General features: G+C 34.5%; 2 protein-coding genes and 1 pseudogene across 8 annotated transcripts; 2 read left to right on the top strand and 1 right to left on the bottom strand.

Moving 5' to 3' along the window:
• Positions 1-45,816: 45,816 nt before the first annotated feature.
• On the top strand, positions 45,817-90,038 carry LOC100818895 (kinesin-like protein KIN-14B). Of its 3 annotated transcripts, none has more exons than XR_003265379.2 (24): positions 45,817-46,318; positions 47,491-47,614; positions 68,782-68,868; positions 69,062-69,232; positions 69,337-69,443; positions 69,681-69,812; positions 69,936-70,114; positions 70,868-71,029; positions 71,729-71,820; positions 76,148-76,299; positions 76,499-76,672; positions 77,259-77,405; positions 78,255-78,443; positions 81,185-81,256; positions 81,755-81,810; positions 81,900-82,125; positions 83,617-83,808; positions 83,954-84,145; positions 84,572-84,922; positions 85,968-86,066; positions 88,484-88,624; positions 88,710-88,868; positions 89,082-89,622; positions 89,760-90,038. XR_003265379.2 is itself a non-coding variant. In XM_006602389.4 (23 exons), exons 1-23 carry the CDS (start codon positions 46,103-46,105, stop codon positions 89,535-89,537), a joined length of 3,876 nt encoding a protein of 1,291 aa, XP_006602452.1. In that variant the 5' UTR covers positions 45,817-46,102; the 3' UTR covers positions 89,538-89,885. The 3 variants fall into 3 exon arrangements, 1 of the variants encoding a protein (XP_006602452.1); XR_419533.4 differs by having other exon boundaries at positions 89,082-89,677; XM_006602389.4 differs by having other exon boundaries at positions 89,082-89,885.
• Positions 90,039-99,852: 9,814 nt separating this feature from the next.
• LOC100803776 (pyrophosphate-energized vacuolar membrane proton pump) lies at positions 99,853-104,535 on the bottom strand. Of its 5 annotated transcripts, none has more exons than XR_005889654.1 (3): positions 103,863-104,535; positions 102,704-103,294; positions 99,853-100,314 (listed from the first exon to the last, which is right to left on the bottom strand). XR_005889654.1 is itself a non-coding variant. In XM_003551270.5 (3 exons), coding segments are annotated over exons 1-3 (393 nt in total). In that variant the 5' UTR covers positions 104,219-104,534; the 3' UTR covers positions 99,853-100,313. The 5 variants fall into 5 exon arrangements, 3 of the variants coding, with proteins under 3 accessions (XP_003551318.3, XP_014625779.1, XP_040867851.1); XM_003551270.5 differs by having other exon boundaries at positions 102,704-102,739; positions 103,863-104,534; XM_014770293.3 differs by lacking the exon at positions 103,863-104,535 and having other exon boundaries at positions 102,704-102,739; positions 103,106-103,781.
• Positions 104,536-113,685: 9,150 nt separating this feature from the next.
• On the top strand, positions 113,686-123,944 carry LOC121173937 (NAD(P)H-quinone oxidoreductase subunit 1, chloroplastic-like; annotated as a pseudogene).
• Positions 123,945-137,606: the final 13,662 nt, after the last annotated feature.

Genomic DNA, 137,606 nt, shown 5'->3' with positions numbered 1-137,606 from the left:
GTCTCCATATTTCATCAATTGAGCAATTTCATCTAATTTAAGAGCTTGAAACTCATCATGACATTTACTAGAGGAACACACAATATTCACAATGAAAATCAAGTTTGAAAAAAATTGATGAATTGGAATAACTTCTCTTGAAGCAGGAACCAAAGCAAGTTGTAGTCTATGAGCACAACAATGCACACAATAAGCATAAGGATTGTCATTGAGCAATAAGGCTTGTAATCCATTCTATTCCCCTCTCATTACAAACACCATCATACCCTTGACCATGAATATTGGAAACACCAAGACCATGCTTAGAAAGAAAAACACATAATTTTACAGTCGCAAAATAATAGCTATTTGCTCTCTCTTTGATTTATCAACAATGATGCAAAATTTAGAATTTCCAATTTCTTCATGAATATAACTTCTAACTTTGGTAGAAACAAATATGCAAGATTTCTTTTTGAATTTGATGAGAAGTATATTTTCAATTATATGGAGCATTTTCTAAAACAACTTGAGCCTTTTTGTCATTGTATGATGCTAAAAGTTTAATCATCTCAAGAAAGTTACCTCTATTTTTTGACTCGGGTCCTTCATCATGGACTCTAAAAAACACAAGCTTGAAATGTTAACCAACGAATTGTATCAATAGAAGTGTTGAGACATAAATGATTCTTGCTAATTTGCTTTGAACTTTGCACATTAATAATGTTCTTGATGTGCTAAGATTGATTCAAAAAAACTTGACAATATTTCATTGCATTATTATGTGGCGAGCAAGGGTTGTCTCCAATGTGGTTGAGAAAAGCACAATTCTTTCTGGAATTAACCTTTTTCCATGCTCTAAATCCTTCTCTAGTAAATACATTTGACCTAAGACGACCACTTGGCTTTTTACAAAAGACATAACATGGCAAACAATAAGTTGTGTCAGTAGGAGAATACTCTAGCCAAGAAGGAAACATTTTAAACCAAGTAGATTGGAATCTTCTAGGATGCTTCTCTCCAAAAAGAGGATAATTTTCATATTGCATTTGCTATGAACCCCATTTTAGATAAGCTCTTTGAATTTTATCTCTTTGATTTAATGGGTATTCCCATATTTGAAGGCATTTTCCCATATAATGTTCCAAAGAATTAACATCAAACCATTAGGTACAACCCTTTGAACCTTAGAAGGGAGCTCCTCCACTTGAATATTTGAATCATCAAAATTATGTCTTTGAGAAGGTGAAGTTGTTGAAGTTATACTATCTCCATTGTAATCAAGTGTTTTCCTTGTCAAAATTGTATCTATTCTTTTTTGCTGGACCATTATACCTGTTAAAAATAAAACAATTAATGTCACTCTTTGAGTTGAATGAATATTGTATTGTATTAATTGTGGCTTCAAGTAACATAGCATCTCTATTTTTAGAGGGAACAACGCACTCAAAATTCAATATTATTGTTCCTACACTTAACTCAATTTGTAATATTCACCAAAGAAGTGTACTCGCTGAACTATTGGAATTTGCAAAGTTAATAATATAGGATGAAGCTCCAATGATGTATAAATTATGTTTTGAAGATTTGGATAAAATTTTAAGAGACATTATGAGAGTTGACAATAGTAGTTCTTCAATCTTTGAAGGAAAATTCATTATTTTAGTGGAGACTTCAGACAAAATTTATTTATTGTTCTTAGAGGAAATGTTCTAACATTGTCCATGCTTAACTTGAAAAAAAAATGTTTGGAATGCAATTTGGACTATATAAGTGCAACAAAACTCAGTTAATTCTCACAATGAATATTGGGTATTGGAGATGGGAAATCATCTTAACCAAATGATGGTTATGCTTCAATTGATAATCTAGATGAGTTTTTTATTTGAGATTTTGTTGATTCCATAAATGTCATCAAAGCACATATCCTACTCTAATTGAGCATTACAATAACGAGGAACTTTTGCAATCTAGAACTATTTTGGCATCAACAATTGAAACTACTGATCAAATCAATAAATATGTTCTTTCATTAGTTCTAAGTACACTAGTGCAAAAAATACAATTTAGAATTTTTACAGAAGTTATACAAAATCCATTTGAGGAAAACATGGTAACAATTTTGTAATTAAAAGATGAATTTTTAGAACGGCTGTAAGAAAACTGATTTAAAAAATTATTTTTAGATCGGTTAAAAGTTAAATTGATCTACAAGATTATCTTTCTAGATCAATTCAATTTTCAATTGATTTAATTTTTATTATGAAATCACTTTAAATTAAAACTGTTCTAGAAAGTCATCCCCCCAAAACAAAATGCACTCCTAGTTTCTTTAGTTTCAGCTTAGAGTTTTGATTTCCTAAACCAAAACCGTTGCTTTCCTTGGACCAGTCTTCCTTATCGCACCTTGTAACACCCTAAAATTTTATTACAATTAATGTTATTAGCTTTAGTATCAAAATTATTAGTATAAGAGTTTATTTGAATTAAAATGAATATGATAATATATATATATATATATATATATATATATATATATATATATATATATATATATGGAATTCATGTATCATGATATATTAAATTTAATTGAAATAATTTAATTACAAAAATATTTTATGAGTAAAAAGATTAGGTGGTGAATATAAGCTCACAGACCTTTGACAAATATAAGATCCACACTGATTTTGGGAACCAAAAAGTCAAGCCAAGTTATTCTTGGAATCACTAAGTGGTGTATGTGAAATTGATTCTATGAAGAATCAAATGTGTGATTGGTGTGTTTGAGAGTTTTTGAGTTGTTGATATTTATTTGTTGAAATATTTATTTTATTGTGTGTCATGTGAATAATTTGTGTTTGTCCTAATTTTACCTTTAAAAGTATATATTATTATTATTATTATTATTATTATTATTAATATTATTATTAAATTCTTGTGAATACCATGGTAGATGTTTTTTAGATTACCTAGCTGGTTGAGAACAACATAGTTTGCGAACTCCTTTTAAAACTTGTTTTATTCGCTAGGATTATCATCTCATTAAAAGTATTGTTTTCAGAGCATAAGGAAGAAGATGTTGAGGATACTTGAAGACTTAGCTTTCTTTAGTTACATTTACTTTATTTGGTTAATACTTCAGAATAAGATGTTGGATGTGGTTACTTTCTTTACATTTTTAGCATTTGTTTAGTTTAGATACCCAAATTTGAGGATATTGTTTTATTTATATAAGAACTCATTTATTTGACTTTATTTATTATATCTAAGGTATTTTTAGACTATTATGAAGTATGAAATTTTATATTTTTTGTATATTTTTCATGGGGTGTTATTGTAATGAAGGGCGTTACACACCTCGAGTTAGCTTTTGCCTACATCGTCGTTACCAAAATCATCGTCGTTACTGTCATTCAAAAGCTTGTATTGTCGAACGCCTCACCTTCATTGTAATTGTCACCTTCGTTGTGAGAAGCTACCAACTACCATTGACTTTCTTCATTGCTTGCAATGCCACCTTAAAATGGAATAGTACTGCCATCAGTAGTCAAACTCCATTTGTTTCCATTAGTCGTGAGTTGTTGTTGTCGTAGTTTGCTGAGGTAAGAAAATTTGAATCCTTATTTAAAATTTGAACTATAATATGAGGTACGTGTTCTCATCCTTGTGCTCAACGTGAACGCGAATCTGAGGCTCCTTGCCATAATAACTGTCGCTATATTTTTCTTTTGTGATAGATGAGACTTTTGCGGAAGTATCTGTTTCCACTAGTTGAGTTGGTATTTTCACTATTTTGGTTCTTTATTGCTTAATTTTTATTTTGAACTGTGGTGTTTTTGTTTGGGATTTCAATGATAGTTAATTACTTTATGTATAATATTTTAGTTGAAAAACTATTTATTGTGGGAAATGAGCTACTAGTGTGGCATATACAACTATATATAGGTTCTAGAATGTTATCTTAGTTGGCATTTTGGTTAAAATTTGTTATAATGGTTACAATAAAGCGATTTTGCTAGTTCCTGCTCTTGGTGCTAAAAGTTTTGTTAGAATTGACCGATCCATTCATTTCCTTTGGTTTTGATGAATACAAATAATATAAATTTATGATTACTAATTGTTTACATGTAAGAGTATAGGACACATCATATGTAAGCTTTATGGTAATAACTTTCTATACTTCAAGCTTCGTTTATGATTGTCGTTCACTCTATAATTAAGTACTAATGTTTTATCCAACGTCCAATGCGTTGTTAATGGAACAAACATTGAAAACTAGTGAATCACCCGCTATGAATATATGATTTTATCACGTGTCCAAAAAAACTCTTAAACACTTGCATAAATATTTCTATCCTTTATAAGCGTAGTTGAATAACGAATGGATTTGTTCATACTATAATTTGTCTACTTTAGATTATTCTTTATTACTTGATTTAAACTAACATTTTGAATCTAGCATGATTAAGACAAATTTAGAAAGGATTTATTCAAGATTAATCCACTACTTGAATCGTGAAGAGCTTACCTTATATAAAAAGATTTGCACCTTTTGTTGTCAAAATGCCATAAAGACTGACAACGATCAATCATTAAATGCGTTAATTCCAGAGAAGATCTGCTCCTCCAACAACTATAAAAGGTAACTCTTTTCAACATTCAAAGATGATGAAAAACAAGTGAAAAGTGATGAAGTCAAGAACATAGAGATAAAAGGATATCAATTCAAAAGAAACACTGAGCTTGGACAGTTTCCTTTTTTTCCTAGCAAAGTTCAACTCTAAGATTACAATTTTCATTGTAAACACACTCCGGGAGTGTTGGAATCTTTGATTCTATTTCAAAGAATTGTTTGAGAAAGCCAAGAGTGGCTTAATATAAAATAATTCTTGGGTGTCTTAGATTCAGGGGGAGTCTAAGGGTTGCATCAATAATGGCCTAGAGAATACTTGTAAGCTAGGAGTGGTAGGATAAAATACTTGTTGTAATCATTTTGATTATTGAACGCTTTATTGGTTAGTAAAGAAGAACTAGACATAGCTCAAGTTGAGTAAACCGGTATAAAATTGAGTAATTCTTCTAATTTCTTTTAACTTGTCATAGTATTTTTAAGGCATATTATTGACACATCTTTGCACACAAGTTTTTCATTAAAATTGTTGTATATAAATCACTGGACAATAGTCCTTTTTTATATGCGAAACATTTACCTGTCAATGGATGATAGTCCTTGTGGACTAGTTTGTTTATAAATCACTTCCATTGCAAAAGATTACTAAGTTTATCCATAACACTATTCAAGCCCCCCTTTTCTAGTGTTAATTATTGTATTTCATTTCGTATTAGAGCTCGACCTCTCAAGTTGGGTATATTAACAAATATAGGGGAAGATCTTAATAAACAAAAGAAATGGAAGAAGGATACTCCCCCAATAAGCCTTTGTTATTCAAAGGTGCTAAGTATGACTACTAGAAGGAATATATGATAGCTCACTTTGAGTCTAATAATATTGACCTCAGGGATGTTGTAGAGAACAACAACTATATTCCACTAGACAAACAACTAAATGAAGTTCCTAGAACCTCATGGTAGACGCTCAAAAACAAAGGTTCTTGTTGAACTCCAAAGCTCGAAATGCTCTGCTAATTGTTCTCTCAGAGTATGAATATACAAAATCCACAACTACCAAAGTGTAAAGTAGATGTGGGACACGCTTGCCTTGAATATGAAGGATCATCACAGGTAAAACCTAGCAAGCTCAGCTTGTTAACACATAAGTATGAACTCTTCACCATGAAAGAAGGGAAAGATATACAAACAATGTTTGGACGCTTACAAACTATATTAAATGAATTACATTGTCTCAATAAAACTTTTGATAATAATGACAATATTGAAAAAATATTGAAAAGTGTATCCAAAAAGAGGAGACCACAGATGACTGCTTTACGAACGGTCTAGACTCTATGCCCATTGAAGAACTAATTAGGACTTTAAAAGTTCATGAACAAGAACTTCAACAAGACAAATGAATCAAAAAAGGGAAGTCTTTGGCTCTAACAACACAAAAGAACAAAACATCCTTAGTATCCAAAGAACCCACCTCCAGACCTACATCTAAGAACTCATCCAAAGCCATCAGTACAAATTTGTCGTCCAATGATGAAGGATCAAATGAGGATGATCAGTTGCCTTTCATATTAAGAAAGATAAGAAATATGTGGAAGAAGAAAAATGGATCAAACTTGAGAGGCTCAACTAAAAAGTGATACAGAGAATGGAAGGACAAGGAAAAGATTTTCAACGTATGTTGTGAGTGCAAGAAGCCAAGGTGCTTCAAGTTAGAATATCCAGACCTACACAGGTTCAACGACAAGCAAAAACACGTCAGGCCATAGGGCAAGAAAGTATTAAGAAGTACATGGGAAGATCTGGATGAATTATTGTCTGATGAGGAAATAGAAGAAGAAGCCAACCTCTGTCTGATGGCAGACACAACATCATCAAAATCAAAATAAGATGAAGAGATAAATCTAAATGACCTTGAAACTTTTCAATTAGCATATCATGAACCGCTGTCAAATTCATTCATGTTGTCCAAAGCTTATCAAAGTTTAAGAAAATATTTCAAAATCCTCTCAAAAGATCATAAACAACTTCAAAGGAAAAATAGTTTTTTAGAATTTTTCACTTATGAGCATGTTGTCTTTGAAGATCCTAAACTAAAGACTACAAAGCTCCATCTTGAAAATAAGAAAATTTGTAAAGAAAAGTCTGACTTTTTGGAAGATCTTCAGAAGTCGGAAAACCAACTAGAAGACTTACAAGTTGAGTTGAAACAACTCAAAGAACTTCATGATCACCTACATGAAGAAAGATATGATCTATGGAGAGAGTGTTCACAAACTCATCATGATTATGAAAACATGGATGCAAGTAAACATGATCTATGGATTGAATGGGAGAATTACAAGAAAACTATGAAATTCTTGAATGATAAGCTTGAACAGAATGAGGCTCTCAAAGGGCATCCTCAAGATGTTGTTAAACTTCATTAAGAGATTAACTTTAAGAGACACTCTATCCAAATTTGTCGGAGGCATTGAAAAACTAGACAAGTTGTTAAGATTTAACAAATGCCCATCTAGTAGATCTAGACATGGATATGAAGGAGAAATTTATAATCATAATGATAAAACTGTTGTTAGCTATTTTTATGGAAAGACTGGACACATGGCATCCAAATGTAGACATATGCCAAAAATTAGGTCATCCAAAGTTTTCAAAACTAACAAGAAAGGACCCAAAGAGGTTTGGGTTTCTAAAAAGAAAATAATTCTTGTTGCATATATCTTTAACCAAAAGAAAGATACATCATTCATGGTATTTGGACAACGAATGCTCATGACACAAGATAGGAGAAAGGTGTATCTTCCAATGCCTAACCCCTATGCATGGTGGAATAGTCTTTTTTGACAAGAATCATAAAGTGAAGATAACAGGAGTACATAAGATAAGTATTCATCCCCATCCTCTTATAGATTTTTTTTTTTTTGTTGAAGGGCTCAAACATAATTTGCTTAGCATAAGCCAATTATGTGGCAATGGAAATGATGTTTCCTTTAACAAAGAAGGGTGTATTGTCCAAAATAAAAATGGGACTAAGCTCTTTTCTACTAAGAGGAAAGGCAATCTCTATAAGATCAATCTTAGTGAGCTATCAAATCAAATTGTAATTTGCCTACTATCTATCAAAGAAAATCATTGGATAAGACACAACAAGCTTGGACATGCTACCTTGAGACTAATCTCAAAGCTACAGAAGCATGACCTCATAAAAGGATTACCAAGGCTATCATACAAAGATGATTTATTTTTTGAAGTATGTCAGAAAGGGAAACAAGTTAGTAACTATTTTTCTAGCAAGAACATTGTCTCCACCTCAAGACCTCTTAAACTATTACATCTTGATTTGTTTGACCCAACCAGAACAACCTCTGCTAGTGGAAAAAGGTATGGTCTAATAGTAGTGGACGATTACTCAAGATGGACATAGGTAATGTTGTTCCCTTACTCAATATGAACATGATTATTAAGTAGCACAAGTGAAATAAGCTAGCAAGCAAGACAAATATCAAGGAAGGTTCATCAAGTCAATTCCTCACAGTCACTGTTTCTCTCATAAGCACAAGTGTTTAAGGCAATTCTTCAATTTAACAACCAACACAAGTCTCAGCTTTTGCATTTCATCTCTTTCCATACAATCACAAACACACAAATTGAATCTGAAGGACTTTCTTGGCTTGTAATGAGGCTGGGGTGCAAACAATTCATGGTTTTTCTAGGATGCAAAAACTTAGGTTCTAGGAGAGCATTCATCCTTAGATCATCTCTTTTCCTTTCATTCCCGACTTCTATTGAAATGACACATACATTTAAGGCACTTAGCTTATGTAACAACACACACATACTTTTATTCTTGAAATTTCTCTTCTTTTTTTTAACAGTTTTTACTTACTGCTTCTTGACACAATTTTTGTGTGGCTATCATTTGTCTTACCACAATTATCATCACCCAACACCTTCCCCCAAATTTGGGACAAATTTGATTTGAACCATGATGCTCTCCTACAACCTAAGGAAAGGTAGATGGAGATTATAATTCAATAGGCTCAAGGTTCAATTCAATCAATCATAAATAAACTCAACATGGGTGCAAGGGATTCATCATTCATGAACAAGGTAAGCTATTTGGCTAAGTGGCTAATTCAATCAATCACGACCTTCATCATTTCCAAAATCATGCATTCATTCAGTATTCAGAGATTCATGCAAAAATCGGTACTCAATGCTAGTCGCTCTCTCACAATTAAGGTTCACACACTCACTGGGTTATGGCTAATGGTTACCTTCACAATTTACCTCTCAAACAAACTAACAATTTCACTAATGCTCCTAATTCATGTTCTTTCTCTTCTAATTACCGCATATTTATTCAAAGCACGTGATCTAACATCGCAATTCACTTAAATCATGCAATCGATCAATTTCAAAATCAATCACAAACACCAGAAATTTAAAACCAAACCAACCCATTGCATATATAAATGTAAATTGTTCAAAGAGCTGTAAAATTTTCTAAAGTTGTAAATAATCTATGACTAAAACTGAAAATTAAAAAAAATGTATCTAAAAAAACTTAAATATAAATAGAGTCCTGTCATCAATCCTGTGTTGGTGTAGGCTCATCATGAGGTGTGGAAGGAGCATCCTGGGCTGGCTGAGATGTCTCTGGTGTTGGAGTGGCTTGGGATCCCATGTGCTCTGCGTCGCTGCCATGCCAACTGCATAATCTGCGTTTGCAGCGCTGTCCTCATCCTCTGTAACCTCCACAAGTGGTGTGGCAGCAGGGGTAGTCTCTGGAGTGGCCACGGGCATCACCTCCGGCTCAGGCTGCGGCTCCTGGGCTGTAGGAGCCTCATGATGTAAGCTTCATTGGAGCTTGTAGGCCTAGGATCTTCTTCATCAATGGAATCCTTTGCTTCTTGGAAGATGAATGGCAGCGGAATGGAGAAGGAAGAGAGAGAGGAGATGCCACTTCAAGGAGAAGATGAGTCTAGAAGAAGCTCACCACCATAGGAGGCCATGGATAAGAGCTTGGAGGAAGAAGGAGATGAATGAAGGGAGAGGAAGAGAAGAGCACGAAATTTTATGCTCTAAAAGAGCTCTGAAATCTGAAGTTTAATTTTCAAATGATCAAAGTTGGAAAAATGCACACACATAGCCTCTATTTATAGCCTAAGTGTCACACAAAATTGGAGGGAAATTTGAATTTCTATTCAAATTTCCCTTGAATTTGAAATTGAATTTGTGGAGCCAAATTTTGGAGCCAAAATTTCACTAATTATGATTAGTGAATTTCAGATATGGTTCAGCCCACTAATCCAAGATCAAGTCCAAGATTCTCCACTAAGTGTGCTTAGGTGTCATGAGGCATAAAGGACATCCACAAAGTGTGACTATATGATGTGGCAATAAGGTGTAGCAAGCAAATGCTCACTTCCCCCTCTAAAATTTAATTGGATTTGGCTTCTCCCAATTCAATTAAATTTATTTCTCAACACACACATCAAATATTCACTTAATGCATGTGAAATTACAAAACTACCCTTAATACAAAAACTAGTTTAGGTGCCCTAAAATACAAGGGCTGGAAAATCCTACATTTCTAGGATACCCTACCTACATTATGGAGCCCTAAATACAAGGCCCAAAATTAATGAAACCTTAATCTAATATGTACAAAGATAAGTGGGCTCATACTTAGCCCATGGGTCCGAAATCTACCCTAAGGCTCGTGAGAACCCTAGGGCCTTCTCTTGCATCTTTGGCCCAATCTTCTTGAAGTCTTCTATCCAATGCCCTTGGGGGGTAGGATTGCATCACCTCACCTCCCCCCAAAGGAGAAGGCTGGACTCCTAGCCAAGCCACCTGGGCCATACATGCCTCCATGCTCATAATGGGCCGATGTTGAGCCAGATCATGGATACTGTGCATCACCAAGCATAAGCCATGGTGGAGGCTCTACAGCATTGACACTAAAATCTATGGGCTTTGAGCAAAGGTGCCGGAGGGTACTGGAGTGGCAGGAGTGGGAGCTGGTGGTGTTGGAGGAGCGGAAGAAGAGGGAGCTGAAGTGGAAGCATTTGATGGTCACCGAGCCCTAGCTTTGTGGGTCCCCAGAAAGGTGATCGTGGGATCATCTGGGTTCCAGCAGTTCTTCCTGATGTATGTTAATTTAATGGCAGGGCTCAGGGACTCGAAGGTAAGGGAGTCGGATACTACTTCTCTGGGCCATCTGTGATATCAGGCCTGAAATGAGCGAGCCCAAGTCCATATCCATCTTCATGACCAGCCCGTAGACAAACCTCGCCCTGTCCATATTAAGATCAGACGTGTGAGAGGTGGGGGCGAGGTTGGAGTATGATAACACACTCCAGGTCTGGGCTAGGGTGGTCATGTCCTTCCTAAGAAGCTTCCAAGGCGTGCCCTTGGCGTTAAGCACAAATCCTCGCCCTGGAATGCAAAGTCTGGAAGACAGCTCCTAGGGATCTGGATGTGAATGACAAAATCTGGAGTGAGTGGTGTAGTGCTCCCCAAGCTCCAAGACCATCGGGGTCTCTAAAAATGACTTTAGCATCTCAACATCAAATTTCATCAGCTTGCCTTGCACTCTGACCTGTCTCGGGGACTTATCTTCTGGATCATATAAATTTGCATAGAATTCCTTCACCAGGGCCACATCAATGTGACCATCAGGCTGCCTGGTCAAGGCCTTATGCTAGTTCCTCAGCTCGAGCTCCTTGCGGAACTCATCATACTCAGAAATGTATAAGATGACGCTCTTCTCCGAAAGAATGTTCCGGGAGTGAACATTCTATGCATATCTCTCCCAGGCGCCCTCAGATATGAATCTAGTGGTATCATAGGGCTCCCGGGGTCTGGAGGCATTAGCTTCCCTCTTCCTAGAGGCCATCTGCATCAAAAGAATCACAAGAATTGAAATTAGACAGGTGTTATTCAAAACTAAAAGCAGAAAAATAAAATAGAAAAATAGACTGGGCGCTTAGCGAGGCAGACTCGCTTAGCGCGCCTTCAGAAAATAACAGGATACGCTTAGCGCACAGGGCGCGCTTAGCGCGACAACATAAAAATAAGGACTCTGGCTAAGCGAGACACACTCGCTTAGCTTACACAGCATAATGGCTAAGCGAGCATGGCTCGCTAAGCCTTATTCTCTAATAGAGAGCTAATTGCGTTTAGCGAGACAAACTCGCTTAGTGCGACACGCTACATAGGCTTATTGCCAGCAGGCGCTTAGCCCAACTTGACTCCTGGAACATAATTGGCTTAGCGAGCAAGCTTTCTAAGCCTAATTCAAAAACAGAGAAGGAATTGCGCTTAGTGAGTGAGACTCGCTTAGCGCATGAACAGAATTTCAGAAAACAAAATTTCCTTGGGCTTAGCGAGACTGACTCGCTTAGCCCAGGCTTATTCAAGCTAAAGAGGCATGGTGGCTTAGCGAGACTGGCTTGCTTAGCCGCCAACAGAATAACACAAGACTCAAACACTCTGACCTAACTAAACTAACTCGCTTAGAGCGACATGCCGGCTTAGCGAGTTCATATAAACTCAGAAATTAAAATTGGAAATTTAAACATTCACTAAGCCCAAGTGCAGTGGCTTAGCGAGTTCATACAAAAAAGCATAAATTCAACAGAAATGATGAACACGCTTAGTGGGACAGGGCCGGCTTAGCGAGTTCATCAGAAAACCTAGAAATTCATCCGAAATTGATGAACTCGTTTAGCGAGTACATTGAAATTTCCAGATAATAATGGGGCTTCGAAGCCCCTAACTACAGGCCACTATTAGGCCTCAGAAACCTAAGTAAAACGCATCAAATCAACCTACATTATATGTGGAATAAAAGCCCTAATATCATACATTCAAACAACTAACCAAACAACTGCAAAATCAACAAAAAATCAACACTTTCAACGAACATAACATGGCTTCTATCCTAGGGTTCAAAACTAGAAATTAAAAGGTAAAATCAGAAGTACTTACTTGGATTGCAAAGGTTGGTGAGTACAAATGGAAGCACAAGAAGCAGAGAGTTCAAGATGAATGTAGTGCATATGGTGAGTACGAAATGCCAATGATGGAAAAGAAGAGTAATGAGTTTTGCACAAAAAGTAACTGTCTAAGGCAGTAATGCTTATTTTTGGTAGTTTCAACTGTCTCGCTTAGCGCGAGTGACTCGCTAAGCGAGCACTCAGTGACGTTTGAATTTTTAGATTTTAAATTCACGCACTTAGTGAGTTTGAATTTTTAGATTCTAAGCCTAGCCCAATTCGAAAATTAGAAAACCCGAGAAGGATTTGTGCTTAGCGCGAAGAAACACGCTTAGCGAGGTCATTCTTGTAGGCATAATCTCCAGCTCTCCAATTCTTCTGCACAAGGAGAACGACATCAAATTAATGCTAGCTCCCAAATCAATAAGAGCTTTTCCAACTGACACTGCACCAATAGAGCAAGGGATTGTGACACTCCCTGGATCCTTGTATTTAGGTGGAAGGATTCTTTGGATAACGGCACTACAATTTCCCTCCACCATAATATTATCACTGTGGATATATTTTCCCTTCTTGGTCAACAAATCTTTCAGAAACTTAGAGTAAAGTGGCATTTGTTGCTAGGCTTCTCCAAAAGGGATAGTTATCTCTAATTTCTTAAAGATATCAAGGAAACGAGCAAAGTGTCATTCCTTGTCTTTCTTAGACGACACCAAAGGATATGGTGTTTCCTTCCCTGAGCATAAGATAACCTCTTTCTTCTTCTCTCTGGCCAACTCACTCTTTGTCTTCTTTTCCTCCTCTTTTTCTTTCTTTTCTTCATTTTTTTCTTCTTTTTCTTCTTCATTTATTTTCTTCTCTCTCAATTGATCTTCTTTTTTTTCTTTTTCTTCTTCAGCTCCTAACTCTTGCACATCACCATTCCTTCTTTCATCTTTCACTATGATCGCCTTCTTGCCTCGGGTCATGACAAATTTACATTCTTCCTTGGGATTTTTCTTGGTATTAGCTCCAAAATTTCCAAAAGAATTCTCATCTATTTGTTTGGCTAGCTGTCCCACTTGAATCTCCAGGTTCTTTATGGCAGACTCTGTGCTCTTGTGATTAGACATAGTAACCTGCATGAACTGGGCCAAAGTCTTCTCCAGTTTGGTTGTTCTCTCATAAAGGCTAGGCCCTTGATTTTGAGGCCTATTGGATGATCCTCCTAGGTCTTTATTGAACTGGCTTCCAGGATGAGACCTTCACTGCCCTTGATTCTGATTAAAATTGGAACCTTGCTGAAAACCTGCAAATCCACCTACATTAAATCCTGGTCTGTGCTGATTCCCCATATAATTCACTTCTTGTGCAGCTTCATCAAGAGGTATACAGCAACCAGGTTCATGAGCTCCTCCACATATGCTACAACCTCCAACCTGCAAAACTGTTGAATGTGAAGGTTGAGTCACTTGTAATCGAGTTGGCAACTTACTAAGTGTTTATGTCAATGTCTCAAGCTGCTCAGCTAGAAGCTTATTCTGTGCCAATAGTGCATCTTGTGAGGAAAGCTCTAATAGGCTTCTCTTTGTAGGAATATGAGTCTGATCATGTAAAATAGCATGATCACTAGCAGCCATATTCTCAATAAGCTCCATAGCTTCTTCAGGGGTCTTCAATTTAATCTTCCCTCCAGCAGAAGCATCCAATTACTACTTGGATTGTGGTCTCAAACCATCTATAAAAATATTTAGCTGAATTGGCTCAGAGAATCCATGAGTTGGTGTTTGTCATAGCAAGCTACGGAATCTTTCAAGTGCTTCACTCAAAGATTCATCTAGAAATTGATGGAATGAGGAGATAGCTGCCTTGCCTTCAGCTGTCTTAAACTCTGGAAAATATTTCTTCAAAAATTTCTCAACAACCTTATCCCAAGTCTTCAAGCTATTTCCCTTAAACGAATGCAGCCACCTATTGGCTTCTCCAGCCAAGGAAAATGAAAACAAGCTAAGTGTTACTGCATCCTCCAACACATCTGCAATTTTCACAGTGTTGCAAATCTCAATATAGGTGGCCAAGTGTGCATAAGGGTCTTCATTTGGCAAACCATGAAACAAATTTCCTTGAATCAGCTGAATCAAGGAATGAGGATATGTGATGTTGTGCGCTTGTACTACCGGCCGCGCAATGCTTGTGAAGAATTGCGGCATGGTTGAGCTAGAATAATCTTCAAGAGTAACCCTCCATGGTTGATCTTCAGCCATAATTGGAACTTCAGATACACCTACTTCAGATTCTCTTAACTCTGGAAAGACTGAAGATAATTCAGATGATTGAGCTTCCTCCAAACTTGGTTATGCTGTCCTTTCCTACAAAATTTTTCTCCTTCTCTCTGCGTTGTTTCTCCTGCAAGTAGCTTCTATCTCCAAATTTGATGGAGCTAAATCACCAGCAGAAGAGTTACCTCGCATACAAGAAACACTAAACGAGTGGCAACTAACCAAATCAAGAGAAAATAAATTATATCTAATTATTCACAAAATCAATCAAAGAATAAAGAATAAATGTCTACAAATTGAATTCTACTTTCTAAATGGAAAGAAGTTCCCCGGCAATGGCGCCAAAAACTTGTTCGCAGCAAAACTTGTTTGATAATATTCTGCGATGCTAATCAACAAGTGTATTGAGTTGCACAAGTAATATAAAACAGTAAGAACCGAGTATCGAATCACAGGGAACTTGTTTCATTCAAAAAATATATGCTCAATGAGAAAACATTTGTATAAAGAAAGTAAATGTTGAATATGGTTTTTGTCTAAAAGTCTAATTAACTATAGATTAAAATATCTAAAAATTGAGAAGTAAAACAATCAAGTAACAAGCATTGGGTCATTCTACTGAACTTACTTTGATGTTTCTAAATGTTTTTCTCTATTTAATGTTGTTTTAGTGTTCTTATGCTGAAAAACTACCCAAACCAAGATCCCTCGAGTGAATGGGCCTAACTCTATTTAAACCTGGTCCTTGATCTCTCAACAAACTTAGTCTAAAAGAGTTGCATTACGATTACAGCATAACAAGGACTAGATTGCTACACTCCGTCCCCTGACATACAGTTTTCTAGCTTGCTCTATCAAGTTCTAAGGTTTTAAAGCACTTCCCAGTACTAAAAATCCTAACTATGCATACAAATGGGTGATCAAGCCACAAACATATAGAAATAAGCATAGATAAAAGCAATGAACTCATAAAAAAAACAACTTTAAATAGATAGTAAGAGAATTTTACATCAAAGGTTCAACATAACTCCCCAACATAACTCGCTAAGCACCAGTTAGTGAATTTTGGCATAGTGAGTTGGGTGCACTAAGCGCGAGAAGGGACAAACGACTCACTGGGCGAGCTGGCAGCGCGCTGGGCACGGACATCTATGACAGATCCTCTTCTAGGGTTTCCCAACACGCTAAGCGAGCTGTGTGCCTCGCTTAGCGGATGTCACTCACTAAGTGCACATGTCTCGCTTAGCGAGACACCAGCTGCTAGACCTTCTCTTCTTTTGGTTTGAAATTGAAGTGATATCAACATTAATTCACAAAATGGGAGTATCTACTGAATAAAATCAAACTAAACATAAAAATATGTACAACTCCTACAAAAAGAACCATAAATTGGAGGAAAAATGCTAATTTCATGAAACTATTCAATACCAAAGTTAGTCGTAAATGACGACTAACAGTAGAGCAACCTCCTAGGTTTGAGAATGATATTTTTCCCAAATATGTTTTCAAACTAAATAAATCCTTCTATGGATTGAAACAAGCTCCTCGAGCTTGGTATGAAAGACTCAGTTCATTCTTTTAGAAAATGATTTTGAAAGAGGAAAAGTGGACATATCTCTCTTCTGCAAAAACTATAAATCTCAATTTATATTAGTTTAAGTTTATGTGCATGATATTATCGTTGGTGCTACTAATGAACCTCTATGTGAGGATTTCTCTAAGTTACTGCAAACTGAGTTCAAAATAAGTATGATGGGTGAACTAAAGTTTTTCCTAGGTTACAAATCAAACAAACAAACCTTGGAGTCTATATTCAACAAACCAAGTCTGTGAAGGAGCTCCTGAAGAAGTTCAACATGCATGATGCTAAGGAGATGAAAACACTTATGCATCCAACCATATGGCTTGGACTAGATAAGGAATCCAACAATGTGGACAACCATAAGTACAGAATAATGTTTGGATCATTATTGTACCTTACAACATCTAGACCTTGTTGGACAAGTGGCCTCAATAACTTAAGGGGGAGGGTGAATTAAGTCTTACAAAATTTCCCACTAACAAACTTTTAACCTTCTTTTAAATTATAGGCTCACAATGCAGAAGAAGAAGCAACAATCAATTTAATAATGTTCTTTAAAAGTGCAAGACAAAATTGATTGCAATAAAATAAATAAGATAAGGGAAGAGAGAATTGCAAACTCGATTTTTACTGGTTCGGCCACTTCCCATGCCTATGTCCAGTCCTCAAGCAACCCACTTGAGTATTTCCACTATCTCTGTAAATTCTTTACAGACTTTGAACACATCTTGGGATCCCTCACCCTTGTGTTCAAGATTCTCCAAGAGACAACTAGTCTCTTGATTACAATTCTCACAATCCAAGAGACAACCAGTCTCTTGATTACAACTGAGTTTCTGAGATGAACAGAAAGATTTCTCTCTTTTAGAGTAGATGATACAAATTGAAGATCCTAGAGGAATTTCTCTCTTTTAGAGATGATAATACAAATTGAAATTCCTAGATGAATTCTCAATAGATTTGCAAGTGTTTGCCCAATAGTTGTTGAGAGAGCATTTGACAATTAAGTTCTCTTAGAACATCTCTCTCTTGCTTTTTAAAGTCAGACACACATATATATAGGCCCATTGTGCCTTTTCAAAATGGTTTGAAGATATGTGTCTTTTCAAAAAACTTTTCTGAAATTTTCTCACTAGTAATTGATTACATGTTTTTGGTAATCAATTACACAGTTATATTTTGAAGGGTCATGACTTTTCAATTTGAATTTCAGGATTTCCGTTACTGATAATCGATTACAAACATTTGATAATCGATTACAAGATTCAAAATTCAAAATTCAAATTTCAAAACCCTTTTGAAAAGCTAATTTGCAAACTTGTCTTCTGGTAATCGATTACACTGTCTGGTAAACAATTACCAGAGCCTTTGATCTCTTGGAAACAATTTGTTTTAAGGAAAAAACCAATCAACCAGTGAGATTATTTGAGGCCTTATCTTTTTCTTGATATTGTTTCCTTGACCTTGAATTAATCTTGAAGCAATGCTTAACCTTTTAATGTTTGTTGAAGTAACCATTAAGCAACCTTGTTTGATTTTACTTTGGCATCATCAAAACCCTGTATTCATACAGACATTATGTTCAGTATCTGTATATGCACAATATTCCCATTAGACCCAAGGGAAGTCCATTTAACATCTACTAAAATAATATTTAGATATTTAAGTGGAACTGCTAATCTTGGTCTTTGTTTTAAGCAATGGAAAGAACTAAGATTAATAAGATATTGTAATGTTAACTATGTTGGTGATAAACTTGAAAGAAAAAGCATCTATGGTAGCTACCACTTCGTTGGTGAAAATGTTGTCACTTGGATTTGCATAAAGAAAATATCAATATAATTGTCCACTGTAGAAGTTGCATACATGTCAGATGATGCAATCCTCCCAAGGAGGGGACCCATCACTGTGGAAGCAATGCCTTCCAAGGTTATTTTGATGATGCCAAAGAATCCAGAGTTAAGCAAATTCCAACGATTCAAGAATCAAGTTTCAAGAATCAAGATTCGAGATTCAAGAATTAAGTTTCAAGAATCAAGATCAAGATTCAAGAATCAAGAGAAGACTTAATCAAGATAAGTACTAAAAAAGTTTTTCAAAACATTGAGTAGCACAAGAAGTTTTCAAAAAATCATTACCAAAGAGTTTTACTCTCTGGTAATCGATTACCAAAAGGTAGTAATCGATTACCAGTAGCCAGCATTGTTGTCAAAACTGATTTACAAAGTTGTAATCGATTACCATGATCATGTAATCGATTACCAGTGTTTTAAAATGTTAGATTTCAAATTTCAAGAGTCACAACTTGTGTTTAAACATTTTCAAATCATTTTAAACTTGTGTAATCAATTACACAATACTTGTAATCGATTACCAGTGTTTCTAAACGTTTTAATTTTCAAATTTAAACATGAAGAGTCACATCTGTTGATGTGTAATTGATTACACCTTGATGGTAATCGATTACCAATGACTGATTTCGAAAAATAAATTTCACAAAGTCACAAATCTTCAAGTGACTTGTTTCTGAATATTTTTTCAAAAGTCACAACTTTTTAAGTGACTAGTTTTCAAAAGAGTCACAATTTTTAAAAGGTGACTAGTTTTAAAGAAATTTCCAAGAGTCACAAACTTTAACTTGAGTCATCAAGAGATTATAAATATGTGACCATGGCATGAATTTCATAACATCCTTAACAATCTCTTTTCAACAAGTTTCATAACAAGTTCTTTACATATCTTTCTGATTCATTTCTCTTCATCTTTCTAAAAATTGTGTTCAATCCTTTCTCTTTCAAGAAAAGTTCTTTGATCAAAAACTTGTGCTATTCTTTTTCATTCTCTTCTCCCTTTGCCAAAAGAATAGAAGGACTAACCACTTGAATTCTTTTGTGTCTCCCTTCTCTCTTCCAAGAGAATTCAAAGGACTAACCGCCTGAGAATTCTTTTGATTCTTCCCTTCCCCTTAAATAAAAGATTTCAAAGGACTAATCGCCTGAGATATCTTTTGTTTCACCTAACAAAGATTCAAAGGACTAACCGCCTGAGAATTCTTTGTCCCAACACATTGGAAGGTACATCCTTTGTGGTACAAGTAAAGGGTACATCTACTTGGGGATTGTTATACTGAGAACAAGGGAGGGTACATCTCTTGTGGATCAGTTCAAGTGGAGGGTACATCCACTTGGTTTTCAAAGAGAACAAGGGAGGGTACATCCCTTGTGGATCTTTGGCTTGTAAAGGATTTTACAAGGTTGAATGAAATCTCAAGAACCGGTTGGTTGCTTGGGGACTGGATGTAGGAACAGGTTGTGGCCGAACCAATATAAATCTTGTGTTTGTCTTCTTCTTCCCTACACTCTTTAATTTCCGTTGTGTACTTTTAATTGTCGCTTTTACTTTTGGTTAAGTTTCTATTTTTGTTTTTTACTTTCTTAACTTAGTAGTAAAAGCCTAATTGAATCTAGTAACATTAAGAAGGATAGTTTTCTAATTAGTCAAGACACGTTCATAATTAATTCAACCCCCCTTTCTTAATTATTCCCAAGGCCACTTGATCCAACAATCACCAGATCCATGACTAGGAGACTGTAGGAAGATTGGGTCAGGGATGCAAGAGAAAGCCCTAGGGTTCTCATGAGCCTTAGGATAGATTTTGGGCCCATGGGCTAAGTATGAGCCCACTTATCTTTATACATATTAGATTAGGATTTCATTATTTTTTGGACCTTGTATTTAGGGCTCCATAGTGTAGGGAGGGTACCCCATAAGTTTAGGGTACCCTAGTAATGAAGGATTTTTCAGCCCTTGTATTTTAGGGCACTTGGACTAGTTTTTGTATTAGGGGTAATTTTGTAATTTCACATTCATTAAGTGCACTATTTGTTGTGTGTGTTGGGAGAGAAATTTAATTGAATTGGGATAAGCTCAATCCAATTAAATATCATACCAGCTTAAGGGGGAGGCGAGCATTTGCTTGCTACACCTCATTGCCACATCATATAGTCACACTTTGTGCATGTCCTTCATGCTTCATGTCACCTAAGCACACTTAGTAGAGAATCTTGGATTAGTGGGCTGAACCATAGTTGAAATTCACTAATCATAATTAGTGAAATTTTGGCTCCAAATTTGGCTCCACAAATTCAAATTCAAATTCAAGTGAAATTTGAATAGAAGTTCAAATTCCCCTCCAATTTTGTGTGACACTTAGGCTATAAATAGAGGTCTTGTGTGTGCATTTTGCAACTTTGATGAATTGAGAAATTAGACTTCAAATTTCAGACCTCATTCTCCCTCTTCTCTTTCTCAAAATTTTGTTCCCCTCTCTCCCTCTCCCTCCACTCATCTTCTCCTACCTTCAAGCTCTTATCCATGGCTTCCTATGGTGGTGAGCTTTTTCTTAACTCATTTTCTCTTTGAAGCGGCATCTTCAATCACCTTTCCTCCTTCTCCATTTCGCTGCCATTGATCTTCAAGAAGAAAAGGACTCCATTGATGAAGAAGATTAAAAGGCCTAGAAGCTCTACATGGAGCTACATTATATGGCATCAGAGCATCTTCATCTAGGTGATGTTCTTTTGCTTCCTCTATCTTTTGTTCGGTCAATTCACTTTAATTCCTTATTCTTTGTTGTCTTCTCCATATATCTCCTCCATTGTCATGTGGTTCGGTGCTGTTTAGAGTAAATTCAAAAAAAAAATAAACTGATTAAATCTTAGATCTACACTTGTTCTTGCATTTCTTTTTATAGATCTACTCTTGAATCATGTTTTTGTGTTAATTTTAGATTCTATCATTTTTCAATCATAATCTTCTTGTGTTGAACCTTTAGATCTCAATTTTCTTGCAAAATATTGATTAGAAAATAAAACACAAAAATCTAAGTGTAAATCTCTTCATTCATGTTGTCTTAGAGTCATGTTTAGTCATAATAATTGTCACATTATGTCATAGGTTTGTGCTGAATTTTGATTTTGTTGATTGAATTCTACATACATTTGTTCATGTATTCTTGCAATTTTTATCCTATCATTTGAATTTTGGGTCTAATTCATGCATGTTATTTAGTTCATAACATGTTCTAAATCAATTCCTAGAAGTAGTCTTCATGTTGAACTTTTCAAGTTTTCTAAGTTTCTTATATGATGCATATGAAGAAATTGAGTTCTGGTGCTGAGTTGTGGCTGGATTTGTGAATCAAAATAAGTCTTAAGCTCTTTTGAATTGTGTTATCCAAGACAATTGAACATAATCAAACACAAATTGTAACTATCCAAGTCTTAAGCAACATAAACACTACTCTTGGTTTCTAGGTTGAAATTCTGGTTGATGTAGGTTTTGACACACTGTCTTCCTAACTCCGCTATGTCTTGAATACTTTGAGTTTTGAGCTAAAATTTTAACTAGATAAAATAGACATCTGGATGAAAACAATGGAAAAATAATTATAAAAAAAAGAAAAATAAATGAGCAAGAAAAGGTGATAAAGATTAATGTAAAAATACACATCCAGAACAACAATAAAAAATAAATAAAAAATGTGTATGCTTGATTTGCTTGAAAATTGTTCATTATTTTGAGTTGTATTACAAGCCTATTTGACTTCTTGGGGTTGTTCATCTTTTAGATGTGTTTCCAAATTGACATAACTAGAATTTTTCTTTGAGTCATGTTTTTAATTTTTCAATCTAATCTAGTGACATTCTAGGACTTCCTTTGTGTTCCACCTTGGCTTGTGGTGTTGTCCTTTTACTTTATTTTTTCTTGAATCTCATTGAATTAATGGAATTTTAAATTGCCTTTTGGTTTAGCTTGCATTTCATCTTTTGGTTTCTTTCTTGTCTTCTTCTCTTTTTTTTTGTTTGTTTAAGTGCTGCCTACAATAAGGATTGGAAGAGGAAATTGGGAGCATTGCTTGAAGGAAGATTTTTTAGTCTTGGAGGCTAACCATCCTAGGAGCACCATTGGATTTGAAGCAACCAAAGCCTCACCAAATTTTAAGTGAAACACTTGAGAGAGAAAAAAACAAGCATTGAAGACAAATTTGAAGACCTTAATTGCTTTGTTAAATTTGTTGCAATAAAACAATTGAGTGATGAATTTTTTCTATTGTAATTCCTTGTATTTAGACATTCTTCAGGGGTGTATGGGGAGTCTCCAAGAGACCACCCAAATCTCCATTTGTGTGTAATAGCTTAGTGTAAATCGTGTAGACTAAGTGAAAAGCAAGTTGGGACCTCCAAAGGGTCATCCAAGCCTTCACATAGGAAACCATCTAGCTTGCTTTAAATTTCCTTTGCCTTCCATTGTCAAATCGCCTAGATAGCTTGATTTTTACCAATTAGTCTTTACCTTATACTTCACACCTCCTTTAGTACTTATTTTGGCTAGTTTCAACCATACTTTCTTTTACCTTTTGTTTTCAAACCCCCAACAAGAAAAAACCACAACTTAAGAACCAACATGAGTCTTCATTCTTCATCTAGGGTTAATTGTGAGGGTTCTACTCCTAAGGACCCCTATATAGGATATTAGATGAGTTGAGATCTATTAAATTGTGGAAAGAAAAACAATAGAGAAAAGAAAAAGGGAAAAAAAGAGTGGAAGAAATAAGTCAAGATGAAAGAGAGAAAATAGGAGATGAAGAAAGAAGAAAATTAATAAAAGAATTAAGAAGAGGAAGAAATGCTTCCCATGGTAGTCATGAGTTTTGTAAAAGTTTGAGTAAAGAGTTAAGTGACTACTATGGAGGGAGGCATAGGTCTCATACTAGACCTCACTCCCAAGAAGAGAAAAGGATAAAAGGTCTTTGAAGGCAGAATTCCTATCTACTATGACAACAAAGTAGCGATAAGTTTATCCAGAAACCCCGCTTTGCATTTTAGAGCTAAGTATATAGAAATTAAACATCAGTTTCTCAGAGATTTTGTTCAGAAAATGATAGTGGATGATGTGTCATCATTTTCTTCTATTTTCTAAACCCTTTTTGCACCATGTTAATTACTAATTGGTCTTAATTGTCAATTAACCAGGCAGTTTTATTATTTGGGCTCATTTAGCTAATTTGATGTTTTTAATCTAATTTCAGGAATTAATGAAACATTGGGCTTAATCCGGATTTTGGTTATGGACTTGAAGAGGGCAAATAAAGCAGCGCCTACCTTAGTTAATTTCTAATTAGGAAATTTTGCAATTTTATTTTATGTTGTTCAGTGTTTATTTCGTTTTGGGCCAGAGTATTGTAATAAGGCCCAGTGGCTTTGAGTGACTCTTTTTAAACAGCAGCCTTGGGATTCGTGCAAGGCTATTCTGTTATGCTATTTTATTATTCAAAGCTTTTGTTTTAGGTTTTCACGTTTTTCTGTTCTAAGGCTATTGTTTTCGTTCTTAATGCAATTTTCCGTTTTCTGCTTCTAATTACAATTTCGTTCTTGCTTCTTCTTCTACTTTCATTTACGTTTCTGTCTCATTTACGTTTCTGTTTCATTTACATTTCTGTTCATTTACATTTCTGTTCATTTACGTTTCTGCTTCATGTTTCATTTGTGTTTTCTGTTTGAATCTATGGAAGGCTAGTTTTTCTGGTGTTGTTTCCTTTTGAGGACGAAGCCCAACTCTCTTTGAGGTTTCGTTTGTAATGTGGTTTCCTTGCAGTTTTCCCTTCACCAGTTATCCCAAATTCGTGAACATTAATCAGTGCACGCTTCGTGTTCGATTAATTGCCTCTGAGCCTAACTTGCGTTCATGCTTAATGGACGAAGGGCTAACTGGTGTATGTGGTGCCTAATCACGTATTGACAACCCTAAGTTGATTTTCGCTTAGTAAATTGAAATAGGGTTGGATTAAGTGGTTGACTGTTAGGGACGAATTCTCCATAACCCAGGATAAGAGAATGGCTTCTGAATCAGAGGAAACAACCCGTTTTTAATATTAGTAGTTTCATATTCCAGTTTACTTGTTCTGCTCTTTAATCACAAAACAAACAAACCCCCCCAATCGTTACTGTTATTGCGCAAGTATATTATGAACATTTGGTTTGTCATTGCTCGTTGGGAAACGACCTAGGATCACTTCCTAGTTACTGCATTTTCATGTTTATTTGATTCGGGTACGGTCTCGATCAGTGGATCAACACATTGTACCAACTGAAAATCATCTTGTTGACATCTTTACGAAACCCCTTTATGAGGACGGGATAATTTTATTGAGAAATCAGCTGGGAATGGATCTCATGAAAGAATGATTTATTTCTATATAACTTTGTGATTAGAGGACTCACCATCCAAAGACTCCTAAATTATTGTATTTGCATGACTAATGATCAAAGACTAGACACATACATACATTCATTCATGCATTAAATGAAATGTAGTGTTTTAAGGTAAGAAAAGTAATGTGTGTGTGCTTTGCTAAGTCGGTACTTGAGTAATGGGCTTATCAAATTCTCTTTAAAAGTCCAAGCAAATTGCCCACATTCCCCTCTTTTCTCCCTATATTATATACAAAGCCAGAAATGTTCCAGTTACCACATTAATCTCTCTCAAATATCAATAAAAAAGCAACAAGAAAACTTTTCTCTTAAACCCTAACCGAAAACTCAACCATGTCTTTTGAAAGTCCACACCAAGAGATGAACATTCCCTCCATGGAGATTACCCCCATACACATTGAGCACTTCTTTGACATCAATGAGTTGGACAAAGTTGGTCTTAAGCTTTACGAGACCTTGCTTCTATGCAGTGCAAGGTGTTATTTCAATGAACCATAACTCATCCACCTAGAGCTCATCAAGATATTCTAGAGGAATTCTGAATTCCAAGACAACCAGGTCATTTTGTCTAAAGTCTTAGGGGTAATTATGTCCCCATCTAACGACACCATCGCCAGAGCCACTAGATGTCTCCACAAAGGAAGCACACTATGAAGGATGGGAGACAACTTACAACTCTCACATACCCAAAGCTCTCTATGTAGTGAATGCTAATAAGGTAGGAGATCAAAAAGTTATCATATACAATCTTTTATGCAAAAGGGCCAAAATTTGGGCAAATATGCTCAACAAGAGTGTCCTCCACAAGGTTGGTTATAAAAATAAACTCTGGTTTAGATAAGTTTGTACTTTTCCATCTTATGGAAAACCTACCATTTGACCTACCAAACGCCATCTACATCAATATCCTTCATAATTTGAGAAACTTAGGAGGCATGGACGATATCTACTACCCTGCTTTCATGAACAAGATGTTATGGGATCAAGGGGTTTATCGTGTTTTTGACAAATTGGACGATGACTTAAAGCACAACTTAAAGATCAAAGGTTCAATGGTGGCCAAACAACAAAGCTTCAGCAAAACGAACCTAAAAGCTATGAAGGTGGTAATGGAGGAACAAAAACTAATTCCTCAAGTGGATGTGGAAGCAATCAAACAAAGAAAACAAAAGAGGCTTACCAAAGCCATTGCAAACAAAGATAAAGGTCTGAATAGCTTTGGAATAACCAAGAAAATTCAAAATATTATGAAAGAGAAACAACAAAGAAAGAAAACCAAAAGACAATCCCGTCATTAAGAAGAAGAATAAGAACTCCTTGCCAAAGAAGCATGAACAAAGAAAAGGCATCAACCACAAGTAGCGCCTAAAACAACTCGTGTAGAGGTGCGTTCAAGGGCTACTCTAGTTAGACAAAGTCCAAGGAATCATTCTGAGAAGAACTCGACTACTCATGTACTAAGTGATCTAAGCAAAATAGAGGATGAGGCTCCTCTAATTATCTCAACCAAGCGAAAGCAAGATATTTAATCAATTTGTGTTGTCAACAAGAAGCAAAAATGAAGCAACACTGAAAGGCAAGGAACCCACTCTTACAACTGATGTTCCAAGAAGACAAGAAACAAGGACTACTCATCTCAACACAACCCTCACTTAAAAGGATGTAGGGCCACCTGATGGATCCAACACATCTGAGAGTGATATCAATCCTTTTCTTCTCCAATCATCACAGAACCCCACCACTCAAGAAAACAAGAAGCCTCTAAGCTCCACGTGGAAAGCAATGCAGAAGCCTTCTCCAAAAAAAGTTATCAGAAGGAGATTTTCTATTGCCTTCCTCAATCTGAACGAGCAAAATCTTCATAAGCCAAGTGAAGTCATTGAGAAACCTCCACAAGAACCTATCCAAAGGCATCACATCACTGTGATCCCTACTCCTTGGACGAGGTATGACTACACCCGTTCTCCATCAGAAGCATACAAGGCTTTTCCCTTAGATGCAATTGTATATTTGGAAGCTCTATCATAAATGAGGCCTGTATGTCCAAATCTCATTCGCATGGATCCTCATTGGTTACTTAGTGGAACTCCACAAACCACACAAACATCCATTTTGAACATAGCATAGCTAAAACAAAAGAATCCCTTAGACAAGGCAATCCCTGCAAAACCCATTAGGTTGAACCCATCACTGGAAAACCTAACTCTTCCAGTCCAATGGTCAAAACAAGTCAACATTTGGTGTCCACGAACAAGGTTCCTTCCCTCAAACCTTTTTTATCTTCATCTTTCTCCCAATGAGTAAGATATAATATGAGGAATCATAAAACAAATGTTTGTAGCAAATCAAGAAACAACTTATTCACCGAGTCTACATATAAGTAGAACTATCGATATTAAGATGGTACCAAATAGGAGTTGACCTAGACTACCCATTTGTGATGAAGACAAAAAGATGAATTTCAAGTTGTACTTCAACACCGAAATGCCCAATAGAGAATAGAAGATTCAATTTGTCAAGTATCTTAGGAATAGGAAAACCTTGTTCAAGGTAAGAAGTTGATAAGGAAGTTAGACATAGATGATGCAAAGACATTATAAAATCAAATCCTATGGGGACACACATAGAAAGCATCCCCCTCCAACTCTGAACACATTGTCGCATCAAATCAAAGAGATTTGTTACAAGTATTGCGTCCAACAAGAGTTTATCATTTTAATGATACAAACACATGCTTTATAAAAAACTCATATGATGACTTCATTCAATGTATCAAGAAACTGCCAATTATATTCAACTATGCTATATTTAACCTAAACAAGATGCCTAAGGGCAAGCTTAAGGCTCGTGCCACTCACTTTCATGAACTCCAAAAGATGGATGGAGCTTATTATGAACACAAGCGAAAACTTAGATTGAATGTCGAAGAAAGGAACAAATTTGGATCACAAAAACATGCTAAAGTAGATGTTATTAGGATCCAATGAGTCATTGTTGATCTTGAACAATCTAGCACAAAGGAAATAGAAAAGGAGGTGAATGTGTCCATTCATCACATTGCAGCAAAAGAACCCCTCCATGAGTTCACTCAAGCTGAGTAATCCCATGAAGTTACTTCCATCCAACAAGAGGTAATCGTTTACTCCGCCAGCTCCCAAAATCCCAAAGATATTCCTCCAATAAACTATAATGCACCCGCTGTGGCAATCACTAAGGAATACATCCAAAAGATGCTAAATCAAGCCATGCAAAAGCAAAAAGAAGGAACTCAACAGAGGCTTGAACTCTTTGTTAAACAAAAATGGTTGGAGAACAAGAAATACCGTCTTTCCATTCAAAATGTCCTCTTTACTAGCTTGTCACAAATGTTGCTCACCAACCTCGAAGCCTACCTCCTCCACCTCCACCAAGCAACCTTGAACCACTTCCTACAACCCCAAGTCAACATGAATCCATTCCACCTCCACCACCTACCCAACCACTAACAATCGCACTTCCTCCTCCTCCACCCACTCATGGACAACAGTCATGTCCTTATCATTTCTTTTGTTCTTTGAACCCACCTGTCTTTTTGACTAATAAAAAAAGGGAGAAAACTTAGGAATTTTGATGCAATAACAACAACACACTTCACTTAATAAAATTAGTGTTTTTGGTGGTAAGACTGTGAGTATTACTTTTTTGTTGTTTACATATATATGATTGCATACACTCATCATTATCTTCTTGAATCAAAATTTATATAGTTTGTTATCATCAAAAAGGGGGAGATTGTTAGAATTGGATGATTCATTCATTTCATTTGGTTCTAATGAATAAAAATAATATAAATTTATGATTACTAATCATTAACATGTAAGAGTACATGACACATCATATGGAAGCTTTATGGTAATAACTTCCTACGCTTTAACCTTCGTTTATAATTGTCGTTCACTTTATAATTAAGTGATAATGTTTTATCCAATTTCCAATGCGCTACTAATAGAACAAGCATTGAAAGCTAGTGAATCACCTGTTATGCTTTGATCACGCATTCAAAAGGACTCTTAAACACTTGTATAAATATTTCTATTCTTTATAAGTGTAGTCCAATAACGAACGGAGTTGTTCATACTATAATTTGTCTACTTTAGATTGTTCTTTATTACTTGATTCAAACTAACATTTTGAATCTAGCATGGTTGAGACAAATTTAGAAAGGATCTATTCAAGATCAATCCACTACTGGAATCATGAAGAGCTTGCCTTATTTAAAAAGATTCGCACATTCATTTGTCAAAATGCCATAAAGATTGACAATGGTCAAATATTGAATGCGATGATCCCAGAGAAGATCTTCTCCTCTAACAACAAGTGAAAAGTGATTAAGTCGAGAACTCAGAGAGAAAAGGATATCAATTCAAGAAAAACTAGGATGTATATCAAGTGAAAACTTAAGATGTGAGATACTGAGATAAGATAATTTTGATAATTCATTAATGGTTATATGATGTTAAGAGGTGAGATACTAAGATGATTTTGATTTTTTAAATTCATTTGTGGTTATATGACGTGAGTCCATTTTATTGGAGCATTCTTTCTAGGGAGGCTAAGTACTAGTAGCTACTGGTAATCATTCTTCTATTAAGTTGGAATTTGATTGCTATACATTGCTTTTGAAACTGAAATTTAAACCATTTTTAGGATCTTACATAGCAATGGTTCGGTGTCGGGGAAGCTTTTGATTATTTAAACTAATGTAATCCTACCCCCCCCCCCCAAAGGGCATTCGATAGAAGATTCCAAAAAGATTATTGAAGAAGGCCCTAGGGTTCTCATAAGCCTTAGGGTAGATTTTTGGCACATGGGCTAAGTATGAGCCCACTTATCTTTGTACATATTAGATTAGGGTTTTATTATTTTTAAGCCTTGTATTTAGGGCTCCATAGTGTAGGGAGGGTACCCTAGTAATGTAAGATTTTTCAACCCTTGTATTTTAGGGCACCTAGACTAGTTTTTATAGTAGGGATAGTTTTGTAATTTCACATACATTAAGTGCACTATTTGATGTGTGTGTGTTGGGAGAGAAATTTAATTGAATTGGGAGAAGCCCAATCCAATTAAATTTTGGACCTTCCTAAGGGAAAGGTGAGCATTTGCTTGCTACACCTCATTGTCACATCATATAGTCACACTTTGTGCATGTCCTTCATGCTTTACATGCCTCATGACACCTAAGCACACTTAGTGGAGAATCTTGGACTTGATCTTGGATTAGTGGGCTGAACCATAGCTAAAATTCACTAATCATAATTAGTGAAATTTTGGCTCCAAATGTGGCTTCACAAATTCAAATTCAAATTCAAGTGAAATTTGAACAGAAATTCAAATTTCCCTCCAATTTTGTGTGACACTTAGACTATAAATAGAGGCCTTGTGTGTGTATTTTTTCAACTTTGATCATTTGAGAAATTACACTTCAAAGTTCAGACCTCATTTGAGGCATAAATTTTGTGCCCCTTCTCTCCCTCTCCCTCCACTTATCTTCTCCTACTTTCAAGCTCTTATCCATGGCTTCCTATGGTGGTAAACTTGTTCTTGACTCATCTTCTCCTTGAAGTGACGTCTCTAATCACCTTTTCTCCTTCTTCATTCCGCTGTCATTGATCTTCAAGAAGCAATGAACTCCATTGATGAAGAAGATCCTAGGCCTACAAGCTCCACATAGAGCTACACGATAAACCATTTTTACATTACATGGAGTTTGTTTATTTTTATTATGTTGAGGAAGGTTTTTCTATCATGGTTGCTTCATTCATTGCACTAATAGAGGTTTGTTTGCTTTTATGCTTGTGAAACATATATGTGATTTTAAAAAAAATTAGTAAATTTTAAATTTTTGACCTGTCATTGGAAGCCTATAGTTGTGATTTGATCATCCAATTTATCATTTTTGTCCTTTTGCTTTGGAACACTATTCAAAGTTTTGTTTGTGTCCTGATGTCAATCGATTTTCTAATTAATTTTACTTATAAAAGGTAATGACAACAAATGTAGGAATTATGGGATTACAAATAATTGATTGTTATCGGTAGGTTTCTATTTTTTCTAGTTAATATTTGCTTGATGGGATATTGGGAGATTGAATCCAATTGATAATTTGATGATTTAATTTAAATTAAGCTTGAGTCGTCATTGGTTGCTTCTTGTGCATGTATGTGAGTATTTGAATTTCCAAGGTGTAATTTAGATTGGAATTTATAATTAGCTCATCAAGATAGTGTAGTATTTATTATTGTTGGACATTTTACCATATAATCAATTTTTTCAATGGTTATTAACAATAAAGGAAAGGAAGATAAGAAATGCAAGAATGTTGAATTTATTAAGAACTTAAGATCAAGTTTTCTCACGTTGCTTTGTAAAATATGAAAATGCCTTTTTTGTTTTGGTGACTTTCTAGATGAAAAAAACATCACATGAAACAAATTTCTAATTTTTAGTTTGTGATCTTTGTCAGTGTACTTTTATTCAAGTTGTAATAAAGCATTTCAATAATACTAGTTTTGAGAGCTCAGATGTTGTGGTCATTGATAAGGTTGAAATGTAGGGTGTGTTTGATTTGCTAAAAAAGACAGGACAGATAGAATAACATTGCACAAGTAACTAAGTCAGAAGACAACTTTTTGTATTTGCACATTGTTTGATGGTCGACGTGCAATACAAGTAATTTTATGCTCTATTTTGTTTGATGTACTTATGTACTGGATAAAATAATGTGAATTTTACTATAATACCCTTTGTGTTGTGGTTTACATTAGGAAAAGATACAGAACAAGACTTAGAAACTATTTAAATTATTTTATTATTTAACAAAATTTATTATCATGTTTTACTAATATTTATAATTTAATAATATTGTGATATATTCTAAAGCATTATTTGTACTTATTGTTATAAAAAAATTACAATTTATTAATTATGTTGATATATTTTTATGAGTGAAAAAGTTATATTTTGCTTGAAAACGAATATATGGTGAAATTGCCAAAGTCTAACTTCACTTTTCTCTTAACAAGCAATGGAAAAAAGTATAAAAAGCCAATAAAAGGTTAAAAAGAAATAACATTGTGGTAGGAGATTAATCATGTTGTGGAAAGAAAATAAAAACCTATCACTTACTTGGATCTCACCGATGACAACGGCAAGTCTGACGATTCAAGAGAGAGATTTAGAGAAGGAGGCACATATGGAAAAAGAAAAAAGGTGTGTGATAATGAAAAGTTAGAAAATAAGGATAGTATTGTATTTTTACTTTTGTTAAATACTGGACAAAAAGTTATATGGGATTTAGTGAGTTACAAGTTTTTGGGTATTTGTCGAGTTCATCATTCTTTATTTTATTTTATATTGTTCCTTAGTCATTTTTTAAATCAAACGTTGTACAAATATTTTTGTGTTGTCTAGTCCCTTATTTTTTTAGCAAATCAAATGCACCCATAGAGACATCAATAGCTGGAAAAGTTGTACAGGGCCACATGTAGTGAAGGTATGCTTTTTCTCTTCATGTTTATATTAATTGTTAGCTTTGTTACATTTGAGTGGCAAGGATTTGTCTAATTCATATAAAGCCAAAATATAATGTTGCATGCATATTAAGGATTAGGTGCTTAAAAAATGAAATAGTAATTGAATCTTTTTAATAAGCTATAGAGGGTTTACTATTTACATGTTGCTTTTTTAACTATCTTTTTTTCATTTTATAGTGTTTGTTGACCTTTATCATGAGGTTGCATTTAGCTATTCCAAATTCTAATTCATAAATAACCATGTTATGCTTTTGTTTGCCTATGATATGCATGAGGACCTTCATTTCAATATTACTTTGCATGACCTTGTCAATGTGAAATTTAGTTTTAATTCCAACGCATAAAACGCTAATGTTTAAAATAAAACTAATAATCGTTCTTTTTCTAATAACCATTCTAAAAAGTAACATTTTAGATCATTTTTTTTAACCAATTTAAAATTGTAGCTTTTGAGAATGGTCACTAAAATAACATATTTATAAAGTTACTTTTTAGAACGGTTGAAAATCGATCTAAAAAGTCATGACTTTCTATAACATGACTTACCACAACATCCGTACAACCAATTTAAAAAAGTCATTTTTAATTGTTCTAAAAAGTCTTTTCTATAGTAGTGATATTTCATTCAATATGTTTTTAATTGGTTTATCTATATTGCACTACATTCAATTTGAGATATTACCAACTCAATATTTGTTTTCAAATTATTACAGGTAATGAAAGAGAATATTTAAACTTAGATTCAATTGATAGGTTAAAAATAATTGAAAGTCAATCATTTGAAGCACTAACCCTTAAAGTTCACCACTCTCTCAAAACATTTGGTATACTTAACATAAAATCAAACTAAAAGTTGGGATCCCAATCATGCTTTTGATAAATATGAACCAGTGTGAAGGGTTATACAATGGTACTATTTTGGTTGTCACAAGGCTAGCAAACTGAAGCAAAGACAAATTCCTATGATTGTCTCATATGCCATGACCACTAACAAATCTCAAGGCCAATCACTAGTAAGTGTTGGATTATACTTGTCTATATCAATCTTTAGTCATAGTCAGTTATGTGTATCAATTTCCAGAGTTTAAAGCAAATGATGATCAAAGATATTGGTATATGAAAAGAAAAAAAAACCATTAAACACCACCACCAATGTTGTCTTCAAAGAGGTCTTCCATAACCTTTATCGGGTGCATTTCTAATCTAAACTTACCTTAGTTAAATTGACCTTTGTAATAAGCTACTTTGCGACCTAATATGTAGCTCCTATGATCACTTGCAATTCAACATAGTTTTCATTTTTAATGAACCAATACACAATTGTCCTTTTATTTTGTTGATAAAATGTCAAATCAATTGTTCAGATGTAGTTACAATGATCGCTTGTAGTTCACATGATCGATATTTTAAAGTATTGATATACAATGATAGGAAATTTTTGGTAGATCATATTTGGTACAAGCTACCCTAATCTAATGGCTGCCATTTTTTTTACATTTTGCGGACACCAAAACTTTAGTCACGAGTGGATTTTTTGCCTGTAAGTAATTTTTACAAAGTATATAAATTTGTAAGAGTTTTTAAAATTCTTTTTTGAATGTTCTTACAAGTGATTTCACCGAAAAAAACATGGCTTTAATAGATTACAAGGAGATATAAATTTTTATGTGTTTTAAAAAATGTCATGTTTTATTTAATTAGAATGATATAATTGTATTTTTAAAATGCTTTCTAAATCACATTATAATGACACTAGCACATCTACTAACAAATTGTACATTCTAACACAATATACTTATATCACAAGTACAAAGACTATTTAATGCAACATTTTCCATTGTTGCTGTTTATTTTAACATCAATTAAGAAATGTCAACTAGGATAGTCATTTAACCTTCTTCAAACATATAAGTTGTTGATAAAATCACTTTATAATAACATCCAAAAATAAATAATTTCATTTTAAAAAATGAACAAAATTACATGGACCAAATTAGGCTTCCTCATTTTATTTGGTTCGTATTTTGTATTAGATTGTCATAGATTGTTAAATAATATTCTTAAGCAACAAATTGTAATAAGAAATAAAAAATTTCTTATGCAAGATCACAACAATCCAACAAGATTGTTCTGAATTAATAAGTTAAGACAAAAAGAAATACTCAACACAATAAATAAAAAGGTCTCACATGAGATCATGTCTATCATTCAAAAAAGATACGACCAAATTTTATTTATAAATCCTATAAAAACTAAATATCTCAGTTTATCTTTTATTTACCAATTGTCTTAAAATTTTACGGTATTGATTATGTCTATCATGATGATATAGGAAAAACACTGCAAAAGGACATTAAAGAAAAATGGAATCATGGGTGTTCTAATAAAAAATATATTTGTAAGAGTGCAGTAGACCATGTGCTAAAGTCTAATGGTTCCTCAAATAAAGTTTCCCAAAAAGTCACAGTTTATTGAAATATGTAATGAAATATGCATGTCTTACTTTTTTTACTACTCAAAATTTATGCAAAATTAATTGATGTTCTTTACATTTTGTTATTTAGAGCATTTGATCCTTTAATGTTGAGTCATAGTATAAGTTAAAAACTCATTCTTCTAAGTTACTATTCTACCGAGCAATACATCTTCAAACAACAATGAGTTTGTCACATGTAAGATAGATCAAAGTACAAGAAAATTTCTCCACTTTTACATTCATGGACTACAAGGGAAAGGTTTTTTTTTTAAAAAAAAAAAATTTGAACATGGTTCTCATTGATTCAAAAGTATGTTTAAACTCATTTATTATTCATGGGTTATGTAATTTTTGTTTTTTTAACAAATCATAATGATTTCTTTAAGTGTTGCTAACATACATTTAAATTAAATAGGACATGATTTTTTGTTAATTTATAGGGGACTAAAATAAAGACTTCAAGTGAGAGAGGGCATCTTCAACTTACCTATAGTCATTGTTGAGGAATGTTAATCTTTTGAAAACTTAAATGTTATAAATAACATTGGCGAAGATAGAATGACAAACCATGATTATAGTTTGGTTTTGACTAAATATTATGTGGTTACATTAATTAAATTTCATAGATTCGCAAAACTTAGTTTAGCCCTCATTCACCTAAGCATGTTATGAATTTGTGCAACATGTTAATTATTTAATAGGTGATTTTTTTATATTTTCAATGTTATCTTTAAATTAACTTTCGAGTAATTAAGCTTAAATTATTTTATCATCCATATACTTAGATGTTGTTAGGATCCTGGCTGTAAGATCATTTGTGAGAAAATATATTAAAGATGGAAGATAAGAAAGAAAATTTTATATGAAAATAGTTGATTACACATATGTATTCACTTAAATATATTTAAATCATTTTATGTCCTGATTTTTTATATAAACTTTGTATGTATGTGGTTTTAACATTATCTTATACTGGCTAAACATATTTGATCTATGTGGGGCTCAAATTGATTGTCTGCTATGTGATGATTATTTGGAAACTGTAATTGATTATTTAATTAATAGCTATTTAGTTTGCAAAAATTAACCCATATGGTTCTCTACTATTTGGATAGTTATAATTTCACACACTAATTTTTATGTTAAATCTTAAGCGCTATTTTTATACAATACATATTAAATTTAATTCCTTATATCATGTTCTTCGTTTTTGCTTTGTTGATCACATTTTTCCAAGTGAGGTTGCTATTCAAACTATCCTAAAAGTAATGTTGTCATATTCAATCCAATTATGAGTGGATTTTGTTAAATAATATGTGTTCTTGTTATTTTACTTATTTGTATGGGTAGTTTAGTCTTACTATTTGTTGCTTTTATATTCTCCTTTGTCTATTTGTAACTCAGACTTTGCATGCTTATTGTATAGAGCTAAACCTCCTTATCTTTCTTTGCACTCTTTCCCTTTATTCTCCCTTTGCACTTTGATGCATGTTCATTTATATTTTTATTGTTTACAAATTTATTTCATTACAAACTAGGTATATGCTTTAAATTAAATTAATTTTTATTAATTTTATCCATTATGTTGTCTTCGTTTGACTTTTACATCTCAAATTCACTGAATATTACCTTCAGATGGAGGGAAAGGTCATGTATGTTTCACTAACAAAAGAGGAGGTTAAATATTTATATTCCTTTATATTATGAAAAAATTGTATAATTTTTCCTATTAACCCACATTTAAATTATCAAATTAAGGCACCACAAAAATATGTGCTAAATTATTAGGCATGTTAGATGGAATTATTCTATATCACTAAGGGCTACTTTGTTTTCATCTGCAATAACATAAAAAAAATCATGTTTGTAAATATTTGGATGAAGAATACAAGTATGTTGTTAACATCAATACTAATGATAATGAGTAAATTATGTACTCTAATTCTATCCTATTTGTCTTTTTGTCATTGCTTGTAATACACTGAATCTGATATAAGCTCAAAATCCTCAAGCCTAAGAGTGAAGCACGAACAATTATTGCAACCTATCATATTTATTCAAGTACTCGTCATATACTAATTGGACGAAAAGTATACATAAGCTTAAATTTGTTATCAATTGGTTTGCAAAGTTATTATTTTAAAACAATTGTGTATTGTAATATCATCTTTGTGAGAGTTGAATCATTGTATTCATTCAAATATTTGTTGTTTGAGAAAACTATAAGTGACTTAGTGTTAAACAATATTTGAGTGTTCTTAAACTCAGGAGGAGTTTAAGGGTTGTCAGGACTGACCTAGAGAATACTTGTTATAACCTAGAGTGACAGGTCAAAATACTTGTTTATAATCAGTTTGATTAGAGGAACCTTTTACCTTTGTAAAGGAGATTTAGACCTAGTTTAAGTTGAGTGAATCAATATGAACTAAGTGTTTCTACTTCGCTCTTTGTTACTTAACTTATATTTTCTTGAACATATTTCTATACACTTGGATGCACAAGATTGATTTTGAAAAACCTTTTGTGAAATTTTTTTATACAAGATTGAACAATAGTTTTAAAACTATGTTTTATTAAAACTATTTTAGTGTTATTGCGTGATGCATCAGAAATTGATTTTTAGCATCCTACTTAAACTCTGTTGTGAAAACAACATCCATTTTGAAAATATTTTTATTTTATCTAACATACTATTTAATCCCCTTCTAATGTGATATTTATTATTTCATTTTGTTCTCTTTAAACATATTTAAGCAATGCATATTTCATAAGTTGTTGGGAAAAAAGCACAAACCAAATCGACAAGTAAGGACGGATAACTTACTTGTAAGAAATATAAAAATTGAAACAAAAAGAATCAGGATGCGCTTGATACACAATATAATATAACACAAGGAGAGCAATACTGGACAAATACTTTGAGTTACAAAATAATTTTTTGTCAAAGTACAATAGAAAGTAAAATAATATGAATTTTAGTGTGATACCCTTTTTATTATTAATTATCTTAATATAATTCATATTACTAGTATTATATATTATATATTTTAAATATATATTATAATTTATTATATAATCTTATACATTAATATGTATATATATATATATATATATATATATATATATATATATATATATAAAGATAAAATATTACTATATTGTATCAAAGCCAAAACAAATCACGAAAGAGAACAATGACTAAAACTAGAGATCACGACAGGGGTTGTAAAAAAAATTGAAAACGACAGTAGAGAGTGGGGGGGAGAGAAATTAAAATGGATATTTTTTATCTTGTTAATAGTTTACACTTAGAGACAAAAAAGTTGTCTAATATTTTTTTGAGTAACAAAGTATTATGTTTTTATGCTATTCATCTCTTTTTATTTGTATTGTCTTATGGTTCTTATTATAAATTAAACATGGAATAACTCTACTTATGATATATGGTATCTCGTTCTTTAGCAAAATAAATGAACCCTCAAAGTGGAATACGAAAGTTTTTAAGATACATACTTAAAAAGATAATAATAATTATGTTTTTAAGATACATACTTAAAAAGATAATTATATTAAATTATTATTATTATTATTATTATAAAGAATTTGTCAATAAGCCAACAAGTTGGATATAGATGAATACAAATAATAATAAATTTATTTAAAAATAACGTACAATTTTATTTGAAAATGATGTAAAATTTAATAAAAATAAATCATTAGCTTACAACAGTAAAAATAAACTTAGAACTTAAATTAATAATGATTGATTCTAAAGAGTATAAAATATTTTCCAGCCTTAAATAACACAGGGCCTTTGGAATTGGAAGATTTAAGTTAAGAGACTCTTGCTATTTATACCCCAAATTTTCTAATTACACCCCCATATCCCAATTATCGGTTGTACCTTTTTTCTTAAATAAGTACACCTCTCTTGTTTTCTGAAAATGTCTTTCCATAATTACATATATCTATTCTAAAAATGTATCTTTGGAATTATCATTCATAGTTTTAGAGATATACTTTTAGAATAAGTATATATTTTTTAATAAAATATTACTTAAGAATTAGGATGATTGAAAAGAAATAAAAAAAGATGATAAACATTTATCTTATATTTATGCTTGTTAATCTTATTTTTATCCTATCATTGGTGTCTTTAAATCCTACCTAAAATCTTATTTTCATCTTACCTTTGTCATTCTTTAAACCCTAATTTTAAACTATTTTAATCATATATTCATTATATAATATTGAAATTTCATCATTATTATGCAATATTTTGTATTTTCCTTTATGTGGCACTACGTTTCAAGGTATCTTCATCATTAACTTCATATATTATATAATAATAGTGATGAACATACCTTGAAATGCATTGCCACATGAAGGAAAACGTAAAATATTGTATAATAATAAAAAATTGCAATATTACGTAATGAATATATGATAAAAATAGTTTAAAATTAGGATTTAAAGAATAATAAAAATAAGATGAAAATAAGATTTTAGATAGTATTTAAAGAACGCTAATGATAGGATGAAAATAAGACTAACAAGCATAAATATAAGATAAGCATTTATAATCTATTTTTTTTTCATTTCTTGTCAATCATCTTAATTCTTAAGTGATATTTTATTAAAAAATTTATACATATTCCAGAAGTATATCTTTCAAACTATGAATCACAATTCGGAAGATATATTGCTAAAATGGGTATATTTAATTTTGAAAATACATTTCTGAAAAGAAAAATGGGTGTACTTCTTTAAGAAAAAAGGTATGATGGGTAATCGAGAGATATAAAGGAGTTATGAGGGTGCACTTAGAAAAAATGAGGTATAAATAGCAAGAGCCACTTAAGATTGTTTTTAGATTTTTTTTTTTGCTTAAATACATATTTGTGGATCCTTGAGTGATAAGTTGTCTTAAGAGGGGTTTTGTTAGGTGTACCCAACACTACTTGTACACCCAACATTTTAAGTGAAGTGGCGAAATTGACTTCACTTAAAATTTAAAAAAGGTCTCCCTCTCTGTACATGTTGTTGTTGCACTTCCTTCTTCGCTTCTTCTCGCTATGTCGTCATCATTCTTGCATCTGGTTGCGCCTTTCGCTAGTTCCCACCATCGTCATCGTGTTTGCCTTTGTCGTAAGTCCCTCTTTTCCATTCGTTGATTTTTAATGGGATTGCGTAGTCATCATACGAATTCAAAATCCATATAATGCATATGGATATACAAATTTCAAATCCGTATAATTGATTTTTTTTAATTTATTAATTAATAAAAGAATAATTAGATAAATAATTATTATTTTAAAAAATAATATTTTTTTGTTATAATATTTATTTAATAAATAAATATTGTTGTATATTTTTAATATGTATTTATTTAATTAACTATATTTGTTTTTTGAAGTTGGTTTTTAATAATTAATTAATTCAATAAATAATTAATTTATGAATTTTTTATTTAAAAATGAATGTATAAATATTATTACTATTTATTTATTTTTAAAATATAAGAAATTTAATTATATTTGATATTTGAAATAGTTATTTATAAATTTTTATAAGTATATATTGTAGAAATTAGTTTGACAAGAAAATCTAAATTTGTAAATGACAAATTTATTTTTATTGATATAGTCATATAAATATTGTTACACTAATAGTAATTAATATTTATATAAATAGTCCTTGAAAGTATAAAATTAAAATTTGATCATTTGTTTATAAAAAATTTAAATTGTTAAAATACTAATTTGTTAAAAAATGAAATACTCATTTATTAGAAATAAAAAAAATTACTTACATTTTTATCATATATTTAAGTTTACTAGAATTAATGATGTGAAGTCTATAAATATTTTAAAATAATTTCTATATATATATTTATGAATATATAGAAGTAATGAAAAATTTAATTAAAAAATAATTAAATATTTATTTATGAATTATTAAATACTAATTTATTCAATATTTTTAATTAAATTTATTTATTAGTGAATTTGTTAGGTAGTTTATGAAACTCAACTATTATTTGAACGATAACATTAATTGTTATTGTTGTTTAAATATGCATATTATGATTAGAATCATATAATTACGTCCGACTTTAGGCAGGGTTATAGGAAGAGCTTTAGGGACAAAAGTTAGGCAACATCTGCACGTAGGCAACAGGCAACTGCACCTGTTGCTGAAGATGTTGAACATGTGGATCATGCAGTTGACGAGGTCCATGAGCAGCCTCAAGAGGCAGTTGATGCACAGGATTTTTCAGGCAAGCCCCACGATACATCAGTTTTGATGAACTATGTTCATCATGTGATAGTCACAGTTTGGAATGGAGATGTATTTATTTTTTAAAATATATAATATTTTCATAACTATTTTTTATTTAAGTTGAAATTATTTAAATTTTTATTTTCAAGAATATCCTGAATTGAAGTTGTCCTCCCATGGAAGGAAGGTAGAAAAAGTTGGAAGGTCTGCTCCAGAGATTAAAGACATAGTGGCTGCCACAAGATTAAGTCCTCTGATTGCATATTCCTTAGACACTGGTGACAAGGGACTTATATCTGTTTTGCGGAGAGGTGACATAAGGAAACTAGTAGTTTCCATCTTCCGGTATCAGCATCCACTATCACCCTTGATGATGTGGCATCGTGATACATCTGCCCATTGCAGACACCTTCCATACCTTTGATGCTCTTCATGTAGACCAAGTTGTGGACTTGTTAGTTGACTTGCTTGAAGTCAGTTCACAAGAAGCAAGAGATGAGACATTTCAATGGGGGCATATGTTCGGCTATCCTGGCTGCAAGACATTTATCGTAGCAAATGTGACGCAGGATAGTGGACTGTAACAACTCAAGCATATCTTTTGCATTTAGTAGGTTGCACACTTTTTACTAACAAGAGTGCCACACATGTGCATGTGGTATTCTTGGTGACCTCTGCCAAACTGGAAGCTACTCTTGGGGAGCTGCTGCAATGGTCCATATGTATGACAATTTGAATGATGTGTCAAAGAGAACTACCAAGCAACTTGCATAATATATCACACTTTTTTAGGTATTTATTATTTATTTTAAATTTAATTTTTAGTTTTGTAGTTTATATTGAGTATTGTTTTGAATTTTTATTGTTTTTTAAATATGTGCAGTGTTGGATCTATGAGCATTTTTCTACTATTGCTTCTTATATTGCTGCTAAAGATTATCATGAGAGGAAACCACGTGTTTGTCATTGGAAGTCTGGGAAAGCATTACTTGTGTCAATGTATCATAAGCGGTTGGATAGATTGATGTTCGATGTTGTGTGCTGGATCTCTTATAGTGACCACTGTGCATTCAGAGAATTTTAGCTGATCTCATTATTTTGCGAACAAATCAGATGGAGTTCATCTGTTGTCATACACCAACTAGAGAGGGTTGTGCGATAATTTGGTTATGTGCAGACCATTTCTCCAACCTCTGCTACCTCATTTTAATCTGTAGAGAAGATTGGGGATAGATGGATGCACTTCTCTGAATACCTTGCACCGGTGGGTCAGATTTGTGTTGCTCCTGGACAGTGTGTAAAACACTATATGGAGTGGTTCTACATGATATCTCATCTCTTCATGAGTCCGACACAACCTGGGGATCCTCTTAGACATCCACCTATGGTTCATAATGATACATTTATTGAACTAAATCCTCCTAAACAGTCGGTTGCCACACCTGCTATGCCAAAACCACCTGTACTGCACCTACTGATGTAGACATGCCTCAACATGCATTGGTATAATATATTTTGAATTTTCAATGTTAGTCATTTTATGTGTCATGCATTAAATGTTTACTTTTTACCTTGTTGTCAATGTCGTAGGAGGCTTGCCATGCAATAACAGAAAGGTTGGAATGCTTGATCAACCTGAGGGTAGTCACTAAAGGAACTAAAACATACAATGTGACCAAGGAGTGCCTAAGGATCGCCAAGGGTGCGATTGCGCAAGGGAATGTATATGTTCGATCGAGATGAAGACTATGCACGCTGGACGCATGAAGATTGTTAGCATTTTTTTAGGTTTTATAGGAATTATGTATGCAATATAACCGAACAATGTTTATTATTTAATGTTATTTGATAAGCTTTTCATTTATTTTTGTTTATGTAGTATGTGAATACTAAATTATTGACCTAAGTAGATTATTATGTTAAACCTTAAACCAACTTATTTAATCCCTCGACCCTAAATACATAATTCGTCAACACTAAAACCCTAACCCTAATTCAATTTAACTAGTCAAATAACCCAAAATAAAAAACTAAATGAAACATGTGTTCATTATCATATTACATGTCAACCCTATAAGTATGTCACAACTATGTACGTTACAGATACTGGCTTAACAATAACTAAATGTTCAATCTTCCCCTAACTATTGACATTGTGCTCGTTCAATGTTAGAAGAATATTTCTTAGTTACTTTGCCATATCACCAATAATAATCTTCTCATCTTTAGTCGATCGACCAACATATGAATGTCCAACTAATGACTTAGCCAATGCATGATTATGACTTCCACAAATTAACTTCACCATCCACCATTCACTTCCCATCACTGGTTTCACTCACAGCTTAAAGGGACACCCATATTTTTTACTATCAGTAACTGTTCGTACTAAATCTTTTTTCCTGACCATATAGTTTCCACTCTTTTCACAACCAATTAAAACAAATGAAGTCTTTCCTCTAATTCCAGTATCCTTGTCTGACCTCATAATCACCGTCACAAAACCAATATCATACGCAACAAATCGAGTCCAATGCAAAGCATCATCATGGGTAACAAACACCTACAATGCAATTCATACATGTTTAGTCTTCAACGAACATTCTTTTACTTATTTTAACAACAAAATCATATTAATACTTGAGAAATATTGAAGGCATCAGAACAATCAACATGTTAATGCACACCAGGTTCCTCTCCATTTTCTTCATTTACACCAGGTTCCTCTTAATTTTCTTCATTCATATCAACTTTTTCAGACATTATGTTGTCATACATCCACTAATCTTCGTCCATCTTAACAAAACATTGAAAAAAATTCAATGATAAACAAACGACCCCTAACGACACCATACATATACTATCACACATTTTTTAAATTTTGTATTGCATCTAATAAGATAATACATTAAAACTTATAACCATATATACCATATATATCAAAATTTAGACTTGCATAAACTAACATATGACACAATATAATTATTTTTTGACTTCCATAAAGTAGTTAACTTAATAATATTTACACAATTATTATAAATGTTTAAATACTCATCTAGTATTAGCTACCAGAAAAATAATCAACTCTTTTAGGGACTTACCTTTTAGTCCTTGCTAAAAAAAATTACATAAATAATTACAAATTGGTTGTAAATATTAATTTTTTTATTATAAATTATTTTGTGATAAATTACTTACGAATGTGTTGTTAATATTCGTGTAGTTAATTGTAATTTATAAAATTATAAGGACTAATTTTTTTATAAATAAAATGACTAAAATAAAATAAAAATCTAAATTATTTAAAAATAAATATCACTTTCAAACTATAAAAACTCAAAGGTACGAATGAACTATCAAACTATACGTATTTAAAAATATTTTAAATAATAACACTAATTATATTACAAAAAACAAAAACAAATTTTTAAAAATTAAAAAAAAAAACTTACGGATTGACAATTTGTATATTTTTTACGGATTGCAAATTCGAATATAACATACTTGGAGTTATGAAAAATAAACATACGTACCTTCACCTCCTCTGTCGTTAACAGTCACACCTGTTGGAAAAACTTGAAGTCAGAAGTACAAAACAGAAAAATATAACACAGATTGGAGGTTTGTTGTGCCGTGAAAAATCACTGCCTTGAAAGCAAAATTCGGCTAGACCTTGATGCAATCTAGTTTGCCGACTGCTCCCCAAGGTTAACACAACGAGCCTATGAACACGTGCACTCGTGGCCTTAGGCTATGGAAATCACAGAACAATTGCCCAGAATTTTAGAAGTAGATAATAAGAAAAGAATTGAAAATTATTTCTGCCTGTGCAAGCCCGTGCAAGACTATGGCAGTCCTCTTTTTAATAGCAAAACCAATGAAAAACATCTTTCTCTTTTCCTGTCCACAAATCATAATTATTAGCTACACATTTAACAAATTGACTGTTAGAGAATTGCTAATAAAGTGGAGGTTATGCTATTTGGTTTATAGCTAATCAAGAGCATTAAATAAAAGGAAATATTTGTTAAAAGAATAACAATCAAAACTGTTTAAAATCAGTTAGGAAATTTGGGAATAAAGAAAAGGAATATTATATTTCCGATGTGGGACATCACAATGAAACAATTGTGACTTCAGTTTGCCATTGTCCAACAACACTAACCACCACCACAACCATCACTTATCAACGAACCACCCTAACCAATGAGCTCGACCCAAAATCACACACCACCTTGAACGGAACTCTCACGAGAAAAGCAACCAAAAACAAGATAAAATGTTAAGTGAAGAAGGAAGAGGAAGAAGAATAAATAAGTTGAGGGGTAATTTGAAAATATCAGAAAATTACTGAATTCACGTAGGATGTAGTGTACATACATGGAATTTTGCTGAGTTATAGGAACAATACTTGTCTTTTCCATACTAAAGTTTGGATTGAGGATGTTCCCTCACATATTTACTCGTAGGTAAACCATGAAAAGAGGGCTTTCACAGCCTCTTCTGTTGATTTACAAATATCATGGTTTTGAACTAAAAAAAAGAAAGGTAGAAAAATATAAAAAATGCATAAACTTTGGGAAGCAGAATTTTACGTGAAGGCGAAGCCAAGTAGATCACCCTTCACGTGCTATGCCTTATCCTAAAAAACAAAAAAACTAAACTTTCAAGACACAACAATGGAGCAATAAGTAAGTGAGAGCGAAGGTTAGACAAACAAGAGGCACAAAATATTATGTGAGCTATAAAAGCCCAACAACACACTGTCTCATTCTAACTCGTTCGCGCACCTCAAAACGATGCCGTTCCATCTCTCCCAAAACCAAAACCTCCTTCTCCCTCCATTCATTATCACAGCCCAAAACCAAACCAAAAAGCCACAACAGCCAGAAATGATGATAATAAAAATAAAAACCATAAAGCGCCTCTCAGTATTTATTCGCATTTAATTATTTATATTCCGAATCACTTTTTTTTCTTCTTCTCTTCACTCAAATTCGAAGCGAAGGAGAGAAAAGAAGAAGCGAAGTGTGTTTGGGAACAATGGCAGAGCAAAAGAACCGGTGGAGCTGGGACGTCGCCGGCTTTGACCCGTGGAAGTCGTCTACGCCTCCGCAGTCGCCGGCGGCGGCGGAACACGGCGATCGGAAACCTAGTGCGCCGTTGGTGCGGCGGTACTCCATTTCGGCCACGTCGGTTCTTCCGCAATCGAAGCACGCTGTGGCCTTCAAGCTTCAGCGGCTGAAGGACCAAGTCAAGGTAATGCGTTTTCGTCTCCACTTGTAACTGCGCCTTAGCTTCTTTTCTCTTCTCCGCAACGACAACGACGTTTTGGTTTTCTTCTTAATTTGGAAATTGTTTCGGTGGTTTTAGCTTTTACTTCGTTGCTGGTGTTCTCAACGGCGACGTTTTAGCTCTCTCTTTTTTCTTCTTAGTTTGGAAAGTGTTTCGCTGGCTTTAGTTTCTGCTTCATTGCTGGTGCTCGCAACGACGACGTTTTAGCTCTTGTTTCCGGACTTGAATTTGCGTTGTGGACTTGTGGTTTGTATGAGTAGTTTCAGCGTGAGTTCGAGAGAAAGGGAAGGTGTAGCGCTTGCTGAGTTTGGAGGCTTGTAGAATCTAAACGTACTATGCTGACGTGGCATCGGAAACTGCACGGGGCTTCTTTCAGAGTTGTGTGTTGAAGGATGTTCTCAGTTAACATGATCGCGTTGATTTTTTGAATGAATGTAGATTTGGTGTTCTTCATGGTCCTCTTGTGAACTTCAATTAATTGCTTGGACTTGGGACGGGGATATTGCAGCTTGTGCTCTTACAGTGTCAAGATTTTGAATTGAGGTGTAGGGTGTTTCCGGAAGGCTTTTTAAAATAATATGATATGAGCAAGAAGAATTCAGCAAATGAATAATTTTGGATCAAACCAGGAGCTAAGTTGGGGGTGCTATAGATGTGATGGTGCATGTTTATAATATGAATTGTCGTATGAAAACAGAGTGCTGATTGTACCCGATAGATAAAAAAGTTACAGAGTGGTCGAATTTTGTTTGTTTCCTGTATATGTCATGTAACAAGTAAAGCTACATGATTAGATTCATATGTTATCAAATGATTTTACTATTCTAGTATATAGAGTTGCGTATTGAAAATCACTTTTTTGTGATGGATTGTGCTGATTTGGGATTTGGGTAGTTTGGTGTTAGGTTCAAACCTCCATGCAGCCATTTATCTAGAAAAAATAAGATGGCTAGAAGATTTGCATCTATAGAATGTCTTCTATACTATTTAAAATTTTAAAGTACTTGCTCATTCTTACTGGCCTGCTTTCTAGCTGGTTTGAGTTATTTTTTATGTAGCATCTTTGCCAATTTTTTTGGATCATGTGATTTTGGGTTTAGTCATGTGTTAACAATCACATCAGATATTTTGCTCAGCTTGCTAAAGAAGACTATTTGCAATTAAGACAAGAAGCAAGTGAACTTCAAGAATATTCAAATGCAAAACTTGATCGAGTTACACGATATCTAGGTGTTCTTGCAGAGAAAACCCGCAATCTAGGTAAGAAACTAATTTATCTTGACTCATGGATCATGCTTAAATGAGCAGAAGGTTTTGGAATATTGACATTTGTCCTATAAATTCTTTTGCTTCAACGAAATACTTAATTAAGTGACAACATGAGACTCATTCTTTAAACTCATGCATGGCAATGACACAGTATCAAGATCTAATCTATGCTACATTTATTTTTGGTCAGCAAAAATATATATATATATATATATATATATATATATATATATATATATATATATATATATATATATATATTAAAACAGTACAAGTACTACTAAAATCTGTACATCCCAGCATGCAAGTTGTCGGTGTGAGATTATGGTATGGAATATGATGTATATATTAGAATTCCATGATCCCTGCCCCTAAACACACTGGAATACCCATTACAAAAGATATCTATAGCCTAGTCCCACCCTTGTACAAGAATCCAGATTTAATATTACTGGCCCAGAAATGGAGTGGCACCTTAAAATCATTATCTAGATATCTTAGCCATAGCCAGTAGAAGAAAATTGCATCCTCCATCTATTTTTGTCCATTAAACTCCTCATTTGAAAATGCAATTCTATTTCTGAGATTCCAAATGCACACCATGTGAGGGCAGCCCCCCAAATCCACCATCTGTTTTGGATTATTCCTGGTGCCTTACAGTAAGAATGCTGTAGAAAATGTTCCTTAGGTGATGAAGGGAACACAATTACGGTTTCTGTCCATGCAAGGCTCTCCCACCATAAAGGCATTATTCTTTTGCAACTAAAGAAAGTGTGGGACGCATCCTCCTCTTGGCTCGAACAAAACAGGCAATAATACTCATCTAGCAGCACATTCCTTCTCCTTAGGTTTGCTCTTGTCGGCAATCTGTCCCTCACCAACCTCCAAACAAAGTGTGCAACCTTGCTTGGGATTTTCATATTCCAGATAATTGTGAATGCCCTGTCATCATTCTCATCCGCCACCACTTCATTAAGCCAATGATACCCGCTTCCCATTGAATACAACCCACTCACATACCCCTTCCAAATCCATCTATCTTGTTGGTTAGGCTGAATCCTCAACTCCTCAATATCCTCCATAAAGCTGGCTGCTAATTCCATTTCCCCTTCCAAAATCATTCTCCACCACTCAAAATTCCATTCCCAAGATTCCCCCACCTCAATGTCCATCTGCTGAATAGTGTGGTGTTGCTGTTGCGATATACAATAAAGTCTCTGGTACTTTCCCATCAACAACATCCTGTCCTCCCTCCACCTATCTTCACAAAACTTTACCCACAACCCACATCCTATTTTCCACTTCACACCTTCATTGAACCACCCACCTTCCTCCTTTGATCCACACACAAAAGACAAGTCCCGCCACCATATCGACTCCTTATGGTTCCTCCTAGCTTCATCTAAATTTCTCCATCCCCCATACTTGGACTTCAAAACCTTTGCCCTTAAAGTGCTAGTATGATGAAACATGTTCCAATGCCATTTACAGAGTAGTGCTCGGTTAAAAGATGCAAGATCCCGCACCCCAAGACCACCTTTCTCCTTGGGGAGACATATTGTGTCCCACTTCACCCACGCCAACTTCCTCTGCCCCTTTCCATCACCCCAAAGAAACGATTGTTGTAGCTGCACCAGCCTATCCACCACCTTCTTAGGTACCCTGAAAAAGGAAAAGAAGAATATAAGTATTGAGTTAAGGACTGACTTTATTGAAGTCACCCTTTCCCCAAAAGATAAGTTTCTCTGTTTCCACTTTGAAAGTTTTCTCTCACACTTTGAAATAATCGGATCTCGTATCTCACTACGCCTTGGGTTTCCCTGGTAAGAAAAAGGCAATGACAAGAGTCTATAGTTAAGGTATCCTGCGGCGAACCTAACCCATTGATCTGATCTCCCAAATGCCCCAAAAATGCTCTTAGCGAAATTTATTTTCAGATCCGACACCAGCTCAAAGTTCCTCAACATTGCTTTGATTGCCTTCACGCTATACATTGTTGCTTCACCAAAAAATAATGTACCGTCAGCATATTGGAGAATGCTAATTTCCACCCCATCTTTGCCTTCCAAGATGCCTTTGAACAAATTTTTCTTTTGTGTCTCCCTCATCAAGCCGTTAGACCTTCTGCAACAATGTTGAATAAAAAGGGGGCTAGTGGATCCCCCTGCCTGAGTCCTCTTTGAGGAGAGAACTCATCAGTGGGACACCCATTCACCAAGACCGAGACAGAAGAAGACTTCAATCACCCATTTCTCACAAAACCCCATCCGCCTCAACATATTAATGAGGAAGTTACAGCATATAGAATCATATGCTTTTTCATAGTCAATTTTAAAGACTAGAGAACTTTTTCTTATTCTTTTTGCTTCATCAAAAGCCTCATTAGCAACCTCGATGCTGTGCAAAAGATGCCTCCCCTCTATAAAGGCGCTCTGACATTCATCAATGATGGTAGCCATGACCTTCTTAAGTCTTCTAGTTAGAATTTTTGCGACAATCTTATAAATACAACATATCAGAGAAATAGGCTTGTATTCATTTAGATTTTGGGGGTCCTGAACCTTTGGAATCAAAGTCAAGAAGGAGGCATTACTGCCTTTCGGGAGGTGCCCATTTGCATGAAATTCATCCTAGAAGCGCAAGACATCCATTTTCATTACATCCCAGAATTCCTTAATGAATTTAAAATTTAATCCATCATGTCTTGGACTCTTGAAACTTCCACATTCCCACACTGTTGCCCTTACCTCATCCTCCTCAAATCTGACCACCAATTTTACATTTTCCTCCTGATTAATGGTCTTGAATTCTACACCATCCAATCTTGGTCTCTCAAATGATGTTTCTTCAAACCTTTTCATAAAGAATTGTTTCTTCCTCCCTTACTTTGTTTGGCTCCTCCACCCAACATCCATCAATAAAAATCCCTCTCAACATATTTTTGTGTCGTTTCCAATTGACAATTATGTATCTAGAATTGCAGTCTCCCTTTTTCAACCACTTTATTCTTGCTTTTTGCCTCAAAGGATTCTTTTGAGTGCGTAGTCACCCAAACTTCTTCCTGCAGCTCCTTCCTCAATCTAATTTCCTCCTCAGTTAGGTCTCTTTCCTCCCCTTTCTTTTTCAACTCATTGAGTTTTTGCTCTGCCCTCTTTAGCTTCTGCTAGATGTCCCCAAACTGCTCTCTCTATTCCACACTTTTAATCTCTGTTTCAACAACTTCAATTTTTTTTTAATACATGACCTCCCCACCCTTGTACTAAGCATTCTCTCCAGCAATCCCGAACCGTCTTCTTAAAGGATTTATCTTGAAACCAGCAATCTAGAGTCTTGAATGGCTTCGGGCCCCGATCAGCAATGATTGATTTCAGCAGAATTGGATAGTGGTCTGAGTAATTCCTGTCCAATATGAATTGTGTACTTTCACTCCATTAAGAGAACAGTTCAGCAGATACAAGAATCCTATCCAGTCGACTTTTAGCTGTCCCATTTGGCCTATACCAAGTGAATTTATGCCCTACACTTGGCTCATCCTCAACTTCTAGATCCGGCATCCAATCATTAAATTCTGTCATGATCCCCCACCTTGTTCTCTTTGGCCAACCCCCACTCGTTTTGACTGTCTCCTTACACAGTTGAAATCGCCAACTGTACACCACAATTTGATATGGCATTTCTTAATTGTTTAATCTGATCCCACAAGTTTCTTTTTAAGTTTGCATCACAAGGGGAATATATATTTACAATTGTGATTTTTGGCCATCATCCTTCCAAATTCCTTCTAATAAAATAAATCTACTGCCAATAACCTCCTTCTCTAGTTCAAAAGATGATTCACTCCATATACACAATATGCCTCCAGCACTGTTCACTGCTGGATTGGCTGCCCATTTCACCTCTGAATTCCCCCACAAAGCCTGACACATAGTTCTGTCCAGCATTTCTTTCTTAGTTTCCTGTAGACATAGCATCTCAACTTGTTCATTTACCACCAATTTCTTTACTGGTCCCCATTTAAGACCCCGCCCCAAACCCCAAATGTTGTAGGTAATTATCTTCATTGATCACCCTTCCTTTTTCCCAACTTCTCAAATTCATACTTGTCTCTTCCATCTAAACCAACCATTCTAGTCAACACTCCATTTTCGTCCTTCCCGCAACTAACTCCCATGTTTTTAGCCAATTCCCATGTATAGGCAGCATCCATCATAGCATCACAGCTTCTTAGACTCTTGTATATAGAGCTTGAAGTTGACCCTTCATTATATGCCCTTTTCATATTGGCATCCCACGTGGCAACTTCTTTAAGGCCACTTCCTCCCTCAAGATTAGGGGAAGCAGGCCTTAACACGTTTGTTAGTCCAGCATCAGCCCTTCCCATGTCTTTGTGAAGGCTGGTGTCTTCATAAGTTTCTTTTCCTTCTACTACACCAGACCCATTTCCCCTTTTGTGTTTTCTTGTCCTCATGCAAACTTTCCATGTAGACTGAGGCCCATTACACTTTGGGCCCAAGTTCAATTCTTCCATGTTATCTTGGACAGCCACGTCTTCTACTAATGGGGCATGTTTTGAAGTAATGTCTTTTCCAGAATAAGGTAACTGGACACCCCCCTCAGCTCCCTTTAATTCAAAATTTCCTGACATTTGTGGGTCTCTTGTGCTCATTACTTGCTGTCTTTTCTTTTCCATCACTTTGCTTACAAAAAGGTAATGCATCTTCTCCCCTCTCTTTCTGTATACTATTGTCATTATCAGCCCTCCTTTTGCTTATTGTAGCTGAACACTCCTTTCCCATGCTGAAAGAACCACTAACATTTATCCAACTTTCCTCATGTGCAAGTCCATGTGTTTTAGTGGGCCCTTCCAAGAACGAGTCCTGGACCATGGTAGCTTGGTTGATTGAGGTCAATGTGTTGGTTTGGCCACCACCAATGGTCGAAAGACCTCTGTCACCACCCTCTCTGTTGTTCGTGCCAACATCACCTGCTCCCATTGTTGCTGGTTTCTGATCAGCTTCCGCCACCACTCTCCGATCTGCCTCCGCCATCATCCACCATGATTTTTCACCTTCAAATTGCGAGCAAACAGAGGCAGCATTTGGCCCAATCTCGCTTTCCCCATAAGAGATTTCCTCATATGAGTCCAAGGAGGTCATTCTTCCACATGTGCATTTCCGAGAGACTCAATCAATCAACCTAATTTGATTCTAACAGACAATCATCAATCCTAACCACATGCTTTTTATCCATGTAGAGAGAAATTATTGTATAAAGATGAATAAAACCCCATTGTGTTTCCATACTCAAAATCATGATAAAAAATTAAATGTGAAAGCATACTTGGATTAGCCATAATGGAATGATGAAAGATTGATGAGGATCAAGATTGGTTTTATGATCTTCCAAATGTACATAGCCCCTTTTCTTCTCTGAATTTTTCTCTTGTGATGGGGATAAAGAGAAAAGAAAAGCGAAAATGTACGTCTGTCACTCCTCTCTACAAATGGGAACCATAACCTCTTATATCGATAACTGCCATCAGTTACCCCAAATTTGATAATTATAATTTGACCCCACATCAGATTATAATATCACTAATGATATCTACACAATTAGCCTTTCACCACTTTAATATTTTGGCTAGTAATATAATGGCCCTAACTCATTCAATTATGTGATATATATATATATATATATATAAATATATGTATGACCCAAAATTGCTAACAATCTCGCACTGGTCACAAATATATATATCCTTATGAACGTGTTAGACTTTATGAGCTCAAAATTGGCCATTACATGCCTTGAGCATATTCCCAAAATCTTGTCCATTGATTACATCCGCACGTAGAACCAAAACAATTTTCAGTGTATCAATCATAGCTAAATCATTCAATGATCACTAATGCTAACAGAATCAAATGACATAAACTCATCATGAAATGTGTAGCATGAAAATTACGTGAAGGTGGCCTGTACACGTCTATTTTCAATTGGTTCTACTTTACCCCAATGAAATCATTTAATAATCTTAATGTACAAAGTGTAACAACTAAATAATAAAACATATATATATATATATATATATATATATATATATCCAAAAGTCAATGTATGCATACATAAAATCTAACAGAGAACATAAAATACATTAAAGTGACTAACTTCCACTAAACCAAAGATTCCTCGAACTGTAAAACACCCATGTGAGCAACATGCTTATGAAAGACCTTGGATGGAAGCCCCTTAGTAAGAGGATCTGCTTATGAAATCCGAGTCAGAATACCTAGTGATCTCCAACTGATCTGACCTCATGTATGTGATCATATAATACTTTGTTCTCTTCAAATACCTCATAACTCTTTTGGTTGCTTTCCAATGATCCATTCTTGGATTGCTTAAATATTTGCCTAATACCCCAACTATGTATGCTATATCCGGACGTGTATGTACTTGGGCATACATCAAACTCCCTACAACTGATGCATAGGGAATTTTCTGTATTTCCCGAATTTCCAAGTTTCCCGAATTTACATTCCTGCATGCCAAACCTTTTAAGTACCTTTTCGATATAGCTCCTTTGTGATAATCCTAGAATATCCCGAGATCGATCTCGGTGTATCTGAATTCCTAATACAAAGGAGGCATCACCAAGATCTTTAATTTCAAAGTTTTTTGATTGAAATCTCTTGGTTTCGTGCAACATGCCTATATCATTGGTGGCAAGCAGTATGTCATCAACATATAAGACCAGGAAAATGTACTTGCTCCCACTGAATTTGTGATACACACAATCATCAACAAGATTAATCTCGAAACCAAATGAGATAATTACTTGATGAAATTTGTGGTCCCATTGACGAGATGCCTGTTTTAGCCCGTAAATGGATTTTGCCAGTTTGCAAACCATATTCTTTGGGTCTCCTGACCTGGTTTTTTGGTTGCACCATATAAGTTGTCTCATCAATGTTGCCATTGAGAAATGTCGTCTTGACATCCATTAGATGAAACTCTAAATCATAATGTGCAACAAGAGCCATGGTTGTCCTAAAAGAGTCTTTCGATGAAACTGGAGAGAAAGTCTCTTTAAAGTCAATCCCTTCCTTTTGGGTATAGCCTTTCGCCACAAGACGAACCTTATACCTCTCCACATTACCTTTGGAATCCCGCTTGATCTTAAATATTCAGTTGCAACCAATGGGTTTCACACCTTCTGGTAATGGGACAAGTTCCCAAATCTTGTTGTCTTGCATGGACTTATACTCCTCATTCATTGCTTCAATCCACTTTTCCGAGTTGGAATCTTGTATGGCTTAATGGAAGTTGACTGGATCATCTTCTATCATACCATTATTTTTCTCATGTTTCTGGAGAGATACCACATAATCATCTGGAATAACACTTCTCCTTTCTCTTGTAGATCTCCGCAAAGGTACTGGCTCATGAAGCATAGGTTCTTGAGGATCTTGAGTTTGTTCTTTATGAATGACCAAATTATCTTGAGTGGGAGATTCAATAACAATATCTTGTAGAGGTTCTGAATTTACCTTTAATGCATTCAACACAAACATCAAAGCTTGTGAAATCAATGGAATTCAAGATTCCGTTTGACACAAGTCGTTTGATTCTGTTCTTAGAAATGTGACCTAAGTGCTTATGTCATAAGGTTCCTGAGTTTGTATTATCAATTCTACGCTTAGTACCACGCAATTCTGCATTAAAGGATTCATGATAGGAAGCTACATATCAAGTAAATATAGATTATCATTAACCAAGAGTGAACCAGTTTCAACAATATCTGAATTAAAAGACAACTTAAACACATTGTTTCCAAATGAACACAAATAACCCAATTTGTCCAAATAAGAAACTGAAACGGAATTCTGTCTAAAGGACGGTACAACAAAAGTGTCTTTCAAATCTAAATAAAAAACAGTACATAATAATAATCTAAAATGCCTTATAGCTTCCACTTCCACCGATTTACCATCTCCAACATAGATCCATCTTTTAAAATCAATTGGCTTCTAGTAGCTTAGGCAACCCTTTATTGAAACACTGATGTTAGTAGTGACACCAGAATCTAACCATCTAGTGTTTCTAGGTATTAAAGCTAAATTGATCTCGGAACATACCTTTCTTTGCACGGCAAGCATGATATTTGGTATATTTCTTCTTTATATTTCCAGGTTCACTGCAGAAGAAACAATTGTCACCTTGATTTTGTTTCTTTTGTGCTGGACCCTTAGCAGCTTCATTCTTGGACTTCTCAGTTCTTTTTCTTTTGTCCTTATCTTTAGAGGTACTCACAACATGAGCACTTTCAGTCCTTTCTTTTTTTTTGCACAGCAAAAATCTGATATTATTAATAGGGGTCAGTACTAGGTGTACTGAAATATAACAAAATATACAAGGCAGAAAACTGCCATCCCCAACTACAGAAAATTAACCACAATAGGTGGTTACCCAAGCAGCAAAAAACCCCTACGACATTTCCTCCTTTAAACAAGAAGACCATTGATTAAAATGTGTGTGGAAATCTTTCTCCATGCATTTGATCCAAGACCAAGTGAGAAATAAAGCTTCATCCATGACTTTTCCAGTGCAGAAATCGTGGTTATTAAACACCAAGGCATTTCTATGCTTCCAAATAGTCATGGATAAAGCTATCCATAGAGCTTTCCAACGATTATCTACGTTGCTTTTACCACTCCATTGAGAGAATTGCAGAAAATGGCGATTGGGTTGGGGAAGGAAAGGACCCATCCTATTAACCCATCTCAAGGTCTCCCACCAAAGATGACAAGTTTTCCTGCAAGAATACATAATATGGCCAACAGTTTCGTCTTCCTGGTCACATAGAGGACAATTGTAAGAGGGCAGCTCGACATGCCTCCTCCTTAGATTATCCCTAGTAGGTAGTCTATTCTTGAGAATTCTCCAAGAGAAAACAGTTGCTCTTGGGGGAATGTGCAATCTCCAAATGGTCTTATAAATGCTGTCTTCAAGGTTAGAACTGTCCTCAGCCTTGAGGAGGTTATAAGCTGACTTTGTGGTGTAGTATCCAGCAGGATCAGCCCCCCAAGTGAGGAAATCCCGAGATAAAGGTTGGATTTGGATACCCTCAATGTCAGCCATGAATGCTGCCATGGTGTCAATTTCGTGGTCGAAGAAATGTCTCCTCCATTGAATCTGCCACTCCCAACTACTACCAGATAAGATGCCCATTGATTTGATAGTCTGATTCTGCTGAGTGCTCACTGGATATAGGGTTGGGTACTTTTGTTGGAGACTTAGATCATCCTCTTCCCTCCACTTGTCTTTCCAAAACTTGATTGTGTTCCCATCTCCTACCTTCCACTTCAAATTATTGGAAATGCAGTTGCTATGGTGCTGCTGGAAAACAAATCTCAAATCCTTCCACCAAGAAGAATAGTCAGTTCTGTTTCTACCCCAGCATAGAGTGTTCCATCCTCCATATTTGGACAATAATATTCTGGCCCATAACTGATCCTGATTATTTGCTAGTTCATAGCCCCATTTACCAAGTAAGGCTTCATTAAACTTGGCCAAGTCTTTGATCCCAAGACCCCCTTTATTCTTGGGAAGGCATATAGTATCCCACTTTACCCAAGCAATCTTGGCCACTTCAGAATCTCCTCCCCAAAGGAAATTTCTCTGAATTGAGACTAGCTTGTGCACCACTTTTTTAGGAACTCTAAAGAAGGACAACAAGTAGATGGGGAGTGCTGTTAATACAGAATTAATGAGGGTTACCCTTCCTCCCATGGATAGACTTTTCTGCTTCCATTTACTAAGTTTGGACTCAAACTTGCTAATAATAGGCTGCCACACATTCCAGCTTTTAGATGTTGTACCCACTGGTATTCCAAGGTAGGAAAAGGGGATATCTAGCTGACTACAGTTGAGAAAGAGAGCTGCCTCCCTACACCAAGCCTCTGATTTTCCCATGCACCCAAATTGGCTTTTGGTATAATTAATCTTGAGACCGGAGACCATCTCAAAAATTCTGAGGACAGATTTCAGGACTCTAATATTATCCATAGATGCAGTTCCAAAAAACAGCGTATCGTCTGCATATTGCAGAATATTTATCTCCTCCTTTTGTCTCCCCACTTGGTAGCTGTGGAATAAGTTTTTTGATATTGCTGTCCTCATCAACCCAGTAAGTCCTTCAGCTGCTATGTTAAAGAGGAAGGGGGCAAGGGGATCACCCTGTCTTAAGCCTCTCTGTGGCACAAACTCCGAAGTGGGGCTGCCATTAACTAGAATTGATATGGTTGCACTAGACAAGCATCCGTATATCCATTGTCTCCATTTTTTAGAAAAGCCCATCCGCATCATCATATAGTTTAAAAAGCCCCAAGAGACCGAATCATATGCTTTTTCGAAGTCCACCTTGAAGATCATGCAAGGATTTTTTTTATACTTGGCTTCAGCAATAACTTCATTAGCAATCATCATCCCATGAAGAATGTGTCTCCCCTTAAGAAAAGCTGTCTGCCTTTCATCTATTAAGTGAGGTAAAACACTAGCCAGCCTAGTAGCCAAGATTTTGGACACTATTTTATAGACACATCCTATAAGAGAGATGGGTCTATAATCATGCAAGGTCTGAGGATTAGTGATCTTGGGTATGAGGGCTATGAAGGAGGCATTGCTTCCTTTAGGGAATCTGCCATTTACATAAAATTCATCCAAGAACCTAGTAAAATCAGGTTTTAAAACCTCCTAAAACTGCTTTATAAAATTGAAGTTCAAGCCATCAGGCCCAGGGCTTTTATCTCCTCCACAAGCCCACACTGCTGCTTTAATTTCCTCCTCACAGAATCTAGCAGTAAGGCATACCTTGTCTTCTTGTCCAAGGGAAGGAAAGTAGACTCCATCCAGAGTTGGCCTATGAGGGTTCTGTTCTGAGAATCTGTGTTTAAAGTGGTTTAGGACTGCAGTCTTGACTCTGGTAGGCTCCTGGACCCATTCACCTGCAATGAGCAGACCTTGAATTGCATTAATTCTCCTTCTATGGTTGATCATCCTGTGGAAATAAGCTGAGTTTCTATCCCCTTCTCTTATCCACTTAACTCTTGATTTTTGCCTCAGCATGGACTCATAGGCAAGTGCTGCACTCCAAAGCTGTTCCTGTAACGATTTCTTTAATTCCACCTCAGCCTGAGATAGAATTGCAATATTGCTACCAGCCTCCAAGTCATTCAGCTCCTTCTTTAAATTTTGAATTTTATAAACATTGATAGCACCATTTTGCAAGCTCCACTGTCTGATGCATCCCTTTATGAACTTCAGTTTCAACTTTAAGGCATAGCCACAGTTGAAGGAGACCAGAAGGGAGCCTTTTTCCTTACTTTATTGAATTCAAAATAGTACATATATATAGAGTACAAAAGATAGGGAGAGAAGAGAGAGAGAGAGGCTATGACAGTGACAATGCACTGTTGCCCTCTGAAAAAAGCTACCAACTAAGTTACTACAAATGGCTAAACTACAAGGATATTCAACACTCCCCCTCAAGCTGGAGCATATAGATCATATGCACCAAGCTTGTTACATATAGTCTGAATTCTGGGTCCTCTTAAGGACTTAGTCAAAATATCCGCTGGCTGATCATTAGAACCAATGAACTCAGTGACAATCTCCTTGGACAGAAGCTTCTCTCGAATGAAATGACAATCAATCTCTATATGCTTGGTCCTCTCATGAAAGACTGGGTTTGAGGCAATATGAAGAGCAGCCTGATTATCACAATACAACTTCATTTGCAACTCTTCACAAAACCTCAATTCTTGAAGAAATTGTTTGATCCACATGAGCTCACACGTAACCATAGCCTTAGATCGATACTCAGCTTCTGCACTGGACCGAGCGACAACAGTCTGTTTCTTGCTTTTCCAAGAGATAAGATTTCCTCCAATGAAGACACAATAACCTGATGTAGATCTCCTATCCATGGGACATCCAGCCCAATCAGCATCACAATATCCTGATAGTTGCGTACTACCCTTGTCTTCATACAACAACCCTTGTCCAGGAGCTCTCTTAACATACCTCAGAATACGCATGACAGCATTCCAATGGTCCAAATGAGGATTCTGCATAAATTGGCTAACCACTCCCACAGCAAAGGAGATATCAGGTCTAGTGATAGTAAGGTAAATGAGTTTTCCCACAAGCCTCCTATATCTCTCGGGGTCAGGATAAGCTTCACTTTGATCTGCCATGAGCTTTAGATTAGGATCCATAGGGCTTTCAATAGGTCTACAGTTTTGCATACCTGTTTCTTCTAAAATATCAAGAGCATACTTCCTCTGAGAGATCACAATACCATCTCCTGATTGAGCCACTTCAATACCAAGGAAATACTTCAAAGATCCCAGATCTTTGGTCTGGAAATGACTGAATAAGTGCTCCTTCAGCTGGACAATCTTAGTAGTATCGTTCCCTGTAATCACTATATCATCAACATAGACCATTAGATAGACACATTTTCCAGGAGATGTATGATAATAAAATACAGAGTGATCAACTTCACTTCGTTTTAGTCCAAACATTTGAACAACATGACTAAATTTACCAAACCATGCTCGAGGAGATTGTTTCAACCCATAAAGAGACCGACGAAGCTTACACACAAGGCCATACTCCCCCTGAGCAACAAACCCAGGAGGTTGCTCCATATAAATATCCTCCTCAAGATCACCGTGGAGGAAGGCATTCTTAATATCAAGCTGATGAAGGGGCCAGTGACGAATAGCCGCCATAGCAAGGAACAAACGAACAGTGTTGAGCTTGGCTACAGGAGAGAAAGTATCACAGTAATCAATGCCATATACCTGTGTGTAGCCCTTAGCGACCAAGCGAGCCTTAAGCCGATCAACCTTACCATTGGGCCCAACTTTAACAGTGTAAACCCATCTGCAACCTACAGTCGTCTTACCAGGAGGGAGAGGAACAAGCTCCCAAGTACCATTATTTTCAAGAGCCTGCATTTCATCAACCATAGCTTGTCTCCTGCCAGGATGATCAAGTGCCTCACGAATAGTGGAAGGAACAGTGAGGGAAGATAAGGAGAAAACAAAAGAACTATATGAAGGAGACAAACGGTGATAACTTAAGAAATTATAAATAGGATGAGGATTACGAGTAGAACGAGTACCTTTCCTGATGGCAATGGGCCAATGTGAGTCAGAATGAGTAGGAGAAGAGGAAGGATCCATGAGTGGAGGACTGGCTGAAGAAGAACGAGAATCACTGGGAGAGGCTTCAGGTACTGGAGATCCAATTTGCCTTGTCCTGGGTTGATCGATAACCAGAGGTGGAGAGATAACGTTAGGTGAAGTTGGTGAGGGAGATGGGACAACACTGACATTATGGTCTGAATTATCTAGAGGACAAGGAGAAGAGATAGGAAGAACCTCCTGGAGAGACGAAGAGTAGTCCATAGAGGAAGAGAAGAAGGGTGTGTCTTCAAAAAAGGTGACATCTGCCGACATATAGTACCGTCTCATGGTGGGAGAGTAGCATTTGTAACCTTTTTGAAGACGAGAATAACCCAAAAAGACACATTTGACTGACCTTGCAGAAAGCTTGTCTAAACCAGGAGACAAATCATGAACAAAGCAGGTACAACCAAACACTTTAGGAGAGACATGAAAAAGTGGATCATGAGGAAATACAATTGAGTGAGGGATTTGATTTTCAAGGGAAGAAGAGGGCATCCTATTGATTAGGAAACAAGCAGTAAGCACCGCGTCTCCCCAATGATGTGTAGGAACATTCGAATTTAGCATTAGGGAACGAGCAGTTTCAAGAAGATGTCGATTCTTCCTTTCTGCTATACCATTTTGTTGTGGTGTGTGTGGACATGTGGACTGATGTATAATACCTTTGGAAGACAAAAAAGAAGAAAGATCATGCGAGAAGTACTCTTTAGCATTATCACTTCTGAAAATTTTAATTGTTTTTCCAAATTGATTCTCAATCTCATTGTAGAATGACACGAATATAGGCAAAAGTTCAGATCTTTCTTTCATTAAATAAACCCAAGTACATCTGGAGAATTCATCAATAAAGGTTACAAAATATCGAAAACCAAAAGATGTGACGCGACTTGGTCCCCAAATATCAGAATGAATGGTAGAAAAAGCCGAGTCACATCTTTGTACAGTTTGAGGAAATGATGACCTGACATGTTTTCCTAGTTGACAAGACTCACAATCTAAGACTCGAAGATTCTTAAGACCAGGAACCATAATCTTCAATTTTGATAAACTTGGGTGACCCAGACGATCATGCAAAAGTTTGGGTCTCGAGATAGCAAAACAAGATTCAGGTGGACTGGATTCCAAGTAATAAAGCCCTCGTGATTCATGTCCTTCTCCAATCAGTCGCCCCGTCCCATGTTCCTGAATAACAAAAGAATTGGCAGTAAAGGTTACTGAACAATTTAACGAACGAGTTAATTGACTTAATGAGATTAGATTATAGGGACACTGAGGAAGAAATAAAACAGAATTTAATTTTAAAGAGGGAGACAATGAAACTTGACCACTTCCTTGAGAGGCTACCTTGGAGCCATTAGCTACAGTAACGAGGTGAGGAATTTTTGGAAGAGAAAAGGATGAGAAGGAGGACTTATTACCAGAAATATGATCAGAGGCACCTGAGTCGAGTATCCAAGGGCTGTGACCCTCAATGGATTGAGAGATACACGCTGTTGAAAAACATGGTACAGACGAGGGTTGAGCTTGGTTGCTGGGCTTCTCTGATTTGAGCTTCAAGTACTCCTGATACTCCTCATCAGAGAATCTGGACTCTGCTTTCTCTGATTTAGAAACCTGTGCGACCTTGTCGGGAAACCCATGTAATGAATAGCAAGTCTCTTGGGTGTGACCTATCCTCTTGCAATAGGTGCAATGAGGACGTCCACCCCTTCCACTGCGACCTCCTCGACTATTGCGGCCGCTTCCTCTCCCTCTAGATGCAACCATGGCTGACGTCTCCACTCCATCAGTAGGATTCTCATCCTTCAGTAAATGAGGCACACGGAGAAGTCTGGTGATGAGAGAATCCATTGATGGAATTTGGTCCCCAGCAAGCACTTGATCACGCACATGATCGAAGTCTGAATGTAAGCTCCTCAAAATAAGAACCATGTAGAACTTGTCAAGTTTCCTATTCACTTCCTCCAATGAATCAGCTACAAAGAACTTTCTTAGTTCTTCCACGGCAGCCCGAGCCTTACCCACATGAGCGATCATGTCATGACCGGTTTGCTTGAGGGCTGTAACTTTCATAGTTGCATCAAACAAGCTTTGGATATCATTGGCAAAGATTTCCTGGGCTTTCTTCCAAAAAGAACGGCATGATTTAAAAGATCGGAGAATCTCCAAGATATCCGGCTCAACTGATTGCCATAACACGACACATAATTGATAGTCAAGCTTCTCCCATTCAGCTCTTTTATCATCTGAAACAAAATCGGAAGTTTTCTCCAAGTGGTCATGGTGTCCTTGACCAAGGAACCACAACTCCACGGAAGCAGACCATGAAGGATAGTTTTTCCAGTTCAGCTTGGCAGTGGTGATGGTTGGGGTCCCGGAAAAGGAAAAAACAGGTCCAGAGGAGGCCATTTAAGAGGAAAAACAGCAAACCCTAACACACGAGAGGCAAACACACAAGGGGTGACCAAACGACTTGCCGGAAGCAGGATTTGAAGCCTGAAACAGGTCCAGGAGGTGACGGCGAGGCTGCCGGGACCGGAAGGGACAGCTCCCGACGCCGGTACGGCGGCGCGTGAGCAGCACGCGCCGGAAATCGCGCGGAGGAAAGGAGGCGCGTGTGGGCGTGTGCGGCGGCCTACGGCGGCGCGAGTTCCCGGGGTGGATCGCGCTTTTCGAGGTGATCCGAACCCTGGTCTCGCCGGAGAAAACCGCCGGAGTTGGCGGCGGCGGACGGCGGACGGCGAACGGCGCGGCGGCGGACGGCGGCAACCTGCTCTGATACCAAGTTGAAGGAGACCAAAAGGGAGCATTTTTCCTTACTTTATTGAATTCAAAATAGTACATATATATAGAGTACAAAAGATAGGGAGAGAAGAGAGAGAGAGAGGCTATGACAGTGACAATGCACTGTTGCCCTCTGAAAAAAGCTACCAACTAAGTTACTACAAATGGCTAAACTACAAGGATATTCAACAGCCACCCCACCCACTAGGGTGATAGTTGCCCCATCTATGAGACACCATTTTCTGGAAATCTTTGTCCTGCAGCCACCAGTCCATTACCTTGAAAGGTCTAGGCCCCCAATCCACTGCTGTAGACCTCAAGAGGATGGGGCAATGGTCAGAGAAATCTCTATCAAGCACAAATTGGGTAGAGTCTGGCCATCGGGTTAACCATTCATCAGATAGAAGAAACCTATCCAGTCTACTCATTGCAGATCCATTAGGTCTATACCAGGTGAAGCTCCTCCCAACAGACCTGACCTCCTCCAAAGCCATATCCGAGATCCAAGAATTAAATTCAGAGATAGAGGATGAGTTCCCCACTGACTGAGATGAGCTGATCCTCTCATTGTGATGTCTTATAGAATTAAAGTCACCTACAATGCACCAAGGGCCATCATGAAAGGAAGGTTTAAGGAGTTTAATCTCTTCCCACTGCTCTCTCTTTCCCTGTAAATCACAAGGAGCATATATATTGGTGATGCAAACCCTTTTGTTTTCTTTAGTCCACAATCCTTCCAGCCAAATATAACCCCTACCAACTACACTTCTATCCACCACAAAGGAATCGTTATTCCATAAACACAGAAGACCACCAGCTGCATTGGTAGAAGGAACAGCCTCCCAAGAAACATTAACATCTCCCCGTAAGTATTGGCAGAAAAATTTATCTATGGACTCCTTTTTAGTTTCCTGAATGCAGAGTAGATCAACATTGTTGGCCAAGGTGAGCTTCCTAATGGCTGACCTCTTGACTCCACTACCCAACCCTCTAGAATTGAAGGACAAAATATTCATGATACAAAATGCTTCATTCCCATGACATCTGCTGATGCATTAAATCCGCTAGTAATAGTGGCCTCTGTCTTCATATGAACATTACTGTTATCTTTTTCCACATAGGATACCCCCAATTGTCTAACAATCTCCAAGTGAAAGGCTTCCTCGTTACCAAAGTGCTCCTTGTTAGCACTGTTATCAGGAACAGGACTATGTGGTGGATATTGTAGATTAGGGATCAACCCCTCTAGGCCTGAGGTATGAGTGTCCCTCCCTTCAAATTCGTGTGTCTTACTGATTTCATAATTGGATTTCCGCGATACAAGCTTTTCTCCATTGAGGCATGAATGGGGGCTACGTTGAACATGGGCCTCATGATTTACTGCTCCCCACTCCTTTCTTCTAACATACACCCTGAAGTTTGGAGAAGGCTTTTTCCCCTTTTTATTTGGGCTTTTAGTTACCAGGCCCATAGTGTGGTTCAAAACTTCCCCCTCCTCAGCTGCAAATTCCTTTTGATAAGGGGGCGTTAAGCTTGAAACGTAGTTGACCAGTGGAGTAGAACCAGGGGTATTGACCGATGGTTCATCCTGCTTTACCCGAAGATTATAAGGACTTTTAAAAGCAGGCGGAGGTATATCCTCAATGTCTCCTTCCAGAAATAGGGTCTGTTGCTATCTAGGACAGAAGGTCCTAGGTTCTGCCCTGTCAACAGGGTGCATGTCCAAACAATTTGGACCGATGCATTCCCGTTGGTCCGCGTCAGGAGGTGGCAGGTCAGCAGCAGATGGCAGGTGCTCGTGACAGTGTAGGGAGGACACGTAAGCACCTGTCATGATGTCATTACCCCTGCATGCTGGGTAAAGCCCCACAGTCCGTCGTCTCCAACGGTGATCCACCGTAGACGGCGGTGACCAGGTGGAGGAGCCGCCGATCGGACTACCAGAGAAGCGCGCAGGTGAAAATCCGTGCAAAGAGTGGGTGTTTGGCTCATCATCGGAATCTACGATAGCCGTGGAGAACGGTGATGGGGGGAGTTGTTCCACCGCCGACTCCGTCGATGTTCTTCCCCACCCAGCCCCCATCTCCTCACGTAAGTCCACAGAGTGTTGGACTCCATCCACAAGGATCGACGTCGTCCTCGCTATGAAAGGTTTCTCCAACGTTCGAACCAAGACCCGCGCGATATCTACTCTGGATTTCTCCTCCGTAGTAGAAATGGATCAGTCCTTTCTTGCTTCTGCCTTTTCCCTTTTTGCACACACAATATGAAATGAACTCATTAGGAGACCATTTCTCTTCTCTTTCTGACAGTTATAAGAGATTTTAAACTGACTAAACTGTGAAGGTAGAGAAATTATCACTAAATGAATAAGCAAGTCTTCTGATAGCTCAAGTTTTAGTGCCCTTAATTTTGAAACAATATTTGACATTCCCATAATGTATTCCATGACATTTTCTCTTTGCCTTGATACGTCATGTAAGAAAAATACTTGTTTTCGCCTTATCGCTTTTTGCAAAGAGTTTTTCAATTTCAGCAAAGAATTCTTTGGCATTAGTTATATCATCTGAAACAGTGCCCTAGAGTATGTAAATTAGTTAAATGCTAACTTTCCTTTGGCCCTATCACATCACACGTTTAACATCACAAGTGTGTATGTAAATTAGTTAAATGATAACTTTCCTTTGGCCCAATCACCATTCATATAAATAATCACACACGTTAACATTTCTCATGAACAATCTACACAAGAGAGGTCACTTTGGTGATATTTTGATTCAATTAACTCATTCAAATGCTAAACAATTAAAATGATATACCATAGCTAAATTTTGAACATTGATGCACCAAATCCAAAATTAAAATATTTCTAGAGTAAATTAGTTTAACTTTATTTATTTATTTTAAATTTTAGAAGCTCATTATTGTTATTTTAATTTCCTGTAGTGGCCTCTAAAAGTAAGAGGGAACAGAAAGTACATGAAAATATGTAAAATATCTAAAGTAATTTGCTTGATCTTACCAACAATATGCAAATTATCTAAATTCATTTAAAATTTAGAATATGTCAGCCACCTTAAATAAATAAAATTTCCAAAATCATACATGAATCAAATATGGGTGGCTCTGATACCAAATGTTGGGACATAACTATGAATAAAATCCCATAGTGTTCCCATACTCAGAATCATGATAAAAAATTAAATGCGGAAGCCTACTTGGATTAGCCATAACGGAATGATGAAAGATTGATGAGGATCAAAATTGATTTTATAATCTTTCAAATGTAGAGAACCCTTTTTCTTCTTTGAAGTTTCCTCTTCTGATGGGATAAAGAGAAAAGAAAAGCGAAACTATACGTCGCTTCTCTTGACAAATGGGGACCATAATCTCTTATATTGTTAATGACATCAGTTATCCCAATTTTGATAATTATAATTTGACCCCTCATCAAATTATAATATCACTAATGATATCTACACAATTAGCCTTCCCTTAGTCATAATTTTATATTGATTAGACCACTTTAATATTTTGGTTAATAATATATTGACCCTAACTCATTCAATTATGTGATATATATATGTATGACCCAAAATTGCTAACAATAACAAGTTTCCACGATCTTCATTATGTACTCTTCTCCATTGGTGTTCGCTGTGACTGAATGGTTGATGAGCGGAGCTCAAGGTGTCTTGACAAGGACTCTAGCCCGATCAAGCCTTTGCAAATCTTCCACCTCTTCATCTATCTTGACCACATCTACACTTTTTGCAATTTTCTTAATGCTTTCCATATCCCAAGCATGTATTGGGATGCCCCAACACATGATCCAGACCAGTCTAAAGCCGGTGCACATTTTTGGACTCCATTTCTGCAGGGAGTGGAACATAGATAATCCACTTTGCACTCCTTCCTTGCATAGATCTTCTGCTTTCACATGATCCAAACCCAATAACAGCACTATATCACCACCCAAGTACTTTGGTTTGGTCTCCTCCCCGCCACCCCACATGAGCTCTTCCTCAAGTTTGTCAAACGCTACTAAGTTTCGTAGACGACCAACCCAAGCCTTTTTCAACTATGCTTTACTCTCCATGGGCACTGACAAGGAGATTGTTGAGCGAGACTGATTGTTCGCAAACTTCTTCTGAGCGTACTAAATGTTCTTGGTTGCCCTCTCCAAGATGCGTGTTTTCCTCCGTTGGCTACCACTGTTGCGAACGGCGCTTTGCCTGTGCAATCTCGTCTATCTTGATCGGCCTCACTGCCAACAACTTGCTTTGTTGAGGTGCCAACATCCTCCATATCCAGCGTCTTTTGTTGTCCCTTGTTAGGCTGGCTATGGGGTTGCACTTGGGCCACCTTACACTTATCGCGTCCACCAGATGTAGCCCTATCAGACTCCCTTTTCCATAGATGCTTCTTGTCTTCCCTTCCATGTTTTGGTAGGTTCACATGTAGTTTAAGGCCCGCTACAATCAGATTATCCGACTGTCTCTCAAGTTGCTTGACATTGGATACACCTTTGAATCTGACAAAACCATACTTTCGACTGCTGCTGTTCCTGTAGCTATGAAGACCTCCCTAACATTACCCCATTTCTTAAAAACCAACCATAAATCTTTTTCTTGAGTGTCTTTAGGGAAACACGTGAAGTAGAAGGACGTAATATTTGAAGCATCTCTAATTTTTCCTTCTGTCTCTCTGCCGCTGCTCCACCAGGTTCGCCGCACCATAACTGTCATGCCCTCTTCCCGTGAAGTGAACACGGGATCAATCTCTCACTCGCTCTCTGTTTCTTTCACTCACCCACTCTTTGTTTCGCTCTCTCTCTACCTCTCATTCTCTCTCCCTATGCAAGCTATTGGTTGTAAGTGGGTGTTTCCTGATCTATGCTACATTAATAGATTTAGCAGTTTTAGCATTTACTTTTTTGAAGTAAATGAAGTTAAGCAAGATTTTGTCTTTTATTTTTTGTTTCTAGTTCCAATTTCCCTGTTTAAAATTTTGGTACACTTTTTTTATATATTTTTATATTTACCTGTGAAGTTATTGTACTGTTGGTTTTTTGTCACTAAATTTTGAAATTTGTGGTCTACTTGTGAATTTCAGATCAAGTTGCCCTTGAAACTGAAGCAAGAATATCTCCATTGATCAATGAGAAAAGAAGATTATTCAATGATTTATTAACATCTAAAGGTAGTTTTTATGTGTAAATTTTTCTTTAGTATTGGGCAGTTTCTTCATATCTACTCTTATGGTCAGCCAAACACACTGTATATATAATAACTGGAACTGAAGCTATATGAATACACAATGATCCTATTATTTAAGCATACTCATACATAAGCTTTTCTGAGCTGAAAAATCCAGCAATTAATATTATTTGCAGGAAACATACGAGTATTCTGCCGTACAAGGCCATTATTTGAGGATGAAGGTCCTTCAGTTGTTGAATTTCCTGATGATTATACCATTCGTGTAAATACTGGTGATGAATCCTTGTCTAATGCCAAGAAAGATTTTGAATTTGACCGAGTTTATGGACCTCATGTTGGTCAAGGTAAAATAATTTTATCCTTTCTTACTATCTTTCTTGAGTTCAAACATTGTCTTTGATATTTACTATGTACATTGCTTATCTTGCCTTTGAAATTCTGTTTTCAGCTGAGTTATTCTGTGATGTTCAACCTCTAGTGCAGTCAGCTTTGGATGGATATAATGTTTCCATATTTGCTTTTGGACAAACCCATTCCGGAAAGACACACACTATGGTTTCTATTTCTTTCTTTTGCTGTTTGTGTGCGTGTGTGCGCAAATCACTTCCTCTCTCAAATAAAACACAAAAGGAAAAAGGAATTGGAACCTGTAAGAGGGTCTTAAATTCAATGTTGTCTAACAATTGAAAATGAAATGACTGCCTATGGGTGAATTATTTTTACATCTTTTGTCTTAAGTCAATGATGATTGGTTTAATCAATTGCTTTTTGATGTTCATTCATTACTCCCAGGAAGGATCAAGCTATGATCGGGGTTTATATGCTCGTTGTTTTGAGGAGTTGTTTGATTTAGCCAATTTAGATGCAACATCTACTTCTCGATATAAATTCTGTGTTACAGTTTGTGAGCTATATAACGAACAGGTCTCTTTCTGTTTTCACTTATCATGTATTGTACACTTTTCCTGTATTTCTAGTGTGCTTCCCAATTTTCTGTTCACTTAGGATCAGTAAATTTTCTTATTATCTCCTTTTACGTGTTTTCAGACAAGGGATCTACTTTTGGAGGCAGGGAAAAGCGCGCCTAAACTCTGCTTGGGATCACCTGAATGTTTCATTGAACTGGTGCAGGAAAACGTTGATAACCCTCTTGAGTTTTCTGAAGTTTTAAAAACTTCATTGCAGACTCGGGAAAATGATTTATCAAACAATAACGTATCTCATTTGTACGGTCTAAATTCTCAGTCTACATTCTACAGCGTTACGTTAAAAGTGGTTTTGTTTATGTCATTTTGGGTTGCACGATAGACTTTTTTGATATCATATTTTTACCAATTTAGCTGTTGAGATTAATGCATAAATGGAAGATTGATTTGTGGGATGTAATCTACCATGCTATATATAAATGTGTGTGTATAGTGTGTCATTTTAAGTGGCATGATAGACTTGTTTTGCTAGCATACATTGACCATTGTAGCTGTTGAGATTAAATGCACACAAATAGAAGATTGCTTTGTGTTTGTGGGATGTATATACATATAGGAAGCATATCAATTATCAAGAGAAGGGTGAGAGTGTAAAAGGAGCTAATCTCAGCTATATTATTTAAATGGATGGTTAAGAATAAAAATAATTAAAGCAATCTTGACCATTTGTGTATGGTTGTATGACCGTGTGTATATATATATATATATATGATTTGGGAAGACATTGTCTATTTTCATTTTATGTTTTCACAAATAATTATAAAATGCCACCTTGTTTTCACCTTTTTTTTGTTTTCAAAGATTTGTACTAGAAACACATAAGTAACTTGTTGTATTAAATGTATCACTGTGATATTCTATTATCAGAAAGAAGATTGTAAAAGTTTTTTCATTTGCAGTTGCTATTATTTTGATATTCCTGTGCATTTGTTGCCAGATTTTGTGACTGCTGTAGACTAATTCAGCTCTGGATTTCATGCCTTTCTGTGTCAGGATTGTCACGATACATGTATTTTATAACAATTTGATCACTGGTGAAAACTCCTATAGTAAACTCTCTCTGGTTGATTTAGCTGGAAGTGAAGGTTTGATAACAGAAGATGATAGTGGGGACCGTGTCACAGATTTGCTGCATGTTATGAAGTCTCTTTCAGCGTATGTAATTTCAATGCGTTATTTTTTCTCTTCAGTAGCAAATTTACTGGTATTTGCTTAATAGTTAGCCAGGTGTTTGTCCATCCATGTCTTTAGGTGTCAGTGCACTTCAAGTATTTTCTGTTGTCTTAGATTTGGTGGTTTATCAGTTTTCATTATCTGTTGCAAATGTTACTAAGTTAGCTAATCAGATTGTTAATTCTGTTTCTGCTCGGGGAACAAATGTTTAGATACTTAGTCTCCTAATAATAGATGTGGGTTTGCATTTCACTTATGGTGTTCAGGTACTACACTTAAATTTAAGGGCTATAATGTCTTACCTAATTCCTTAATTCCCCTATCAACGACGAACTGGATTTTACAGCTGCAATACAACATATTCACAATCCAGTTCGTTCGTAATGTTGATTAGGTGAGGATTTCAGATAAGCCTTTCTCTGCAAGGAAGATTGAGGGCAACCATACTGTAACACTTGAACCTGGTCCTGTTCCATGTACTGTATAACACTTATTTATATCTCCAAAAATGAAATGTAATTTAATTCTCCCTAACTTCTCTCATGTTCTGGCTATTGTCTTGTCATATATATAGATTTTCTTTTATAGACTAGGTAGCTTCCTTGAGAAGCTTTCTTGAGGAATGTGGTGCAGGGAAAAATTTATTTTCTGACTTGTTGCATTTTTAAAATGAATATGCAGGTTGGGAGATGTTTTATCTTCTTTAACATCAAAGAAAGATATTATTCCTTATGAAAATTCGCTGCTAACAAAACTGCTTGCAGATTCACTTGGTATTGATTTTCTCTCCCCTCTTTTTATCTTTGAAGTTTGAACTTATTGTTGTGACATCAATTTGGTCTTTGAGTTGTTACACCTAATGGAATGTTGACATATTGTCTCTGCTTATTAAGATGCCAATGAGATTTTACAAGTCAGGTGTGGTTTTTTCATTGTTAGAAGTCTGTGCTCATTTATCACATGCTACAATGAATTTTTTTTAATGAAATTATGAGGTCAAAACGCATGCCGGAGGAATGGAGGAGAAACACGTTAGTGTCAATCTATAAGAACAAGGGGGATATACAAAATTGTGCAAATTATAGGGGAATCAAGCTCATGAGTCATACCATGAAATTATGGGAAAGAGTGATCGAACGGAGATTAAGAAAGGAGACTCAAGTTACTGAGAATCAATTTGGTTTCATGCCGGGAAGGTCGACCATGGAAGCAATTTATTTATTACGGCGGGTGATGGAGCAATATCGCATGGCCCAACAAGACTTGCACTTGATTTTTATTGACTTGGAGAAAGCGTATGATAGAGTGCCTAGAGAGATTTTGTGGAAAGCTCTAGAGAAGAAAGGGGTTAGGGTTGCATATATTCGAGCTATCCAAGATATGTATGATAGGGTATCGACTAGTGTTAGGACACAGGGTGGAGAGTCAGACGATTTTCCCATCACAATTGGTTTGCATCAAGGGTCAACCCTTAGCCCCTACCTTTTTACCTTAATTCTAGATGTCCTCACGGAACAAATCCAAGAGATAGCGCCGAGATGCATGCTTTTTGCAGATGACATAGTCCTCCTTGGAGAGTCGAGGGAGGAGTTGAATGAGAGGTTGGAAACTTGGAGACGAGCTCTAGAAACACATGGCTTTCGCCTAAGCAGAAGCAAATCGGAGTATATGGAATGTAAGTTCAACAAAAGAAGGAGGGTTTCTAACTCAGAGGTGAAAATAGGAGACCATATTATCCCTCAAGTCACACGGTTTAAATATCTTGGGTCTGTAATACAGGATGATGGGGAAATTGAAGGGGATGTGAATCATCGCATTCAAGCAGGATGGATGAAATGGAGAAAAGCATCGGGGGTGTTATGTGATGCAAAGGTACCGATCAAGTTAAAGGGAAAGTTTTATCGGACTACGGTAAGACCGGCGATTTTGTACGGAACAGAATGTTGGGCGGTCAAGAGCCAACATGAGAATAAAGTAGGTGTAGCGGAGATGAGGATGTTGCGGTGGATGTGTGGTAAGACTCGACAGGATAAAATTAGAAACGAAGCTATTAGAGAGAGGGTTGGAGTAGCGCCTATTGTAGAGAAGATGGTGGAAAATAGACTTAGGTGGTTTGGGCATGTAGAGAGAAGACCGGTAGACTCTGTAGTGAGGAGAGTAGACCAGATGGAGAGAAGACAAACAATTCGAGGCAGAGGAAGACCCAAAAAGACTATAAGAGAGGTTATCAAAAAGGATCTTGAACTTAATGATTTGGATAGAAGTATGGTACTTGATAGAACATTATGGCGGAAGTTGATCCATGTAGCCGACCCCACCTAGTGGGATAAGGCGTTGTTGTTGTTGTTGTTGTTGTTGTTGTTGTGTGTATCAGTGTCTAGGAAGCGTCATTTATTATAATCCTAGGGAACAGTCTCCACTAAGTGTATCTAGAGTATATATTGATGACATGCTGAACTATTGTACTACATTTGAAAAGAATAAAAAGCTTTTCATCCTCTAAATTCTCTCTAAAAATATTCTGTTTTCTCTCTCAGTCCCCACCTCTAACTTTAACATGGTTGGACAGATCTCCTTACACAGACCTTGTTGGGTGTCTTTCCGCATTCATGACTTTCTGTTTTATATTTCTTTTATTTAAATAAAAATTGTGTTTATTTGTAACAAACTGAAAGTTTAGTAAGCTTTAGCTTGAGGGGGAGTGTTAGAAGTGTGTGTGGTTCATGTATCACATGCTACAATGAATTTAAGGTTCATGGGTATTAGTGTTTAGGAAGTTGCATCACATATTATAATTCTAGGGTATAGTCTCCACTAAGTCTATATAGAATCTATATATAATATGGATAACATGCAGAAGCTTTGTACTACGTTCTACAAGAATAAAAGCTTTTTATTCTCTAAATGTAGTACAAAGCTTCTATATGTTATCCATGTTAGTGTGCTATCATGGATTCTCTAAATTCTCTCTCAAAAGATTATTGTTCTCTTTAAATTCGACATTATGTTAGTGTGCTAATGTGCTATCATGTCAAATACTGTTAGAAGTCCCACACTGAATAGAAAAAGAAACTTAATGTGGTACTTAAGCCATGAGGCTTTCCCACCTACCAGACTAGTTTTTTGGGCTGGGGCCCTTGTGCTTAAATCTTAACAATTGGTGTTTTTGTTGAGTTAGGTAATGAAAACGGTTACCTATATAGGCTGGATTAAAAGGCTACTATCGGGTTAATGTTGATAGAGTGAAAGCTGCTGTGGACCTTGACTCTTTAAGGGGGTGGCAAATTGGCAATGTTTGGAGTTCAACATTGAGTAGAAACAGAAACTTAATGTGGTAGTTAAGCCATGAGGCTCTAGTCATGACTCATGAAGCTCTCTCACCTAATGGATTAGTTTTTCGGGTTGGGCTCTCCTCTTGTGCTTAAGTCCGAACAAATACTTAACACACTTTGCCTGTTACTGTAATTCATCATTGATCTTTATGGAATTGTTGTTAATACTTAATACTAATCCAGATTGGGTTCTCACGAAGCTGTTGTCTGATTTTGACTTCATTTGATTGTCTGGTGGTCTTGTTGCTAATTTGGAAATATATTGCAGAACATGTACTCTTCTGTTGCTATAATTGTTTTGTTTAATTTATATTATATATTTATTCCAATTAGTCCCTCATATCAATGCTTAAGAGGACCCTTGTCTATAGGGACAGATGCAGGTTAAGGGGAATGGGGGCAATTGCCCCCATAAGATAATTTTTTTACTTCTTATATTTGATGATAAAAAAGATTGCCCCATTAAAAAATAGATGTTGCACCCAAAAGACATTTTTTTTTAAATGGATGTAAGAAGAGAGAGTAAATTAGCACTAATCTTACTGCTTATCATTTTTTATTGTTACCTTTCTGCTCTTCTAATACTAAACAAATGTAATAAGTCAGTGACACTAACACATACCTCGACCTAATTGTAATTTGTAGGAGCTTAGATTATTTGGATTTTTTTGTCATGAAATTATGTATTTCATAAAAATTTATAGTGTTTTTCTTTTGGAAAAATATTGTACTCCATATTGTCTTTTTGCCCCCACTAAACAAATTTTCTGGATCTGTCCCTGCTTGTCTGTGTTTCCTGATTATAATTGGGTTTTGTTTCTGAAATTTTGAACAGCCCCTTTTTTTAATAGACCATCTTTGAAAGAGAAACAATTATTATCTTTTTCTCCCTCACAAATAAAACAGTTTGTTAAAGATAAGATATTGTACAAAGATAATAAAAAGATGTCCTCTTTCAATATCAGAAAGGGAAAAAATTCAAAAGCTAATTAAAAGGTGATAATGGGCATGGAGCTTCTTTCAACTTATTATAAAAATTTGAGGTCACTGCCATTAGGAAGAACAATGAGCTTCTCCATGAATTTTCCTAGATGATATTATTGTCCCTGTATTCTTTGCCTATTTTTCTTTTGTTTTGGGTTTGGGTGGCCTTGCTACACTGCTGTCTTTTGTTCCCTGTTATTTGACTTTTCTTTTATTTGAATGATGAATATCCTCTTTCCCTTTTGTATTCTATTTTGTTGTAATGAAATTCTTCTCTCAAAATATAAGAAAAATTCTTCATCTACTTAGCATCAATAAGATTATTCTGTATGGCACTAAATTTGTATTGAGTATTGCCTGGAAAAGTAATTACATGTCTAGACTGCTCTGAGTTAAATTATGAAACCTGTATCTGTCAATTCATAAGTGGAATGCACTCTTGCGCCCGCCCAATTGTGATGCTAGTAAAATGAGTTTCTCATCTATTGAAGGCTTGTCATTGTGAATTTTATTCCACCAAAGGATACCTTATCCTATGTTGGATAGACAAAGACATTGGTACATGAAGCAACACTTAAAATTTACCTGCATTTTATGCATAAAAAAGGATTTACCTTCATTTAAGTATTATTTTTCTTGCTCTTCACTTTCTGTTCTGTAAATTGGTTCCCCATTTAATTATATAAATTGTTTCATTATTCATCATGGTTTGGGATCAGTTCTCTCTGATTGATTTCAGGCACATGATCTAAGTTTTGCTGCAAGTGTTCTTTAATGTTTGCAGGTGGGAGTTCAAAAGCTCTGATGATTGTGAATGTGTGTCCAAGTATTTCAAATTTATCTGAGACATTGTCGTCTCTCAATTTCTCTGCTAGAGCTCGAAATTCTACTTTAAGCCTTGGAAACCGAGACACAATTAAAAAGTGGAGAGATGTTGTAAGTTCCTATTCCCATTTCTCCTCTTGATCTTTTTTACTCATCAGTGTGAATTTCTGTTAGAAGATTTTTAAAGTCATTATTACAATTACATCTGATAAGATTGTATGTGGATAGAATGATGTTGAGTGTAAACTAGGAGCTAATGGCTTCAAATTTTCTACTTATATCACGTATTGTATTTGTCATCTTTTAATAGGCAAATGATGCGCGAAAGGAGCTGAATGAGAAAGAAAAAGAAATTCATGATCTAAAGCAAGAGGGTCTGAAACTCAAGCAAGCACTTAAAGATGCAAATGATCAGTGCATTCTACTCTTCAATGAAGTGCAGAAAGCATGGAAAGTTTCTTCTGTATTGCAGACCGATTTAAAGGTTTGTTATTTGAATTAGCTTGTTATAGTTTTCCAGTTCTATGCAGTGACTGGTTATTTGGTGGCTTGAAAATTATGTTTTGAAAATGGCATGTTTGGCTTATGTTAATCTGTTGAGCAATTCCACATTATTTTTGTGCTGCAACATGCTAAGACATTTACACAACATTTAAAATTTTAAATCAGTTTCTTGACTGTGTAATCACAATTAAGTATTCTATCAAATCTACCATTGTGCATTTTCTGATATCATTTTGATTTAAGTTTGCTGAGGTTGGTGTTCTGTCAAATGTTTTGCACATTGTGTTAAGTTCTGGTCCATAAAATTATAATGATAACTATTTGACTATTGTCATCTTATCCCAACTTGACTATATTATTTTGCTTTTTCTAATTCTATGAATTGTTCAAAAAGGTTAATGACATTACTTTGTTTAGTTAACATGCTTCGATATTTTGAACTGCAAAATGTGCCCAAAACTTGCCTGAGAAAATTCATACTGTGCTGTTAACACTTAGTTGATACCATTGAATATAAAGGCATCTGTGTAGTCACCAAGCTACATTATTGCTTTTATTTGTTGCAGTCGGAACATGTTTTGCTGTCAGATAAACACAAGATAGAGAAAGAACAAAATAATCAGCTTAGAAATCAAGTCGCTCAACTTTTACGGTTAGAGCAAGATCAAAAATTGCAGATACAAGAGCAAGATTCAACCATCCAAAGTTTGCAGGTTGGTCCTATGTTATGCTATAAGAGAGTAGTATTTTACTCCCCAAGTGTTTTTTACTTAGTTTCTGTATCTCTTGGAATCAGAGGTTAGTTAACTGTTTCTCACAGTTAACTAACTCAGGTTAGGTTAGTTTTGTTAGACAGTTGTAAGGTTAGTTTTCTGTTAGACAGTTGTACTTACAAGTTACAACTGTCAACAGCTTTATCATTCTATTATGCAACTGCCTATATGTACTGCCTCATTTCCCAACCTATGGTTGGGTTGAATCCTCATCTACAGAAACACTTTCCTCTCTCTCTCTCTTCTCCCTAAATCTTTTTATATGCTAGTTTGCATTACCTATTCATTAGGAACTTCTTGAATGGTCTAATAAGTCCAGATTCTAACTTTAACGACTTCAGTTTCTTGATGAAAGTTAGAATGATCTTATATATAACATTTTTAAGTAATAAATTATAATTGAGCTTTATATTCTTTGCAATTGCTTCTCACCCCTAAATTTTTATTACCTTTTGTTCTCTCTCTCTCTCTCTCTCTCTCTCTCCACTGATGCTGCCTGTGCAGTTCTTTCTATTGCATGCTACCAAGTGCTATATATTATCAAATTTATGTGTACTGGTGACATCTCCAGCACAAAGCTGTACCAATAGCACTATGTCATAATTTGGGTCACTGCAATTTGTTAATTATTGGCTAGTTTGAACACTATCAATAACATCCTTTCCTGAATTCTCTGATTTAAATACAAATAAATTAAGTTAATCCTTAGTCCTAGGTGTAATGATATGTTATCTTTCTTCATGCTTGCCAGATAATTCCTGTGTTCTATGTTTTTCCTCTCTGATGCAGGCTAAAATTAGAACTCTTGAAACTCAATTCAATGAAGCTATTAAATCTAGTGAATCTAGGTCAACATTTGTCTATGAGACAGAGTCTGCTGATCAATCCAATTCCGGACCAACTGGTGATGGCATAGACTCTTCTGCAGTAACCAAAAAACTAGATGAGGAACTCAAGAAACGTGATGCACTGATTGAGGTTTGTTATGCTTGGCAATTGTGTCTTATTGACGTAGTCGTCTAATTGTTGTTTCCTATTAATATATTGTTATTGCTTGACTTCTTTGTAGTTTTTATATAGCAATTTTTTTCATATAAAGCATTACTGGCCATATCACTGTACATCTTGAAGATGCAAAATGGTATACATGCAGGAACATGGTATGAGTGGACCATCGTTTTTGATAGCAACAATTAAGTCTAAAACTGAAATGGGGATATAGTTAGTATGGTAGCTTTGTTAATATATATGATCAAAGGGAAAAAAAAGATAAAAGCTAAACTTGGAGCCAAGTGAACAAGGCTTAAACATTGTGTTTGGTGGAGGTTATTTGTGAGGAATGAAAGTGAAAAGGATGGAAAGGAGTAGAAAGAAGAAAAGTAAGTGTGTTTGGTTGAAATGAAAGATGTATGAAAGTTTTTTTAAAAAAATGGGCCCACAAAATAGTTTTTTATTGCAAAATGAGATGAAAATAGGGGAAAGCTACAGTGTTTGAGAGTGAAAGGCGTTGAAGAATTATTTTTACAGAACTAGCCTTGCTCACCTCTGGGACGAATGCTATGTGGTGAACCAAAGTGATAAGAATATGATCTATCTGATCTGTGTGTGAGGCCACTAGTTCTTCAGCAACGCTATTCACTTGATTTTTTTTATTCATTCACTTGAATTAAAATATTATATATTACTCATGATTTTTTATGCTATTTAATATAGGTTTTAACGCTGTTTCAGATAGTTGAAATTTTAGCACATTTTCTTAAATGATAACACTTATTTTGCTAATTTTATTTTTTTCTGGATTGAGTAGTGTTTCCTGCATAACTACTGGACACTTTATGTAATTAAGATTCACCTTGATAATTTTGTAAATTATATGCCTTGTTAAAAAAGAAAAGAAGTGTTTCTTCATGTTAATTGTGCTAACGGGTACAAATGTATTTACCTACCAAACCACTTTAAATCAAATATTTCATCTCTTTTTCATTCTCTTTAACCAAACATATTTAATTTTCACTCTCTTTCTATTCTATTTTACTTCTTTTCATTCCTCAAAACCAAACACGCTTAAATTTTGGTTTGTATCTTCTTTTCTGCTGATCTTCTACTTTGTAGAAGATATACTCAGTATATAAGTTGTTTCTAAAAGTTCTGAATATTTATTTTGGGTAAGGGACAGCATGACACAATTTTTTGTTCCCTGTTTGATATTGAAAATGATTATGGGACAGAACAAAAAAGATGATGATGGACAGAACAAAAATATAAATTCTTGTAACTCCTTTGAAGATCACGTTCCACTTTTCAACTATTCTCTGAACTCAAATCACATTGCAAACAAAACAGGAAGTCAATAGGAAAATTGAAAAGTTTAAGCTACAAATGAATTAAAAAAAAAGAACTTGAGAAGACCCATAAGTAAAAAAGACATGAAACCTTTTGTTATGAACAGAACAAGCAGCAGACCTGCAACGCACCATTGGAGACGCAGCAGAAGATCAGCAACCCTAATGCAGGAGCAACCCACTCAAGCACCTTGAATATTATTTCTAACAGAATCTGTTAGGCATCGCTGAGCTGGCAGGAGGATATTGGTCCATAAGGAATATGCTGTCGGCATGTTGTTTCCCATCTTGCAGCACTCATTATTGCCATTTCCATTTTCTGCTTTTCTGTTAGTTTATTTTCGCATTCTAGCACCTTCTGTTTCCAGAGCAGCATCCTTGGCTAGTGCCTATATATATGGGACGCTTATTATGTAATGAAGCAAGCAATATAATCAGAAAAGTTCCTTTCCTTAATCCCCCTTTTTCTGGAGGTCTCCTAGTCCTCGAATTCTAGGAAACATAGAGCAGAAATTCTGCTCATAACACCTTTGGTACATGAATCACGATTTCAGAATCCCAATAAAGGAATCCAATCCATAGAAAAAGTAGCTAGAAAAAAGGATAACATTCAAAAATCATATAATGAATAGATCGGAGATGGGAAATCACTTATAGCTGAAAGAATCTACAGAAGAAGAAAAGCAACGACACTAGGGAAGGCCATTTTTAACTCTGATGAGAGAGAGAGGGTCACAGTATATTGGAGTATTGTAAAGGATCTGCAGTTATTCAACTGCAGTCCTGGGTAGTCAGTTTACTGAGTTAAGTTTGCTTAGTTAGTTGGAGTTAGTTGCTCAGTTAGTTAGCTGTCCTAACTAACTAGTCTATAAATATAAAACTGTAAAGCATTGAATCTTTGGGTTAATGAAACTGATTTTTCCCCCTTCATTTCTGTTATCTTTTCTATCATGGTATCCTGAGCCTAGTTCGATCAAAGTGATCAACAATGGCAGAATCAAACATTCCTTTCCCTCCTCTTCCGCAGTCCATAATTTGATCGGTGAAAAGCTTGAATAACTGCTGATCCTTTACAATACTCCAATTCAGTAACACGATCATGGCTATTAACAGTTATCTAATATATTAAAAAGGGTATTTCAGTAAACTTTATATTATTTTGTTTGTGCTGTCCATTGTATACCAAATAATGTACAGAACCAAAAGTTGTCCAGTAACTTGAATAATTGTCCTGTACTGTTCTCATTGTACTTTAACTTAGTGTGTATGAAACACACCTTTTGTTTAATTCTTTAGCTGTATTGAATTTTGATATGCCTACTATAGTTTTATATTGGACTGGTGAGAGGCTCCATTTGATATTTTGATGGTTTGCAGAGGTTGCATGAAGAGAATGAGAAATTGTTTGACAGATTAACTCAGAAAGCATCTACAGCTGGATCACCTAAGGTAGGAGGGTTTCACTACATACCAGATTAACTGTATACTATCACTATGAACTGTTGTATATAAAGGGAAGAATTGTTGTCAAGCTTTTTAAATTTGACACTAACTATTTTAACGTTTGTATATCAAATTATGATCCTTTTTTAAAATATAAGTTACACTGTATATGGCCCTGTTATACTTTTCTTTTGATGACTGTGGTTGTGTCACTAAACCAAATGTTTATATCTTACCCATAAGTAGTGTTTGATTTTGAAGAACTTTTGATTCATAAACTGGCTTCTATTTTCATGGCTGCAACCACAGATGTCTTTTTTCCTACCATTGTTTGCTTTCTTTTGATCAATCAGGAATCAGCAACATGTTGTATTTTAATATACATACCACATGTCACAAATAACATATCCAAACAGTAATGTAACAATTATTTATATCAATAGTCATGCTTCTTTGCTGTGTGTGGGCATTTCTGGCTCCATAAAATTCATGCCTTATTTTCAGTTGTCAAGTCCATTAGCTCGTGGATCAGCTAATGTTCAGCCTCGGGATATTGGAAGGTACAATTTATTCTATTCCTTGTAAGTTTTGTTTTCTTTTCAAGTATATGATTATTGAATATTGACTATATTCTGGTTGCTTGATACAGGAATGGCACCAACAACAATACAAGTTCTCGTTCTATGGGTGTTCTTCCTTCACCTTTGGCCACTGATAAAAATGATGGCACGGTTGCTCTAGTTAAAACTGGCTCTGAAATAGTTAAGACTACCCCTGCTGGTGAATATCTTACTGCTGCCCTGAATGACTTTGATCCAGATCAATATGAAGGGCATGCTGCCATATCTGATGGTGCAAACAAGCTTTTGATGCTGGTATGCGTGAATGTATTTATGATTCATTTTACTGAAAACAGCTAATATGTGCAGTTGTGCTATCTTATATGTTATTTTCAGTTATGTTAAGCTGAGTCTTTCTGGGAAGAATATCTAAATTCTGATCATATATGTGAAATTGAACATTTCCATATGCATCTAACCTCTTTCTAGTTACTCACTGGACAATTCAATAACTTGGATGCATTAAAAAACTTTAGGGAAATTACACTCATCTCAGGGGTAGAGCACATTACACTTGTGACACTCCTGATGTATGGGACACAACACTTGTCTTTGTTGATTGTAAAGTGTCAGCTGCTGTATAATTTATGGGCAAAATGTCTAAAATTCCTATTCAAGCTTGCCTTCCCTCATAATTAAAATCATAAATTTCAATCTTCATCCTCACACCTCTAAACCTCACTGACCCATGACCTAAGCCTCATCGACCTGTGCTCTAATGTATTCCTTCACTCAAATCTTGCAAAAAACCATAAAATTCTTAAACCTTCAAGCGCCCTCATAAATCCCTTCATGACACAAATTTGATGGATACTAAATGATTTACCAATTGATAACAATTGATAAGAACCTGAGACATTGTGTTTCAATGTATGCCTTTTGTGCACCCACATAAACCCCAAGTGTCTTATCAGTTGGTATATAGCTTTTCACCATGCCTCAGGCTCTCAGCTACAAGTGAACAGCATGGTTGGTGATGCCTGGCATTATATTATTTGCTTAGGACCAGTCAAAGTGCTAGTGCATGACCAACTTGCATATATGTTGGGGCTGTGGAGTGTGGATCATGGAGGGATGTTAAGATCCAATTGCAACTTTGGAAGGTATGGGACATGAGGCCCACATTGAAAGTGGGGATTCTAGTTTGAGTGGTTTATAAAGAGAGTCAAGACACCAGAGAAATATACTAGAAATGGCAAAGCATTGCCAGGAAAGGAAACCCGAGGACAACTGGCTCCTTGCACTGTCACATGCTGACATGAGAGAGGAGTGAAACCTGGTGAGAAGCCTGTGATACCAGCACACTGCTGCCTGACTGCTAGAGTATTAGGATTCTGAACCTCTTATTATGGGCAGTGAGACGGTGGGACCTAAGTTCACCCAAAAAATCAGGGAAAATTTTGACCAACTCTTGATACCATATTAACAGAAACTGTTAACAATGGCAGGGAACATGCTGGAAAATGAATGTTTTATTCTTAAGCACTGTACATGATATATATAATCTTGTGTGTTTATAATGCTAACTGCTGATCTCTATAATTGTGCTATTCTAATTTCTACATTTACTAAGATAATATTTACAGCTGGAATTGCTCCCATTCTATAACAACTTGAAATAATCATGTACTTAGCATCAAAAGAGGTTGTACTTACAATTTTATCCATAACAAATTAGGTTGATTGTTCTGCATATCAATGAAATGTCTGCACCAATTTAAAGAGCATATTTTAAATTGGTTGCAGGTTCTGGCTGCTGTCATTAAAGCTGGTGCCTCTAGAGAACATGAGATACTCGCTGAAATTAAGGATTCTGTTTTCTCTTTTATTAGAAAGATGGAACCAAAACGAGTAATGGACACCATGCTTGTTTCCCGTGTTAGAATTCTGTATATAAGATCTTTGCTTGCTAGATCCCCAGAGTTGCAATCAATTAAGGTAAGAACAGTAGAGGCTATTGGATTTCTCTTTCAAAAGAAAATAAATTCTAATAAGGTTTTCACTGTGTATTTTTGGAATGTTTTATAGAGTCTAGTGGTGTTCATTTTGTTGATTTTGTATGTATTGCACATTGAATTTGAAGGTTTTGCCAGTTGAGTGCTTTCTTGAGAAGACTAATACTGGGCGCAGTAGAAGTTCCAGCCGAGGGAGTAGTCCTGGTAGGTCTCCTGTGTTATATGTTGATGAGCAGATCCAGGGATTTAAAGTAAATCTAAAACCAGAAAAGAAATCCAAATTTTCATCTGTTGTGTTGAAGATACGTGGTATTGATGAGGTAGCTGCTAATACTTATTAATCTATTATATATATTCTTATTTCTGTACACACTAACAAACAGAAAAGCTCAGTTAAGGTGTAGAAAACTGTTGGGGAGGGAAATTGTAGTTTCTCCTGTGACTTTTAGATCTTTGAACATTATAAATGCCTTTTTTTGACCATTTCTTGGTGTCCCTATCTTATGTTATCTGCTAAATGACTGATAACTGGTTGAGAAATGAAGGCTGAGAAAGTAAACATTTCTTAAACTTCAAATTTTCCACAAAGACATGCCATTTATTCTTTTAGTTTTTGTGCTGCTTTTGTGTTGTTTCTTTTGTGGCACATACCAGAGTTTTTTTTCTCTCATTGTTTTAACCTAGGTCACATGTAGATACTTCATTTTTACTTATTCTTTTTGCATTTTGAAATAAACTGTGCATAGGACATTTGGAGACAGCAAGTAACTGGTGGAAAGCTCAGGGAAATTACTGAGGAGGCCAAAAGTTTTGCAATTGGGAACAGGGCTCTTGCTGCACTCTTTGTACATACACCAGCGGGTGAGCTGCAGCGTCAAATTAGATCCTGGCTTGCAGAGAATTTTGAGTTTCTATCTTTAACGGGAGAAGATGCATCGGGGGGGTCTACTGGTCAGTTGGAACTTCTTTCCACTGCAATTATGGATGGTTGGATGGCCGGACTTGGTGCTGCTCTGCCTCCCCACACTGATGCCCTTGGCCAGCTTTTCTTTGAATATTCAAAACGTGTCTATACTTCTCAACTACAACACTTAAAGGTATGCCTCTAGTTACTTCTGTGTTGCATGACTTCTAAATGCATACCTCGGAAGTTCTTGATTATTGGAAGAAGCCTTGTTTACTTTAGGACTTTGTTGAGAGATGATACTCATACAATTCATTGCATTCAAATATTACAATAGTCTAAACATAATAGACTGAGTCCAGCTACTTATTTTGGCATATTTGATTGGATGAGCTACTTTTCATAGCTTCTTTATGATATTTAGACAATGGTCACACTGTATCGTCTTTGGTGGATATTATCTATCAATCTAGTTTAAACTTAAAATTTGTTCTTTAACCTTCTCTTATACTTAATTCTAGATCTAGGTCCATTGTTAGCCCCAAAAGAAAAATAGTGCTTCCACCAAAAAGAAAACAAAGACAGAGTGCTGCTTAGAGTTTCACTATATTATTTTCCCTAACTTTTTAAATGCATTTTGAATTCAGACATTCAAATTAACTAACATATATTTAGATGCATACCTTCATTACCTTCTAGGATAGCGTTGGAAAAACTCAAGTCCCACATCAGCTAAAGATAAGGCCAAAATAAAGTATATATGTGGGAGGCAACCCTCGCCCTGCGAGCTAACTTTTGGAGTTGAGTTAGGCCCAAACTCACATTCTAAGATGGTTTAGAGCCTAAGATCCATTTAGCGGGCCACCCACCATATTATCCATGCACCAAGCCCAAAAAATGTTTGGGCATGAGGGGGTGTGTTGGAAAAATCAAGTCCCACATCTGCTAGAGATAAGGCCAAGATAGAGTATATAAGTGAGAGGAAATCCTCATCCTATTTGAGCTAGATTTTGGGGTTGAGTTAGGGACCAAACCTACATTCTTAGAGAAAGTTAGATTTATGTGATTTGTTTGATTAGATTGTGTGCTGTGGATGTATACCTTGGACCAAAAGAAATGAATGAATCCTTTTTAATTGATTTCCCTTGTATGAGAGCATGATCTGTTATTGTGCTCCTTAGATAATGTGCTCCTTAGATAATGTGTCAGGCTTCTGTTTTCTGCCATTTGATTGTCAGGATATTGCTGGTACCTTGGCGACAGAGGAGGCTGAAGATGCAGCACAAGTAGCGAAGCTACGCTCAGCTCTAGAATCAGTTGATCATAAAAGAAGAAAGGTGCTTTGTTTTTTTTTCCAATTGTTAAATCTTATACATGCCTGCAATCATGTTATAATATATCTTTAGTTGCTGCATGAGCTCACAGTTTTGTCATTGCATTGGTTACTAGATAAAAGTTGCACAATAAATGCCTGATATAATCCCTGATTATAATGCAAAAACATTTTTTTTAAAAAAATTTATTTTGACACTAGAGTCTGAGAATTGATGTAATGATATGGTTGTGACCTTTTGACCTGATAATGTTGGTAACAAGTTCTAGTTGTTTAAACATCTCTCTCCTACCTAGGAGAGTGCATATAGAACGAAGACATGAATTAAATTGTGTGAATTTGATATCGGTGCCTTCGCAAGTCACAATCAATATTAGCCACAATTATATTATCATCAATGCAACTATCGGATTAATTCTCAGTGAAAAGGTTTAAATTCATCATTCTTGCTCTCCACATCAATGCTTGGAATAGAGCATGGACAAAGACAATCACTGAAAATTATGATAAAAAATATGTCAAACAGTAAGAGCTTCAAACCTTTGGAAACTTGACAGTAATGTAGTGATTGGATTGGTTTACAAAGGATGGTAAAACTCAGATATCATACAATATTGAAATTATAGGAATTTAGGTAGGAAAAGACAACAACAAAGCCTTTTATCCCACTAGGTAAGGTCGGCTACATGGATCACACAACGCCATTTGGCATGGCTAAAAACAAAAGTTTCGGAAATATTTAGCTTGAGATCTCGATCTCCCTTGATGATTTCCTCCAACGTCCTTTTTGGTCTCCTTTTCACTGGTCTAAAAATCATGCAATCTACTCTTCTAATTGGCGCCCCTTGTCTTGTGGCCTTCTTTGTACATGTTCAAACCACCTTAACCGGTTTTCTGTCATCTTTTCATTAACGGGTGTTACATCAATCTTTTCTCGTACATAGTCATTCTGTATTCTATCTTTTCTTTATGATCACACATCCATCTTAACATTCTCATTTCTGCTACTCCCATGTTTCTCTCATGTCCCTTTAAAGCTCAACATTACCATACAGTATAGCTGAAAGTATTTGGGTAGGAAAAGACAGTTGGATAATATTTATAGAATATGATATTTATCTATGATGTATAATGATACATTACAGTAGACAAAGCACTAGCCCTTGTTTATAGCATTCTTGGACTCCTTATCCTAATCAAATCAAAAGGAATCAAATTAAAAAATAATGAAATAGAAACTACTCCAAAGTGATGATCTAAGATAACTGTTGCAATTATGGGGTTTTAGATAATAGAGGGAGATAATACAGAGAAAACTGAGTTTAAATGATATTTACTTTATAAGATATAATGTGATGATGAAACCTAATGCACTCACGCCTATTTATTCTAATAATTCTAAGGTAATGAATCATAAAATATTAGAAAACATGAAAATTAGGAAAATAGAGAAACTAATCTTGAGAGATAATTTTTTAGATACTCTAATTTAAGAGAGATATAATATATAGACAATGTGAGATATTCTAACTAAAAATTACGCTGATTCAATCAAGCCGCATGAGAAGATATCATCCAATGGTTTGACCTTGGCATATTAGGGTTGTTCATTTGCTTATATTGAAATATCAGAGCCTCACATCTTAATTATTTTTTGCATTATATTTTGCTTGGAGTTTTTTTTCCATGGTGTATAATGCTATTCCTGGAAAAGAGAAGTTGAGAATATAGTGATCCCATATTTTGCTTGATTTTCGTTCCCATGCCAAGTGATAAGTATTTTGATTTCCCACGACAATTTTAAGTTATCTTGTAACCACAATATTAACTTCCCTTTCCACTTCAAATCTTTTCTCCTATCATTTGAATTTTACTAAATATTAAGATATTGAATTCTAACCAAACATGTTTTTGAGTTTACCTAGAAATAACATTCTTGGTCCTAGTATTCAAAAATAACATTCTTCATCAATCTCATTTATTGTCTATTAAAGAAGTCTGTTGTAGTGGAATGTTATAAAGATGAAATTCTATTCAATGAAATGAATCATTTTGGTGGAATGACACAATTGCTGTCCAACGTAATAAGAAATTCATTTTGGTTGTGCTTCTAGGTCGGAAGAGATTTTATGTGTATAATTGTCTGTAGTTTCAATTTAGGTTAAAGGAGGTAGTAGTCTTGGGTGGAAGGTCTATCTGTATATGGTATCCTGTGATGAAGAATAGATGGCTATTTTGGTTTGTTTAGTTTGTATTCTTTGGTCTTTGTTCATAGATAATCAATTCATAGTGATAATTGCATTGTCCGTGGTAAGATCAGGTTTTACAAACTATTCCATAGAAGGATCTTCCTGCTCTGTTATCTTGAATGAATTTGTTTATCATACGCTGACGTTGATTTCTTCAATTTTCTTTAATCAGATTTTGCAACAAATGAAAAGTGATATAGCTTTATTGACATTAGAAAATGGTGGTTCCCCTATTCAAAATCCTTCTACTGCAGCTGAAGATGCACGATTAGCATCTCTTATTTCACTTGATAGCATATTAAAGCAAATCAAGGTTTTTATATTATTGTTCAAATCTATTTTTGAAAGTTAGTGCATTGATTGGATATTATTAATAATTCAAGGCTTTATTTAAACAGGATATAATAAGGCTTTCTTCCGTGAACATCTTGAGCAAAAGTAAGAAAAAAACGATGCTTACTTCTCTGAATGAATTAACAGAGCAGATGCCTTCGCTTCTTGAAATTGATCATCCATGTGCTCAGAGGCACATTGCAGATGCTCACTACTTGGTTGAGGTATGCAAAATAGTGTAGTGTATGCGTAACTTCTTTCATCTGGTGTCCGAGTTGGTAACACTTCGAATAATCATCAATACTGAAATTGAACAAAATTGATTACTTTGCTGTTTGTGACTATAGCTTAGGTATATGCTAAAGAACTGCACTGATGAAAATGAATTTGGATTGATTTTCTTTGATGCCCAAATCCTTTATTTTGTTATCATACAGTCAATTCCTGAAGAAGATGACCCCATTCAAGATATTTCTCATGGTCGCAAGCCATCAACAGATCTGGGCTCTGGATCTGAAACTGACGTTGCACAGTGGAATGTACTCCAATTTAATACAGGCTCGTCCTCACCATTTATAATAAAATGTGGTGCAAACTCTAATTCCGAACTAGTCATTAAAGCCGACGCACGAGTTCAGGAACCAAAAGGTAGTGAAATTGTGAGGATTGCCCCTAGACCCTCCGTTTTGGAAAATATGAGCTTGGAGGAAATGAAACAAGTATTTAATGAACTACCCGAGGCTCTAAGCTTGCTTGCTCTAGCAAGGACTGCTGATGGCACTCGGGCACGATATTCTAGATTATACAGGACCTTGGCTACTAAGGTTCCATCGCTTAAGGATTTGGTCGGTGAGCTTGAAAAAGTGGGTGCACTCAAAGATGTGAGAACATGACCTTTGAAGGGTTAGATGGTTCTTAACTTATATGTGCAGGTGCCTGTGCTAAATTGCTAATGCTCTTGGGGAGTTTGGTTAAGTGGTATTACATTTCTGTCTGGCTTGCTTTATTCTTGGGGAAGCAGATTCCCTGTAATGTATGTACAAAGTATTTATCACTCTGCTTGCACGTTATGCTTGTATGTAATAGTAATTATTTTTAGTATACTTTTGCTGCAGTTTTGCTTCGGGTAGTTAATGGAAGTAGCTTAAAACGCAGCTTACGGGTTCAGTTCAACCTGGTGCACAAGTTGCGCCATCTGATTGCATTGGCAAATCCGGTTTTAAATATAATATCATTGTCTAGGCTCTACCATCTTTTACTCATTCCCATTTTCCAACCATTGTCCATGTAGTTATATTCAACTTTTGGCAAAATTGAGAGTATTTGTGGTTGGATTTGGATTGATATTTAGGTAAAATTATTTGATCTGATCATATAAAAGGTAAATTGTAATATAGTTTGGATTGAATATAATATCAAATTTAAGTTAATAAATCTGATTAACGCAGTTTAGATTGAAGTAGATTAATGAATTAGTTTTGATAACAGTTTTCAAACGTGATTATATTAAATAAATCTAAAAACGTAAATAAAAAAGAATAATTTAAAGAATATATAAATTATAAATATAATTAATAAAATATTTTTCTTAAAAATAAATAACTAAATTGGTAAACTTTAATTGGAAGTAATTAAGTTAATGTAATTGTGAAGAACACAGTAGTTTCATACATTTTTACTTGTACAAATACGAATTGCGTGTGATTTTATAAATGAAATTATCCATGTCTGTTTAAGTTTGATTTAGATTGATTTCACATTTGATCTAATTTAATGAGAACTTTTAGGTGTGAAATCAATTTGAATCAAACTTGTTTTTCGTCACATGCAACATTGAGCTAGGGCCATAATTAGTTTTTAAAACAAAAAAAAAAGTTATAAATTTTAGATGAGAAGTTAATTACGAAGTAACATAAATTTATTTTAGAAAATAATTTTGAAAATAAAAGTAATAAGGAAATCAAACATTTTCTTAGTTTCTTCAATTATTTTTTTTTTGTTTATTCAATTTAATTTTGACGAGTTAAATTATAAACATCCTTAAATCTTATTGCAAAAGGAAGATGTTTTCAATTAGTAATAGTCAAAATCATTTTTCTCTTGGCAAATATTGAGATTTTTTTTAGAAATGTGTTTTCTCCATTAACTAAACTAGTTTGTGTATTGTATTGGAAAGGCTTATTTTTAAAAATTAAATTTTTCAACAAATAAATATTTTTGAACAGTTAAAATATATTTTAGATTTATTGTTCCATTAAACGCACCAATGCTCACATTTTTAAAGCAAGGAAAAAATTTCTAACGAATATTGTAAAACTAATTTTCATAATGCTTGATTAAGTATTTTAATTAAATTATAAAACTAATTAAATTTAATTTAAGTGCTCACAATTGATTAATTAATTAATTATGAGATGATTATTTGTTATGTTTATGTATACTTGTTAAGTCAAAAGACATTTGTGTCTTAAGATGAATTAAGACCCTTAATTATTTTGATTAAATGTAAACAAATACAATGGTTAAAAACTACGTCTTATGCATTATCAAACTATGTTTCATAAACTCGTGTCTGAGGGTTCAGACGAAAGCAAGCTCATGTCATGATCTGATACAACATTAAAGATATATTTTACAGGAATTGTCTCATAAGACATTCTCCTAAGATCTGTCAAATCCTATGAAGAATAAATGAAGTTCAAGATTTGATTGTTGCCAAATGACATCAAAAGACGAACTTTGTGGCGACAGACCTACTTTTACTCAAAGGAAGTGGTTTTCTACTATAGTGTTCAACATGAAAGCCAACCATAGTGGTTTTCTAGCATGAAGAAGTACGTGCATTTAATGCTCCAACGATCATAAACATCATACGAAAGCTCAAGAGAAGAATTATATTTGTTTAGAGAGCACAAACACTTGAAGAAGAAGCCTATAAATACCTGAAGCATTGAAGATATGGGTTACGGACCTATTCGCTGACATTCAAATTCTTTTGTAAAAAGTAAGTTCTCTGTACATTCTTGTAAAGTTTGAAAAAGCTCTCAGAACACCTTGAACGCCTTGAGAGAAAAGGCTAGGTGCTTAGATTTCATAATCATATTTAAGACAATTAAGAGTTAGTTAGTGTGCAAACAAACCACAAATCTTTTGGTTTGTTTAGAGCCAACAATGGCTTGATAGGACAAAGAATACTGAGTTGTTGAAGCTTGGTGATAAGTTTGTTGTAAGAGTCGGAAATGGTAGTGAAAAATACTTATAACTTTGGGAAGTTAGTGAAAGTTGGTGGTTAGCCAAGAACTAGATGTAATATCAATGATAGAGACGAACTAATACAAATATCTATGTGTCTTATATGCTTTCTATTTCTTTTTTGTTTTAAACTGACCTAGGTTTTGAATTTGATTTTGTTTGAAAACTCTTTCAATTTTGCAAAATTTGTTCCTATCGTTTGAACTTGCATTTGTGAAAATTTGTTATCTGTATTATAAAGTTATACTTTGCACGATAACTTTGTTTTCACAAAAAAAGGCTTTAAAAATTCTTAAAATCACAATTTAGGCCCCTTCTTGTGATATTTGCTTTTACAGTTTGGTATAAGAGCTTAGTCTCTAAGGGTTGATCAGCTGATAGTGTCTAGAAGAAAAGATCCTGATAATAGATAACACCAACAACTGTCAGTTCATTGCTGAGGGAGAATCCCTCACAAGACCTCCAAGCTTCACATGAGAAGACTATCCTTATTAGAAGGACAAAATGGAGATGTACATCAAGTCCACTCATAACAGACTCTAGATGATCATTACAAATAAATACATACCCATTCCTAGCAAGAAGTAGAATGGACATACACTAACTTTGCTACAATGGAGCTAAATACTCTGACATGTGCTCTGTCTAGGAATGAGTACAACAAGATCTGCATATTGAAAATAGCCAAAGAGATCTAGGATTCACTAAGCATCAATTATGAAGGTACAAAAGATATTCAACTCAGAAAAGCTGCCAATCTGCCGAGGCACTATGAGAGTTTCTCCATGAAATAAGGAGAATCTATGGATGATAAGTTTGGAAGACTTCAAGTGCTTATAAATGGACTTCAAGCTCTGGACACACCTTCACCAAAGCTCAAATAAACTTGAAAGCTCTATATAACTTTCCCATGGTGTGGGAACCAAAAGCAATATACATCCAAGAAGATAGAAATCTGATAACTCTTGCATGGGATGAACTGTTGGGTATCCTAAGAGTTCTTGAAGTTCATCTTCAGAAAAGAGATCATCTACCAAAGAAAGATTCTACTGCCCTTAAGTTTGGAGAGACTAGCTACAAAATAAAAGAAAATAAGAGCTCCTTTAAAGCTCTTAGAGTGAAGATGGTTGAGTTTGATGGCTCAGACAATAATTTTGGAGGATCCACAAATGATGAAATGGATTTGATGTCCGAAAAGTTCAAACAAATGTTGGAAATGAAAGGAAAGTTTCAACACTTCTCCAAAACAAAAGACACTAGATTTATAAAGAAATACAAAGAGGAGACCAACAAAATCATATGCTTTGAATGTAGAAAACCTAAACATATGAAAGTTGAGTGTCCCCAATTGAAGAAAAAAAGATATTCTAGTCACAAGAAAAAAAAAGTTTGATGGTCATCTGGGATGACTCAGATAGTGAGAAAAGTAGTAGCTCAAACGATGAACAAGTTAACATCTATCTGATGGCCAACACAAATGAAAATGTTGAGATATCCTTGGAAGGAAAAGACTAGGGTTTAAGCTGGTACGTGGACAGTGACTGCTAATGACACATGTTCCTCGACCTAAAGCTAGTTGAAGGAGGAATTGTTGCCTTTGGAGGCATGGGTAAAGGAAAGATCATCGGTACATGTAAAACTAGTATTCCTTCTCTAACTTCCATAAATAACGTCTTGTATGTTGAAGGTCTAAAGTATAATATTGAGCATAAGTCAATTTTGCGGAAGTGGTTATACTGTGTCCTTCAACAAAGACCAATGTATAGTTAAGATAGAAGATGGAAAGTCTTTCTTCACTGCCATACGACACAACTACTTGTGTGAGTTGATCTGATAGGTCTTAGTAAACAGAAGGTAAGGTGTCTACTGTCTAGAGAACATGAGAGATGGATTTGGCATAAGAAACTTGGGCATGTCAATCTAAAACATATTTCAAAACCCATTTTCTCTGTGAAACATGTTAACAAGGGAATAGATCAAAACCTCTTTCAAATCTAAAGATGATGGTTTCACTTCCAGAACATTATAGCTGTTGCATATGGATCTATTTGGACCAACTAGAATGTTGATCCTGGGAGGAAAGAAATATGACTTTGTTAGTTGATGACTATTCAAGATATACATGAGTCTTTTAAGGTCTTTGAAATATTCTGAGAATTCAAAAGAAAAAAGTTTTTGTATATCTTCTATCATAAGTGACCATGGGATTGAGTTTAAACATGATGATTTTAGATCCTTCTATGAAAATAATGGTATTTTCCCCAACTTCTCTTCACCAAGAACACCTCAACAAAATTGGGTAGTTGAAAGGAAAATAGAACACTACAAGAAATGGCTAGGACCATGCTTTGCAAAAACTCATTTCCTAAGCACTTATAGGAAGAAGTAGTAAACACAACTTGTTATGTTTAAAATAGAATATTGATAAGAACATCGATAAAAAAAATTCCTTATGAACTATGGAGAGGAAGGAGACCCAATATATCTTACTTTCATCGTTTTGGATGTGAGTGTTTTATCCTTAACTCCAAAGATCAACTTGCTAAGTTAGACTCAAAGGTAAGAAATTTTCCTAGGGTATTATGATACATCTAAAGCCTACAAAGTGTTTAATACAAGGACTTTGGTTGTGGAAGAATCCATCCGTGTCAAATTTAATGATGGACTAACATCTAATAAGAAATTATTAGATCTTGAGGATGATTTTGCAAATAGGAAATAGGAAAATTGGTTCATTTGTCACACCTACAGTGTAACAACCCGCCTCGTCGCTATGATATCACTAACTCTAAAATGTGACATTTCAATTTTAAGTGAAAGTTCTATTAATTTAATTATGAAAATGGTGGTAAATTTTTTTGCGATATATGTCCACCAAATAATGGAAAAATACGTAAATATATATTTATATATAGAACCACTATACATCATTCACATGTCAAGGTATAATTCAGTTTTTACATGTATCTAAACCTGGACTTTACATATCCAATAAAAAAGAACTAATTAAGAGTTGATAACAAAACACAACTCTCTCCCAAAATAAACTCTAACTTTATCACATCAGCTTGGCGGCTCCAACAAAAGACTTCCCTCCAAGACACCTACTACTACTCATCTGCTCCTACGAATGACAGTTTAAGATCATCATAGGCACCAACCATACGGTACAAAATTGCAAGGGTGAGTTTATGGTAAAAGATAAAAAATTATCAGATGACAATGATTAGAAAGAAAACAATAATGAATAATCACATTAATTCTCAATAATACATCAACTCTACATACACATAACGAACTAGTCATCAAATTTTCAACAATTCAAATCAATTATGCTCAGAATGATGCATGCACCTAACTAAACTCTCAAATGCAATGTAACACCATTCACAAGAAATAACCTAAGCGTGTCCTCATGACACTTTCACTTAGGAAAACTAGGCAGCAACTGTTGAGATCACCCTGTCCTGCACAGACCACTCCCCCCATGTTGATTAGCATGAGTCTCAAGGGAGTTTCAAATCGAGTGATATGCCACCCAAGAACCAACATGTTTCCTCATGAAAAACCACAAGTACTTATCGAAAAAGTTTATACTATTTCCACACAATTATGCAGTATGAAACAAGGGCACCATCAATGCACTAACTTTGAATAGTTAAAAATTTTAAACAATCCTTTTCCCACTTCAAGATGCTTATAATTTTTAAACCAAATCCCCTTCTCTCTCCAAGGATACTTAGACAGGTCATTGCACCCCCCCCATGTACATACACAACATGCATTCATCTCAATGACATCATCAACATCATCTCATCTCAATGTCATCATTAACATCAACATCATCTCATCTCAATATCATCATCAACATCCACAACATCTCATTTCAATATTATCAACATCCACAACATCTCATTTCAATATCATCAACATCACAAACAATCGCATTCTACATATATACATATATCTCATGCCTAGGATTCACATTCCCCAGGTCTTCAGACAACATACATCACATATAATAATTCATAATATAATGAGACTGATATTTTAGGGAAAATTCTAAATTAAAGAGGAGGACTATGGAATACAAAACAACATACATCACATATAATAAAAGAACACATATAAAATTTTGGGTAGAGTCTCCTTTGTAATTAAGACCTTTCCCAAAAATTCCAATCATTACAACAACATTCATAATTTCATTCATCAATAGCAAATATATTGCATCCCATTAGTTTAAAACACAAATTTTCTTGAAAACCAGCATGCAACATGGACAGACATACATCCCCATAATTGGGTTCCTTGACCCCAACTATGGTATTAAAACCTATAAACTAACCATAAAATCCCCTCACCTATCTATATTCTCCCATTAGTTCCTTGCGTTGTTGTTTTGAGATCTCTTAGGTTCATGTCTGTTAGTTCAAATGTAGAGCTTTATATACCAAATCGAAGACAATTTAGTATAGATTTCAAAGATAAGGTTAAAATTTGGGTCAAATACCCACTAAAATTTAAAAGGGACTAAAATGGTGTTTTTGGAGTCCACATAAAAAAGACGTCATTTTGAAATTTCGGTCACGCCAATGTGACTGGGGTTCAACGAAGGTCCCAAAAGCAAAATCAATTTTATAAAAAGGCAACTTTTACAACGTCTCATTTTCAAAGGTTTTTCAAAGGAAGTGTGAAAACATCCAATAACGGTACCCAAATCACAAAAGAAACTAAGAGAGGCCTAAACTAACCAGGAGAAGGCATAAAAAACACGGTTACCTTGAAGAAACTACGAAAGAAGGGTCAAAGGCTTTGTTCTCTGTAACACCCCGCTTTTCATCAAATAAATAGAAAGAGTTTTATTTAAAGATTAATATATTTTTTTTAGAAATTAAATAAATAAGAGTAAAATGATGTTTTAGAAAATGAATGGATGTTTTAATTGGTTATTAATTCAATGAAAAAGTAAATAGAGTTCCTTAAAGAAAAATAAAGTAAATAATAGGCTGAGAGTACCCTAGCTATAAATAGAAACATATTATGTTTGTTTTTACATTTACGATACGTCTTTATGCTCTCTCTTCCTCTCAAATTCGTTTTTCCTTCTTACTCTCCCAAACCCTCTCTTTTTCTCGCATACACCCAAACTTGTCCCAGTAAAACTATGATCCCGAACTCATTAACCGTTGGCTTGTTGTGAAATTTGGACACCACCTTCAGAACTCATTTTTTCACATTGACACTGTTGGGATTTACACAATAATGTGTATAGAGAGACAAATGCCCCTCGCACGGAGACAGTGAAATTAAGGATCCAATCCCTTCTCCTTCTCTCTAACACTTGAAAACCCTAGTAGAACAACCAGAAAAAAAGCTTGAAGAATCTTAGAAAACCACTAGAGACGCCGCTATCGCTACTGAACTACACACGTGAGCTCGCTTAGAGGTAAGAGATGAGTTACTCATGCTTGGGGATTGGAATGAACATGCGTAGGAATCCTTGGAGGATCAATTTTGGGTTATTTTGGGTTGTTTTATGAAATCCAATTTTGTTCTTATGCTTTTAATCATGAATTGACTGTGTTTGATGGACCAATTGATGTCTCGATGCAAAATTAAAGTGAAATTGATGTGTTCTTGTGTTGAGTGTGAACCCTAGAAATTGAGACCTTTTCTAATTAGCATAATTTCTAAAATGGCCTGAGTATTTTATTATATGAGATATTTTAGTGTTGCAGCAATTTGTTTCTAATCATTCACAAATTCTCGGGATTGCATATTTGTTATCCTTGTGCATAAATCAGATATGCTAAAGGTAGACATTGATTGGATATTGTTTTGTTGATTTTATACGCAAATACATAGTAAATGCAAATAGATAGTAATAAGGAAATTAAGGACAATGACTAGTCTTGAATTGGTGTTAGTATCTTTGCCATATTATTTATATATTATAAAGGCTTGAAATTGATTCACATAAGGATTATATAATCATTGCCAAATCAAACTCCTGCAACAGTAAAACCCAACGAATAAGTCTAGGTTTGGAATCTGATTTATTTAACAAATACTTGATGGTCAGTATATACTATCACTTTTTAGCCAATCAGATAAGATTTAAACTTTTCCAAGGCATCCACTATGGCTAGCAACTCTTTCTCAGTAGTGGCATAATTCCCTTGGTGTTCATGTAGCACCTTGCTAGCCTATGGGATGAAAAATTTTATTCTTTCTTTGGCCTAGTACAACTCTCACTACATAATCACTTGCATCACACATAAGTTCAAAATGTAATGGCCAATCATGTGCAATGATTATTTGAGCAGAAACTAAACTAGACTTCAAATGATTAAACACATTTAAACAATCTACATCAAAATTAAATTGTGTGTCCTTATTGAGAAGGTTGCTTAATGGATTAGCTATCTTTGAGAAGTCTTTGATGAAGCGTCTAGCCCGCTCGACCGAGAAAACTCCTGATTCCTTTTACATTCACTGGTGGAGGCAACTTTTCAATAATATCCACTTTATCTTTATCCACTTCAATGCCCCTTGATGATATTTTATGGCCAAGAACAATCCCTTTAGTCACAATAAAATGACATTTCTCCCAATTGAGAATGAGATTTGTATCAACACACCTTTTTAGCACAATTTCAAGGTTGGACAAGCACACATCAAACGAGCTTCCAAAAATGGAGAAATCATCCATAAAGACCTCGATGCATTGGGATCGGATTTCACCTATTTAACAATCTTGCAATCATTAGTTTACACATACATGATTCCTTTATATTCAATTTTATTGGATTCAATGGTTCATTTCATGTTAATTCCTTAACTATGAAAATTCTATGGATTTAAGATCAACAACCAGTACCTTGATCATCAACTCAAAACCCCAACCTTAAAATCAATAATCTTGACAACCAATAATTCTAACTCTATTCCTAGTAATTATAACCATCGAGTGACTTGGTTTAGATCGACATTTCGATAACACTTCCCAGTTAGAATCCAAACCTTGAATCATGAAATGAGCGGTCGATTCATCTCAAGCATTAAATTCAAAATCAAATCACTAACATTGAATAATAGGGAATGCTGAGATAGGGTAATGGTAATGAACTTGCCATCATCAGCTACTAGTGCTGTAATTAACAATAACACAAACAAAGCCTCAAAAAGAAGAAAAAAAAATATAAGCTCGAGTAGTATTAACTAAGTACTAACCACTAGATAAACAGAGAAACATATAATATGCCCGTGAGACACTGTTGCGCCTAATGAAGCACTAAAGTACATGTTCCCTCGGGCCAGGCTGCCAAATTTAAAGCATGAAATTAGACAAAATTGATTTAATTTGAATAGAGATGGGGAAGGTTATGTTGGAAGAAAATTGAGGTGGCTTGACAATCTCCTTGCACCATAAAAGAGAAAGAGGGAAATTAGTTACAAAGAAAATAGTAATGTATTATTTAAGTTGAATATCTTACAAAAAAACTGCATCTCTAGCAGCCATGACAAGAATATCAGCGCATGACAAGGACTTCTCATCAAGCATTTAAAACATGACAAGGAAAATTTCAAACAAATTGAAAATGTAACTACAAAAAAGACAAGTTAAAAAATTATAAAATAAAACATGTACTGATGAGATTATTTACAGCAGCACCTCATAGGTTAAGGTTCCCCAGAAGAATCAGGCTGGCAAAGTGTAACATTTGAAATTACACCACTAGCAGATAGGACTAACAATAGATATTAACAGAAATTAGTAGAAACTTATAGTAATTAATAATTTCAACAAGTACTACTCATAATATAATAATATCTACAAAAAGTAGTCATACATTTGTCCCAGGCTACATATATTATGAATTATCTTAGTTTGAGCAAAATTAAACAAAAACCAATTATTATGTTGGTATTTTCCTATGTTAAGTGGAGTTAGTAGAAAAGTTATTACAATAAATCAATAAAATGATATATTTTGGGAACAAATGTTAAATTCAAGGTTTTAATTGTCATCATTGTCGTAGTAGCAAAAACTTCCAAAACCTCATAAAATTGTGAGAGAGGAAAAATGGCAGACAAAGTGCAGCTGATGTGGTATTGCAACCACAAATTATGGTTGCAGACCACAGTTCAACACTCCCTTGCTAAAATAGAATCAGATTTCTTCTTAGCTGTTGTTCCATCCAATTCCACACTCACAGGTGAGACACCAATAGCTCCAGCTGTTGCTTCAGGAACAGGAGGAGGAACCTGACTTGGAGCTTCACTCCTTGGTGCCATATGATAGGCTGATGGAGCTTCTGCCCCTATCACTGTAACCCCAGAATTGAAGCCTTCTCTTCCTTCCATGCGCATATATCAAACTACTCACTCCTAAGTCCACAATCAAACCAACATCTACAAGCCACAAATCAACAAACAATGTACTCAGAAAGAAAAATGATTCATTAGAAAACATGCCATAAAAAAAAAATTGAGTATTTTAGCAAAACCAAAAATTTGAATCTTCTTAAACATGCAAGGAAACCAAAATGAAAACTCATCAAAGGATTCCCAGATACTAGGAAGAAAGAAAACAAAGACACAAACTTTGGATTTTTTAAGTTGTTTAGCTGAATTAGCTGATCCATTTAAAACTTTTAACTTTGCACTAAATTGCAAAAATCATTGATCACAACACTCTAGGGTTTGAGTAGAAAATCATACGGGGAAGAAATGCAGTTATCTTCTAACAAAGTTAATTTTTTTCCCTTCTGTTTCCATCTCTGAAAAATGGGTACTTGCTCAGTTATCAAGTTTTCAACTTTCTAGTACTGAAACCAGAAATTTGATTCATAACAAAAAGGATTAAAAGAAAGACAATCAAATAAATACAAAAATAGAAAAATGTTTTGCCATATTATTACAACCTCAAAACATACTTTGGTAAGAAAATTTTGAAAAATGCTTAAAAATAGCAAATTCAAACTCTCATAAATTTTGTCAAAAAGCCACTCATTTAATTCAAATATTTCTTGACCTTGAACTTTGAGCAGAGCAAAAGCAACCAAAAATACCAAAGGCTTTTCTAAAGGAGCAAAAAAAAAAACACCCTTGTGCATAAACCTGCTTCGTATCCAGCAGTTACCTAAACTTTTAAAAGACAAGAAGCTGAAACTCAAGGAAAAATTAACTACACAAAAATATATATAAAAAAACTTATTTTTTACATACCAACATCAAACTCTGAATATTGCTCAGAATACAAGACTCTTCTAAAGGTGTAATCTTTTATAAAGACTTCTTTTCAGTTCCCTCCAGAAGTTAACTGGCTCACTCAACCCAGAAAGTGAAAATGAAATAAATAAATAAAAAACAAAAAAAACACAGAAAAAAGGAAAAAGAGCAGAGAAAAGTGAAAAACCGTTTGCTCCAGAAATTTAAAACAACTTGGAAATTTCAATAGTTGAAAAAAACCTGTTGGCTGGTTGGGTTTTCCAAAGCTGCTTGAATTGAAACTTGAAAGTTGGAAAATTTTAATGGGAAAATACGGTAAAGCTCAAAATAAATACTTCAACAGCAACATTAAAATAATAATTAAAATAAGGGAAATGCCGTATCTTTAATCTTTGATATGCTAAAAAAGTTTAAAAATATACCAAATATATAATATTTTTTTTTATCACAATCAAATATATAATACTTAATGTTTTTAATTGATTTTTATCGTAATTTTCAACAATAGTGTTCGTTATTAATTTTTAAATGAACTTCTTAAAAGAAAACAAAAAGATAAACAATTTTTTAAAACCCTCATTATCACAAATCAAATAATAAAAATCATAATTGTGAAAAAAGAGCAATTCAAGGGCCATAAAATAGGTAAATATGTATTAAATTGCTAAACCCCATAAAAATAGTAAATCTAATTCGAAAAATAATAATTAATATATTGTGTTTAATAATAAATTATCATATATTTAAAAATAGTTTAATTTTATAATAATTATTTGAAAATTATATACAAAATAATTCCTATTTATTTAATGATCCAATATAAAAATATTCCCATTATTATCGAGAAAAAAACATCCCATTAATAATAAATAATATATAAATATTAAACAAAAAATACAATCTAGTTTAGAAGAATTTCACCTCTGTAAAGGGTAAACTTTTTTAAAAAAGAATAAATATTCTTATTTATATTATAGAGGAAAAAACATACATAAATTTTCCATTTTTTAATTTCGCAGTTGTGACACTAGATCCGAGAGGTTATGCAATGATTTTAATACTAAATGTGACTTTGCCTATTAAAACATTTCAACTTGTTAGCCACATCTTACCTGCTGAAGCTTTTCATGATCCAAAAGGAATTCTGATCGCTTCCAGTCATTATGAGGTGCAATCGATGCCCCCACATGAGGTGCAGTTAAATATCCAACTTTAAGGTGTGGTAATGGTAGTTGTGAAAATTGCGTTCTGTCTAAGTTAGTATTTAAATGAATGATTCCATCAACTAACACTCCATTGGCATAGTAATGAAACAACAATAACAGATGACATATATCAATTCAAGTAGAAGACATAGTTGACTTCTAATAAATAGAAGATAGGTTGACTCACTATAAGTACTACTTAAGGGAGGTGAAATCCAATACAACAGCTTGGTTACTCATTGTGAAACATAATTCAGAAAGCTCGATAGAGCAAATTTTTTTAGGTCATTTAAATGATAAATTGTGTTGCATATTGCAATGTTGGTCCTGGTACACTAACATAATTTAGAATAATGTGTACTCACCATAGAACGCACCAACCCCAAGGCACTGCTATAAACCTGTTACATACACCAAATTAATAATAATAATGAGCTGATTGCATGATTAAAATTGAAGGAAGAAATTAACTAGATTAAAAATCTTTCTAATCCAAAAAATGCATAAAGCCAATAAATATGTACAAGGCAAGACAAATAGACTGTGGCTTCTTACTGAATAATTTGGTTTCAATGCATGAGCAACAGCAATGCTTAAACAAAAAAAAAAAAGACAAAAACATTAATTGAGAATTTCCAACATTATCACCAACATTATCAGCAATCACCTGTGTACACAGTAATTTATTCAGACAAATACAAAAGAATTAACTAGAGAATGTTTAAAAACCAAATAAGGGGGCCTAGTTTCAGGATTATATTTCTTATAGCTAGATTTCTTGGATCATCTTCGGGGATGTTTCTTTCAACCTTTCGGACAAGATCAACACCAACATCAGCAACCTTAGTATAGATACCTCCATCAACTACTCTTCCAAACAAAGCCATAGAAGACCCACCAAGACCATAACCAGTGATGGCCTCAAAAAGACCACCCCAATCATCACCATAGTAAATCTTGAACAAGTTGATGGCAATGTAAAGAACCAAAAGACCATTTGCAGCAAGGAGAAAACCCATAACTTTTTCAACAAAACAAAAAAAAAGCTACTGGATAAGATCCCAAAATACTTGCAATGAAAATTTTAAACAACTTACATCACACAAGTCAGAATCTAGATAAGATCCCACAACTTCTCGATTCTAACAAAAAGCTACTGGTTACCATTTTCCAACTGAACAAACAAATAAAAATCCTAATAACATATTAGGCACTACATATTTTTGAACAGTCACAGTAACCTGAGCCATTAACAAAAACACACTCTAAATTAATTGCTAATCATATATGGCTACTGAATAAAATAAAGGCACAAATTCCATTCCAAAACGAAATTCTACCAAAAACAAAAACAATTTATATTTCGAATTTAGCGCAGCAGAGATTATAAGAGAATCTACCAAAAAGGAACAATTTATATTTCAAATTTAGTGCAACAGAGACTATAACAATATATATATATATATATATATATATATATATATATATATATATATATATATCTCGGAGTAGTTATGGACTCACATAGCAACTCTATCAGGATTGAAGGCGCCGGTGAAGGAATTGTACTCAAAACGATAGAAGAAATCGTCGTTTTCGATAGCATTGAGCTTCGTGTAGCTCTTGGAGCTGTGGACCGTACACCTGGCTTCAACTGTGTCGGCGCTCTGAACATCGAAGTGATAGGAGAGGAAAACCTCCTTGGAGCCGTGAAACTGGCGGTGGCCGCCTATTGACTCCTCCGACCGGTAGTACCACCGGACGTCAATCTTCATGTTGGTGTTGCGCGCGTCGGCTTTGATCCACTCGATCCTCGTCACGTACGACGTCTGTCGGAGGTTCAAATCATGTTGTAGGCCACAAAGCCAGCTCAAAAACATTTCAGAATCCAAACAATGAAACAAAAACAAAAAACAGGGTTAAAAAAACCCTCAGTGGTAGTTCTCAAAATCAGAGCATAGAGTTTACAAACAACCAAAATTTAGGTAAGGTGTGTGAGGTTGAGGTGTGTAAGCCATTTAGGTGAGGGAGAGAATGGTTGAGAGGAACAACGATGGCTGAGAGAATGGGTAAGGGAGTAGCGGCGCCGTTTAGGTAATTATAAGTATCGTATACAAAGACGGTCCTAGGGCAGCACCGTGGTTGTCTTAATTTGTGGTAATTACAACATTGCCGCCACCATCCATTCTAAGACGATTATTTATAACTGCCTTAAAATGTACGATGTAAAAAATATGTTTGTATTTCTAATTACAAAATTGCCACCGCGTCATATACTAAATCGGTTCTCGAGAACCGTCGTAGATTGCGCGTCGTAAAAACAATGTTTGTAGTAGTGTGTTTTCTCTATAAATAACCACCTTGTGTTCTCACTTTTACAACAACGAATAAAAGAAGAAAGAGACAATAAAAAATGCATAGAATAAGTGTGCGACTCACAACTTCTAGACTTAGTTTTTATAAAGCTCTCATGGAAAAAAGTGAGTTGTGAATTTCTCTTGAGTTTAAGAAGACACTCATTCACTCAAACAAAGGTTCTTGCATGTGATTGCTCAGGTTGTGTCTCTCCTTGACTCAATTTTTTCGTGTGTTTTACATGTTGTTAGTATATGCATGAATTTCTAAAGGCATGCTAGAATAGGTTTAGTTTGGGCTAAGGATAGGTTTCTCTTAGGCTCTTAATCACAAAGGACCCTAAGGTTGGGTACCTTTGTGTTTTAGTTATGGCAAACCCTCTCAAAACAAATCATAAGCCTTATGAGTTTATGCCTACTGATGAGTTTGCTTAAGTGTATTCAGAAAAGATAAGTTTTGTAGAGAACAAAAATAAAAGTAAACTCAAGGCTATCACGAGTCACTTAGAAATGATGATAGGCTTGAAAGTTCAAAGGAAGACTCAAAGTGTCCTTGATTGTGTATTGCAATGAAGAAGTTAACATGCTCACTGGATGAAGAGAAAACTTCAAGTCATGAGAATTAGTCAGCAACTAAATAACAAGAAAAATGTTGTAGGCATGAAGATTTGCACGATGAACATGACATGAAGAACAACATTGTTACAACACACTCAGAATGGAATTTTAGCAACAAGATGGATTCTTCTAGACATTGTATCTAGGGTTCCAGAAATGCAATTGAGCTATTCTTGGTGGGTATGGAAAGCTTCAAGAAAGATCTTAAAATTACATATGCAAGTTGTGGTCTATTACAATATGGATCATGGACAAAATTGAGCCTGAAGTTGCAGACATTGATCTGCTTGGACAACTTGACATGTTTGTAGTAATTTGAAGACTACTAGAGAAGCTAAGATAAATTTATACATCTTTCATGAAGAAGTCATGAGATAATATGGCTTATATCTTGGAGGAAATTGATGATCAAGATAAATATGTTATTTTGTCCTCACAATATAATAGAACTGCAATGCATTGAACATTTATTATGATATAGTGGTCCAAATGACATGAGACCAGTGCCTAAGTGTCAAGGGTATAACTCTCTACAACTCTCATGAAGACATAAAAATCCATTTTAGCCATTCAGAGGGTCAAAGAAATTAAAATAGTAACAAGCAAAACATGCTATGACAAGCTCACACCAGAATGTTTGGAATACAAGATTGTTATGCCATCTCATCAAATTATTCTTATAAGAAGAACATTCAGTGGCTTTCCATCTACATTAGAGAACTCTCTCAAAGAAGAACATCATAGGCAGGAAAGTTATGCAAGCCAACATATCTGTAAATGATGCATATAAAAAGAGAAGAACATAACAAGTAATTTCAAAATGGATGTCTAAACTTTTCTTCCAAGTGAAAAGCTTCAAAAGATTTGAAAGTGTTAAGTCCAAAACCCTTGGTGTTTTAATTATGACAAACCTTTTGAACACAAATCATAAGCCTTTTGAGTTTATGCCTACTTATGAGTTTGCTTAAGTGTACTCAAAAAAGACAAGTTCTATTAAGAGCAACAATTAAAGTAAACTAAGGGTTGTCACGAGTCACTTAGAAAGGATGATAAGCTTGAAAGTTCAATTGAAGAAGTCAACATGCTTACTGGATGAAGAGAAAAACTTCAAGCCATGAGAAGTAACTAGCAACTAAAAAACAAGAAAAATTTTGTAGACATGAAGATTTGCACAATGAACATGGCACGAAGAACAACATTTTTGCAACATATTCAAAACGGAATTTCATTAGCAAGATGAGTTCACTCTGGAAAATGTATCTAGAGTTCCAAAAATGCAATTGAGTTATTCTTGGTGGGTATGGAAAGCTTGAAGAAAGATATTCAACTTTCATGTGCAAGTTGTAGTCTAATACAATTTGGATCATGCACAAAATTGAGCCTGAAGTGAGATGCTCAAAATGGATGTCTCAACTATGCTTTCAAGTGCTTAGATTCCATATCTGTTTGTAAGACAATTAAGAGTTGGACTTGTAATTTTGTGAAAAACCCGTCAAAGGTTCATACTCTAGGGCTAAAGCCCATCTACAAAAAAATTTGGGTCAAGGAGTTTCTATTTATTCTAAAGTTAGTGTTGAATAATTAGTTGATTTGAAAAGAATTTGTGAATACATTGAAAACATATTAAAGACCAAAAGTATTCCACTTCCTACTAACAAAAGGACTCTAATGGCACCAAAATTGCCACTAAAAAGAAGAATGGGCACTATAGTGACGATGGCAATATAAAGGATGCATTTAATATTGATGATAGGAATAAACTTAGAGTTGAGATAACAAGAATGTTTTATTCTACTAGCTTATCATTTCATCTTGCTAGAAAATCATATTTTGTTAGTTCTTATTCATTTGCTGCTAACAAGAATCTTAGTGGCTTTTTGCAAAACGAGAGGTTCATATTGAGAGGTTGCTTCAACCTATAAAATCAGTGTGGATTTTAAAAGAACTTATGCTGGTTGCCAATAGTTGGGTAGATGCTCAAAGAAGGATCAATGTTTTCAAAGGCTATTGATGGGTCAAAGGAGTATAAGGGCAAGCATTACATGGCTAGATTAATAAAATATGTGTAACAAGAAGGCATGACCACAAAATATGGTCCAAATCATAACAAATAATGCTCTTGTTTGTAAAGTAGTTGGGTTATTGTTAGAAGTTGAATTCCCTCATCTTTTTTTGGATCCCTTGTGTGGTTCATACTTTGAACCTTAGAGTGAAACATATATGTTGCAAAGAATGCTGATGGAAATGAAAATGTTTTCAGTGAATGTGGGTGGATTACTGAAGTAATTGATGGTGCATATGTTTTATCAAGACTTTCATCGTGTCTCATTCAATGAGATTAGTTATTTTTAATGAGTTTTCTTATCTTAAACTTTCAATTGTTGAAACTCATTTTGCCTCCATGAAAGTGATGCTAAAAAGATTCAAAATGTTGATTTTTTTTTTTTTGCAAAATATGGTCATTAGTGATCAATGGAATAGTTATAAAGAAGATGATGTTAGAAAAGTTGCATATGTGAAAGAAATAATTTTGAATGATATATGGTGAGATAAAGTATATTACATTCTTTCTTTCATGGATCATATATATAGCATGATTAGAATATGTGACAATGATGCTTCCACTCTTCATTTGTTGTATGAAATATGGGATTCTATAATATAAAAGGTGAAGGCAACCATCTATAGGCATGAGGTAAAGCAAGAAAATGAAGTATCCAATTTCTATGGTGTTGTTTATGAAATACTCAATTAAAGGTGGAGCGAGAGTTGTACCCCACCTCATTGCATAGCTCATTCTTTAAATCCACGACAATCCTTTTATGTTAATTTGTCAATAATGAAGTATGACTTAGATCATTCTCAATCATAATACGACTAATTTTTTTTATAGGCATTATAGTGAAGTATGACTTAGTGAGGCTACAAAAAGGGTTCTTCATCTTGTGCGGGTGACTTTGGTTCATGTGATTTAATTGAGTATAAATGGGCATTAGATCCAAAAACTTGGTAGGTGATGCATGGATCTTCTACACCTCTACTCCAAAAGCTTGCCTTAAATCATCTTGTGCAGCTATGTTCTTCTCGTGTTGTAAGAGGAATTGGAGTACATACTCCTTTACTCATTCTTTAAAGGGAAATAGATCCAAAAAAGGTTGAATATTTGGTTTATGTGCACTTCAATCTTTGAATTTTGTCTAGGAAAGATGAAGGGTATAAAAAAAGGAGAGATGATATTATGGTGCTAGAGTTCTTGAAATGGCATATTTGTCTCTTGATGAATCAAAGTTAGAATCTATGCTTTTTTAGATGATGTCAAGGGAGGAGAACAAAATGATACAATTAGAGTTAGACAATATTTTAGTAACTACGAACTAGTAATGATGCTTTTGAATTGGCTATCATATAGAGCCAATACTTGTTTTGAGTTTTACCAAATATGCTTTGATTGATACAATTTCCATCTTATGATATGGGCAAAATTGAATTTTTTTTTTATGATCACAAGTATCTTTATTGAAAATTGTGATCATTATTACATTTATGAATTAATGACAAATGGTCAATGTATTGGGGGGTTTGATATGAATGAGTGATAATTGCTTTTCACACTTTGTTTTTGCGAGCAATTATCTTAGCAGTTTTAGGATGTTTGTTAACAAATTGTTACTTTTGTCAATAAAGTTGTATAAAATTAGTTTAGAATATAAGAAAGATAGTTTTTAATGTTTCTATATGTAATTTTGATGTTACAACAACATTTTGAGTTAAAAGGAATAAGGAGCTGCGAACGTGAACTCACCATAACGAGATGAGCTATCACCACAGGAAGATAGGACTAGATATCAAGTGAAAGGGTGTAAAGACTCACCACAACAAATTTACACCTCACCATAGCAAATCTTCAGTCTTAGATCAAGAACTTGCCACAGTAAGTGCATGTGTAACCACAACGAAAGTTGGTCCAAAGAGCATGAAGATTCAAGTGAAAGTGTCCTTTGCAACGAATGAAGACTTGTTGTAGTGAGAATTGTCCTCGCTACAGCAAGAGTCTAATGTGACATAAAAATTATAGCTTTAGCTCTCATTAAAAAGAGCTTGTAACATCATAATAGAAACTTTTTGTCACTTTTTTTTTGTAATTCCATTGTTAGAATTTGCACTTTTTTCTCCCTCTTTCTCTTTATTTTCTCTCTTTTTGTCCATTGCAAGTTCCATTTTTGCTGTTCTTTTGGATCCAAATATCATCCATTGTAGTTACACTCCATGTTGTTGGACTGAATGAAGTAGCTTAAAGTATGTGATTCTCCAATTTCTTATTTGTGTTCTTTGTTATGTGATCATTTTCCAATTCTTTGCTTAGATGCATGCTTAGGCTTGATCAACCTTGCTTTTAGGAGTCAAATTGTGTTGAAAAAAAAATTGGTTCAAGATCTGAATTGCAAATGTGTGAGAATCTAATTTTAGGAATACAAATAGGTTTTGGCATTGTAGAGATTATCTATGCAAACTCTGATTTCTAGGTTAGGTTTACTAAGGAATTAGGAATCTAACTTAGGAATTAAGGGTTTTTAGAGATAGGGGAGGAATATGAAGAAGCTTGAAGAAGCTTTGTCTTCTTATATGCCCAACTCTTTGAGTGACATTTGTATTGATTGTTGCATTTTAGTCTCTATATTTTCATTTGTACATCATGCATCATCATATAAAGGAAAGAAGATTGTTTCTAAAGTTAGAAACTTCTTCAGTGAACAAAACTCTCTGTTTTAATCTATCACAAGGATAATCATAATTGATTACACAAGTGTTTGTAGCTTGAGAGAGATTCTCGTTTCCGTTTAATCGATTACTAGTTAACTGTAATCGATTAAACAATTCAGTTGAGACCAAGTATGGTTTTTCATGAGTCTTTGATTTAATCAATTACCAAGTGATCATAATCAATTACTTTACTCTTAAGAGTGCTCCTAGAAGTGATCAAGAACACTTTAATCTATTACATCAAGAATCTAATTAATTACACAATTCTTGAAAGTTTTCCAGATATTCGGAAGAACACTTTAATCGATTGAAATGATAACATAATCGATTACTTCTTCAAAATAATCAATTACTTTGAATATTTAATCAATTATAGGCGGTTATAACTATTTTCTCTATAAATAACCACCTTGTGTTCTCATTTTTACAACAACAAATATAAGAAGAAAGAGAGAAGAAAAGTGCATAGAATAAGTGCGCGACTTACAACTTCTAGACTTAGTTTTTCTAAAGCTCTCATGGTAAAAAGTAAGTTGTGAATTTCTCTTGAGTTCAAGAAGACACTCATTCCCTCAAGCAAAGGTTCTTGCATGTGATTGATCTAGTTGTGTCTCTCCTTGATGTGTTTTACATGTTATTAGTATATGCATGAATTTCTGAAGGCATGCTAGAATAGTTTTTTTTAGTTTAGGCTAAAGGTACGTTTCTCTTAGGCTCTTATTCACAAAGGACCCTATGGTTGGGTACCTTAGTCTCTTTTTCTGGGGTAGGAACTGAGATTGATTGGGACTTCTTCTAATAATTTTATGTGTATAGTGAAAATCTAATTCGGATTGGATTAGATAACTAGATTAGTTTCTCTAGAGATAAAAAGTGAACCAATATAAAAATTGGTGTACATCTTCTCTTGATCTTATCTTTCATACTCATTATAGTCTTGATCGCTTTACTGAAGGTTAAAGAAAATATCTTTTTGTGAAAGAACTTTAACAAAAGATTATTGTATTAAGGGCGATTGATTGAATATTGGTTTATCAAAAGTTTGTGATATGATCCTTGGAAAAGAAGCTTTTTTTACTCTTGTTTTTTTAAGTTTGATTTAAGTTAGAAACCAATTCACCTTCAATTGGTATCAGAGCTACATCTTGAAAGTTGCTCAAGATAACAGTTTTTCAAAAATGGGCTCTAAAAAAATCACTTTCAAAGACGGTACATCTTTCAATCGACCTCCATTGTTTGAGGGAGAACATTTTTTGTTTTAGCAAAAAAAAATGGAAATCATTTTTCAGTCAATTGATCCTGCATGGAATGCTATTGTTAAAGGACCATTTTTTCCAACTAAAGATGTAAATGGTGAATTGGTACCCAAAGAATAGGATGAGATGAAAGATGATGAGAAAAGAATAGTTAAAGATGATCAAAAGGCTAAAAACATTTTAACTTCTGGTTTATCTTCTGATGAATTCTTTCATACTGCAAGGTACAAAAGTGCAAAGGAAATATGGAAAATGCTTGAAGTCACTCATGAAGGCTCTAGAGATGTAAGAAGATCAAGAAACCACACTATTCTATCCAAATATGAAGCTTTCAGAATGAAGAATGGAGAAACCATTTTAGAACTTCAAACAAGATTCACCCATATTGTGAATCACCTTCTTGGTCTTGGAAAAATGTTTGAAGCCGATGAGCTAAACATCAAAATCCTCAACTATCTTACAAGAACTTGGGAACCAAAGTTCACAAAAATCAAGGAATCCAAGGACTTAGCATCAATGTCGATGGAAGCTCTCTTCGGAAAATTGCTTGCATAGGAACATGAGTTAATTCAACAATCTCATGCAGAAGAAACAAAAAAGAAGAGAAAAGGAATTGCACTCAAAGTTAATTCTTTAAAGGAAAATTACATAGAAAACTCTAGTGATGATGAAGATGTAGAGAATTTAAGCTTGATGTTGAAGAAGTTTGGAAAGTTCCTCAAAAGATTCAAAGACAAAAAATTCTCTAAACCTTCAAAGAAGATAGAAAGCAACAACAACACCTTCACATGCTTCGAATGTGGGAAGCAAGGTCACATCAAATCTAAATGTCTTATCTACCTTAGAAAACAACTTGCTGAAAAGAAAGGAAAGAAGGACAAAAAACAGAAAAAGGCCTACATAGCTTGGGAAGACAATGGATCCACATCCTCTGACTCTTCTAGTGAAGAAGATGTTACAAATATGTGCTTGATGGTGGATTCAATGGATGACTCTTCAACCATTGAAGAAACTGAGGTAAATTTTGAATTTGAAGAAGTTTCGAAAGCATTTAATGAAGTGCATCATGAAGCGCAAAGGCTTGTTGTTTCAAACAATAAGTTGATAAGCGATCTAAAACTGTATATCACTAAATTGGATTCAACACAAAGTGAGCTAGATAAATTGAGACAAGAAAATGAAAAACTTGTTTCAAGCTATAAAGCCACTGGTTGTGTTTGTGCATCTACTACTCTTAATATGAATGATTACAAATCTTTGCAAATTGAGTTTAGAAAGTTCAAAAAGGATCACTATGAAGAACATATGAAGTTGCAAACTGAGCTTTCCTATCTTAAAGATCTGTTTAGAAAATTGAACAAAGGAAAGAGTGATCTTAGTCACTTGCTCAGTGTGCAAAAGAATACTACCAATAAGATTGGATTGGGATATGACAAGCAAACTACCTTTTCTACGAAAACCAAGTTTTCATCCTTCAAAAAGGTAAACCCAAACAAAGTCTCCAGAAAGAAAACCATAGTGCATTCTAATCCTAAAGCAATGACTTGTCATTATTGCATGAAAAAAGGATACACACATCTTATAAATGCTATGTTAGGATATTTGACGTACCTAGAGGTAAATGTGTTTGGATTCCTAAAGATTTAATTGTGGAAATTAACCTCATTGGACCCAACCTCAATTGGGTACCACCTGTCTCTAATTGATTTTGTCTTGTAGGTGTGCCTAAAAGTAAGGGACTCATTATGGTACTTGGATAGTGGCTACTCTAGGCACATGATGGGTGACAAGTCTAAAATTACTGACTTTGTGTCAAAGGAAGGAGGATATGTCACTTTTGGAGACAACAATAAGGGAAGAATTTTGGGAGAAGAAACATTGGAAATCAGCACAAGACACAAATAAAAAATGTTCTATATGTTAATGGACTTAAGCACAATCTCTTGAGCATTAGTCAACTATGTAACAAAGGCTTCAAAATTGAATTCAACAAGAACTGTTGTCTCATTTGTGAAGCTATTTCTGGTCAGGTTGTTCATATAGGTAAAAGAATAGGTAATATCTACATGTTGAATATTGAACATGCATTATTTCATGAACTTAGTTGTTTGGTAAGTAAGATTCATGATTCTTGGTTATGTCATCGTAGAGCTGCACATATAAACATGCATCATCTCAATCATCTAGTTAAAAAGGACTTAGTAATTGGTATTCCGAAACTCAAGTTTGATAAATAAATTATTTGAAGCATGTCAAAAAGGGAAACAAGTTAAAAATTCTTTTCAAAGTAAAAACATTGTTTCTACTTCAAAACCCCTTAAACTACTTCATATAGATTTATTTGGGCCTTCAAGAGCCATGAGTTTGTGTGGCAACTACTATGGCTTAGTAATTGTAGATGACAATTCAAGGTTCACTTGGACTTTGTTTTTGAAAACCAAAAGTGAAGCATTTGATGCTTTTCGCAAACTTGCCAAAGTTATTCAAAATGAGAAAGGTCTTAATATTGTTTCAATTAGAAGTGATCATGGGGTGAATTTCAAAATGAGTATTTTGAAAATTTTTATGAAGAAAATGGAATTCACCATAATTTTTTCGCCCCGAGAATCAACAAAATGATGTTGTGGAAAGGACAAATAGATCCCTTGAAGAAGGAAACAAAACTTTTCTAAATGAAACAAAAGTTACCAAAGTACTTTTGGGCTGATGCTGTGAGTACTACTTACTATACTTTAAATAGGGTACTTATAAGACCTATTCTAAAGAAAACCCCTTATGAACTTTAAAAAGAAAGAAAACCAAATATATCTCACTTAAGTGTCTTTGGTTGTCATTGTTTTGTTTTAAATAATGGTAAAGAATCTCTTGGCAAATTTGATGCAAAAGTCGTTGAAGCTATTTTTCTTGGTTATTCTTTCCAAAGCAAAGCATATAGAGTGTTTAATAGGAGAACTTTATGTGTAGAAGAATCTGTACATGTTGTGTGTGATGAAACTAATTCTATTGTTTAAGAACATTCTTTGGAAGATGAAGATGCAGGTTTTCAGGATAAGGACTTTATGTGAACTTTATGTGCTAGAATAGGTTTTTCTAGTTTGGGCTAATGGTAGGTTTCTCTTAGGCTCTTATTCACAAAGGACTCTAGGGTTGGGTACCTTAATCTCTTTTATTGGGGTAGGAACTGAGATTGATTGGGATTGCTTGTAAGAATTTTATGTGCATAGTGAAAAATTTGTGTTGGATTAGATAACTGGATTAGCTTTTCTAGAGATAGAGAGTGAACTAGTATAAAAAGTTGGGTTGTGATCAATTTATTAAAGGTTAAATAAAATATATTTTTGTGAAAGACTTTAATAAAAAATTATTGTATTAAGGGTGATTGATTAAATATTGGTTTATCAAAAGTTTGCATTACAATCCTTGGAAAAGAAGTTTTTTTTTACTCTGGTTTTTTTAAGTTTGATTTAAGTTATAAACCAATTCAACCCCCCTCCTCTTGGTTTGTGAGTTCCATCATCTTTTTCAAGGGTTAATTATCTAAGAATCTAGGATTTAATCAATTCAGTTGAATCTTGGTTGCATTGAACTGAGAATATGATTGGAAATCGAATAGCATATGATGAATGCTATGGAATTCGAGCCAACAATGCTTTTTCCTTTTATTTTCCATTTTCACTACAAAATTCTATTCAAAATCATAAATTGTTTCTTTTCTCGCTATAGCAAACTCTTCTCTCGCTACAACAAATTTATTTTTTTTAAATTGATAAACAATTTCTCATTTGCCCAAGTGAATGGACAACTGGCTGCTATGAATGCTTCGTATGCTTTCAATGTTTTAGATAATATTTTTTTTTCAATTCCTAGATATTACACCGAGTCTCTGTGGTTATGATACATGAATACTTATCATTTCTTTATTACTACTTAGACTAAGTACAATTGCCTAGATCATGAGTTAACAATGAGTCTTGCAATTTGGTTGTTTTTGTTGAATAATTTTATTTTGCCTATTCTGTAGATCAAAAACAAAATATGCATAATTGCATTCATATATAATTTTTTTTTATTAATGTATCTAAGACATGCCGTATCCTTAATTTAAATTAATTCATCATGTCCCCATATTTGTGTCATATCATACCCATGTTGTATCCCGTATGTAGGCTTCATAGCAGCTAAGACAAATATTCCACTGAAACAATGTTTTGATCATGTTTCTTAGGGATCCTTATTCAATTTTTTCTATCTTCTATTTGGCAGCACCGCTATTTTCAAATGGGGAGTTTGACCATGCCCACATGCTTTCTTGAGCCCATAAGAAATCTTGGGAGGTAAAGCATTTAAGAAGGGAAAAAAAATTGTAGTTGCCTCTGTAACACCTTAAAATCCTTTTTTTTTCCTGAAATGTTGCTTTAAAATAGTATAAATAATAAATATTGTGGAATATGTGTCGCTAAATCTAGTTTCTATTTCTAAGTTGATAAAATATCTCAATATGTGTTTTTTATAGAAAAGGAACACATATACATATATGTGTTGCGCTTGATTAAAACATGTACGTATAATTAAAATGCTCATGAAAGTTCTATTTAAACCATGGTTTCTATTTAAAAAGCATTTTGAAAGTTCGTGTAATTTTTCTTCCACCTTTACATAATGCTATAAAAAACAACTTATAAAGAATTAACTTGCACAAAACTGAATACTAATAAACTGCAAGAAATATGTAATCATACATAATGACCCTCTGTGACCCTTAAGATATAAACATAGATGTACCGAAGTCATTACAATTGTTAACAAGAAAATAAAATATCCATCGCCCCTCAAAATATTATACAGTATCACCAAAAGGTTTAATACAATAAAATATCATGACACTGAGTATAGAAATCTTCCCACCTAAATATACATCAAAAAGGGAAAACAATCCTACACTCAGAGCATTCATTACCTAAGACTTACAAATGATATGTAGCATGTGCCTCTATGGTGATCAGTGGTATCTACGGCTCATCTAACAACAAAAAGTGGTGTCAGATGTAACCAAAGTATGCATGGAGGCCTGCTTCTTCTCCTAAATATACATCCTCAATGGATGCTCCATGACCTCCCCCTAGAATGGTGGTTGCAAGGGTGAGTCCTTCATTCCTCAAATACCACAAACAATAGGCAATAGTAAAACAAAATTAAAACATACAATCTACGTAACCACTCTGTGTGGTTATCCAAACAAACAACATTCTTGCATTCTAAGGACGTAACTATCACACTTAGTTCACCATTGGGCCAAATCACTGCCACCAATCATCCCAAGTCTTGGTCGTCTTACAAAATAATATGGATGATAGTCAGAAGTGATTGCTACATACGGATACATCGTACATCGACCCCTTATCTCCCAACTCAAAAAGCATAGTCTCGAAGCCCATCAGGAGTAGCAAAGTGAGACCTGAGAGTTACCTGTGCTAAATGAGTGCACCAAATGTCGGGTAGTCACCACTCGCTAATTCCCCTAGGTTTTTTGAACCTCTCTGCCCACACCCTAGTGTATCTTTGTCCATCATCCACTTCCTCTTATTCTTTTACTCTCGGTCCAATCCTCTTGAATCTTGCCATCGTCTCACGTGTGTAGTCCTCATACCACATACATCAATGAACGCATACAAACAAGCAAACAAGAAAGAGAGACGAGGTTCAACCCTGCATACTACTCTCAAGAAACTAATCGTGGCCCCTTAAGCAATAAAACCACTTGTCATACAAAATAATCTAACAACATAGCCTTTGTAATTATAGTTGTCTAAACAAACATAACAAAAAATTTGGAGAGGATCGAACACCCCCGGACCCAATCCATAGCACGTACAAATAAAAATGACAATATGCAGACAATATATATATATATATATATATATATATATATATATATATATATATATATATATATATATATATATATATATATATATATATATATATATATATATATATATATATATATATATATATATATATATATTATAAAAAAAAATTGCATGCCACAAATATAATTGTTGGAGTTCACACTATGTTGATGTTATCATTCAATAATCATAATATAATATAGGCACACATTTAAGTAATTTTATCAGCAGAGAATTATCACAATTTTAGAACATGCATCAGTCATCAAATCTTGCATTTACCTTAGTAATATAAAAGTAAATACATCAGCAGTTCCGGAAAATAAATAATTCTAAGATAATTTATATGGAGACATGGATTCCAAAGTTAAGCTATCTACTCTCTAAAATCACTTTGTCACTCGATTTTTCACAGTTTTGCTCCTAACTTATTTTTAGCGTTCTCGGTGCTCCGAGAGTTGGATTTTCGCAAATCTTATATGCTACCCTATATTTTCAAACCTAATAAACTCATTTTTGAGGTCAAAACTTTAATAAAAATAGTCCATGCTTTTGTAACTCTCCGTCCAAATTCGTGACAGATTTTTCATTTTACTAAAGATCCTTAAACTTGTTTTATCTGTAACATTTGCTAGGAACTCATTTTTGGCATAAAAAACTTAAGAAAAATAACTCAGCACACAGATTCAGGACATGACAACAAGCTCGAAAATTTCAAAACAACAACATATTCAAAATAGTTCAACAAGCCTATGGTTCAAGAGTTGGAATGACCTCCTTTACCTCTAGTAGTCTCCATAAAATTTAGAAGGAAGAATGAGGAAGTTTAGATTCAAGTTTCCAACCTTCAAGAGTGCAAAATAAGGTTTTGAAACTACAAGTGAGAATAGAGCAAGAAAATGAAGTGAAAATCAAGCTTAGAGTTGAAAATGGAGGTCACTTATTTGAGCTTGATGGAAGAAGGGCTCAAGAACACTTGGTAAAACTTGGAAGAAAAAGAAAAATATGGTCTCCTCTTTCTCCAAAAGCTTTAGCAAAATGAGAGAATTGGCCTAGGCTTTGGCTTTTTGAAACAACACTTATTGTAGGTGAAAAGCTTGGACTAATGGGATTGCAAGGCCTAATCCTTATCTTCGTAACTTAAGCACTTTGAATGACCATTAATATGATTAATTGGCAGCTTGGACAGCTCTTGAGGTGCTCTCCACTAGCTCAGCCATGCCTTATATGACTTCTTGCACTTTTCCAAAACTAACTATAAAAGAATAAAGTAGAATTTTGCCAAAAATGGTAAAAACTGTTTTTGCTAAAACTGATAAATCTTATCATAATCTTCTAGATTAGTGTGCTAACCTCCCTTAGGATATGTGTACTCAGAGTGAACCTTGCACATAGTCCACTCACAGAGACAAATTACATTGTGACTCAATGCACAGTCCAATTCTTGCGTAGATGAAAATCTAGCTCGGACAATTTATATTTCTCTATCAAGCTTTATTAAATCAATCACATACATATATATAACATGAAACTCTACAATTAAAAAAATATAACTACTGAAATTAAATTCATACATGCACAAATGACACAACACAGAGTTTCCTCTGTCAGTTTGAGTTATAATGTTTCAAGGTGTTACAACTCTAACTTATTTTAATTATTCTACATCACATAACTAGAAAATTTAATTAGTCACCAACTAATTAAACTAAAATTCTATTTTTAAACTAGTTATATAGTCATTTAAGAAAATATCCTCCACTTTAAACTCTCATGACTTAGTTACCCCTTTTCTAATTCTAAGGAATCTAAATCACCAATAATCAACCTTAATTATCCCCACTTAATTTCTAACTTTACTTACATTAATTACTAATTTTCTTTCAAGCTTCTAATTTCTATTTTTAGACCAAAATCCAATTATTAACATCTAGGTCATTAATGAGTTGACCATTATTTGACCAAAAAATTTTCTCTGAATTATCCTTATTTTTTCTAGACTTTAACTTAAAAACTTAAGAGTTTAACCATGCCTAGGTATCCTATGATAACATCCCATTTTTTTTTACCATTTCAATAGTCTAAAAACACTAACCAATTGCATAACAAAACAATAACGTTGTCTACCACACACACATGAAAAATTGGGATGTTACAGCCTTAATTTGCTCGATATGAAACTACCTAAATCACCTGGTAGGGGCGGATGAAATAGTCCCCCCCCCCCCCCCCCCCTTTAAATATAATTTTTTAATATGTACAATGTATAATATTTTAATAATAAATTAAATATTTTATTTAAAGAGTTTGATGGTAGAAAATAATAATATTTAAGTATTAATTACCTATTTAATTTTATTTTTGATAAAATATTTTTTTCCCTTTTATGGTATTCATTGTGAAAATAATGACATTTTTTCTTCCTTTTAAGGCAAATATACTTTATACATACTAATTTTCTTTTTATAGTCTTCATTGTAGAAATAGTTATATATTTTTTCCTTTTATAAACAAAATATTTGAGTGTTTTTTTAATATTTTTTCCTTTTATAATGTATTTTAAAGATTATAAATATTTATAATTGTTCCAGCAAAAAAAATATTTATAATTGTAATCAAATAACTTTATTCTTCTTTCTTTTATATTGACTTGGTACTAATTGATTTGAGGAGTTAAATAGTACTACTATTTATTATTAACTTTTGTCTATAAGATAAGTTTATGAATACTACACAAGGAACAACTTAAATTTTGGGACATACCATAGCTATTCTTTTTTTTTTTAATTACTATTCTTCATTTTTTTTTTGTTTCTCTTCTCTCAACTTTGTTCTTCTTGTTATTATTTGTTAGTCTTCAATCTCCTTCTAGCTTTGAATCTAAACAACATTGTATAAACTTTGGAAAAGTGCATTCTAAAAAATTGAAAAAATAAATAAATATTAAATTGTACAAGACATTCATTGAAATTTACTTGAATAAATTTTTGCAACATAATTAATTAGGCTTTTTTTATAAAAAAATATATTAATTAATGTATATCTTTTAGTATAAATTTATCTATTTTATATTTGGCCCCCCTAGTCCACCCCTGCTAGGAGCAACCTATGCTTAGGCTTAAATAGCTTTTATAAAAACTGATTTATATTTATTTATAATATTAATTTTTTTAAAAAAAGGAACTAACTGATTTTATAAAACCTAAAATAGTTTTTGATATAATAAGATTTTAATTTTCATCATCTTCTGAATACTTTTTTTAAAAAAACTCAAAAAGTTAAAAAATGATTACTTTTTAAAGTCTATTTTAAACGAATGAACCCTTAATTTACTTCAAAAAAAATTTATATAACCTTATAAAGAATTAATTTGATCAAAAAAGAGATTAAGTTTGGTTGAAGAGATAACCTTAGAATGGTCTACTTATAATTGAGGTAATTGAAGCTGAAAAGTATATAAGAATAATTGCACTCTGGTTAGTTAAGATAACCTTGGAAGGATTTATTTTAGTCTCATTATTACTATCACTATAAAATTTTGTAGGATGACAAGGCAGTATAAGTAGTGTCGGGAATAGGAATCATCTATCAAGGCCTAAGCACTAACTTTAACTAGGAATGGCAAAAACAATTCGCAACCATGGATAGCCGTGAATAAAATCTGCGATGAATATAAAATGGGTAGTGTAAACAGATATTCGTTTTCTTGGCGGACCTTATGAAAATTTGGAAATTCACTGTTTTGATAGAAAAAAGAGTCAGAATGGAATGAGTTTGAGTATCAATTTATTAGTAAAAAACCGTCTCTGACTCTTGAATTGCCAAAGCAAGAACTTTATGTAAGAATTTAAGCCCCCAAGGGAAAATTGAGAATTTTTCTAATAGGGGATCAAAATGATTTTCCCTAGAAATGGAAAATTCATCTGCCAGGTTTTATTAATTTGCAAATTCTTCCTCGATTAGTTAAAAGAATGAAATTGGCCGATATTATGACAATACTAGGTAGCATAGATATTATTATAGGAGAATTTGATCGTTGAAATGATAATTTATTTAACAGAGATACAAGATATCCATTTTTTCATATTGGAATCTTTTAAGGAGATATATGGAATTATATGGTTATTTCCCCTATTTTGATTCTTATATTGGAAATTACAACAAGTGTACTAGCAATTGTATGGTTAGAAAGGGAAATATCCGCAGGGATACAACAACGTATTGGACATGAATGCGCAGGTCCTTTTGGAGTTCTTCAAACTGTTGGATCAAGTGGCCTCAGAATAATTAAGAAGGGGGAGATGAATTAATTATGAACGTGTCTTGACTAATTAAAAATTTATCCTTCTTAATGTTACTAGATTCAATTAAGCTTTACTACTAAGTTATGAGAAAGTAAAGAACAGAAACAATAACTTAGACAAAAGTAAAGCGGAAATAAAAAGAACACAGTGGAAAGATAAAGAGTGTAGGGAAGAAGAAGACAAACACAGGATTTATACTGGTTCGGCAACAACCCGTGCCTACATCCAATCCCCAAGCAACCACCGGTTCTTGAGATTTTCAATAACCTTGTAAAATCCTTTACAAGCAAAGATCCACAAGGGATGTACCCTCCCTTGTTCTCTTTGAACAACCAAGTGGATGTACACTCCACTTGAACTGATCCACAAGAGATGTACCCTCTCTTGTTCTCAGTATTACAACCCAAGTAGATGTACGCTCTACTTGTACCACAAAGAATTCTTAGGCGATTAGTCCCTTGAATCTTTGTAAGGGGAAACAAAAGATATCTCAGGCGGTTAGTCCTTTGAAATCTTTTGTTTAGAGGGAAGAGGAAGAATCAAAAGAATTCTCAGGCGATTAGTCCTTTGAATCTTTTGGCAAAAGAGAGAAGGAAGAATAAAAAAAATTCTCAAGCGGTTAGTTCTTTGAACCTTTTGGCAATAGGGAAAAGGAATGAAGAAGAAGAATAGCACAAGTTTTTGGCCAATGAACTTTTCTTGAATAAAGAAAGTTTTGAACAACAACTCTTAGAAGAATGCTTTGAATGAATGAAAGAAATCTGAAAGTTGTCACTTTAAAATTCGTGTCATGGTCACATATTTATAGTCATTTGATGACTCAAGTTAAAAGTTTATGACTCTTGGCAATTTCTTCAAAACTAGTCACTTTTTAAAAGTTGTCACTCATTCGAAAACTAGTCACTTTAAAAGTTGTGACTCTTTTGAAAACTAGTCACTTTAAAGGTTGTGACTTTTGAAAAATCTTCAGAAACTAGTCACTTTAAGAATTGTGACTTTTGGTAATTTAATTTTCAAAATAAGTCAGTGGTAATCGATTACCATCATAGTGTAATCGATTACACATCAACAGATGTGACTCTTCATGTTTAAATTTAAAAATCAAAATGTTTAGAAACACTGGTAATCGATTACAAGTATTGTGTAATCGATTACACAAGTTTGAAATGATTTGAAAATGTTTTATCACAAGTTGTGACTCTTGAAATTTGACATCTAACGTTTTAAAAACATTGGTAATCGATTACATGATTATGGTAATCGATTACAACTTTGTAAATCAGTTTGAAAAGAATGTTGGCTACTGGTAATCGATTACTGCCTTCTGGTAATCGATTACTAGAGAGTAAAACTCTTGGTAAAATATTTTTCTTTGAAAAATTCTCTTGAACAAAATTGTGCTATTCAATATTTTGAAAAACTCTTTTAATACTTATCATAATTGAGTCTTCTCTTGAATCTTCACTTTAATCTTGATTCTTGAAACTTGCTTTGATTGAACGACTCTTTGATTCTTGAAACTTGCATTGATTGAACGAATCTTTGATTCTTGAAACTTGCATTGATTGAACGAATTGATTCTTGACTTGAGTCTTTTGCATCATCAAAATAAACTTGGAAAACATTGCTTCCACACAAACTTTAGTAGACGAAACAAAATTACGTTAGAAAGAGAATCTTATTCCATCTAAAGGAGATATTTTATTTAGTATAGGACCATCTATATCAGTCATATCGATTATAATAAGCTATTCAGTAATTCCTCTTGGCTATAACTTTGTTTTATCTGATCTGAATATTGGTGTTTTTTTATGGATTGTTGTTTTGAGTATTGCTCCCATTGGACTTCTTATGTCAGGATATGGGTCAAATAATAAATATTCCTTTTTGGGTGGTCTATGAGCAGCTACTCAATCGATTAGTTATATAAAATACCATTAACTCTATGTGTGTTATCAATATCTCTACGTGCGATTCGTTGAGACAAAATTTTTTTGATACCATTTGCTATACCCTTCTCTTTATAGTACTTTGTAGTAAAGTAGGAAAATAAATTGAATATATATCTATTGATTTTTTTAATTTATTTTTCGCATTCGGATTGAAAAATTTAATCAGATAGTTATATGAGTGCAATAAAACAACTTCTTTTGAATATAATTTATAGAATACTATATTACTTATAGTTAATAGAAAAGATGATGATTTTAAATTGCACTAAAAATATTGAGTCTCATTTTCTATGTATAAGAATAAAGTGAAAAAAATGAATTAAATTATAGGTAAAAGTTGTTGTTTTTCCCAAGGTTGGTTGATTTGTCATCCTGTCTTGAAGCGGGTGTAAAAGACCAACCCTTTTTAAATTAAATTTTCAATATCATTTGTATGAATTAGCATATATATAAGCATATATATATATATATATATATATATATATATATATTAACATAAATAAGGGATTAATAAAAAATGAATGGATGATTAGAAACACCAAAATAAACAAAGGATTAGTAACATATATTTTTTAAAATATCTAAAAGAACATTTATATTTATGTATAATTGAAAAAAATACTAATTGGGGCTTTCCGTTGGTAGAAAAAAACAAGGCAGTACTCCCCATAATTCCGATCTAGAGTATACTTCCATCCACCGATTAAATAAGTAACTATCAGAAACGAAATAATCCTTTAATTCTTTGAAGTCCCATCTTATTTTACTTGCACAAAAAGGACTAGGATAAGAACGAAAAAAAAAGTGATCCCCTTTTCTTATTTGTCTTATATCCATATTTATGGAGATAGAATTTATGTTATAATTTAAAAAATGAACATGTATAATTCTTTTTCGTAATCGAAAATATATAACATAAGGTAGAAATAAAACCCTAATCTATCTACTCTGCACCCTCCTCTTCTCTTTCATGCAGTCACACACTCACTCTCACACTCATGCGACGTTCTCCCTTACAAGTCACGAACTCATGGCCTCAACCACCCTGCCTCCCTTCCTCCTTCCCTCAGCGGCGCTCCCCTTACCCTACCTCCTTCACCTATTACACACCTCTCCCTCCCTCACCAGCGTCACTACAGTCTGCACCGTACTGGCATGACAGCACAACCTCGTCGTCATCATCACTGCACAACACCCTCGTCACCAACGACACTCTCCCACACGGCACAACAGCCCTACACTGTACCAACAAGTCTATAAATTAATTTGATTTATTATACGTGATGAAGTAGCATTTTCTTTGCTACTCACTTAATTTGATTTATTATTTAAGGTTAAATTACTTATTTGGTCGCTATAGTTTCATGATTCTTACTTTTTTAGTCCCTATAGTTTGAAAGTGATCTTTTTAGTCCCTATAGTTTACATTTTAATTCTCTTTTAGTCCCTGTGGTTTTGAAAGTGGTCTTTTTAGTCCCTATAGTTTTCAAATTATAGGGACTAAAAGAGAATTAAAATACAAACTATAAGGACTAAAAAGAACACTTTTAAACTACAATGACTAAAAGAGAATTAAGATGTAAACTTTAAGGACTAAAAAGACCACTTTCAAACTATAGGGACTAAAAAGGTAAGAATCATGAAACTATAGGGACCAAATGAGTATTTAATCATTATTTAATATGCAAGCTAATTTGTGGGTATGTCAATGTTGATATCAATTGTTGACAGAGAAGTATGTCAATATTTCTATAATGAAATTCGTGTATTTTTCTATTTTATATTTAGTGGGGTTTTATATTTCTTATGGTGACAGTCAAGTATGTCAAATTTGAATTGAAATTAGTTTTTCACTTTTGTTTTAGCACTAGCATTGTCATAACAATGTGAATTTTTATGGCTACTCTTTTTGGCGTTCTAAAATAGTACTCTTTGTCACAACTTGGTATTAAATAGTATAATATCCAGTATTATCTATAATTGTAGTTATCTACTTACAATTCAGTTTATACACCAGAATTTTTTTCAGAGAAGCATGCAAATATTGAGTTCCTTCTAAATCTTGTGGCTTTGAAATTTTAAAGAGACTAATGTTATTTGAATTTATGCATTGGAGTTATGCAATAGACATGTTTTAAAGAGTCTAATTCTCATAGAGTTGTTGAGCATTATATATTTTCCTTTCTTTTGCTAAAAAAAGATTTTTTTTCCATTTTTTATTTTTTAATATTCATGGATATCCATATGGGTATTTGTGGGTTTAAAAATATTCATGGATAGTTGCATATGCGGGTTCACAAGGCAGGCACAAACAAATATTTTAGCACGCGGGGCAGGTAGCAATTAGGCATTACATGTGTCTACTCGTGCCCGCTGCCATCCCTAACTTTAACCTAAAAAGTCAGTACTTTCAAGTTAGATTGATGACTAAGGTTCAATATAAAAAAAAAATCATTCACATTGAGTAAAAATATTCATTTGAATTATAGTAATAAAGAAAATATTTACCATAAAAAATATTGAATTTCCACTTTTTATTATTCGAACTTATGTTTAATTCTTTTCAAAATCAGTCACTAAAATGACTCATTATTACCCTGTCTCATCTATTTCTCTCATGTTAAATACTACCTCTATTTTAGAATATATGACGTTTAAGATTTTAACACAAGTATTAAGTAATGTAATTAATTTGTTGATTTTCAAAGAAAATATTAGATATATTCCTAATATATCCTTTATCTCTCTAATAAATGACCAATTTATTCTTTTTATACACTATTTTCCACTAAGTATTAATTAAGGGTAGTATTGGAAAAACATATTTAATGCAACATTGATTTTGTAAGACAACATATATTTTGAAATAATTTTTTTCTCATATAATCTAGAATGGAAGGTGTATTATTAAACTTTTAAATGATAAAATCTAATAAAAATCACATTTACTTTTTCTAAAAAGATAAAAGAAAATACTGGCATGAGAATTGGATGTAGTGAAAGGGTTAAGGGACTAATCCCTTTCAACTTGACAAATCAATGTTCAAATTTTCATCAGAAGAAATGTCTATATTTAGTGTCCAAATATGTCTCGATTCTCTAAATATCTCTATGAATAAAGATTGACTAAATGTCACTCCGGGTCCATTATATTTTAGTGTTTTTCACTTTGGTACATTAAATTTTAAGATTTTCATTTTGGTCCTTTATTTTTTGAAAGTTTCACCTTGATACATTAAGTTTTAAAAGTTTTATTTTAATCTTTTATATTTACAAAAGTTTCATTTTGATTTTTTTTCGTTTTTCATTAAAAATATTAGTGCCATGCCTACCCACAGTCATTTATCCATTAATAAGCACAAATTAGGGGTAATATTTGCCAAAAAAAAACTATGGATAAAATTTGCCAAAAAATAAAAATTTCAGGTAGAAAATGAAATTATGTTAAGAGTAAAATGACTAAAGATAAAATCCAAAAATTTCTTTAAAGTTGGGAGTAAAATGCGCTAAATTAATTTGTTGGGAAAAATTTTCCAAAAATTAAAAAGTTTGCGGTAAAAAGTGCAATTAAGCCTCAATTATTTTAGCCGCCACTATTTAGAATTAATTATTTTACTTATATTTAGTGTTCCATAAAAATTTAAAACATTGATGGAGGACTAACATGTTAGTTCTAGACGATCACTTTTCACATCTACTTAGGATTTTGATGATTAACAATAAGTATAAATTATGTTTTAACAAGTTTATGATAAGTGGACAGGATCAACGTTATTAAAGGACTTATCTATAATCTTTGTACTCAAGAGGTTAATGCTCTACTAAATATTAACTAGTGCCCAACGCGCTAAAACCTAAAGTGTTCCTTTGTGATAAAAACTAGTGTTATACATGGAATACTATTGGCACACGTGTCTAGTCAATATGAGACTCGTATACTAGTTCAAAATGATCAACACGATCTGAAAAGGTTGTGATAGTTGAAAGGGGAAGCGCACATATTCTCTCTCTTGGATTTTAAGTTTGCCTCTCTTTATTTGAATTGATAACATTTGAATTTAAGGAAATGACTGAATAGAAGAGAATAGAAGGTCTATAAAGAATATTCCTCATGGGTCGCTTTCATTGAGTACAGGAAGTACATGCAGCTGTTTGTACTATTTCTCATTTCCTCGCGAGTCAAAGGATGCCACATAGCCTTATCTCCCAGTCTGAGACAACGGTATTTTCAAGGAATCGACACTAATCTCATAACGAATCTTTCACTGAAGTCTATAAATTGCAATCTCTACCCAAAAAGAACACGACAAAATCATTACGAGAAAACAAGAATATCTCTAAAGCAAAACTCTACTGAAATCACTGGACGACTAATTTAAGTTTTCATTTGTTTATCCTTTGCTAAGCAAAGTTATCTTGTAATTGAGCTTTACTGTATATTCACTCATTGAGTGTTATTGAATGCTTGTATTCATTCAAACTACTATTTGTTAAAGCGAGGACTGACTTAGTGTTGAACAATGTTTGGTTTTTTAGATTCAGGGGGAGTCTAAGACAGTGCTAGAAGTGGTATTAAGAATACTTGTATAGACAGGAGTGACAAGTCGGAATACTTGTTTTATAATCAAGTTTTGATTAGTGGAACCATTTACTATTTTGTAAAGGAGAATTGGACATAGCTCAAGTTGAGTGAACCAGTATAAACCAAGTGTTTCTACTTCTCTCCTTGACGGTTTATCAAGCATTCTCTTAACACTTTTTGTCATTCTTTTCATACCAAGTATTTGTTTGAAAAAATGTTTTAAAGACTTTATCTTATTTAGTCATTGGATGATCAAGCTTGGCCATATTAAAACTTGTTTTCTTTTCAGTGCATGACTTACCATACATATACATATTTGTGTTAAAAGTTTTAAAAAGTTATTATCTTTGATTAACACACTATCCAACCCCCATTTTAGTATGTTTGTTGTTATTTCATAACGTTTTAAAAGAAAAATGAAAGAAAAGATCAAAATGAAACTTTTAAAACTTAATGTACCAAAATGAAACTTTTAAAAACATAAAGGACCAAAATGAAACTTTTAAAACTTAATGTGCCAAAATGAAGAAACACAAAAACATAATTGACCAAAAATGACATTTGGCATAAAGATTCATTAAATATATTTTCAAAAAATTCATAAAATCCAAAAGTCTAACCTTGATTTTATAAAGAAAAAGTCTCACCTTAATAATAAAAAGAACATATTCATGGCCAATTTTCAATTTGGGGGACCATGCTCAAAACCAAAATATAAAACCCTCACTTTTTGTCACATAGTCACCCCTTCCACTTCCCCTCTTCAAAATACCAAAATTAGAGTTGGTAAAACGGACCTGGCCTATCGGGATGGCCCGTTGGCCAACTGGTTCGGGCCGAGCTGGACGTAAATAGGATAGAGCCTAAGTTGGACTCAAGAAACACAAGCCTAAATTCAACCAGGCCTATTTTAGTTCAATACTTTCTTAATTTTAATTTTTTTTCTTTTGAATTTGTATAAATTTAGATTAAAAAAAGTAAAATGAGCCAATATTTGTTGTCCCAATGAACCACCAGACTTTACTGAACTTCAAAAAACAAGACCTATATAAAATAGGGCTAGCCCAACCTAGTCAATTTTTCATGCTTGGTCTGATGGACCAGCCCATCCATTTTGTTAGCTCCAATCATAAGAGAAAGAAACAAAACCCAAACACGAAAAACAAAAACGGAACCCTAGACAGGTCTAAATCAACACTCGTACTCGATTCTTTCCTCCATCCATGTCTCTCCCATCTCAAGCATCACACCTTCACCAAGTGTCTCCAATCCACAAACCAAATCTCAGGATCTGACCCAACCGCCTCCGTCCAAGCAAACCAAATCCTCATTGTGGCGAGCGTCCTTGGTGTGAAAACCCCTCACACCCCCACAACTGGTACTCCATCCTGATGTAATCCTACCCCCCAAGGGTATTGGATAGAAGACTACAAGAAGATTGAGCCAGGGATGCAAGAGAAGACCCTAGGGTTCTCATGAGCCTTAGGGTAGATTTTGGACCCATGGGCTAAGTATGAGCCCACTAATCTTTGTACATATTAGATTAAGATTTCATTATTTTTGTACCCTAATAATGTAGGATTTTTTAGCCCTTACATTTTAGGCCACCTAGACTAGTTTTTGTATTAGCGATAGTTTTGTAATTTCACATGCATTAAGTACACTATTTGATGTGTGTGTGTTGGGAGAGAAATTTAATTGAATTGGGAGAAGCTCAATCCAATTAAATTTTGGACCATCCTAAGGGAGAGGTTAGCATTTGCTTACTATACCCCATTGCCACATCATATAGTCATATTTTGTGCATGTCCTTCATGTTTTACATGCCTCATGACACCTAAGTACACTCAGTGGAGAATCTTGGACTTGATCTTGGATTAGTGGGCTGAACCATAGCTAAAATTCACTAATCATAATTAGTGAAATTTTGGCTCCAAATTTGGCTCCACCAATTCAAATTCAAATCCAAGTGAAATTTGAATAGAAATTCAAATTTCCTTCCAATTTTGTGTGACACTTAGGCTATAAATAGAGACCTTGTGTGTTCATTTTTTCAACTTTGATCATTGGAGAATTACACTTCAAAGTTCAGACCTCATTTGAGGCATAAAATTTCGTGCTCCTTCTCTCCTTCTCCCTCCACTCATCTTCTCCTACCTTCAAGTTCTTATCCATGGCTTCCTATGTGATGCAATCCTACCCCGCAAGGACATTGGATAGAAGACTCCAAGTAGATTGTGCCAGAGATGCAACAGAAGGCCCTAGGGTTCTCATGAGCCTTAGGGTAGATTTTGGGCCTATGGGCTAAGTTTGAGCCCACTTATCTTTGAACATATTAGATTAAGGTTTCATTATTTTTGGGCCTTGTATTTAGGGCTCCATAAAATAGGTAAGGAACCCTAGAAATGTAGAATTTTTCAGCCCTTGTATTTTAGGGCACATAGCCTAGTTTTTGTATCAGGGGTAGTTTTGTAATTTCACATGCATTAAGTGAATCTTTGATGTGTGTGGTTGGAAATAAATTTAATTGAATTGGGAGAAGCTCAATCCAATTAAATTTTAGAGGGGGAGGTGAGCATTTGCTTACTACATCCCATTGCCACATCATATAATCACACTTTGTGCATGTCCTTCATGCTTTATATGCCTCATGACACCTAAGCACAGTTAGTGGAGAATCTTGGAATTGATCTTGGATTAGTGGGCTGAACCATAGCTAAAATTCACTAATCATAATTAGTGAAATTTTGGCTCCAAAATTTGGCTCCACAAATTCAATTTCAAATTCAAGTGAAATTTGAATAGAAATTCAAATTTCCCTCCAATTTTGTGTGATACTTAGGCTATAAATAGAGACCATGTGTGTGCATTTTCTTTTTGAACTTTGATGATTTGAAAATTAAACTTCAGATTTCAGAGCTCTCTTAGAGCACAAAATTTCGTGCTCTTCTCTCCCTCTCCCTCTCCCTCTCCCTTCATTCATCTCCTTCCTCCAAACTCTTATCTATGACCTCCTATGGTGGTGAGCTTCTTCTAGACTTATCTTCTCCTTGAAGTGGAGTCTCCTCTCTCTCTTCCTTCTCCATTATGCTGCCATTCATCTTCCAAGAAGCAAAGGAATCCATTGATGAAGAAGATCATAGGCCTACAAGCTCCAATGCAGCTTACATCACTATGGTGGTGAGCTTGTTCTTGACTCATCTTCTCCTTGAAGTGGCGTCTCCAATCATCTTTCTTCCTTCTTCATTTTGCTGCCATTGATCTTCAAGAAGCAAAGGACTCCATTGATGAAGAAGATCCAAGGCCTACCAGCTCCACATGGAGCTACATCATGTGGTATCAAGAGCATCTTCGTCTAGGTGATGTTCTTTTGCTTCCTCTATCTTTTTGTTCGGTCAATTCACTTTAATTTCTTGCTCTTCATCTTATTATCCATGTATATCTTCCATTTTCTTGTGGTTTGGTGCTTTTTAGAGTAGATTCAAAAAAATAAACCGATTAAATCTTATATCTACACTTGTTCTTGCATTTCTATGGTTCAAATTTTATAGATCTACTCTTGAATAATGTTTTTGTGTTAATTTTAGGTTCTATCATTTTTTAGTCATAATCTTCTTGTGCTGAACCTTTAGATCTAAATTTTCTTCCAAAATATTGATTAGAAAAAAAAACACAAAAATCTAAGTGTAAATCACTTAATCCATGTTGTCTTAGAATCATGTTTAGTCATAATAATTGTCACATTATGTTCTAAGTTTGTGTTGAATTTTGATTTTGGTTGATTGAATTCAAGATACATTTGTTCATGTATTCTTGTCATTCTTAACCTATCTTTTGAATTTTGAGTCTAATTCATGGATGTTATTTAGTTCATAAACATGTTCTAAATCAATTCCTAGTAGTCTTGTTGTTGAACTTTTTTTTTGTTTTCTAAGTTTCCTACATGATGCCTATGAAGAAGTTGAGTTGTGTCTGGATTTGTGAATCAAAATAAGTCTTAAGCTCTCTTGAATTGTGTTATTCAAGACAGTTGAGCATAAGCAAACACAAATTGTAACTATCCAAGCCTTAAGCAACATAAACACTACTCTTGATTTCTAGGTTGAAATCATTGGTGTTGGCAGCTTGAACATCCAAACTTGTAAAAATTACTGGGAATTGGTCACTACGAATTTTGAGCTAAAATTTATACTGAATTTTCTAGACATCTTGACCAAAATTAGAAAAAAAAGAACCAACTGATTTGGATAAATGAAAAAAAATAAGAAAAATCATACACTTTGGTAGGAAAATCAATGTCCAGAGAAAAAAAAAGTGAAAGGGAAGTGTGCTTGTTGTTTGGCTCAAAATTTGTTCTATAATTGGTACCTATTTTAAAACAATCTTAGTTACGAAATTTCAAATTGAAAAGTAGTGTGAAAACAAGTGCCAAAACTAGAGGTTTCTTGAATTTTTTTTTATAGTTTTTCTACTCTACTCTAGAGTCATTCTAGGTTTCTCTTTGAGTCCTAGCTTGCTTTGTGTGCTTTTCATTGCTTTAATTGTTGAATAATCCTTGAAATTTGTCTTGTTAAAACTCTATTGGTTTAGCTTTCATTTCATTTTTTTTGGTCTTTGGTTATTGCTTGTCTCTTTGTTTCCTTGTTTGTGAGTTGCCATATAGGGAATTGGAAAGGAGGATTGGTGCCATCCCTTGAAGAATTGGAGTCAAGAAGCAAGGGGCCAACCACCTTAAGAGCTATTGGACTAAGAAGAACTACAAATTGAGTGAATCACCAAAGAGAGAACAACCACCAAAATTGAGGACCGTTTTGTAATTTTGTAACTGGCAATTCACTTATCTTCATTGCTTTCAAGTTTTGTAACAAAAAGGTCTTTCATTGGAAGTGTGTTGGGAGCATCCAATAGGTTATCAAACTTCCATTTGTGTGTAATAATTTTAGGCAATTTTCCCTTAGGATAGTGAGTGTTTTGTTGAGAACCTTAACTGTGGTCATCCAAACACTCCTAAGATCCGCCTAGTTTACATTTCTTGCACTTTAATTTCTTGCTTACTTTCATAGCTTATTTTATTTACTAGTCATGCCTAGTTTATCTTGTAATTACATAATACTTTCTTCTTGCTTATCACGTTTATCTTGAGTTCTTTTGAACCCTAACTTTTACCTTTTACAAACCCCAACAAGAAAGAACCATAACTTAGGAACCAACATGAGTCATCATTCATCTAGTGTTAATGGAGAGGGTACTATTCATAAGGAACCTTTATCTAGAATCTTAGATGAGTTGAGTTTCCTCAAGTTATGGAAAGAAAAAGTAGAAAAAAAAGAAAAATGAAAAGAGAGGGTAGAAATAAATCAAGATGAGAGAGAACAAATAAGAGAGGAAGAAAGAAGAAAAATAATGAAAAAAATAGAAAAATAAAAACATGCCTCCTATAGTAGTCATGACTCTTGCAAGAGCCTAAGTGAAGAACTTAGAGACTATTATAGAGGAAGGAATAGGTCACATCCTAGAGCTCACTCCCATAGGAGAGAAAAGGAAAGAAAACCTCAAGAGGCTAACATTAACCTCTCATACTTCCATGGGAAGAACAATATAGAGGCTTATTTAGATTGGGAAATGAAGGTTCCTTTGGCTACCCTTTGCTTCCAAGGGTATGCACTCTATTGGTGGACTTCCCTTGTTAGGGAAAGAAGGATTCATGGGATTCTTCAGTGGAGTATTGGAATGACTTGAAAAGTGCCCTTAGGAAGAGTTACATCCCCTCCTACTATGAAAGGGAGCTTATGGACAAGCTCCAAAGGCTTAGACAAGGGAGTATGAGTGTTGAAGAGTATAGGCAACAAATGGAACTACTCCTTTTGAGAGTTGGGCTTAGGGAGGAGGAAGGAACAAGTATTGCTAGGTTCCTTAGTGGGCTTAATATGGAAGTGAGGGATAAGGTTGATCTCCTTCCATATAGGAACCTAGATGACCTAGTCCAACTTTGCATAAGGGTAGAGTAACAACTTTAAAGAAAGCCTACTTCAAAATATTATGGCTCTCACTCTTATCCAAAGAAAGACCAAGGTCAAGGCATCTCAGGGGCTGCACCTTCTAAGCCCAAAGATGATAACGGGAAGACAATAAAAAAGCAACCCCCTAAGGCTAGTATGTGAGAGAAGACTAGCTCTATAAAGTGCTTTAAATGTCTTGGAAGATGACACATTGCTTCTCAATGCCCCACCAAGAAAACCATGATTATGGGAGGCAAAGACATTTATAGTAGCCAATATGAGGTTACTACTTCACCTTCCTCTAGTGAAAGTGAAGAAGCAAAAGGGGAAGAATCTAGTGAAGAAATCTACCCCCAAGAAAAAGGGGACCTTTTAATGGTCAGAAGGCTTCTAGGAGACCAATCTTGTGACTTAACCCAATCTCAAAGAGAGAATATTTTTCACACAAGGTGTAAATTTTTTTATAACACATGCTCTCTCATTGTAGATAGTAGTTCATGTTGCAATTGTTGCAGCACAAGATTAGTCTCTAAGTTGAGCCTTGCTATCATTCTCCATCCAAAGCCTTACAAACTTCAATGGCTCAATGAGCAAAGGGAGATGATAGTCAATCAACAAGTGAAAGTGCCCTTCTCCATTGGAACATATAAGGATGAAGTGATTTGTGATGTAGTTTCTATGGAGGCAGGACACCTTCTCTTAGGTAGGCCATGGCAATATGATAGGAAAATCATCTATAATGGCCTAACTAATGAGATAACCCTCACCAACCTTGGAACAAAGTTTGTGTTGCATCCTCAAACACCTCTGTAGGTGGCCAAAGATCAACTAACTATGAAAGATAAGAGGGATGAGGAAGAAAAACTAAAAAAACAAAAGAAAAAGAAGGATAGTAAGGCCTTGTCTTCAAAGGCCAAGGGGAAGGAAAAAGAGGGAAAGGATTCCTCCAAGAAGATTGTTAAGAAGGAAAACCATTTTGCAACAAAAGGTGATATTAAAATAGCACTCCTTCTTAAACAATCCTTCTACCTTCTCCTATCAAGGGAAACATCCCTTAGCACTGCCATACCTCTTGAGCTTGAGGTTATTCCTCGAGTAAAGGAGTTGTTGGATGAGGGTTTGGTTCGTAAGAGCTTAAATCATAGTTAGCCAAAGGCCATTCAAATTTTTCCCTAGGGCAGTCAAATAATCTTAAAAAGAAGAACAAATGTTTGGGTTGAGCAACATATACATTATTGAACAATACCAACTCACATTGCACTTTTTTATTGCAAAAGTTATACACTAAGGAGTTTAGTCAACCAAAGAAAACGAGATATCAGACCTTGAAGTCAAGATCCAAATGAAATAACAACAATCACACTAGAAGGGGGGTTGAATATTGTGTTAATAAAAGATAATGACTTTTAAAATGTTTATCATAGGTTCAAACACATATGTATGTGTATAGGTTGAGTCGTCCATTGAAAAGAAATAAGTTTTGATAAAGCTAAGTTCAATCGTCTAGTGACTATGTAAAATAAAGTTTTAAAACAGTTTTTCAAGCAAACACTTGGTATGAAAAAAATGATAGAAAACACTAAGAGAATTCTTAATAAAACCGTTAAAGAAAAGACGTGGAAACATTTGATTTAAACTGGTTCAATCAAATAGAGGTATGTTCAGTTCTCTTTTACTATTTCACTAATAAAAAACTTGATTACAAAACAAGTATTCTATCCTGTCACTTCTGGCTATACAAGTATTTTTATAGCCACTTTTGGTACTATCTTAAACTCCTATTGAATCTAAGAATACCCAAGTATTGTTTAACACTAAGCCACTCCTGGCATTCACAAATAGTAGTTTGAATGAATACAAGTATTCAATAACACTCAATGAGTGGATAAGAAATAAAGCTCAAGTACAAGATAACTTTGTTTAGCAAAGAATAAACAATGAAAGCTTAAATGAATCCTGCAATGATTTTTGTAGAGCTTTGCTTCAAAGTTATTCTTGTTTTCTCATAATAATTTCCTCATCTTACTTTTTGGGTCGAGTATGCCTTTTATAGACTTCAATGAAGAATCCATTATAGGATTAGTGCTGAGTCTTTGAAATGATCGTTGTCTCACACTAGGAGATAAGGCTATATGGTATGTTCTAAGTCAAGAGGAAAAGAACAAAAGTGCATATAACTGCATGAGCTCCTTGTCCTTGAAGAAAGAGACCCTTGAGGAATATTCTATGTAGACCTTCTATTCTCTTCTATTATGTCCTTTCCTTAAATTCAAATGTTAACAATTCAAATAAAGAGAGGCAAAATAAATTTTTATGAGAGAGAATATGTGTACTTCCCTTTTCAGTTAGCATAACTTTTTCATTCTACATTGGACGTAATAAAAGTATGTATGAGACTTATACCAATTAGACACGTGTTGAACATACTCAATGTATAACATTGATTAATACAAGGAGTGGACACTCTTGGTCTTATAGCACGTTGGGTGCTGATTAATAATTAAGAGAACATTTTCTCCTTTGAGTATGGACGAGATTTGTAGATAAAATTTAAGTCTTTTAGCAAAAATGGTCTTACCCACTTGTCATAAACTCATAATATATCAATAATTTATACTCTTTGTTAATTATCAAAATTTATGGTAGGTGAGAATGGTGGTCGAGACCTAACACCAAATCCCTCCATTGTGACGTCAAGCTTCCTACAGAAACAAGGGTTTGAAGCCAATGGAATCCCACCGCTTCTTATTACTATCAAATGAGGTGTGAGTCTCAAAAATTAGAAACATAGGAGTGAAGGACAATATCTTTAAGATACCATGTGCAAGCACGCCTTGCACCCCTAATATTCCATACTATCAAAGAAAAGTGCTTAAACCATCCATGGAAAGAAACACTGAAGATAGGTGGGCAAAAAAGGCCCAATCAAGTTATCAAGGATGGACCTGGTCAGACACCATAGGCACCGAATCTGGCTGGATTACCTTCATGGTTGCACACTCATTAGCGGGGGCATTTTCTTCCTCCATCAAAACGGAATACCTTATGCTGAAAACCTTATGCATGTTAACCATGGATTTTCCCTCGCCATCGATGTCATAAACTTTCAACGATGCCCCTTTTTTACATTCTTTAATTGGCGGGTCGCTTTATGCTTTTCTTCAGCATTAATTTGGAAGAATTTGCCTTTTTAATAAATTGTTGTAAATAAACTTGTCTCTCATCTCATTGACGTTTATTATTGGGAACTTTTTTTATTTTGCTCCCTGATGGATCCTGACTACGTGGGCCCGAGATTTCATTTTAAGTGCTTGATATTCTATTGCTACCCCTGGAATCGAGAATTTTGGCTCATTAATTCGTGAATTGCGTTCACCATAATTATTTACATGATGCCCTTATTTGCACCATAATTATTATTGGTTTGATCTATAACTTCCTTTTATCTAGAATTACGATTCTTGTTTTCACAATTAGCCAATCGCCATGTATTAAAACCTGATTTTGGATACCTGAATTAATGGTAATGATTG

This window comes from Glycine max, chromosome 18 (assembly GCF_000004515.6).
Source record: "Glycine max cultivar Williams 82 chromosome 18, Glycine_max_v4.0, whole genome shotgun sequence".
Classification (NCBI taxonomy): domain Eukaryota; kingdom Viridiplantae; phylum Streptophyta; class Magnoliopsida; order Fabales; family Fabaceae; genus Glycine; species Glycine max.
Note: the sequence above shows the minus strand (reverse complement) of the source record. Positions and strands in the feature narration are given on the sequence as shown.

What these genes read in the sequence shown, in the direction of transcription:
- LOC100803776 (XM_041011917.1), bottom strand. Translation starts at nt 104,218, where the DNA reads ATGTTTTTGAGCTGGCTTTGTGGCCTACAACATGATTTGAACCTCCGA. An exon ending in AATCCTGATAGAGTTGCTAT is followed by an intron (nt 102,740 to 103,862) that starts GTGAGTCCATAA and finishes TGTATGTAACAG; the next exon opens with GTTTATAGCAGTGCCTTGGG.
- LOC100818895 (XM_006602389.4), top strand. Translation starts at nt 46,103, where the DNA reads ATGGCAGAGCAAAAGAACCGGTGGAGCTGGGACGTCGCCGGCTTTGAC. An exon ending in CTCAACTACAACACTTAAAG is followed by an intron (nt 84,923 to 85,967) that starts GTATGCCTCTAG and finishes TTTGATTGTCAG; the next exon opens with GATATTGCTGGTACCTTGGC. An exon ending in TTGATCATAAAAGAAGAAAG is followed by an intron (nt 86,067 to 88,483) that starts GTGCTTTGTTTT and finishes TTCTTTAATCAG; the next exon opens with ATTTTGCAACAAATGAAAAG.